A 141,185-nucleotide genomic window follows, 5' to 3' on the forward strand; every position below is an offset into this window, starting at 1 on the left:
ATATCAAATGTCTGGCCATAACATAAAGGCAGGTGAACTCTACGATCCCTTCTATTCAAAAAACAAGAGCCTTATGAAGCTGACATTCCCCTTGACTCTCTGAGTTGCAACTACATCATCTATTGGAAGAAAACAACCAGTAGGAAATGGGAGAATGTTGCCTGGTAAATTCTTAGACCCAGCCTTTTTCTCAGGATAGCACATAACAAAATGTTAGGATGAAATGAGTTACATAAAATGCACATAAAAATGACCACGTGTACCATTTTTATTGCGAAGTTACAGGGAGAATGTGAATCTAATATATATTGATGAATTATTCAACTATATCTCAGTCAGCCTGGCTGAGTGGGTCACAGGGTAGGAGTATTTTTCAAGCATTCCCAGGGGCTCCTTCCTGAACCCTTCTGAATGTTGGCCTGAAGGTTATTTCTGATCAAGAGTGGACACCAGAAATCTATAGAAGAAGGGATATAGGCACTTCCTCTAGAACAGGGAAATCGAAACCACTTGAGATGCCCCAAGGGATCATTTGAAACCCTTTGAATATATGTCTTGGGAAACGCGGACTTTATCCTGACTAAATTTCTGACCTGGAGGGTACCTTCAAAGACAAAGAACAGTAAAATCCTACATAGAGAGGGTAAACGGGGTAAAAAGAAGAGTAAGGAAGCCCCCAATAAACTGAGACCATTGTTTCCAGAAGAGTTTGAGAAGCCATATGAGATTTAAACAAATGGAGATTTGTTTATGCCTTTATGACACATGCATGATCTTCTGGGAAGTCGCAGATTTCTCGGCAAAACACTTGTTTAAAATGCAGATAGTCTGAAACGCTATCTACTAATTCCATCAACAGCCTCAACTGACTAGTATAAATCCAGAGAGCAGTGGATTCTTGCTTTGGGTTCTTTCCCATTCAGGCAATTGGAGGCCCTCAGTCACCCTAACGTTTCCCGTTGCCTAAACATTTACAAGTTTACGGGGGCAAATACACACAGTATTACCAAATGGGAAAGGCTTTGAAAAGCGTCCATTTGGCCACTGCTGGAGAACTGGGGTTCTCCTTTTTTGAAGAGGTCAAAATTTTGCCTCTCACAACCCTTTGCCTCATCAGGGAGAAATCAGAGAAAGCATGGATGGCCCACAGCAAGTGAACATTTCCCCATGAAATAAACACATTGCTTTGATTCACCCCCAACCATGGAGTCCTGACCAACGTCTCCAGTTACAAAGGACAGCCCTGGCTTCCAGTAGAACAGAGCAACTACTAATCCATTATCACACTAATATTGTCCACCCCATCCCCATAAAAATGCATTTTCTAGAAACTAATAACATTTGGTCCTTAAGACAATAGCCTCGTGCTAATCAATAGCTGCTGGGATATTACAAATTAACACACTACCAAGCAACCGACTTAAAAAGGATGTCCAGGCACACAGTCCTACCCTCCAAAACATACATCTGCTACTCCAAATATTATGCAACGCTGGAATCTAAATTGGTCTTAATTTATAAAAAGCCAACAGGCATGGATACACGTTCTCAGTTCTTGTGGCTGTGGCTACCCTTTGCTACAGCCCCAGTGGTACACACGAACGTTAATGTACAGTATTTGTCATTATCTGAGGACAGGAGAGAGCATCGAAGGTGGCATTTTCGGCTTTCACCTTCCAAGACTCTCCCCAGAACTGCCCGATGAACGCCCACGCCGCCTTCTTCCACCAAAGGTGGATTCCGCAAACGGGAGACTCCGGATCGTGACCGTAGTGCTTCGGTCCCCAGCCCTGGGGAAAGCCTCATCTTAGCAAGTGGCCCTCAGCGCATCCAGCAGATCCGCGGGCGACGCGGAGGCCGCGCGGTTTCATCATTAATGCTCCTGAAGGACAATAGCTCATCAAGCCCCACCGAAAGCCCCGGACCCGTCGCGGAGCCTGGGCTGGCGGGGGATGAGGCTGAGCGACTCCTCCTAGAGGTGGTTATGTGGAGAAGGAGCAATCCCTTCTCCCTCCTCCTCCTCCCCCCGCTACTATCCGCGGCCCGGAGAACTGCCGCTTGCCGCCATTGACAAGCACCGATAGAACCCAAAGAAAGGCAAAGAGTCCTGCCCGGCACCGGCGCCGCGCGGGCCGAACCTGCGCCCCGGGAGCGGCGCGCCGAGGGCACCGGGCGCCCGGAGCAGGCGGCGCAGCACCAGGTGAGCCCGCCATGGCGATGGCATTATTGTTCAGGGGGCTCCGGGGTCTGGAAACAAAACGCGCCGCGGGGGCAGTGCAGGGGCCGGAGAGAACCCCTGCCTCTCCCGCCGCCCGGCCCCTGCCGGCGCACCCCGATAGCCGACCCTCCCCGCAAAAGAAAGAGAGAAGAATTCATAAATCAAGCTGCCCAACTTGCTTCCTCGGGAAATAAAGGCGGGGGGTGGGGGGGGGGGTGCTAAAGAAGCGGTAAAATTGCAGCGGCCGGCGAGGAGCGGGGGCATCCTGGGCGAGGAGGGAGGAGGCGGCGGGATGCGGGGTCCGGCGGCGGGCCGCGGCGAGGCCGGCCAGGGAGGGAGCGGAGGGCTCCCGGGATGCGGAGTTCGGGACGCCGGAGCGGAGGAGGGAGGCGCCCGGCCGCCGAGGGGACCGCTCCGGGGCGGTGGGCCGCTCGGGGGGCCTCCGAGGGTGCGGGGCTGGGCGCCGGCCGCTCCGGGCTGACAATGGAAGGGGCGCGGGGGCGCGGAGCGGAGGGAAGGGGCCGGGGGCCGGGGGCGGGCCGCGCCGCCGAAGGTCAGGCCGGGGACGCGGGCGGCGGGGGCGAGGCCGGGGGCTGCCGCGCGGTCGCCGGGCGCCACGAGCGCCGCGAGCCCCCGGCCGGCGCGGAGGAGGGCTCGGGGCCGGGCACTCCCCTCCGGTTCCCTTTCCGGGGCGCCCGGTGCCGCCGCGCGCTGCGCTGTCCCCGGGAAATGGCGGCCCCTCCGCCGCCCGCTTGGGCAGTCCCGGCTTCCCGCTTTGCGCGGGAAAAATATATATATTATAATAATGGTAATATAAAGGAAAAAAGGGACAAAAGTAAAGCGGCCGCGACGAAGGAAAAGGCTGCGGCGGGCGCCAGACGGCGCGCAAAGCGCGTGCGGGGCGCGGCGGGAGGGACCGGCCCTACCTCCGCGGCTCGCAGCCCGCGCCTCCGAGCACCCCGGTGCCAGCTTCGCCCGCCGCCTAAATCGCGCCCGTGGGTGTCCTTCCCCGCCTTTCCTCGTGGGGGCGCCCTCCGCTCCTGCCCTCTTTGTTCCTCCCAACAATGGCCAAAGGGCATTGAGCCCCCAAAGGGCCAAATGAGCCTCCCTCTCCAGGAGTTTCCTGTCGCCGATTGCTCCGGAGCCACCGCGGGCGTGATTTCGGCCCGGTCACTGCTGGGGTTTAATGGCAACCGTCCCACGATGGGCGAAGAGGTGAAGGAGGCCAGAAGCAGCGGGCCGAGGAACCAAAGCACAGGTCCCTGTGTGTCTGGGGCGGTGCGGCCCGGACAGTGAAGGGGGTCCCCGCTTTCCCGCGGCGCCGGTGAACAGCGGTGCCGCTCCAGCCTCTACTCGGCCAGGGGGGAGTCCACCCAGGGCCCGGGCCTAGATCCCCGGGCCTCAGGGGCCTGTGCTCCTGGAGGTGGTCAGCACCCCCTAGCAAACTGGTTTCCTCACTTTCCTCATTTGTGTTTGTGTCGAAATCCGACTGTCCCCTCCCTGGGCTGCGCAGTCGTTAATGGGTGAGAGAAACAGAAACGTTATCAAGAGCGAAATGGGCCTCCGTTTGTGTTGTTTCTTATTTAGGACCAGTTCCTTTGTGGAAACAAACTAAGCGACACAGAATTCTCAGTTCGTTCATATTTAACTGAACGTTATCACTTACTCCTTTGGAAAACTCCTTTTTTTTTTTTTTTTTTTTAAATGAGTGTTCAGAACGCCAAGATTTGGAAACATGCTCATGGTTTTTAGAATCGCTGTAGCCGAGATTATCATGTAAATAAAAATAGGCTCTGCCTGGAGGAAAAGTTTATCATGGATCGAGCAATTCACACCTTTAAAACCTCCCTTTCCTGTATCCAAATTTAAAAATGTATATATGCCCACCTCTGCACTCCAGTTCTGCTAGCCTGTCAATTTCTTCCTCGCCTGGATCCATTTATTGACGTGCTTTGGACATTATTAATGGTTTCCTCTCTTTCAAAACTCTGTCAAAGAATTTAGCTCCTTGGATCCAGAATGTTCCAAAGAGTCTGACCTTGCTCTTTCCCCATCCCATCTTCTGTCTAGTTCCCAGGGATTCTGTAGCTTTTCCCAGTGGGTGAGACACCCTACCAGCTATTGTCTGAGACAGTCAGGTCTGTTTTCACTGCCTCCTGCCAAGCAGAGCAGGAGGGAGTCCTGTTTTCCGCAGGCAACTTTAAATGGAAGATATCTGTAACTTGGCTAGGGGGAAGGGTGTGCAAAAATTCAACTGACTTTTTTTTTTTTTTTTTTTTGAGAGAGAGAGAGCAAAAATTCAACCAACTTTTTTTTTTTTTTTTTTGAGAGAGAGAAAGAGAGAATCCCAAGCAGGCTCCCTGATGTCAGCCAAGAGCAGGAGGCTGGACTCAATCTCACAAACCGTGAGATCATGACCTGGGCCGAAATGAAGAGTCTGATGCTTAACCCACTGAACCACCCAGGCACCCCATGAGCAACTTTTTAAAAAATGTTTTTCATTCTGAAGAAATAGCCTCAAGCGTGCCTGGGTAGCTCAGTCAGTCAAGTGTCCGACCCTTAGTTTCGGCTCAGGTCATGATCTCACAGTTTCGTGGGTTCGAGCCCCACATTGGGCTCTGTGCTAACAGCATGGAGTCTGCTTGGGATTCCCTCTCTCTCCCTCTCTCTCCCTCCCTCCCCTCCCCTCCCTCACACTCTGTCTCTCTCAAAAATAAGTAAATAAAACCTTAAAAATATTTTTTAACTTAAAAAGAAATGAAAAGAAATAGCCTCAAAGATGCACCCTCGGTAAATGCTTTTTTTGAGCAGAGATGAGCAAAGAACTTATGGTGGGAGATCATTGAACAAACACTTATTGGGCACCAATTATTAAACACCTCTGCATGCGGGAAGAAATACAAATATGGGGTATTCATGGGCCCTGCTCTCAGAGAGCTTACATCCTAAGCCTAGGCGATAACATGTGCAGGTAAAAAGTAATTAATCTTGGCAAGCTGAGTGGGAAACCGGGGGCTTTCTTGCACTGCTAACAGGCGTGTAAATTGAAACGGCCAATTTGAAGGGCAGTTTGGCACTGTTAAAATTAATAATGTGCACATTCCATCACCCAGCCATTCCATTTCTTCGTGTATATCCTAGAGAAGCAGGCACAAGTGTGCAGAGTTTTGGTAGTTTTGAATCTAAAAGCAACCTAATGGCTATCATAGGGAATGGCTAAATAATGGCACATTTACTTCTGGATAATTAGGCAACAGTTCAAAAGAACGAAGTAAGTCTATGTATGCTGAGACGGAAAGGTCACCAAACCATATGATTAAAGAAACAGGCAATTACAGAACAATACGTACTGTGTGGGACTATTAAAAAAATAATAATACTATACATTCCCATAAGTAAAAATACATACAAAAACAGAAAGGGCTGTAAAGACACCCACTGGAAGAGACAACTGGAGGAATTGTCAAGGAAGAGATTAGTCATACAATTATTCATACCCATCTGTAACCATTGTTACAACGTTTGAAATTTTACAATTTGAATTGATTTCTATATTACTCGCATAACTAAATACAATTAAGATACAAGTGATTGATAATGTGTAATAAAAGCCACAATAAAATGTTACAACGGTTTTTACAGGGAGAACAGGGTTTTAGGCTGGAACGGGGTGGGGGGGGGCGGGGGGGTGGAGGACCAAGCTTCACAGACATTGCAGGAGGATTGGAGGAGAGCAGGAAAGGGTCCAAGGCAGGCAGAAGGATGCTTGACCAGACTGTCGTCACATAAATTCTCTTTCGAGGCTGAGTCCCCGCCTGCCCTGCCAAGGTTCAGGTCAAAGAGAACTAAACCAACAGTTTATCGTTTCTATCTTTTTTTTTTTTTTTTTTTTTTTTTTTTTTATTTTAGAGAGCACAAGCGGAGTAGGGGCAGCAGGAGAGGGAGAGAATCTTAAGCAGGCTCCACGCTCGGTGTAGAACCAGAATGCAGGGCTCGATCCCATGACCCTGGAATCGTAACCTGAGCCGAAATCAAGAGTTGGCGGCTCAAATGACTGAGCCACCCATTAAATTAGATTTAGAAGGAAAAATAAAATGAGCCAATAGAGGTATGACATCTAACAATTTTATGGTATTGGAAGGTAGTACTTAAAAAAAAAATTTATGTTTATTTATCTTTGAGAGAGAGACAAAGCACGAACAGGGGAGGGGCAGAGAGAGAGGGAGACACAGAATCTGAAGCAGGCTCCAGGCTCTGAGCTGTCAGCACAGAGCCTGACGCAGGGCTCGAACCCATGAACCTTGAGATCATGACCTGAGCTGAAATCTGACACTCAACTGACTGAGCCACCCAGGTGCCCTGGCAGGTAGTATTTTAAAAAGGTAGGGGCGCCTGGGTGGCTCAGTCGGTTGAGCGGCCAACTTCGGCTCAGGTCATGATCTCGAGGTCCGTGAGTTCAAGCCCCGCGTCGGGCTCTGGGCTGACAGCTCAGAGCCAGGAGCCTGCTTCAGATTCTGTGTCTCCCTCTCTCTGACCCTCCCCCGTTCATGCTCTGTCTCTCTCTGTCTCAAAAATAAATAAACGTTTAAAAAAAAAAAAAAAAGGTAGTGAAAACTTCAGGATGGAGGGTTTGTTTTCTCCTGGATGCACACTGGGATTTATTTTCGGAATTAAGTTGGAGGGAAAGATAAGTGTTTGAAAGGCTACTTCGTTCCCCACCACCACCAGAAAAATCACAAAAGGCACCCTCTAAATACTTTTGAAACAAATACTTAAGGCTAGTTTCCTTCAAACACTCATTTAAGGTCAAATGTGTACATAACACTATGCAAAGGGTAACAATGTAGGAAAAACAGCCCCAGACCAGGGTTCCAGAAGTGGGGGTTAGGGGGCTGGTCCTAGGTCTGGTTTCACACAGACCGTGGGGTCATGGACAAGCTGTTTCATGAGCTCCTCGCATGCCACACCTTTTACGGTGGCTGAAATTAGGAGGGGGCCCTAAAAATAGTTGATGGCTCAAGTCCCTTTCAGTCTTAGATCATGATTTTGTGAAATCCTACGATTCTAACCTCATGATGATTGTGAATTCCCTGGCAGATGGGATTTTGGGGGGATACGGGATAAGACTAGGAGGGGACCCAAAGTGCCCCGCCTTGGGAAAAATAAAAGGTCGCTGTCACAAGGTTCTCAGTAGATTAGGTAGCTCTGGGAGCTTCCCCAGAGCTGACATTTCATTACCGCCCCTAAGATCAGTGAGGGAAATAGATGTTGCCGAGTTCAAGCCTCGTGGTAGACACAGAACATCAAACACTATAGTATTGCAATAGTTGCTTTTGAAACAGAGGGGAAGTGCCAGCCTGCATCCCAGGAAAATCGTTCTCCGAAACTGTTGCTTCCATGGAAATAAGTCACAATTGCTAATGTTTATTGAATGCCTTCCTGCCTGCCAGGCACTGTTCCAGACATTTTATGTGCATTAACTCATTTCATTCTTACAACAGCACTTTAGGTAGATACCATTGTTATACCCAAATTACAGAAAAGAAAAGAGAGGTTGAGGACATGCCCACACCTGGGCGGAGGCAGACTTGGGACCCCAGCCCAGGCAGCCTCGCGCCACAGCCCCACATCCTCACCTCCGTGACAGGAGAGCAAGGGGGTTGCTTCTCACTATGCAGATTCTTACTCTAAAACTTGTTATTTGCATCACTGTATTACCTGCCTATGTCAGGTGAAAGATAAAGACGATCCGATGGAGCCACATCACCCTATACTTTAAACTGTCTTGTCGCCACGTATTAAATAAGATGAATTTGGTGGTTTCTCTGAAGCCCTTACTGTTCATTTATCCATCTCACCATCCATCATCCTTGGCCCGATTTATTTGACTGGCGTTGCCAATTTGGACGTGGAATGGAGTAAGTAATTCAAGTCGGAATTCTCGCTCTTTGACAGAAGTGTGTGTGGAAATATGCACCGGACCACCGGCCTCGGTCCGGGCACGTTTACTTCAGCTGATCCCAGGACTCCAGAATTTGCGGCGGCGACCATATTGTTTAACCCTAAATCGCAACACACAATCTGATCAGAGATTTGGGGGTTGTTTCTGGATATAAGAGGCGATCTTGATGATATAGTTTGGATGCCTAAATACGGGGCGTTTCCATAACGACAGGCCAAAAATATCACAAAGTAAAATCAAACCGATCCTGGAAAACCCGGGCCCTGTGTTTACTAGGCCTGGCACTAATAATGACATATATTATGCCAACTTGTACTCTGTGCTCCCTTCACTGCTCAATAAAGCCGTTAAAATTAAACAGTGGTGGTAGAATATGAAAAAGTAAGTTCCAATAGCTTTTATAATTTACAACGTAAACTTTTAGGTCCGATGATAGTTCACCGGGTCCCCCATCAGAGTACTAGATTTGCAAATTGACGGATCTTCGTGAATTTCAGCACGGCGCTGTCCAACACTGGAGTCGCGCTTCAGGCAACTCTATAGGTTATTGCCTCGGAGTGGAGAAGAGGCAGTCTTGGGAAAAAAACAAGGTAGAATTTTCAGGCCCGGTTGTTCTATTCTGTGGTTATCGTGGGTGATGAAATGGTCACTTCAAAGGAAAGATCACCTGGATGTGACTTAATTCTACCGGGTTTTTCCAGGTCTGTAGATTTCATAGAGGGGGGTCAGACGGTGACATTTTGAGCATCTTCGTAGAACAGAAGCCTCTTTCAGGTTGGAAGGGACCTCACAATTTAGCAGGTGTAATGGCTGTCGTTTGTCAGAGCCCCAAACCAGAAAATGTGGGGACCCAGCCATGAAGGTTCTCAGGCACCTCCCCACTCCAGCCAGGACAGCTGCCCTTCTCTCCATCTGCTCTAAATATTGGATCTCCTGAAAGGTTGTTCTTTTTTGTTTGTTTCGAGCAAAGTTGGCGGAGTTGGGGGTGGGAGGTTGTTAAAAAATCAGCGGGTTTGGCTAAGGGCCACAGGTGGTGAGTCCAACACTGGAACCCCTGCCCCCCGACACACACACCTGCTGGGGTCCGCCATACCTTCTGTCTGGGGACGACACCGCACTACACCTGGAGCCCCCGACCCCTGCCACTTGTGGCCACATTGCAGCCACCACCTTAGGACGGACAGTGAGGAAAACAGAGGAGGGAGGAACGGGCAGGGGAGGGATGGAGGAAGAGGGGTTCCGGGGCAGCTACCTCTGCCCCAAGAGCCCACAACCGGCCCCACCTATGTGCCCAGCGGTGGGTGTCTCCGGAAGCCTCTGGCAGATGAGGCGGCACCAGGGGCCACAGCCTACCTGCTGTCTGTACTGGTTTGCTCACTCCCAGTCCCTGAGGGAACTCCTTCGTCCCCTCACCCCTCACCTGAGAAGCTCTTGGCTTAGACAAAGTCAGTTCCCTGCTCAGGGGACTACTGTCTCTAACAGTCACCCTCACGACTAATTTGAAACTATGGGATTTTATGGAGACACGATAGCTTGCCCACTGGTCCTGTTTGTCAGCGGTCAAGAGCAAAAGAGACCCAGCTGGACGCAGCGAAGGGTTTTGGTTTTTATTTTGTTCTCCATGACTGAATCGATTCAGGAAGACGTTTTCTTCTGGGGTGCATTACTAAGATCCAACAAGAACAAAACTGATTTTTATCCATTTGCTTATATTCATTTCTCATCCGACTAGTACCATAAGTGGCCAAATATATTTATATTATATTAGAGAATAGCAGAAGGCCAATAATGAAGAAACCAAATATATATCAACAACTTGGTCCCTTTGTCTTTAAAAAACAAAAACAAAAACTTGAGCTCACGTTCAACAAAGGCAGCAAAACCTGTTAAAAGTCACCAAGTACTGGGGCACCTGGGTGGCTCAGTCGGTTAAGTGACAGACTTTGGCTCAGGTCTTGATCTCATGGTCCGTGAGTTCGAGGGATCTCATGGTCCCACATCCAAGAATCTGGAGCCTGCTTCAGATTCTGTCTCTCTCTCTCTCTCTCTCTCTCTCTCTCTGCCCCTTCCTGGCTTGTGCTCTGTCCCTCTCTCTCTCTCTCTCTCTCTCTCTCAAAAATAAATTTAAAAAATTTTTAATTAAAAAAAAAGTCACCGAGTACTGCAGTAACAGCTTATACAGTAAATCCATGCTATATCTATCCCCCCCCCCCCCCGCCCGCTTGCTCTGCCCTCCTCTCCCCATCCCTTCTAGAAGGATGTGGGCACACCCGCTCCGACTGTGGCTTATAAAGAACGCACGGGTGGTTGAGCTTCCCCCTAGATTATTCCAGGACATGGCTTGAAAGACTTTTTTTAAAAAAGGAATGATTTGTAACCCAATAGTATAATTTAAATAAATTGGGCTAATGCTTGGTTCTAACGTTCATGGTTGGTTAATTTAGTTAATTTGATCCGTGTGTCATTTTGATGAAATTGCATTTGCTATAGCTCTTTACATTATAAATTGTTAATGTGCTTTAACATATATGACGATAAAATTATTGACTATGCTCATTCACTTAAAGGTGGCCTTGGAAGAAAACGGTTTGGAAAGTATTAACTTGTGCAATAATATATTTGCCCTTGGACTTCATAAATGCAAGTGTAATAGAGCAAGTGATTTAGCTGGGATTACCGAAAATGGTTTTCACAGCCACAAAATAATACTAACAAACTATTATTATTTTAATACAGTCCTTAGGGTAACACACCAAAATATATTAGAATTCTATTAGGTGGGAGGCTAAGAGGTTTTTTTAACGCCCTTTAAAAATATATTTCTACATATAATTAATACATTGGTATTGAATTCCCTTATGTCCTGCCCAGTTTTATTCCATCTCATTTCATTCTCCCAAAGGATGGTTTGGAACTGACAGAGTGAAGATGCTTCATTGTGGTGTCTACTTTATTTTTCATAATTATTTACAATATGAAATATTCTGACACACGATACTACAGATTAGAGAAATGTCATGGGGCCTAAAAAAGAATACATTTCAGCAATTTTAAAACCGTATTTGAAGTTAAAAAAAAATTCATTTCCATCATTGAAAAGCTACAAGACCTCTTATTTCCAGTTTTCAAGTAACGTATATATGAAAGCCTTTTGATTTGTATACTTTTTCACGGGAATTCGCTCTTTTGTTCATGTATTCTGCAGAAACTTACGGAGAATCTTCTGGGAGCCAAGGCTTGTGCTAGTGCAGGGATAGAGTCATAAACAAAAAGAGCGAGACCCCAAGTCTTGTTGATTTCCGGGGCTCGGGCTCCCCTCTCCCCTGCCACCGGCCCCTGGGGGTCCCTCCTCACTAAAGAAGAGGCAGCTGGCGCCCGGATCTGCCCCTGATTTCGCCACCCGCCAGGAGCACGCAGGCAGGCGTGAGACCCAAGCCCACCCTGTGAGCATTTGCAGAAGCTGGATGACAGGAAAGTGGTCACTTAAATCAAGACTGCTGGCGGCTTCCAGTGGGCCTTCTTGCTGATTGGCTAGGGTTTGTCATAGTCCCCATCAGTTGACATATAATAAAAATGTCCAGAAGTTGCTTGAGGCATTAAAAAAAAAAAAAAATGTTCGGGGCGCCTGGGTGGCGCAGTCAGTTAAGCGTCCGACTTCGGCCAGGTCACGATCTCGCGCTCCGTGAGTTCGAGCCCCGCGTCGGGCTCTGGGCTGATGGCTCGGAGCCTGGAGCCTGTTTCCGATTCTGTGTCTCCCTCTCTCTCTGCCCCTCCCCCGTTCATGCTCTGTCTCTCTCTGTCCCAGAAATAAATAAACGTTGAAAAAAAAAATTAAAAAAAAATGTTCTTTATCAGCTCTTTATGCTTAAGAAAGGACTTATTTAAATTAAAAGAAAATAGTGGTCTGAAGAAAGCAGACCATTTTGTCCTTTACAGAGGCAGTCAGTGTGTTGAGTACAGTTTGCTGTTTCCCACCAAAAGCAATTCATTCAATAAGGGCAGATGCTTGGGACTTTTCTTTTCTTTCCTCTCCTCTCTTCTGGGATTACAGTATAATTATAAATATTATTTATAGGAATCCCATATGCTACAATCGGGCAAATACAGACTCACTGAATTTGATCCTGTTATATTAATGGGTCTTATATAATCTCTTGATATGAAATTTTATATTCTTCAATTATCTCAAGACCAATGACTCACCTGGTGATGAAAGTGATCTAAATTTTTCAATATGACATTATTACTCAATTATAACACAGTTGAACTTTTTCTCCTTACCAGAATACTCATTTCGAGGCTAATTCCCAAATGATGTTTGTGAAGATGTTAAATTAAAATGACACTTTCCGTTTCCAGTTCCACATGATGGACGGAGTATATGGGCTTCCTTCTCTTGGAGCCCACAGAAATACTGGTAAAGAATTGCAAAGAAAATAAACACTTAACAACAAAAGGGCAAGGGGGTGGTGTTGCTCATTAGCAAGTGGGAGATTTCAACAGATTTCTGGAAGACTGGAAGTACCTGGGACTATGCAGACAATGTCACAGGGGAAGCCACAAGTAAGAAGAGTAAAATGCAAGGGGCACCTGGGTGGCTCAGACAATTGAGGGTCCGACTCTTGATTTCAACTCAGGTCATGATCTCAGAGTTGTGGGATTGCACCCCACACCACGCTGAGCATGGAGTCTGCTTGAGATTCTCTCTCTCCCTCTGCCCCTCCTCCCCCACTTGCTCTCTCTCTCTCTCTCTCTCTCTCTCAAATAAAAAATAATATAAGGGTAAATGCAAGAGGGAGCTCCTCTGAAGGTGGGCAGGGTGAGAAGTGAGGAGTCGTTGTGGGTCTGTTTCTGGAAAAGCCAAGTGGATTGGCCTCTCTCCCTCCCCTTCTCCCAGTTGAGCTTCGAGTGATCTTCCATTTCTCCCCCAGCTAACAGTCTGAGGCTTCCCCTCTGAAGAAATTGAACAACTCAGGGCTGGTCTAGAATTTCTAGGATTCCTAGGATTCCTAGAATTTCTGGTTCTGGCCTTCGGGGACTCTCAGTCCCTGACTGGACAGGCTCAGGTGAGGTGTTGACTGACATGTGCTATGCATACATCCAGAGGTCCCAAGCAGGAGCCATGCCTACCAAAGGAGAGCTGAGGAAAGCTTTTCCATCTGCCTATCATCATTAGCCTTGTCTATCATTCTTAAGTATCAAGGCCTGACCAAAGGTCACCAGACATTTAAGAAAAGCCGTCATGAAAGAGAAAGATGATAATGAACACATAGGATGATGAGCTGGGTGAGATAATCGAAAGAACAGATGATAACATAAACACACCCTAAGTAATTTCAGAGAAACTCGAAGACATGGTGCCTTCATACAGGAACAGGATGATATGAAAAAGGAATAATCAGAGACAAGAAAGAGCTGCTGGACATTAATAATATGATTGCCAACATTAGATGTTAAGAGGACGGGGGGAAAAATGGAAGGGAAGGGGTAAGAGAGTTAGAGGAGCAACCCAGGAGACCCAACCCCTGGTTCACAAGCATCCTTGTAAGAGAAGGGGCACGTGGGAGAAATAAAGAGATGGGGGGAAATAATCAAATCTGTAATAGAAAATTTCTGAAGTTATCAAAGAGATGAGTCTTCTGATTGAGTGAACAGGCTTATTACCAAATGCGGAGCAGGGTGAATGGGGTCGGGGGGAACTCACACCTAGACACATCTTTGTGGAGTATTAGAACATAAAGAGAAAATCTAAAGTCTTGGGAGTTGGGGGGCACCAAACTTACCTGTAACACTGGATGAAAACACCAGTGGATCAATGGCTTCAAAATGTTGAAGCTAAATGATGTGGATGCTAAAAACTATACCCTACCCAAGGATAATCCAGAGATCATTCAGTAAAGACAGTTTCATTTATGTGAGAAAACAGAGTTTACTTCTCTGTACTGTCCCTGAAGAGTTACAGGAGGCTGACACCAAGAATATAAGGGAGAAAGTCGAGAAAGAGGAGGTCATTGGATGAGGGATGATTGGATCATGGATGAGGCATGAGGGAAGACATTCCCAGGATGACCTCTGGGTAAAACAACCATTCCAAACTGGAGCATGAGGTCAAAGGGCTTCAGGATAAAAGTCTCTGGGAAGAAAGTGGCCCCTGCGAAGACCAATGACCAAGAAGCTCGGTGATTTTTAGGCTGTGGCAAAGCCACACTTCCCTTTTGTCAACAAGAACAAAGGAAAGTACGACTGATTGATCATCGTTATTCACGGGTTCCATATCAGCGAATTTGCCTGCCTGCCAAAATTTATTTGGAACCCCCAAATCAATGCATTTCAGTCTCTCAAGGACATGCACAGGGCGGCAAAACATTTGAGCCACCCATCCATCGGTCACTTTCCCTGCCGACTTCTAACAAGGCCTGGTTTCCTCTTTCATCTGTCACGCTGGAAATTAGTGCCCTTCCCATGGTCTATCTAGTGCCATGTTTTCACATTTTTGTGCTTCCCATTGGCGATTCCACTGTTTCAAATGGCCCCCAAGCATCGTCCTGAAGCGCTGTCTAGTGTCCCTGAGCACAAGAAGGCTGTGAAGGAATGTGCCTTCTGGAGAAAACATATGTGTCCGATGAGGTTCGCTCAGGCTTAAGTCACGGCGCCATTTCCCGTGAGCGCGGTGTTGGTGAATCAACAATACATATGCTGTAAGGTGTCTTTAAACGGAAACGCACATAAAACGAGGTGATGTGTTGACTCGTTGATGAAAAAGTTGTGACCGGAGGCTCGCGACCACCTAACCCCGTTTCCCCTAGGCTCCACTATTCACTAATCCAGAGTTCCCGGCTGCTTTGTAGAACCCAGCGACTGCACTTAACGAGAGTCGACAGTGATTGGGAACTTGGGGGTGGGAGGAAGCTGCAAAAGAAAGACGTGCTCTAAATGTGAAGCCAAGTGAAACGTTGGGAGTGATTTTGAACAACCCGTTTTCGGAACAAAGAGAATCCACTTGTCGAGGTAGGTGCTGGACCCCAGGAAAGGAAGCGCGAGGCTCTAGCACGCATGCGATTCTGAAGGGAACAGTATTCACAAAGTCGCGATCATACAAATGCTGCTTAAGAGCATTTCGTTTTCGAAACTGGCCCGGAGACAGAAGGAAGACTTCACTGTGATTACAGGACCAAACAGAAAGGTGACGAGTGGAGGCAGCGGCAGCGTGGAGGACAGAGGTAGAAATGGGGACGTGAGGTAGGGAGCAGAGGGGCCAGGGAAAGGTCAGGGCGCACATCCTCGTCCAACATAGCCGTGACTCAAGAGGGAACACCTGGGGTCGGGGGAGTCAGAGACTGCAGTGTGTTCTTTAAAGTTCCCAAGGTCATCAGCAGAGGAAATAAAAACGGAAGTATGCTGTCAATGGCTGGAAAAGAGAAGAGAATGGGGACTCAAGTGCTCATCCTTCTGAGGCATTGACAGAGACTGTCTAAAAGTGGAAGTAAATTGTGACGTAGAACTATAAACACTTGAGCTTTGGAGGTGACCACCAGAAGTGAAATTAAAAACTGTTGCATGATGGGGTGCCTGGGTGGCTCCGTCGGTTAAGAGTCCGACTACGCTTCAGGTCACAGTCTCAAGGTTCGGAAGTTCGAGCCCCACGTCGGGCTCTGTGCTGACAGCTCAGATCCTGGAGCCTGCTTTGGATTCTGTGTCTCCCTCTCTCTCTGTCCCTCCCCCGCTCACACTGTCTCTCTCTCTCTCTCTCTCTCTCTCTCTCTCTCTCAAAAATAAATAAAGTTAAAAAATTGTTTTAAACTGTTACATGGAATGGCCTCTGGAAGCGGGATTGGGGGTAGAGTTGGGGAGAGACTGTTGCTCTCCATTTTATGCATTTCTTTACGTCTTGCTTTATAATGCTATGTGCAAGCATTACTTAGATTTAAAGGCCAAATAAACTCAACTTTTTATTTTAGATTTCTTTTTTTTTTTAGATTTATTTATTTTGAGAGAGAGACAGAGAGCACGAGCCGGGGGGAGACAGAGAGAGACACCGAATCCAAAGCAGGCTCCAGGCTCTGAGCTGTCAGCACAGAGACCAACTCCAGCCTTGAACCCATGAACCACGAGATCACGAGTTGAGCCGAAGTTGGCTGTTTAACCGACTTCGGAGCCACCCAGGTGCCCCAAGATTTTAATGTTTATTTATTTTTGAGACAGAGAGACAGCAAGCGGCGAAGGGGCAAAGAGAAAGAGGGAGAGAGATCCCAAGCAGGCTCCATACTGCACTGTCAGCGTGGGGCCCAACGTGGGGCTCAAACCCACAAAATGTGAGATCGTGGCCTGAACAGAAATCAAGAGTTGGACACTTAACCGACTGAGCCACCCAGGTGCTCCTAGATTTTATTCTTAAGTAATCTCCACACCCAATGTGGAGCTCAAACTTAGAACCCCCAGATCAAGAGTCACATGCTCTACCGACTGAGCCAGCCAGGCCCCCCCGCCAAACTCAAAATTTTAAATAACTTCTTTAACTTTTTTTGTTTTCCTTGCTTCAGGGTGACCTTATGCAAGTCATAATCGTGTTTCAGCTTGTTGGTGATAGGCCCTAACAGAGAAGTTCCCAAACTTTCTCAGTTCACAGAGAATTTAATGTCTCAGACATTTTTTTCTCAGGGCGCCTAGGCCAGAAGGAATACCCATCAGTTCCATTTATTACCTGGTTAGGTCCAAACAATAAGTATTTATGTCCTAACAGCTAGGAGCTATTTGAAAAAATATTGACAATGAATAAGAAGAAAAAAGGATATTTGTATCCCATTCTTAAATAGCCACAATGAATTACAAATAGGACGTGTGCACCTGTTGGGCACTGCACAACTTCTCAAACCTTAGAATCAGGTCAGACACTGCCACTCTCATTTTCTGTTCCACATCGATTTTTCCCTGGCACTTGCTTTAATCACAGCAGCCACCAAAAACTCAGCTTTGTAAGATATGGCATCATAAAAAAGAAGAAGAAGAAGAAGATAGTACAATCTACTGCGAACCACTGGTAGGAACACTTTGAGCTGGTAGTTGTAAGGTCCAACAGAGGTTGAGTATCGCTTTATTCCCCTCAGAAGCTTAAACATTTGCTGGCTTGTCCCAGGTACCTTGGTGCAGTCTGGGAACCATGTCTCTGGCATCTATTTGAAATTTTATCATGATCTGTCTTGCAACTTCATCGGAAAATATTTGAGGACAAGGGTCATGTATATTCCATATCTAATGTAGTTTCTTATTCAGTAATAAATGCTTCATAAATACTGTCTTTCATCGAATCGATGATATCGTAGGTTGGAAGATGCCTACTGATTTCTAGAGGTAGTAAAATGTCCAAAAAAAAAAAAAAAAGATCATAAAATCACTGATATACAGTAGTTATTTGAATAGCCTGGCATGAGTTTATTGTCCGTGTCTGAGTCAGTGCTGCAATTAAATGTTTACCCTGTGATATCTGTAAAATGTAGCTCATCGGTGTCCTTATGGGCTTAAAACCCCATAACTATAACCCTAACACAAAATAAATAACCCTCACAAAACAGTCCGAACGTGCCCTCTTCCCAGCGTACACAAAACCAGTGTTTGTGGGGGGTTTTTAATGTTTATTTATTTATTTTTGAGGGTCGGGGAGGCAGAGAATCTCCAGCAGGCTCCGTACTCAGCTGAGAGCCCAACGTGGAGCTCGAACCCACAAACTGTGACCTGAGCCAATATCGAGAGTTGGACATTTAACCTCCCCAGGCGCCCTACAAAACCAGTTTTGTTCTTCCAACTTCTCTGCTTTTGGAGGGAAAGGACAATGAGCAGGCGCTCCTGTACTCCCCCCTCCTCCTTCCCTGAGCCCCTGTTGTTAACGTGCCGAAAACTCTCCCATTTACTTTGCAAATAATTACGAGACTTTATACCTTGGTTATTCTTGGTTTCTCCGATATGAAAAGACAGATATATATTGCAGATCTAGGTTATATCTTGTCTGTTTCCCAATTCCTCTTTATTACTATTATTATTTTTTTTACTGTTTATTTATTTTAGAGAGAGAGAGAGACAGAGCATGAGCAGGAGAGGAGCAGAGAGAGAGGGAGACACAGAATCTGAAACAGGCTCCAGGCTCTGAGCTGTCAGCACAGAGCCCGACATGGGGCTCGAACTCACAAACCGGGAGATCATGACCTGAGCCAAAGCTGGACGCTCAACCGACTGAGCCACCCAGGCACCCTCCCAATTCCTCTTAAGCACCCCCACAATACCCCAGGATTGGCCTGGCGGGTGGGGCCAGCTGAACTTGGCCATGCACATCCTCCAGGGGCGCCCACACGGTGTCTGTAGCCACTGGAAAAGCTTCATCCAGCCATATTCTGTTCTTCAAACTTGTAAACAAACATAATGTACTGTAGTCCTTAGCTTTGCCTAATTAGAGAAAACATTGTTTTAGAGCAGAAGGTAAATAAATGTAAACATTTAAGTATTAGTCTGATGGAAACAAATTTCACATTCCAATAGTTCTTTTCTCCTTAGCTGAGTGGCCCTACACAGAGATTGAGGGAGTCGCAGGAGGTGGATAAAAACCCGTTCGAGTTGTTCATTCCTGACTTCCCAAGACTGGATGGAGTCAGGGGAAAGGGTGGCCCGGGAACGAAGGAAGCCGGGGGTTAGACTATCTCACCGCTCTGGGCAGAGTCCAGCACAGGCTGGGGGCAGGGGTGGTCTGCAAAAGCGGGGTCTTCTCTGGAGGGGTCGGAGGGCACCCAAACCCTTCCTTCCACCTGTGGGGCCCCCTAGGCGTGACAGGTCAGCGCCATCAACCTCCTCCCGGAATCTTAAGGGATTCCCGATGGGGTCTGATTCGTACAATGTCCGGGGGCCTCCCAGCGCCGGGAAGCCCAGGAGTTAGACGCCCAGCTGCTTAAGGCCAGCACAGCGTCTGCAAAGACAGGTTCCCCCAGGCACAGAGTTTCTCCACACACACAGTCTCGCGCCGAGACATCAGACGGAGCCGCATCCCCAGATCTAAGGCCCTAACCTGGAGGAAAGAGGTCTGGTTACAAAATGTTGAACGTAGGGTGATACTTCCACTTGCCGCTATGCCGCTGGCATGCTTCTCCATTTGACCTAGCCCTGGTTTTCCTTCCTTGGCTGTTTTTTCTTCATGAGTGCCAGGGCCCTGAAGTCACCTGTTGTCCTTGTCAACTGCTGCTGACGCCCCATTTTTAGGGGAACTTGTGACTCCTCTTGGCTGACATTGGGGGCGTCCCTAAGTGGCTCTTTCCTGCCTACCTAGTCATCCTCTGGCTACTTTTGTTCGAGAAGAATAGGGTGGCGGCGAGGGATGAGCGGGTCCTGCCCTCGTGGTGTCTGGGCTCTATGCGTCCCTCTCTCTGCTGCTATGAGAGATGATGACCGTGTACCGCGCACGGTATCCACAGGGCAAGTCCATCCCGTGATGGACTTTTCAGGTGGTTTCCTTGGCAACCGGTCCTCCTGATCCTCCCTCTCCCCCAACTTACCAGCAACGGCAAAAAAGCACACAAAATTGGCTTAGTGGACCCACTGATACTAATGCATCTTTATGAACCTGTACAGGCTCTCGACTCTTCAGAATTCATTTCCTAAAGGCACTAAAGCTTCTTTTCCAGAACTGTTTGAAAGTGCATTTCTCGAACGTCGGAATGACCTTCAGGATCAATGAGTCACCTCCGTGTTTTACAGATAGGCCCACACCTATCGCATAGCCAGTTATGTGACACACAGCTTGCATAGCCAGTTATGTAGACATGGGACCTCACGGGGGGGGGGGGGGTCTTGCACCCAATCCTGGAAGGTTTCCACCCTACCAGGAGTCACTTCCGTTTTGAACACCACCACCAGCAGCTGGCAGACCTGCCGTGGCCCTCTCTCTGAGGACAGGACGGGTTCACATTGCCTTATGAGTCCCCTGAGTCCTGGAACAGGGATAACCGACAACAGCTACTCCGGACTTTTATGGATGCCTGACCTCAGTTTCCTTAACATAAATTGATGGCTGTGACCCTAGGATTGCAGTCGCTTGCTTCCCCCAAGAGAGGACATCTGAGTGGATTCGTGACCGTTAGCAACCTAGGATAGCAGAAGTACAGACAATGTGGAAGTTCTAGAAACAGCGATACTGTCTGATCCCTGTGCCTTACTAGAAAAGAGATAATATGCTAAGGCTATTTGCTCCTCTTTGCTTGTGCTTAACTTTGATGAATACCGACATCTCTTGGTGGCAAAACGACTCATAAAATAGGAATATAGTGAGTACGTATGAGCATGTAAAAAACAATCTATGTGAAGTATGTAATAAAATGCCTCAAGTTCACATCATTCACCTCGAGGAGAGGAGGATGTCGCGAACAGGGTTGGTTGCCAGTTCTGTAGTGTTTACATAAAACTCCGCAGTCGTAACAGAGTAATCAGCTACTTTAGAAAACTGAACGCCGTTCCGTTCATTCTTCCATCCGGAGTAAATAAACCCCAGCTTTGTATCTTTCATGCATCCACATGCTTCCTTCCGTTATGGTTTTACCCACTTTCTGAGGCCTTGTCATTGTCACCTTGGCTGTTGGCAAACAAATCTAGCCAGCATTCGAGATGACTGTCTCAACAGGTAGATCTAATCCCAATTTATTTTTGACACTCTTCTTTCCATTCCCAAACAAAACGGCCACCGAGAATGATACTTTCCTTGGAGCAGGGAGCTTTGATTCATTAATACATTTCCTAGAGATTTCTGTTTTCGTCTTTTTTCTTTTGGTTGTGCTTGTTTGTCCTTGGTAATTTGCTTTTACTTTATCCTGGATTATATTCCATTTTTTGGTCACAGTACTCCCTGAACCAACAGGTTGAGCTCTATTATAATTCTCTGAATTAGCTTTTCGGAAGTATGCAATTATCTTATCTTCACACAAAAGATCGCTTCCTAAAATGACGATGAATTATATACACATCTCTCGGTGCCTTGTACTGAAACCCCCTCTTCTGGCTGATTCCTGGGGTTTCTCCCCCAAATCGGCCTGGACTCCTCTTTTCAAGGGGCAGAAGCTTGGGCTCCATTATAGCTTTTAATTTGCTAGGTTTGGTTACTCTGCGTTAGCATATTTGCTAACCTGCATCTTCTGACATACTTCTGTTTTTAAGAATGCTATACTATTGGGGCACCAGGGTGGCTCAGTCAGTTAAGCTTACGACTTCGGCTCGGGTCATGATCTCGCAGTTCATGGGTTCAGGCCCCTCGTCGGACTCTGTGCCGACAGCTCAGAGCCTGGATGGAGCCTGCTTGGGAGTCTATGTCTCCCTCTCTGTCTCTCTCCCTCCCTCCCCCAGCTCACACTCTGTCTCTCTCTCTCTCTCAAAAATAAGTGAACCTTAAAAAAAAAAAAGAATGCTACGTTATTGGAAAATTTAGAAAAACATTTCCATCTGAGACATGCACATCAGCTCTGAGTGGTGGGTCAAAGCTAACCATTACAGGCATCGCCATATTAGCTAACACTATGTATTCAAATAGGCAGAAGCAAATCAGAGCGAAGAAGAACCGTATTCATTCTCTTGCAGCTGCTATAACAAATTAGCCCCAGTTTAGGGGTTGAAGCGATGTGGATCGATGCCCTGACAGTTCTGGAGGTCGGAAGGGGAAAATCGGGTTCTCTGAGCTAAAGTGGAGGTGTTGGTAGGGCTGGCTCCTTCTGGAGGCCCCGAGGGGAGAATCCATTTCTTCTCCCGTTGCACCTGTCACTACTCACTGATGTCCTGCCCCCTCTTAAAAGAACCCCGGTGGGGCGCCTGAGGGGCTCAGTCGGTAAAGCGTCTGACTTCGACTCAGGTCATGACCTCACAGTTCCTGAGTTCGAGCCCCGTGTCAGGCTCTGTGCTGACAGCTCCGAGCCTGGAGCCCGCTTCGGATTCTGTGTCACCCTCTGTCTGCCCCTCCCCCACATGCACGCTGCCTCTCTCTCTGTCTCAAAAATAAACATTAAAAAAAAATTAAAAAAAAAAAAAAAAAGAACCCTGGTGATTACATCAGACCCACCCAAATACTCCGGGATAATCGCCCCGTGTCAGGACCCTCAACTTAATCGTATCTTCAAAGTCTCTTTTGCCATATAAGGTGATATATGCAAGGGTCCTGGGGATGAAGAAGTGGACATCTTTGGGGCCATTGTTCTGCAGACTACAGCACCATGACCCCTCTCTCTAGTGAGTTTCTTTGGCCTCTCCTGTTAAGATTGGGCTGGCCAGGGGCGCCTGGGTGGCGCAGTCGGTGAAGCGTCCGACTTCAGCCAGGTCACGATCTCGCGGTCCGTGAGTTCGAGCCCCGCGTCAGGCTCTGGGCTGATGGCTCGGAGCCTGGAGCCTGTTTCCGATTCTGTGTCTCCCTCTCTCTCTGCCCCTCCCCCGTTCATGCTCTGTCTCTCTCTGTCCCAAAAATAAATAAAAGCGTTGAAAAAAAAAATTTTTTTTAAAAAAAGATTGGGCTGGCTTGGGGCGCCTGGGTGGCGCAGTCGGTTAAGCGTCCGACTTCAGCCAGGTCATGATCTCGCGGTCCGTGAGTTCGAGCCCCGCGTCAGGCTCTGGGCTGATGGCTCGGAGCCTGGAGCCTGTTTCCGATTCTGTGTCTCCCTCTCTCTCTGCCCCTCCCCCGTTCATGCTCTGTCTCTCTCTGTCCCAAAAATAAATAAACATTGAAAAAAAAATTTTTTTTTAAATAAAAAAAATAAAAAATAAAAAAAAAAGATTGGGCTGGCTTGACGCGTGGGGAGGTGTTTGGGGAGGGGCTGCCGATGCCCTGCGAAGTCCCCCTGCCCATCTCGTGGCCTGAAGCGGCAGCCAGGTCTCAGCCACCTCCCCAGGGCTACTTGATGTGTCACACGGTGCCCTAGTGTCACATCACTGTCCCCAAGGTGTTTGCCGACCATCCTTCCTCACCCTGCCTTCTTTCCTTTTCAGCATCGTGGTAGTGCCGGAAGAACGCCGTGTCAGCAAGCTGAGAGGGAAACTGAGGCAAGATGTCGGGCCGGAGCGGGAAGAAGAAAATGTCCAAGCTGTCCCGTTCAGCCAGGGCCGGTGTCATCTTCCCCGTGGGGAGGCTGATGCGTTACCTGAAGAAAGGGACGTTCAAGTACCGGATCAGCGTGGGGGCTCCCGTCTACATGGCGGCCGTCATCGAGTACCTGGCAGGTAATGTGAACACGCGGGACAGGTCACCCACTCCCGGATCCCCACCCTCCCCTCTGTCCCTGCCACCCAGGGACAAAGAGGACAGCTTCCCTCTGTGGCTGGCTCCAGGGTACTGGGGGGTTGGTAACAGGGTTTCAGCTTGCCTGCTCGGCTCAGATTCGTTCTGCAGGCTTTAGGGGAGGGAAGAGGGCATAAATGGCAGATGATCAACATGGAAAGAAGAGAACCCACAATGCAGTGGCTTTTCTAGACCAGCCCCGAAAAATGTGTGTCTTGCTTTAGGCAAACCCAGGAGGTAAAAATCCAGGTTCCCACAGAAGAGAATCTACCGGGAGGATTGGGGGCTGCCGGGGGGCTATTCATTTTGTAACAGGGGGTCTGGTCTTTACTCTGAGGTCCTCACTGAGCATTGGGTTTCCTGGTGTATTGGAACCAGGGCTCAGTGTCCATGAATAGTGTTGGCCCAGCATCAGAACCATCTCCAGTTGGTTCCATGAAGCCCATCATGTCCCAGTTGCGCCCTCTTTTGTATACAATGGGTACACGAGGAATAGTTGCCCATGTTGGTTGTTAACATTATGTTTTTTTATTACAGAACGAGATTTTTGCTGTGGGTGGTCTTTATCTATTTGAATAGCTTTCTGTTTAGCTTTCTTCTTTTTTTTTTTTTTTAATTTTTTTTTTCAACGTTTATTTATTTTTGGGACAGAGAGAGACAGAGCATGAACGGGGGAGGGGCAGAGAGAGAGGGAGACACAGAATCGGAAACAGGCTCCAGGCTCTGAGCCATCAGCCCAGAGCCTGACGCGGGGCTCGAACTCACGGACCGCGAGATCGTGACCTGGCTGAAGTCGGACGCTGAACCGACTGCGCCACCCAGGCGCCCCTAGCTTTCTTCTTCTTGTTCTCTTCTGTCAGAGTAAAACAGACACCATACTTCAAAATTTCCAGGATGCTTTTAAAATATATATAAATATATAAAATATTTTAAGATAAAATATATAAGAATAAAAATATGTATAAGTAAGTGCGAGTAGCTCCTTAAGGGGTCATTTCAGCCACGAGCAACAATGTCTCTGACTTTGCCCGGGGTGCCAGGTTTAAATTTTTGGGAAGCCCCCTATAAAGCAAACCTCCCCAAACTGTCTCTCTGAGAAACCGAGCCGCCTGCGGCCACAGTATGAAAACCCACGGGGGTGTGGCAGGGCTAGACCCAGCTTCTATCCCCAGGTCCCTTTTCCCCCTCCTCCTTCTCCCTCAGGGGCAATGTCTTCCTCCCTCTTAGATGCTCAGTCCTGTTCTGCCCTCTTGGTCCCCCATCCGTCACAATGAAAGGCTTACCTTGGTCCACCAGTGGATACCTTCATCCCTGGGGCTCCTGTCCCTCAGGCAGACCTCAGCATCTTAAGCCTGTTCCTTATCGGGAAATGAAAGGCTTGTCTCTGAGCCAAAAGTTCTTCATGGGCACCTTTTAGGAGGGCTCTAAAGTTGGTTCAGTCCAGCATGAGAAAGCAGTGTTTTTAAAGTGCCAGCCACTCCCGGGATCTTGTTGACAAGGTCCCACGTGGGGCCTGAGACTTGGCCTTTCTTTCTTTTTTTCTTTTTCTTTCTTTCTTTCTTTCTTTCTTTCTTTCTTTCTTTCTTTCTTTTTAATGTTTATTTTTGAGAGACAGTGTGAGCAGGGAAGGGGCAGAGAGAGAGAGGGAGACACAGAACAGAATCCAAAGCAGGGTTCAGGCTCTGAGCTGTCAGCACAGAGCCCAGTGCGGGCCCCAAACCCATGAACCACAAGATCATGACCTGAGCCAAAGTCGGATATTTAAGCGACTGAGCCACCCAGGCGCCCCAAGACTCGACCTTTCTAATGGGCTCCCAGTTGATTCTGATGCTGGTCTTGGGACCACTCAGAGGAGCGATACTGTGGCTAGTCTTGTAGCAGCAGCCTAAAGACTTGGGGAATGCTTTAAAATACAGGATCCTGGCTGCATCCCCCAGCCCCCCACATACACATGGTGTGGTCTGATTCACCGGGTTTGGAATGGGACCCAGGAATCTGATGGAAAAATCTGCTGGCTCAGGGAGGGAGAGGCAAATGAACCTTTAAAACTACCTGTTAGGATGGGGAAAAACTGAGAGCTTTCCCCCTGAGATCAGGAACACGACAGGGATGTCCACTCTCATTGTTGTCGTTTAACATAGTGTCATTTAACGTAGTACTGATCAGCAATCAGACAACAAAAAGAAATCAAAGGCGTCAAAATTGGCAAAGAAGAAGTCAAACTTTCACTTTCGCAGACAACATCATACTCTACATGGAAAACCCGACAGACTCCACCAAAAGTCTGCTAGAACTGATACATGAATTCAGCAAAGTCACAGGATACAAAATCACTGTACAAAAATCAGCTGCATTTTTATACACCAATAAGGAAGCAAAAGAAAGAGAATTCAAGAAATCGATCCCTTTTACAATCACACCAAGAATCATAAAATACCTAGGAATAAACTTAACCAAAGATGTGTAAGATCTGTATGCTGAAAACTATAGAAAGCTTATGGAGGAAATTGAAGAAGGCACAAAGAAATGGAAAAACATTCCATGCTCATGGATTGGAAGAATAAATATTGTCAAAATGTCAATACTACCCAAAGCTATCTACACATTCGATGCAATCCCAATCAAAATTGCACCAGCATTCTTCTCAAAGCTAGAACAAGCAGTCCTAAAATTTGTATGGAACCAAAAAAGACCCCGAATAGACAAAGTAATATTGAAGAAGAAGACCAAAGCAGGAGGCATCACAATCCCAGACTTTAGCCTCTACTACAAAGCTGTATTCGTCAAGACAGCATGGTACTGGCACAAAAACAGACACATAGACCAATGGAATAGAGTAGAAAACCCAGAATTGGACCCACAAATGTGTGGCCAACTAATCTTTGACAAAGCAGGAAAGAGTATCCAGTGAAAAAAAGACAGTCTCTTTAACAAATGGTGCTGGGAGAACTGGGCAGCAACATGCAGAAGGTTGAAACTAGACCACTTCCTACACCATTCACAAAAATAAACTCAAAATGGGTGAAAGACCTGAATGTGAGACAGGAAACCATCAAAATCCTAGAGGAGAAAGCAGGAAAAAAATCTCTCTGATCTCAGCCGAAACAATTTCTTACTCGACACATCTCCAAAGGCAAGGGAATTAAAAGCAAAAATGAACTATTGGGACCTCATGAAGATCAAAAGCTTCTGCACTGCCAAGGAAACAATCAAAACTAAAAGGCAACCAACAGAATGGGAAAAGATATTTGCAAATGACATATCAGACAAAGGGCTAGTATCCAAAATCTATAAACAGCTCACCAAACTCCACACCCGAAAAACAAACAATCCAGTGAAGAAATGGGCAGAAGACATGAATAGACACTTCTCCAAAGAAGACATCCGGATGGCCAACAGGCACATGAAAAGATGCTCAATGTCGCTCCTCATCAGGGAAATACAAATCAAAACCACACTCAGATATCACCTCACGCCAGTCAGAGTGGCTAAAATGAACAAATCAGGAAACTATAGATCCTGGAGAGGATGTGGAGAAACGAGAATCTTCCTGCACTGTTGGTGGGAACGCAAACTGGTGCAGCCGCTCTGGAAAACAGTGTGGAGTTTCCTCAAAAAATTAAAAATAGATCTACCCTATGACCCAACAATAGCACTGCTAGGAATTTACCCAAGGGATACAGGAGTGCTGATGCATGGGGGCACTTGTACCCCAATGTTTACAGCAGCACTTTCAACAATAGCCAAACTATGGAAAGAGCCTAAATGTCCATCAACTGACGAATGGATAAAGAAGATGTGGTTTATATATACAATGGAATACTACTTGGCAATGAGAAAGAATGAAATCTGGCCATTTGCAGCAATGTGGATGGAACTGGAGGGAATTATGCTGAGTGAAATAAGTCAGTTAGAGGACAGATGTCATATGTTTTCACTCACATATGGATCTTGAGAAACCTAACAGAAGACCATGGGAGAAGGGAAAGGGAAAAAAATAGTTACAGAGAGGGAGGGAAGCAAACCATAAGAGACACTTAAATACACAGAGCAAACTGGAGGTTGATGGGGGCTGGGGGAGAGGGGAAAGTGGGTGATGGGCACTGAGGAGGGCCCCTGTTGGGATGAGCACTGGGTGTTGTATGGAAACGAATTTGACAATAAATTATATTAAATGAATAAATAAATATAAGTATAAAACAATAAAAAAATTAAAAACTCCATCAGAGGGGGAAAAAACATTAAAAAAATAAAAATAAAACTACCTGTTAGGTCCGTATCACCCGGTGAGGCTGGAAGGCACTGAGTAACCAGAGATCCCACAGCCTCCGAGAAGGGAGCTGGGGTTCCCTGAGGTCCCTCAACCCTAAGCCACATACTTTCTGCTATACTACATTGCCCCATTGTAATGTTTGTGTAACCAAAGGAAGTACATCCTATGCCTCTACTTGGTGAAGGTCTGAACTTTGTGCATAACAGAGCAAAATGTGGCCCTTTGCATCACGGGCGTCTCTGTTAGTCTTTGGCTCCAATCAAATCTTATATTTTCCCATTCATTCGTTTAACAAATATTTATTAAGCGTCTACATGTCAATGTACACAGTAAGTCCTTAGACTATTCCCTGGGGGTAGAACTGGATCACTGATAGGGTTTTTAATTTATCTTGGATTAGAGCCACCAGACCCCAAAGCAATGCATACTAAAGCCTGAACATCACCTTCTGGAATGTCAGCCAAAACATCTTCAGAGATTTGTAGTATCCCCCGAGGTAGAACATCGCCTTATTTCTCAAGTTGATTACTCACAATCCTCCCTTCGCTCGACAAACTTTCATTGAACACTTACCATATGCCAGGTGTTCTCGACGCTGAGGCTGCTATAGCACTGAGACCAAGACAGAATCCAGGAATCCCTGCCCTCGAGCAGGTGCATTCTGGGGACGAGAAATGGCAAACACATAGAAGTGAAGGGTGTGTGGTTCTCAGATGGTGATAAGTGCTAGGGGACAAATAAAGCCAGGAAAGAGATAGAGTGTTCCAGGAATGGGGAGGTGAGGGGGGTTGTGAATAGTGCTGGTCTGGAGGTCCCACTGAGGGGGAGGCAGGGAGCGGGCACGCGCATGTCTGCGGGCTGGTGCTCCGGGCAGGGGGACGGCAGGAGCAGTGTGTTGGAGGAGCAGCAGTGGGCCAGGGGGTTGGGGCCCCGGGAGGGGTTGGACTGTAAGTGAGGCTTGAGAAGTGAGGCTGGTGGGAGCTAAGAGCTTGCAGTGGGAGTTCTGAGGGGTTTTGAGCAGAAGCAGAAGTGATCTGACCTTGGGGGGCGGGGCTGCTAGGGCGGAAGCAGGCAAAGTGCAGAGGAGGTGTAGAGACGTGGTCAGAGTACCCAAAAGCCAACAGGGTTTGCCAGTGGCTTGGACATGAAATAGAAGGGGGTGCATGAAATGACCGGGGCGCCTGGGTGGCTCAGTGGGTTAAGCGTCCGACTCTTGATGTCAGCTCAGGTCACGATCTCACGGTTCATGAGTTCAAGCCCCACATCGGGTTCGTGCTGACAGTCACTTGGGATCCTCTCTCTCCCTCTCTTCCTGCCCCTCCCTCTCTCTTTCTTTCTCAAAAAAATGATAAATTTTTTTTAAAAAGACGAAGAAGAGAGGATGAGTACCTGGAAGGATGCCATTGCCAATATGACTCCTTCCCCCCCGGGGCCAGTCTCAGCACCCAGGTCAAGTGGAGGAGGCGACATTGGTCCTCTGAAGCCCAGGCCTGTGTTCTCTGTGTCCCTTCCTTCTCTTCCTGTCAGTTTAAATCTGGTGCATCCGTTCACCAGCTCTGTTACCTTGGGCTGATTCCTGAACCTCTCTGAGTTTCCAGTGCTTCCAGAACTAACTCGTTCAACTCCATACATGAGCTAGCCCGTGGATAATGCCTGGTTTATAGGATACACTCAATAAATGGTAATTCTTCTGCTCTCCCGTCTGTTAAGAGCTGATGAAATCACCCAGGGCAAAGTATAATGGCTAACTCTGTTAAAGTGTTGTATTTTCGGGCTGTGCTTGCATTTTACTGAGACAAGAAGTTTTAAGCCAAAGGAATGAATCACTATTGGTAGAATTGCAGGCCATTGTTGAGAAAGTAAAAGGGCAGTTTTTGTTACTTTGGGGGTGGGAGGTGGACACCAATTGATTTTGCTCAGGAAAAAAGATTCAAAGCATGAGAGCCTCCTGTCATCCTGGAAATGACCTTCAACACTCATGACGCAGATCTTGACTGAGTTTCTTCCTTGGGTCAGGCCTTGAAGATGCGGAGGAGGGCAGACATGCGTGGCCCCCCCTCCGAAGGCTGGGCTTGCATACCAGCAGAGCGGACAAGCATTAAGCACAACACAGCAAGATGGGCATGCATGTTGGGCAGGAAAGTCACAGGAGCTTGGGGAGGGTCTGTAGGGGTGGGGTGCCGGGGGCTGCCTATTGTAAAGTAAGAGTTGTTAGGACCTAAACCAGGTGTGCAACCTTGGTTTTTCTTAAGCTGATTGATTTAAAATCCTGATGACTGGGCTCACCCCCAGAGATTCTGGGGCTATGTTTGGGACATCAGGAGGGTTTTTTTTTATTTATTTATTTTGAGAGAGAGAGAGAGAGAGAGAGAGAGAGAGTGTGTGTGTGCGTGTGTGTGTGCAGGGGAGGTGCAGAGGGAGAGGGAGAGAGAGAATCCCAAGCAGTCTCCACACTGTCAGCACAGAGTCCGACATAGGGCTCAAACCCACAAACCAGGAGGTCATGACCTGAGCCGAAATCAAGAGTTGGACGCTTACCCGACTGAACCACCCAGGTGCCCCTCCCTCAAATGGTTTTGATGGCAACCAGAGTGGGGAATTAGTAGGAATTGAGTAGATTCTGATGGGGGTGTTGAGCTAGGGGGAGAGTTTCAGGCGGGGTAGGAACAAGGGTGAAGGCCCACAGCGTGTGTCCCCAACTGGAGCCTGGAGGAAGTTCGTGCCCAGAGCAGAGCTGGGAAAAGGGAAGGGGTGAGAGATGAGATCGCAGTGGGCAGGCAGGTCCTTGAGGGCCATGATGAAAATGTATACGCTGTGCACACACAGGTACACACACCCGTTGGGGGGAGGCCTAGAAGGGAGGAGGTGGCATTTGGGGGACATCACTTGGGCTTTGGGAAGTGGCAGGAAGCAAGATCAGAGTCCAGGAAACCACTGGGGGCTGTTTTTGTGTCACTTCTGAGAATTGACAGTGGCCAGGACAGGGCTGTCCAGAGGGGGTGATGAGAAGGAATGGACAAATTGGGGAGGTTATCGGCGGAGGGGGGTAGAGTCAGCTCTACTCAATGATGATTAGATGGGGAAAGGGGTGTCAAGGAAGGCACAAGTCTTTCAGCCTTGGGGGGCTACTTTCTTTCCAGCCACGCTGCCATGGGTTGAGGAATGGGCATGGGGACTGCACTCCAAGGGGAGAATTGGAGAATTTACATATGGAGCCTGACCAAGAGAAACAGAAGAGGAAAGTAGCTGGCGAATGAGAATGGGGCCCGTAGCTGAAGCAGGCAATAGTGGGGGAGAAACGGGGCGGGGCGAGGGGCTCAGGGGGACCCGTAGGGCTCCGGTCTCTGCAAGGTGTCCTGGAGGACAGATTCTGGCTCTGCCACCTATCAGCTAAGGACTGTGAGTGTGTCGCTTTACCCTCATAGTGTCATGGTGAGAATTACATAAGATAATGCATGAAAGGCACTTAGCTGATAATGCATGAAAGGCACATAGCACCGCTTGGGACTCATGGTAGCAACCCACCCATAGGGCTATTGTTGTTATTGAGTGAAGCCTTATAGACATGTCTAGAGCCATCAGGGAGCTGGAAGCTGGAGGTGCAGACACGGGCACTGTGGGGAGACTGCAATAAAGGCCGGGAGAGTGAGTGAGGTCACCCAGAGAAGAGTGTGACGACGACAAGACTGGGGAGCCCAGGACCGGCCCTGGCAACATCTGCATGTGTGGGTTTCTGAGCCAAGTAGGGGGAAGGCATGGCGAGGGAGACCGAGGAGGACAGCAGAGAGGAGGGAGGAAAGGCTCACGGGAGAGTCGGTGCCGGGGAAACCAAGGGAGAGTAACTAACCCTCAAAGGTGACGCCAATAAAACCAGACGGGGGCAACAGATCTAGCCATCTCAAGGTCATGGTGACCCCGGTGAGAACGGGCTGGGTGGTCAAAGCCAAACTGCAGTGGGCTGGGGAGTTGGAGCTGTGGCCAGGAGACCAAGTGGGTGGGGACTATTTTAGGGAGTTTGGCTCAAAAGAAGGGAAGAGAGAAGTCGATAGCTGGTGGTGCGGCAGGTGGGAGGGGGTGCGACACGGAATAAGCTTGAGCCTGGGGTCCTCAGATTCTGTCTTCAACTTCCCGAGCCATACCTGAACCTCAGCATTTCCTTCCTCTATTTGTCGTGGGCAAGAAACCACAGTAGCGTGTCAGTGACACCTGGGACTTTTTGACCGACTGAAATCACTTCTTATTAGCTTCCCCTTGTTACAGATGTATAGAAATATCATTTGTACTTATCATTACTTCAGAATCACAGTAGTTAATAGACTAGATCTTGTTATTTAACGCGTTAATAAAGAAGCCCACGTGGGTATTGAGGAGGGCACTTGTTGGGATGAGCACTGGGTGTTGTATGGAAGCAATGAATCACGGGACTCCATCCCCAAGACCAAGAGCACAATGTACACGCTAATTTGACAATAAATTATATATATTTTTAAAACAAGCACACAGACTATTATATCCCAGATTTTTTTTATTTAAAAAAATTTTTTTAATGTTTATTTATTTTTGAGAGACAGAGAGAGAGAGAGAATGAGAGGCAGAGGGGCAGAGAGAGAGGGAGACACAGAATCCGAAGCAGGCTCCAGGCTCTGAGCTGTCAGCACAGAGCCCGATGCGGAGCTCGAACTCACAGACCGCGAGATCGTGACCTGAGCCGAAGTCAGAGGCTTAACGGACTGAGCCACCCAGGCGCCCCCCAGATTTTTTAATACTTGGAAAATTACATTTCAGTGTAATTGGTTTTCTCTGTCATCCTTTGTATTGTATTTTATGCATTTAAAACTTTATCCTGACACTCATTAGAGTGGCTAGTAAAAAAAAAAAAAATTACAATTATTGTTGAGGATGTAAAGAATTGGAACCCTCGTGCATTGCTGGTAGGAATATGAATTGGTGTAGTTGTTGTGGAACACAGTTTGGAATTCCTCAAAAAGTTAAACAAGGACGTGAACCAGGAAATCAAAGAAGAAATTTTTTCAAAGTACATGAAAACACAGTGGTCCAAAGTCTTTGGGATGCAGCATAAGAAATTCTAAGAGGAGAGTTTATAGCAACACAGGCCTCCTTAATAAGCAAGAAAAATCTCAAATAAACAACTTAACCTTACACCTAAAGGAACTAGAAAAAGAACAAACAAACCAGCAGAAGGGAGGAAATAATAAAGATTAGAGCAGAAGCGAATGATAGAGAAACTAAAAAAACAAAAAAAACAAAAAAAAAACAAAGAAACAAAAAAAACACACAAGAACAAAAAGCAAACAAACATAGTAAAACAGATCCATGAAATAAGGAACTGGTTCTTTGAAAAGATCAACAGCGTTAATAAACTAGGGAGTCAGATTTCCCAGAAAGGAAAGAGAAAGGACTCAAACAAAATCACCCGTGAGAGGAAAACTAGCAACCAACACTACAGAAATATAAACAGTTATAAGAGAATACTATGAAAAGCTATATGCCAATGAATTGGACAACCTGGAAGAAATGGATAAATTCCTAGAAACCTATAAACTACCAAAACCGAAGCAGGAAAAAATAGAAAATTTGAACAGACGGATAACCAGCAATGCAATTGAATCAGTTAGAAAAAAAAAAAACAAACCTCCCAACAAACAAAAGTTCAGGACCAGACATCTTCACGAGCGAATTCTATCAAACATTCAAGGAAGAGTTAATGCCTATTCTTTTCACACTATTCCAGAAAATATAAGAGGGAAGAAAACTTCCAAATTCATTCTATGAAGCCAGCATTACCCTGACACCAAAACCAGATAAAGACACCACAAAAGAGAGAGAGCCAGAGAGAGAGAACGACAGGCCAATATCCCTGGTGAACATGGATGCAAAAATCCTCCTCAAAATACCAAATCCAACAATACATTAAAAAAATCATAGGGGCGCCTGGGTGGCGCAGTCGGTTAAGCGTCCGACTTCAGCCAGGTCACGATCTCGCGGTCCGTGAGTTCGAGCCCCGCGTCGGGCTCTGGGCTGATGGCTCAGAGCCTGGAGCCTGTTTCCGGTTCTGTGTCTCCCTCTCTCTCTGCCCCTCCCCCGTTCATGCTCTGTCTCTCTCTGTCCCAAAAATAAATAAAAAACGTTGAAAAATTAAAAAAAAAAAAATCATAGACCATGATCAAGTGGGATTTATCTCCAGGATGCAAGGGTGGTTCAATATTTGCAAATCAGTGTATGTGATACATGTCATCAATGAGAGAAAGGATAAAAACCGTATGGTCATTTCCATAGATGCACAAAAAGCATTTGACAAAGTACAACATGCACTCATGATGAAAACCACAAAAGAAGAGGGTTTAGGGGGAACATACCTCAACATAAGAAAAGCCTTGTATGAAAAGCCCACAACCATCATCATCCTCAAAGGGGAAAAAACTGAAAGCTTTTCCCCTAAGGTCAGGAACAGGACAAGGACATCCACTGTCACCACTTTCATTGAACACAGTACTAGAAGTCCTAGCCCTAGCAATCTGACGACAAAAAAGAAATAAAAGGCATTCAGATTGGAAAGGAAGAAGTAAAACTTTCACTCTTAGCAGAGAACATGACACTCTATATAGAAAACCTTAAAAGACTCCACCAAAAAAGTATTGAAACTGATACACTGAATTCAGCAAAGTCACAGGATACAAAATCAATGTACAGAAATCTGTTGAATTTCTTTACACTAAAAATGAAGCAGCAGAAAGAGAAATTGAGAAACAATCCCATTTATACTTGCACCAAGGAGAACCAGATACCTAGGAATAAACTTAACCAAAGAGGTTAAGTCCTGTACTCTGAAAACTAAAACATTGATGAAAGAAATTGAGGAAGACACAAAGAAATGGAAAGATATCCCATGCTCATGGATCTGAAGAACAAACATTGTTAAAATGTCTATACTACCCAAAGCAGTCTGCACGTGTAATGTGATCCTCATCAAAACACCGACAGCATTTTTCACAGAACCGGAACAAACAATCCTAAAATTTTTATGGAACCCCAAAAGACCCCGAATAGCCAAAGCAATCCTGGAAAAGAAGAACAAAACTGGAGGCAGCACAATCCCAGACTTCAAGCTGTCTTGCAAAGCTGTAATCATCAAGACAGTATGGTACTGGCACAAACACAGACACATAGATCAAGAGAACAGAACGGAAAACCCAGAAATGAACCCACAATTATATGGTCGATTAATTTTTGACAAAGCAGGAAACGATCCAATGCGAAAAACACAGTCCCTTCAACAAATGGTGTTGGGAAAACTGGACAGCTTTCAGTAGAAAGGAGAGAAGAAGAACGCAAAAGAATGAGCTGGACCACTTTCTTGCACTATTGGCAGGAGTCAAACTGGTGCGGCCACTGTGGAAGACAGTATGGAGATTCCTCAAAAAGTTAAAAATAGAATGACTCTACAATCTAAAAAGTATAAAATCGCTAATTAAAAGGGACGCATGCACCCCTATGTTTATTGCAGCATGATTTACAATAGCCAATGTACGGAAACAGCCCAAGTGTCCATCCATAGATGAATGGATAAAGAAGAGGTGAGATACACACACACACACACACACACACACACACACACGCAGAGTGGAATATTACGCAGCCATAAAAAAGAATGACATCTTGCCATGTGTAACAACATGGATGGATCAAGAGAGTATTATGCTAAGTGAAATAAGTCATCCAGAGAAAGACAAATACAATATTATTTCACTCATATGTGGAATTTAAGAAACAAGACAAATGAGCAAAAAGAGAGAGACGAGCCAAGAAAGACTCTTAATTATAGAGAACATACTGATGGTTGCCAGAGGGGAGGGGGTGGGGAGGGTAATATATATGCTGGGGATTAAGGAGTGCACTTGTTGTGATGAGCCTGAATGATATATGGATTTGTTGAACCGCTGTATTATACATCTGAAACTGACATCACACTGTATGTTAACTATATTGCAATTAAAAGAAAATGCTTATTAAAAACAGAAGCTAAAGAGTCATGGAATTATCTTACGACCCAGCAATTCCACTTCTAGGTATATGCCCAAAAGAATTGAAATTAGAGACTTAAACACATATTTATACACAAACATTCATGCGGCATTACCACAATAGCCAAAAAATGGAAACAACTCGAGTGTCACCAGATGCGTGGATAAACAAGATGTGGGTCCACGCAGTGGAATATCATTCAGCCATAAAAAGGAATGAAAGTCTGAGGCACCCGGGCGGCTCCGTCGGTTAAGCGTCCAGCTACGGCTCAGGGCACGATCTCGCGGTTCGTGGGTTTGAGCCCCGCGTCAAGCTCTGGGCCGACAGCGCACAGCCTGCTTCCGATTCTGTGTCTCCCTCTCTCTCTCGGCACCTCCCCCACTGTCTCTCTCTCTCTCTCTCTCTCTCTCTCTCTCTCAAAAACTAAATAAACCTTGAAAAGAATTTTTTTTTAAGGAATGAAATTCTGACGCGTGCTACAGCATGGATGAGGCTTGAAGACTTTGTGCAAAAGGAGATGGAAATAAGCCAGCAGAGTAGTCAAGGGCAAAGAGACAGAAGGATGGGGCGCCTGGGTGGCGCAGTCGGTTAAGCGTCCGACTTCAGCCAGGTCACGATCTCGCGGTCCGTGAGTTCGAGCCCCGCGTCAGGCTCTGGGCCGATGGCTCGGAGCCTGGAGCCTGTTTCCGATTCTGTGTCTCCCTCTCTCTCTGCCCCTCCCCCGTTCATGCTCTGTCTCTCTCTGTCCCAAAAATAAATAAACGTTGAAAAAAAAAAATTTAAAAAGAGACAGAGGGGAGAGCGGCAGCTGTAGGGGCCGAGGGGGGCCGGGGTGGGATGGGCCTTAGAGTTTGATGGGCATGGAGCTTCCGGTTTAAGGAAGATGAAGGGCAGGAGGTGGATGGCGGTGATGGTGGCCCAATATTGTGAATTACTGAATGCCACTGAGTTATTCGCCTGGAAATGGTCAGAATGGTCAATTTCATGCCACGCCTGTTTTACCACAATGAAAGGAAGAGCCGCCATTATTCTGAGAAGGGGCCCACAGGCCTCACCAGCCTACCAGAGGGATTCCCCTGGCAGAAGGGGAGAGGCCGGAGACAAGGAGCTCATCGGGGAGATGGGGCCCCCGGGGACCCCAGAGCTGGCTGGAGGCTCTGGTCAGGGGGGAAGCTCCCTCCCCAGGCTCCCAGAAGGAGAGGGGCTGCCGGGGACAGATGAGCACACCACAGCGTCCCATCGGCCTCTGGCAGACACCCTCCTCCTCCACGTAGAGCATCCCCTTCGCCGACTCTCCAAGCTGAACCTCCTAAGGCAGCTTTTAAGTTGCACTGTTCCGCTCTTACCTCCTGCCCTGATGTCAATAGCAGTGACCTGGAATTTGCCCGCTGATGTCCTGGCAGTGGGCCAGGACAGGGTCGACCAGGCCTGGGTCGGCGATTTCCCGTGGCCAGCTTACCACTCCCTTCAGATTCATGACTGGGGTCTCTGACGATCCTCCCTCCCACTCAGTGCCTCAGAAAGGGAACCTAGGGCCACATGAAGGGCCAGTAAGAGAAGGCTTGGGGATGGGGGGCTTACTTAGCCGAAAAAGAAAGTTGCACAAATTTTCAGCTACTCTGGGTGAGAGAGAGCAGTCTGCCTGCCTGATTTCTCCAGACTGGCCTCCTGGCTGGGCCTGGGTTCACACATCACCCCGATGCTAGAGCCATGAGGTGTGTCTATCCCCAAAAAAGGAGGAGGTGACACAATCTGGCACATGCTGGACCGTTCATCTAGAACGTCCTTTCCACCTGAGACGTCCCAAGCCTCCCAGAACGGACAGCGCATTCATACTTTACTTTGTCGATCTGTAAAACGTTGAACCAGTGCACGTCTCCAATGTTAGCGAGGGAAAATGGACTAAAAAAGCAAGCCCGAAATTCTGGGAAATAATTTTGTTTTTACCACCAGTAGATACAATGTAAATGTAAGATGTTGAAAATGAAGAATTGAAATCGTTTTTATGGTGAGAAAATGTTCTGCAACATTTTTTAATTGAAAGGATAAATAGGTTTTTTAAAAAGCTTGAATCTCAGGGTGACTTAAGTCATTGTGCCACATAGAAGACCTTCGTTGACATCATTTCAGACAATTGGGACTACCCAGTTAACACAAACACTTTTTTATCTAATGATTTTCATTTATAATATTTATGTTTTGAAAAGATCCCTTTGGCAGCCAGGGCCACACGTACGGTTGTGCAGGTTGTACACTGTGCAAGGGCACGCATCGAAGGGAGTATCGTTCGCATCACAGATCTCAAAGATTTGTGTGTGTATTACGAGCATTCCCGGCAGATGGCAGTAAAGGGTATTGTTCTAGAGAAGTAAAGCATCTGGCAGAAGGAATGTCTTTTTCTAATTTGTACAAAGGCACCTATGGGCCAGCAGTGGCCTCTCTGCCATGGATCTGGAGGAGGACAAAAATGGGGGCGGGGAAACCACTTGGACAGCCATTACAATTATCTGGGCTCAAAGAGAAGAGAGCCTTAACTCAAGTAATGGCAATAGGTGTGGAGAAGTTGGCCAAAGGTGTGTGATTGATTCTCAGGTCTCCGGTAGGAGCTGTGTGCGAATGGTGTGCCGACCCCAAGGGGGATGATTTGGATTTGGGGATGCGGTGAGTTTGATTGACCTGTGGAACACCAGGTGAGGCTGTCCAGGTGACATCACGGCAGGAGGTACAGATCTGATAACATGGGCAAGGGTGGCTCGAGCCATGAATGGATGGGTTTTCCCAGAAGACTGCATGGCCTGAGCAGACCAGAGGGCCCAGATGGTCCTCGGGGTCACCGTCACCTCATGGGCAAACAGGCAAGAAAGAAGGGGCTAAGGAAGGAGACAGTCTTGAAGGAGCGGCCACTCCATGCCCCCTGTCCCAGCCCTACATGTGCTGTGCTGTCTCCCATGTCCTGTGGGCCGGGATGTCTAACGTTGCTTTAGATCCTGGACAAAAGGAGAGGACACGGCTCTTCCAAAATTATGTGCACGATGAGCTTTCCAACATCCCTTTTGGCTAGAGAAATCTTTTTTTTTTTTTTTTTTACTACCGAATTCTAAGCTGTATTCCAGATGCTTCCTATAGCTGGAGGTGTGACTTCCGAGAATATAGACTTCCGTGGAAATCTCCACCAGTTAACAGAATAATAACCTTCTCACAGAATTTTCAGCAAAACGCCTTTGGGCTCTATAAATCCGTTTTTCCTACTGACTTCCAGCAGAAGGGTACTTGTGCTCTCAAGACCAGTAAAATCACTCGAGAATGTAACTACTGTAAACAGTTCCTGTGACTATATTTGTCATAATGACATTGGAAAAATATTAATAGTGATTGTTATTTCAGACATTTAAACCGTGAAGTCCTTGTCCCAAGGCGTGTCCAGACTAAACATCCTGCAGAGAAGAGAAGTCCCAGATCTAGATTTTCAGCTGTGTATTATTAAAGAGTTTTTCTCCTTGGGGCACCTGGGTGGCTCAGTCGGTTAAGTCTTGATTTCGGCTCAGGTCATGATCTCACGGTTCATGAGATCGAGCCCCGCCTCAGGCTCTGTGCTGTCATCGTGGAGCCTGCATGCGATTCTGTCTGTCTTTGCCCCTTCCCTCCACCCTCTAAATATATAAATTAAAAAATTTTTTTTAAGTTTTCCTAGAAAAAAAACTCTACCTCTGCTTTTACACTAGAGCACAGAATCAAGGTTTTCTCTCTTATAACTGATTTCGGAAGGGCAGGTCCAGAAGCCCAGTGGCCTCCCGCCGAGCCTTGCCTGTGTGCCCCGCGTGGGTCTGCCTGCTGAATCACCGCCCTTCGTCTCCGGCCGAGCTGCCTTTGATTCCGGCAGACTGTCCATCTGTGAATCCAGTGTCCGTGCCTCCGTCTGTCAGGCTGAAAATAACCTGACCCCGGGGGCTTCCCGAAGGCTCCAGATCTGTAAGGCTTCCCATTTAGCGCTGCCTCTCATGCTGACAGCTAATTTGAGGAACTCAGCAGGATGCTTAACGTCTTCCTCTCAGGGCAGGTGACACAGGCCGGAAAGTGATAGCCCAAGATGCTAAATTAAATTCAGTCGCTCAGAAGCTTAAAATTGGGAGGCTCCTTGACCCCATCCAATCTGGAATAGAAAAGAGTGAGTGTTCCTTCCTCCCGGGTGTGGGACCCCCAAGCTGGGCAGGGGCAGATAACTCCTTCTTATTGGGCACAATGGGGAACTGCACACTTACCCTAGAGTCAGAAAAGGAAGCCCATCTGTGAAAGTTTTAGAGCCACAATTCTCCATGATGCGAACCCTTCTTTTAAGGGAAGGAAAGGGCTGGGCAGCAGCTTGAATGCAGCCAACCAGATGATCTAATAGGGCATGAATTTCAAATACTCTATCCCATTGTCCCAACAAGTATGCCCACACTTCTTCAACCACGGCCCCCCAGGCTCGGATTCAGAAAATGTCACCGTCACCGTATAAATGGATCGTTGGTAAACACAATATGCATTGCTTAATAATCTGGAAAAGATGTTGTGAGAGTGAATTCGCAGTGATTTAGCGCCTTCCATTATGGAAATTCCATATAAATATTTAACTCTAATGCTTACTTTATTCTAATTTTTTGTTAATCACATTTGCTTAGTTAATACGGCACACTTAGGCAGTTTTTTATTGCCATAGATTTTTATGAGTGATGGCAATTTTATGTGCTATTTATTTGAAATTAGGTTGATTGTGAAGATTCGCACAGAATCGCCTGTTAATTTTAGGGCTTAGCGTTTATGCCATTGTACCAGCAAATTCTCCCAACACACACGCACGCACACACACACTTTGCCGCCACATTATCAGTGAGACAACACATTGGCACATTGCCTCTAGTTTTCTAAGGGAAAGAATTTTTCTTTGAGGGCTCATTAATACTTTTGAAGGCAGACAAATTTGATTAGCAGAACATCCCTCTGAAATTGAGGAGGAAAGAAATAGGAGACAGAGGAGGAAGGGGAAAACAAACAGACGGTATGGAACCAAGTCTACAGATTTTTTTTTTTAATTTTGACTAAAAATTGTGATAACAGGGGCACCTGGGAGGCTCAGTCGGTTGAGCGTCCGACTTCGGCTCAGGTCATGATCTTGTGGTTCACGAGTTCGAGCCCCACAGCAGGCTTTCCGTTGTCGGCTCAGAGCCTGGAGCCTGCTTCAGATCCTCTGCCCGCCTCTCTGCCCCTTCCCGGCTTGCACTCTCTCAAATATAAATAAACACTATTTTAAATTTTAAATAAATAAATAAATACAAATTTTGATGACATGTAAAATAGTTTCAGGAAAATTCTTCTTTATCGACTCTTTTATTTTTTTAATTTAATTTTATTTTCATCTTTTATTTTATCTTTGAGAGAGGGAGACACAGAGCATGAGCAGAGGAGGGGCAGAGAGAGAGGGAGACACAGAATCCGAAGCAGGCTCCAGGCTCCGAGCTGTCAACACAGAGCCGGACACGGGGCTCAAACTCATGAACGACCAGATCATGACCTGAGCTGAAGTCGAACGCTTAACCGACTGAGCCACCCAGGCGCCCCTCAACTCTTTTACATTTATCAGATGACATGTTTCTTAAACGTGCTTAGTCATGCTTAGATCCTAAGGGATATGTGGAAACCCCCCAAGCCCCAAATACCTTCCTTTCCAGGCTTTGTAGGTATCCCTGTTCAGAATTCACTTTCTGGGCTAAGCATATCCTCACCCCACGGTACAAGTTAGTTTTTCCCATCCCTTTCCTTTAGGACAGGAGGGACCTAGGGCACCAAGCAAGGAAGAAAGGGAGATTCTAAAAAGGGTCCCAATGGGTACCAAAGACAGACTTTAACCTACCTCACTATGGCCCTCTCTCCTTAGGCTAAAAGAAACTCAGGTCCTATGTTAGGGCTCTGTATTGGTCGGAATTAACTCCTGCTTAACAAGAATTAACTCCTGTGGCTTAAACAAGAGAGTTTGTCTCTCTCCTCATACAAAATAAGTCTATAGAAGACCGCCCGGGAGTAAGGACAGTCTAGTCAGGAGTCACCACCATCATAAGAAACTCCAGTTCCTTCTATCTTGCTCTTCCTCTTGGCCAAATCCAGCCATCACGTCCCCAGTCTGCCAGCAGAAAGGGAAGAAGGTACATTCCCTTCATTGATGGGCATTTTTGGAAGCACCATACAGTATAATTACTTGTCTTTCATTGGCCAGAATGTAATCACATGACCACAGTTCTCAACAAGGGAGGTTGGGAAATCCTGTCTTCCTTCCTGTGTTTATGGGCTCAACAAAAAAAATCAGAGGTCCAAATATTAAGGAAGATGGCGCAGAATTAATGTCGAGGGCAACTCGAAGACTACCACAGGATCGTCTATCAGGTCTTGCTTAAATATCTTACTCATCTGGAACCTGAGTTCTTTCCAGCATTCTGGATTTCTTTCCAGGCCCAGACATGAGACTGACAAACGAATAAATGTGATCCAGTTCAGAGACCATTTCCAAAGAAAAGCCCCAAAAACCTCAGACCCCATTCTGTAGATTGCCTATTAACTCCCTCTTGTGATTTCAGCGGAAATTCTAGAATTGGCTGGGAATGCCGCAAGGGACAACAAGAAGGCCCGGATAGCCCCAAGACACATCCTGCTAGCAGTTGCCAACGATGAGGAACTCAATCAGGTAGGTCTGTCTGAAGCACGGACACAAGCCGCAGAATGGGTTTGCCAAACACACTGTTGCATGCGGACCCCGTTGGTTATAAGTCATTCCTGCTACAGTTCCCAATCACATTAATACAACAAATTTTCCAGATCATGTAAGAGATGAAGAAATCCCGCTAGCTATATCACTCAGATAGAAAATAAAATTGCCTCTGGAAATGACCCATTATATATTTGGGTCTTTCCAGACCTTCCTGTCCTCTCTAAAAGCAAGCTCTCCATGTAGCTGGGGAAGGTGCCTTGCATATATGTTGTTCATGATTTCTTCGCGCAAACATCGTTGACAACTCATTCTGATGAGGGCAGGAGAATCTTCTCTATATTACGGAACTAACTCCAAAGTTGCCGTGAATGCCTCTCCCAGGAAGTGCTAGATAGTCCGTAGATAGTCCAAGAATTTGTATTCTAATGTTGTTCTTTTCAAATTGTGTGTGATGTGAAGAATCAGTTCTTATCTCCAATCCATCGTGGACTGATAATTTCCAAAAATACAATAAAAAATAATTGCTAGAAAAGTTTTTAAAAAACAACATACCAACCACAAGCCACAATCTTTTGGTATTAGATCCAATAGATCTACGATACCTCTGTCAGGTTGCTGTAAAAGTTTCTGGACTCTTCCTTGCAATTCCTGTATCTCTTTTGACCCTGACAGTAACTCTAACTGTCCATGGACCCGCCCTGGTTGCAGACCTTGTAGACAGGCACTACTTGGGGATGTGCAGACTATATTAATGCAGTAGTACATGTCAATTGTTTAGAAAGTAAACGTATTAATTGAGAGGTGCATGGTCAAACACATTTTACTGATGGAATGCGTGATCAGGAGTGTGGAGGTCTGTTGTTAACTGGGTCTAGCCCTAACATCGACCTTTGAACCCAGTTTTGTCAAGCTGTGCTCCCTCCCTGAGCAACAGCCCTGGTTTCAGCCTCCTTACCCTTTCATCTTCCCTTGTTGGTTTTGCTTTCTGTATGAGACCATAGGATGCCATGATACCTACAGAGACTCGCTCTACCAGTGGAACAGGAAAGCTAGTTAAACCACCCATCATGCTTTGGGAAAGCAAAGACCAGATTTAACCCTTGTTTTGCCATTGGTTAGAACTGTATTAAATCCAGAACCAGCAAGCTCTTGGCTGCCCGAGCTCACGCGTTTCTCTCTTCAGCTGCTGAAAGGAGTGACCATCGCCAGTGGAGGTGTCCTACCCAGAATTCATCCCGAACTGCTGGCCAAAAAGCGAGGGACCAAAGGCAAGTCGGAAACTATCCTCTCCCCTCCCCCAGAGAAAAGAGGAAGGAAGGCGGCGTCAGGCAAGAAGGGAGGCAAGAAATCCAAGGCTGCCAAACCACGGACGTCCAAAAAGGTGAGCCTGGGTTGCCTGTGTGAGCCAGGGATGCTCAGAGAACAGGAGAAGGTTGAAGCACCCAGAGTCCCCATCATTGTTGACGGGCTGGGGGCTCCCCCCACTGGGAGAAAATGGCAAAGGGCCTCTGAGACTAGAGCTTAAATCACCAAGCAGGGACTACTAGAGGTTTCCAAACCCAAAGCGTGGGTGGCCTTCGTGTTTCCAGATGCTTCCACTGCCCCTGACAAAATCATAAGTGAGAGATGATAGCCTGGAACTCTGCTTTGTATTTCTCTTCAGAGCTCCAGTCTGTGTTTGTCACAGACTGTCTGTCTCCCCCAGATGGTCGGCTGGGTTCAGCCAGTGGGATTTCAGGCGTTCAGGACAGCCTCGTGTGCTAGGTAGCTATAGCTCGGAGATGCTTTCATCAGCTGGCCACCACGATAAACCACTAGCCACGTGCGGCTCTTTGCATTTGAATTCATTAAAACTAAATCAGAGGAAAAATTCAGTTCCTTGGGGGTGCCTGGGTGGCTCAGTCGGTTAGGCAGCAGCTCAGGTCATGAGCTTGCCGGTTGTGAGTTCAAGCCCCGCATTGGACTCTGCACTAACAGTGTAGAGCCCGTTTGGGGACATTTTAAAACAAAATTCAGTTCCTTGGTTGCGCCACCCACATTTCAAGTGCTCAGCAGGCAGAGGGCATTTCCGTGCTCACAGAAGGTTCTAGTAGACAGTGCTGCCACAAAGGTCGTCAAATTTCCATTCCGCAGACCTCCGCGATAACACAAAAGATGTGTAAGAGTTCACGCCACTGCCTCTGTGCCCCAAGGAAATCCTGGGGAGAAGGGAGGTTGAACAGGGGGATATGAATGACCCCACTTGGTTCCGACGCTTGCCATCTTAAGCTGCAGGCATTGCAAAGAACGACAGTGTACCTGTGTCCAGTCGGAGGAAGGACTACACATGCCTGTGGACCTCTTGAACACACTTTACTTTGGGCTATGCCCTTCTCTTTCCCTCCTATCGCTCCCTTGCGTCCCTCCATCGAGGATGGCGGAACATAACACCCGCCACCTCCTTTCATATCCAAGTGGTGATAGCCATAGGGAGGGCTTGATAAAGCCACTCTGGGCTTTTCCTGAATTATCTCCCACCTGTCCTTCTGATTTCTACCAACAGTCCAAACCAAAGGACAGCGATAAAGAAGGAACTTCAAATTCCACCTCCGAAGATGGGCCGGGGGACGGATTCACCATTCTGTCATCTAAAAGCCTCGTTCTAGGGCAGAAGGTAATAAAGAGAATTGTCATGTGCCGCAGTAAAACACTGTTGCATTTTTATAACCTACCGTTTGCAGGCAATGATGTTTCCTTCATCCCTCGTTCCCCTAACACGACTTTCACTCCGGTCTTGAATTATTCACGCTTACACTAAAGAGCTATGGCAGCGTCTACATTGTGAGAGTAAACAAACGTTTTAGTGCCGAGAATGATTCATGCCGGCACCGGTCAGCCAAAGGTAAGCATAGGCCATCTTCCTGGTCAGGCCATAGAATGGCATCGTGGCCGGGAACTCCCCAGCGCCCCACTGATTTCTGCGCCTGCCCCACACATCCTTAGCTAACCTTCTCAAACGACTCTGGGAGGCCAGCCTTGCGTGTTTCGATGTAATGTATCAGGGCAAGAGAATAGAGATCTACGTTTCCTGAATATCCCTGGTGTTAGAAATGAATCATTTGCCAATAATTCAGTCTGTTTGCCTTTCTGGAATGCAGAAAGAGGACAAGCGGGCTATACATCTGAACAGCCTTCAGCAGCATAGCAGCAGCCCAGACGGACATGCAAATAATTCATTCCCACTAGCACACAGTTTACGGAGCAGACAATTTATCTACCAAGTCAAATGGGGCTGAAATAAGATACACAAGGCAACAGTCAGTTAATCATACCTCTGGTGGCTGAGTGTTCACAGCCTGATAATAGGATGCACTTCTAGAGAAGCCATTGGGAAGAGCGTGTTCCAAAAGAGTGTGTGTGTGGTGGGTTCCTAATTCTTCACTGGCGAAAGCCGGAAAGCAAAGGTGTGGAGCTGAAGTCCCCTCCGGGGGCTGGCCGCGGTCGCATGGTAACTGGCCTTCTCTGGCTTGTCTCAGGGGAACGGAACTGTCACGCTCGCACGGGGAGACGAGGGAGAATGTTCTGCATTCCACTCAGTTATGAGCGTGCAAGGCGGCCTGTCACAAGTGTAGCCCTAAGAGTGTGGTCCCCAAAAGGCAGGGTGGCCAGACATAGGCAGGTTGGAATCCTAGAGCCTGCCACTATTCTCGAACCAGGTCCCCGGCCACACGTTCCTGCCCCCTGCTCTGGGAAGAATGCAGGGGCCTGAGGGGAGCCAGGGAGAGCCATCCCGGGCTTCCCTGGCGGGAAGTGCTCAGACCACATGCCACCGGACGCCAAGGCCATCTGGGCTAGGAAACGGAGGCATAAGCTAGAGGGAAAGGAAGAAACAGGGAGGGCCCATTCCTGCTCCCGGAAGAGGAGACAGATTTGATGCTCAGTGTGGCAGTCAAATCCACTGGGCTCAGAAGAGCTTCCGGAAGACCAGACACCCCGAGACGGTCGCTCCCACCGCGGCCCTTTATGGTGACAATTCAGTGTAAATAACTGAGAGAATTAACAGATGGGAGGTAAAATACGAAGATTTTTAATAGGACTTGATCTCTCCCACACTCTCCGTCTTTCCTTCCTGACGCAGCTCTCCCTGACCCAGAGTGACATCAGCCATATTGGCTCCATGAGAGTGGAGGGCATTGTCCACCCAACCACAGCCGAAATTGACCTCAAGGAAGACATAGGTAAGGTCCTGAGAATTCGGTAGAGGTTCCAAAGGGGAGCCCACTGTTCGGGCAAGTTCTTGTGAAGTTGGCCGTGGTCGACCAGATCTCCTCGACTTGGGGGACCACATCACACTCCGTCCTTTGGGTGTAATTAGACGGCACTACCAGAAAGTAACTAATTTTGTCTTTTTTTTTTTTTTCAACGTTTATTTATTTTTGGGACAGAGAGAGACAGAGCATGAACGGGGGAGGGGCAGAGAGAGAGGGAGACACAGAATCGGAAACAGGCTCCAGGCTCTGAGCCATCAGCCCAGAGCCTGACGCGGGGCTTGAACTCACGGACCGCGAGATCGTGACCTGGCTGAAGTCGGACGCCTAACCGACTGTGCCACCCAGGCGCCCCCTAATTTTGTCTTTAATCTGGGTATATTTTTGAAGTGTTCGCGGACGCATCATGTAAAAACAGATCGTTAGTGCACAGCTTGACGAATTTTCCTCCCAGTGAACGTGTCTGTGTAACCGGCACCTTGATCATGAAGCAGAACCCTATCGGCGCCCCAGAATCCCCCACCCTCCCCCATCCCTCGTACCATTCCCTCCACGGGTAACCGCTGTCCTGTCCCCTCCCAGCACAGATGGCTGCCGTCTGTTCTGGACTTCATATAAATGAAACCATGCGGTGCGTCTTTGTTCGTATCTTTTGCTCGACTTTGTATCTATGAAACACGCCCGTATTGTTGGGCATGGTTGCAGTGCGTTCATTTTCTTTGCCGTGCGGTATTCCACTGTAGGAATACACCAGAACGTGGTGACCTTCCACCATCGACAGCGTTTGCATAGTTTCTACTTTGGGCAAGGATGCGAAGTGCTGTAAACATTGTCGTACGTGTTTGGGGTAAACCTCCACATTTATTTTGAGCCTAAAAATTAAGAACACCTTTGGTAAAAAGGAAATGGACATCTGGAGAAAGTTGTCTGTGAGGCTGTGTGTTGAGTTACTTTACCGGTGGATCGCAGCCTGTCCCGCGGGTGGTGGAACGGAGCTGTTCCCCGGGCGAGCTGGAGGAACAGGGAGGGCTAAGCTCTCAAGGACACTAGAAGTAATGGCATTCTAAATGGTCACCACCTTATCCACTTTTACAAGACAGAAGTGCCTTAAACCCTCCATTGAAAAAAGTAAAGAAAGTGAGCAAAAAAGGTCTTTATCCCTGGGATTCAGGGCTTGGGTCTCAGCCTTGGGTTTGTAGGATTGGTGGCGGGGGGAGGGGGGTTGCCCAGCCCACTAGGCTCACTTAGGTGTCCCCAGGGGCATCAGAGGCCACTTGCTTTGCTGAGAAGGAGATAGGACAGCCTGGGCTGGGGGCAGGGTGAACCACTATGCAGAGAAACAGGACTTCTCTTGTATATAGAAACTGTAAAACTTCCTTCTTCATTGTTCAGACCCAGCCCAGGCCTTGTCAACTGCCCTGAACTCCCCCATTGTATGAAAAGACTCCCCCCAGTAGCCTTAGTCTTAATCTGCTTCAAGTGCTATTCTATCATTTCTAGAGTTTGCATTTCTATATCAGGAAAGCAATCACAATAGTTTTCTTTTTTTAAGTGGCAGGGTGGTAATAGGATACAGAGAACACTGATAATGGGGCAAAAACTCAGATCGCAGCAATGAGGCTTCTGGGGTCAGGATGGGTCTGTGTCCTAGATTTTACCCATCACCTCCGAGCTGTGTGACTTTAGGCAGATTCCTCAAGCTCTCTGAACCTCACTTGCCTCCCCCTATAAGTGAGGATAACCATAGCACCCATGTCATAGGGACAGCGTGAAGGTTAAATAAGGTACCACACGGATGAGGCTAGCATAGTGCCGGGCTCATAAACATTTGATAAGTGACGGTCTTTTTTTTTTATTGTTGCTGTGCTGTTTAGAAGGAGTCCCTCCTATCATGATTCCATTTTCCACGACCATCACCCAAACCAATCACCCCCTGCAGATAAGACCCTGATTTAGTCTTTTTAAAGCACGTGTGTGTCGTTCCAGAAAAATTCGAGCATACACAAAAATAACAGAAGAACATGACGAAAACCCCATACACCCAGTTGCCTGAGCCTGCTCTCGTGCTACCCCACCCCCACCCCCCAGTCATCGTGTCTGTGGGCTCTTCGGAATGATCAGGGCTAGCATTTCGACAGCATAACTTTTCGACACGTTACCATCATCACAGCTAGAAATAGTAATGTTGTCGCATCCCGGTCACTGTTCACATTTCAGTTGTATCACAAATACCAATTTGTTTGTGTTTTTAATTTTTTTAATGTTTATTTATTTTTGAGAGAGACAGAGTGTGGGCGTGGGGGGGGGGCGGGGGGCAGGGAGAGAGGGAGACACAGAATCCGAAGCAGGCTCCATCCAGGCTCTGAGCTGTCAGCACAGAGCCCGACGTGGGGCTCGAACTCACGGACCGAGAGATCATGACCTGAGCCGAAGCTGGACACTTAAACGATTGAGCCCATCCAGTGGCCCCCAGTTTGTTTTTTTAATGTGTTTGATTCAGGATCCAAGTAAGCCCACACATCACAATTAGCTGATGAATCTCTTATAGCCCCTCGGTTCCCCTTTCATATCTTTTCCCTCTTTCTCTCTCTCTCTCTCTTTTTATTTCCCGTTTATTTTTTGAAGAAGCTGGGCCATTTGTCCTGTAGGGTTTCCCAAGTCTGGATTTTATGGATTACATGCTCCTGATGCCATTAAACATGTTTCTTCTCTGTTCTTCTTATAAACTGGTAGTTGGATCTAGAGTCCTAATGAGATTCAGGCTCAAAAATTGGGGGTAAGACTGTTTGGTCAGTGATGAGATATTCTGCGTCAGGAGGCGGGTGACTCCCACTGATGCTCCTTCTCCAGGTTTGTCCGTTCCTTAGGGGTTGTGTGGGTGGGAGCCATATCCTAATTCTAGCATTCCTTCCTTTCTTCACTGGAATGCTTCCATAGAGAGAAAGTCCCCCCATCGACATTTCAGGTTGCTTTGTGCTTGGGAGTCTTTGGGGAAGAGGGTGGGCTCGCCTTGCCTTTTACACGCTCCCATCTGGCCCTTGGCCCCAGTGCAGAGTGCAGGTGCAGAATGCACTGTTTCCGATGCTTCTCGGCATGTATGGGGTCGCGCTGGCTGCGGGTCCTGGCCTTCTCCAGGCTTCTGTGACCCAGCAGATCAGCACTGGCCGGGAGTCTGAGGGCCAGGAAGGAGACTCTGAAGGCCCGAGATTACCATTTCCAAATTGTATCACTGAAACCCAAGCACCTTCGTGAAGAAATCCCCGCCCCCTCCCAGCCCCAGTGGAAACTGACTGCTGGAACAGGCACCTTTCCTCCCTAACCCGCACAACGCCCTGCGGCTCTCCAAATACGCCTGAGGGTGCGGGTGGGGAGTAGGAAGCTCCCTCACCAGCTCCCACCATCGTAACTGTGAAGAGAGAGCTGAGACTTGCCCCAGACACCGCGATCACCAAGTTCATTAGAAGATGAAAACACGTGGGGGGAGAGGCCTCATCCCCCACCAAGGGCAGCAACCACCTAGCGTGGACAAGACGCCCTACGTCATCTCAGAGGCATGAGGAGCCCCAGCGCCCAGACGCGGGGTTCCTGCTGGCCGGAGGTGGAGTCCTGCCGTCCGTTGGGGGGTCCACTTGGCTTCCGTGGAAGCACAGTCCTGAAATACCGAGTAGAGAATTGTCCTAACATCAGAGACCCAAGGGCTCTCCCGTCAGAAAGGTCCTTAGAGGAGCGCCTCTCAGAGTTGCGTGTTTCCATTGAAAACCCAGGCCCAGGTTGGTGGAACACCACCGCAGGCTGCCCTGGCCTTGTCTGGCCTCTGCCCACCAGACTCACTACACGCAGGTGGTGGTGAAATGAGATTGGGACCCCTGGAGTCTGCACCCAGAGGTTCCTGCTGTCACCTCGGGCCCGGCGCCAGGCTTAGGACGCGGTGCATGGTCTGTGAGATGCGCCCCCGTGTGGGCCTTTGAATCACCAAGGCACTGAATTTAACCAACACAGCATGCGGTCCTGAACCCAGAGATCAGAACACCGGAGCCGCGATTTTTTTTAAAGTTCACCTTTAGGGGCACCTGCGTGGCTCAGTTGGTTAAGTGTAACTCTGGGTGTTGGCTCAGGTCACGATCTCACGGTTCCTGAGTTCGAGCCCCACATGGGGCTCTATGCTGGCAGCTCGGGGCCTGCTTGGGATTCTCTCTCTCTCCCTCTTTCTCTGCCTCTCCCCTGCTCACTCTAGATAGATAGATAAATTCACCCTTAGTACAGCATAGGGTATATAGGCGATGGTATTGTGACCGTGCTGTATGGTGACAGATGGCAGCTAATGTGTAGAGTTGTCCAGTCATTATGTTGCACGCCTGAAACTCACGTAACATCGTGTGTCAACTGTACTTCAATTTCTAAAAATCACCTTCAGGATTCATGTCGTGAAACTGCTTATGGCCAAATCACCCCTTAAAAAGGCCCTTTGAAAGAGTTTGCTAGAATCTAAGCCCTGCTGGACAAAAGCGCAGAGACCCCTGCCAGCAGGGACCGCTGGCAACCCGACTGCAAAGTGGGATTCCTGCTTTGCAAGTGCGGTTGGTTATCTGTTTTCTGGCCTACTGAAACTATGCGAAACAGTGTGACCGGTGACTTTGAAAAGGACAACAGCCATGGCTTCCCTTGTTCTCCGCAGGTAAGGCCTTGGAAAAGGCTGGCGGGAAAGAGTTCTTGGAAACGGTAAAGGAGCTCCGCAAATCCCAAGGCCCTTTGGAAGTCGCCGAAGGTAAGCGCGGCGTGGCGCCCGTGTTCCCGGCACCGCCTCGCCACCCTCCCCGCCAGCACCACGTGCTTTGCGCATGATCAGTTTGCCGAGCAAAATAGGCCTCAGCGAGTCAGAGAGTGGGCATCTCTCAGACAACTCGCGCAGGCCCGCGTACATCATTTCATGCACTCTGGGGACGACAATGGGTCTGGAGCGTTCAAGGCAATTAGCATCAGATCACCCCAGAATGAAGCTGTTGGGTAACTTACACTCATCCTGCTGTTCTACCATCACCACTGTCCAACCCCACAATTCTTCTGTCACCCCCAGTGGTGACTCCCTTCCCCCTCCGCCAGCCCCTGGCAACCCCCAGTCCGCCTTCTGCCTCCATGGATGTGTCTGTTCTGGACATTTCACATCAACAGAATCACAGGCCATGTGACCTTTGGTATCTAGCCTCCCTGACTTCATATAATCCTATCAAGGTTCATCCACGTTGTAGGATGCATCAGTGCTTTGTTCCCTTTTTAGGGCTGAATAATATTCCATTATGTGGACCCATTTCATCAGGTGGGTTGTTTCTACCTTTGGCTCTTGCAAAGAGAGCTGCTGTGCGTGAACACTGTTGCCCAAGTTTTTCAGGGATGTTGGGTAACTTTTTGACAGGTGGCTCCAACTTCAGATCCTTGTCCCCGCCACGTGCACACACATCACCTCCGGGGACCGCGTACTCAGTGCCAAGTGCTGTCCCGACGCCGGGGCTCCGAAGGCAATGAAACCCACTCCTGCCCTCAAGCACTGGACAGTCCAGGAGGAGAGACAGACAACATAAGAGGGGCACAGGGAGGGAGCCATGCCCTCTGGAGCTGGGGAGGCTCCAGCGAGGGTGTAAGAACCCCCGGGGGCAGGGACGCTGGGCGGTAAGGGCATCGCGTGTGACAAGACCCGGGTCCTGAGCCAGCATTTGAGAGTTTAAGCTGGGTCCTGTCGTGATCAGATCTGTGGCCAGAAAAGTAATGGGGCTATGTGGGATTTAAGAAACAAAACAGATGAGCTCATGGGAGGGGGAAAAAAGAGGGAAGCAAACCATAAGAGAGTTTTAATGATAGAGAACAAACTGAAGGTTGATGGAGGAGTGGGGGGCGGGGATGGGCTAAATGGGTGACGGGCACGGAGGAGGGCACTTTTTGGGATGAGCACTGGGTGTTGTATGTAGTTGATGAATTACCGAATTCCACTCCTGAAACCGATATCGCACTGTATGTTAACTAGCCAGAATTCAAATAAAAATTTGAAAAGAGAAAGGAAAAGAAAAGAAAAGAAAAGGGGCTTCCAGTCAAGAGAAAACGTGAGTCCTCCCTTTCAAATTGCACCTACCACGCCCCATACATAGAGCAATGATAGAATTTCACACTTAAAATTGTGAGACAGAGCCGCGTGGAGGTGTGAGACAACCATTCGGGCGGGCAGGGACAGAAGGGCGGGAGGCGGCAGCAGCAGGGAAGGTCGAGGCCACAGGCCGCCGGGCCCCAGGTCCAGTCACGAGTGGGGGAAGGCCTCCAACAAACTGCTGCCAGGGTGGGAAGGAGAGAAAACTAGCTGTTCTGCACAGGGTGGGAGGCTCCAATGCACTTAGAAACAGAGTTCCAGAGGCAGAAATAGAAGCTAGAGAAGCAGTCTTTAAAGAATCATGGCTGGGGCGCCTGGGTGGCTCAGTCAGTCGAGTGTCCGACTTCGGCTCAAGTCATGATCTCATGGTCCACGAGTTCAAGCCCCGTGTCGGGCTGGCTGCTGTCAGGACGGAGCCTGCTTTGGATCCTCTGTCCCCCTCTCTCTCTGCCCCCACTGCTCATGCGCGCGCTCTCTCAAAAATAAATAAAAAACATTAAGTAAAAACACATTTTAAAACAACATGGCTAAGGGACACCCGGGTGGCTCAGTCAATTGAGCATCCAACTCTCAATTTTGGCTCAGGTCAGGATTGCAGGGCCCTGAGACGGAGCCCCACGTCGGGCTCCGGGCTGAGTGCGGAGCCTGTTTGAGATTCTCTCTCTTTCCCTCTCTCTCTCTCTGCCCTTCCCTCGCCTGTATGTGCATGTGCTCTCTCTCTCTTTCTCAAAATAAATTAAAATAATAATAATAAAGAAGTTCAAAAATCAAGAGAAACCTGCAAAGCAAGCTGAGGGGAAAGGCAGACCACGTAAAAACCATTCTGACCACAGACTTCTCATCAGCAACCGAGGATTCTTGGAAGTGGGAAAAAAATGGCCTCAAAGCCCCCAGGGGAAATACCATCAACCACAAATTCCACACGCCGCTCTGTTACTATTCAGGAGGTGGCGCGAAAGACACCGTGTTCGGACACACACAAGCTGGGTGGCAGAAATCACAGGCCCTTTTGCTGCAAGGCCCACGGGAGAGAAATGAATCCAGAAGGAAGGGGAAGGCTTCAGGAATAATCACGAGCTAAGAAAGTGGGGCAGGTATGTGAGGTCCAAGCACCCGTGGCCTGGGACCCATCCGTGGTAGCTCTGTTGGAAGAAGGGATTGGTGAGGTTGAATCTGGAAGAGGGGAGACATCAGTGTGACATTTAGTTTAAAAATGCCATCCCTTATAAGACATGCCCTAATTGTATATATCATTAAGAAAGAATAAATAGCCAAGGGGCGCCTGGGTGGCTCAGTAGGTTGAGCCTCCGCCTTCGGCTCAGGTCGTGATCTCACGACTTGTGAGTTCGAGCCCCCCATCGGGCTCTGTGCTGACAGCTCAGAGCCTGGAGCCTGCTTCGGATTCTGTGTCTCCCTCTCTCTCTGCCCCTCCCCTGCTCGTGCTCTGTCTCTCTCAAAAATAAATAAACCTTAAAAAAAAAAAAAAAAAAGGAATAACCATCCAAGATGGGATATCTAATAGGAGACCCCACATAAAGCTGGGAATGTTCCATTCGAGAGCAAGCAAGACTTGAACCCACCACGCAGAAAGGGCAGCAAGTATGTATCTTGACCTTGACCTTGGGTGGACTGAGGGGAAAAAAAGCCCCACTAGAGAATTTGAGCCATAAGCTGGTACTCCTATGGATTTGCTGCCGAATCCAGTGCGGCCCAGAAACCTCAGGCAGGGCGGTTAGTGGAACATGAGACCAGTTTGGTAGTGACCCCAGGTGACAAGCAGATGCCACTTCTGTCTGGAATAACTCCGCTCAGTCCGGGCTGGCAGCCGTCGTAAGATGCATCCTGATTCCAGCTGGGAAGCTGAATGGGAAGCGGGAGAGATGAAGCAGAGGGTCTTTGAATGAGACAAGTCAGAGGAAACCAGCTGACGTTTCCAGTGACAGATGGAGAAGGGGGGAATCGGGCTTCGGAACCAGGGGCACCGGAAAGTTGGCTGAGGTGCACGTCCCTGGTGAGAGGTTGGGAAAAGCTGAGGAGGAAAATGGCTTGCAGGTAGTTGCCTAGGAGCTGCCTGAGTGCCGCCTGCAGCAGCGAGAAGAGACCCGGGCCCAGACAGATAGGAAGAAGAGAGGCTGTTGCAGGAAACTGAGGCAGAAGGAAAATCATGGTGTCAGGGAGACCAAGGATTGGCAGCTTCCCAGCAGGACAAGGGGCCACCCCGGAGCCCCCTTCAGCTGCGGTAACTCTGAGAAGGTGCAGGGCCTTCCAGAATGTGATGGCTTGCCTGAGGGAAGGTTCTGGAGGCTCCTCGCAGTGACACTGCTGCCCTCAGAGCACAGGTCTTCACCGGTGAAGGTGGCTTACCAAGTGACACCACATCAGTGCCTTGGTGCCTCTACCAAGTCTCAGCATCCCAGTCCCCAAGATACCTTAACCCTTGTCCTGGGCACATCAAGGGAACATTCTGTATCATTACAGCTTCAAGCCGTATTGTCCGTTTTCAGTTGCCACGGGAATACCTTGTCTTAGGATACCTTCAAAATCTAGTGTAGTCGAGGGCCTCAAAAGGGAAGAGAAGGGTTTGTTTTAATAGATTCAATGATTGACTGCCATCTAGGAGCATATTCCTGTTATTAAATGACTTTACATTAGGGGCTTTCGGGTGGCTCAGTCAGTTAAGCATCTGACTCTTGATATCAGCTCAGGTCCTGATCCCAGGGTCATGGGATCGAGCCCCAAGTCAGCATGGAGCCTCCTTGGGATTCTCTCTCCCTTCCTCTCTGCAACCCCCTCCTGCTCGTGTGTGCACTGTCTCTCTCTCTCTCTCTCTCTCTCAAAAATAAGTAAACATTAGGGGTAACTGGGTGGCTCAGTCAGTTAAGCATCTGACTGACAGTTAAGCAACTTCGGCCCAGGTCATGATCTCGCCATTCGGGAGTTCAAGCCCCGCGTCGGGCTCTGTGCTGACAGCTTGGAGCCTGAGCCTGCTTCAGACTCTGTGTCTTCCTCTCTCTCTGCCCCCTCCCACTCCCACTCTGTCCCTCTCTCAAAAATAAATAAACATTAAAAAAAATACTGTAAATGACTTTACATTAAAAAGACACCATTCAGCTGGTAACATGACTATATTTTAAATTTATGTAAAATAAATCCACCCAGTATGTGAAGAGGCAGCAGACGAGAGTAGAGAAGCCTCAGAGAAATTGCCCCCAGCAGTGGGACCAATGCCAAGTGTCCCCGGTTCTCTGGAGAACAGCCCCGGACTCCGGGCCCGGGGACATTCTGCTCCTGGTGTGCAAACGTACACGGTCATAGAGTCCACCTGGTCACGCCCCCTGCCTCCTGTATTTATGTTGGCAAATTTCCTTCACTCACTTACCCGTCAGGCGGCCCGCACCCAGGAGGGCTCTGGGAAGGCAACGGGCCGACCCAAAGGTCCACAAAGAGTGTCCACCCGCCCAACCCGGCAGGTGCAGCCATCAGTTCCCCAACACTGTGGATGTTGCTAGGAAACACTTCTCAAAAACTAGGCGGGCATCGTGTACTTCAACTAAATCTTTCTAACCAACCCCCCACACCGCTCCAGAACGCAGCAGGCACCAGTCTATGTTACAAGCACACCCGGTTCCTTGAGGGGCACGGAGCCCCAGCTCCGCAAGGTGGGCGGCTTAGGGGAGGTAGCGCGCGGCTGTGGCCGGAGAATGGCCAGTGGGTCAGACCCAACTGCTCGGCATGGGATCGGGGGAGTAAAAAGGAGCACGAACGGAAGCCACGAGACAAGGCTGGTGTAAGTCGACTTCACAACCCGTTTTGAACCCTTGCCCCCAGTGCGGGCTCCTCAGTGACCGTAAGACAGTCCTGCCCGGGGGAATGTGCAACGGAGTGGTGCGGCGGTTCTCAATTTACGGAGGGCCCTAGACCACATACGCACGCGCGCACACGCACGCACACACGCGCAAGTCCCGCGCCGGCGCTACTGAGCCGGGATCCTGGGGGCCCGGTGGGGGCGGCAGGGCCTACGCATCTATTAATTAAAAGCTGTTGTATTCGTTTCCTATCACTGCTTGTGACCAGCTACCACAGACTTAGTGGCTTCAGACAACACAGACCGACTCTCGATGAGTGTCAGAGGTCAGAAGTCCACGGTCAGTGTGAAAGAACTAAGATGAGGTTGTTGGCAGAGCGGGTTCCTTCGCGGGGAAGCCGCTCCTTGCCCCTCCCAGCTTCCGGGCTGGGCCGTTCGGGGCTCCTGGACACATCGCCCCAAGCTCTGCTCCTCCTTACTTCGCTTCCTCCTGCCTTTGGCCTTGCTGCCTCCCACTTATAAGGACCCGGGTGATCCACTGACGGCACACCCAGCTAACCCGGGATAAGCTCCCCGTCCCACGATCCTTCACTTAATCACACCTGCAGAGCCCCTTCCGCCACGTAAGGTCACGCTCGCAGGGTCCACGGACGAGGACGTGGACATTTGGGGAAGGCCATTCCTCAGCTGTCGGGGTGATTCTGGTGTGTACCTTTGACTGGGAGCCATCATCAGTAGGTGGCCTGGCCGAGTGACGGGGTGGCAGAGCACGGGCAAGTCACATCGGCTTTTAACGCATCCGTCTGCAGCTGGTGCTGACCGTCCAGTGCAATTCCAACAGCGCAAACGCACGGCCCCATCAGAAGCACAGAACCCGGGGCGCCTGGGTGACTCAGTCAGTGAAGCATCAACTCTTGGTTTTGGCTCAGGTCATGACCTCATGGTTCATGAGTTCGAGCCCCCAGTCGAGCTCTGCGCTGTGCGGGGCCTTGTTGAGTCTCTCTCTCTCTCTCTCTCTCTCTCTCTCTCTCTCTCTGCCTCTCCCTGGCTGGTGCTTTCTCTCCTTCAAAATAAATAAATTTAAAAAAAGAAGAAGCACGGAACGTTGCCCAGCTAGCTGCTCTGGCTTCCCTGTCCGCACACAGGGACGGGGGGGGGGGGGGGGGGGGGGGGGGGGGGGGTTCCGCCCAGCCCCCAGGAGGAAGGCGGAGACCTAGGAAATAACCCGCAGTGTTTCTCTCTCCTGTCCCAGCTGCTGTCAGCCAATCCAGCGGACTCGCAGCCAAATTTGTCATCCACTGTCACATCCCTCAGTGGGGCTCCGACAAATGTGAAGAACAGCTCGAAGAGACCATCAAAAACTGCCTGTCGGCGGCAGAGGACAAGAAGCTGAAGTCTGTGGCGTTCCCACCGTTTCCCAGCGGCAGGTAAGGCGCGCTCCTCGGGGTGGGCGGGAGGTTCGGAATGTGCTCGTCCAGCCCACTCCCGGGGGCCTGCTGCCCTCCTACTTAGGCACATCCAGTCTGACCATTCCAGAAGACGTGACCCAGGGCTGCCGGCCCGGCCAAGCATGTTGACCAGGGGATGGGGCGAAAACCCCAATTTCCGCCCTTCGAAACACAGAGAAAGGCAGCTTCAGAGAGGAGCAAGGGACAGTGCTTCTCCGAGAGCCTGCCATGTTCAACGCTCACGTCCCCGCCTGCTGCCCATCCGAACACGTGGTCAGAAAACACCAGGCTTGGGGCGCCCGGGGGGCTCAGGCGGTTAAGCGTCCGACTTCAGCTCAGGTCATGATCTCATAGCTCACGAGTTGAAGCCCCGCGTCAGGCTCTGTGCTGACAGCTCAGAACCTGGAGCCTGCTTTGCGTTCTGTGTCTCCCTCTCTCTGCCCCTCCCCTGCTCTCTCTCTCTCTCAAAAATAAATTTTTTTTAATTAAAAAAAAAAAAGAAAGAAAACACCAGGCCCAAAGGCCTTGCTACTCCAAGGGCGGTCCGTGGACCAGTAACTCTGCTGTGTCGGAACGTGAGAGTACAGAGTTTCAGGCCGCAGCCCAGAACTACCATCTCAGAATCCCCGGGGGACTCGTGCGCTGCCGGGGTGGAGGGGAGCAGAGGCCAGAGGCCGAGGCCCTGGCAGACACACCCAGAGAAGGGACAGGCTGTCACCCGCGGTCTGCTTTGGGAGTTTGGAGAAGTGATTGTTCTAATCGGCACAGACCCCAGCTGGGAGCATAGCAGGTACATAATGAGGATCTCTGTCCTCACAGGTAGCCTGCCTGTCCTCTCCTGTCACACTCGTGGCCAATGCAAGCTGTTGCTTCCGTTTTCAACACCCTCTCTCTTGAGAGATGCCCGTCTGTAACACGGGCAGGATTTACACACGGAAGATGGTCTGTTATAGTCGAGTTACGGGCAGGCTGAGAAGGAAATCGTGAGGCCTGGCTTCCCGCTGTAATCCCGTCTCAACCCAAACAGCGCTGGGTCTCCACAGCCTGGCCCAGAGGCACGGCGGGCTGAATTCTCCACGTGGCCAGGACCACGTGCCGCAAGGATACGACATCCCAGTGAGAAGAATCCCTATCAGACAGGCCCATCCTGCACCCGCCCGCCCCAGGGGGCTTGGTGGCTGACCCTCAACCGCCACAACGGCCGTGTCCCTGGAGGCTGGGGCCGTGGCCCAGCCTGGTGGGCAGCTCCGTCTCAGCTTGGTGATAGGGCCCTACCCAGAGTCACCAGTCCCCGACTTACAGCGGCATGTCCATACGGGCTAGTGAAAGGCACACGAGGTGCACAAAAAAGGAATTATGAAGACACGCTTTTGAGTGCACATTTCTGCCCTTTAACGATCTGATGTTGTAAAGCAGTTTGTTTGTTTTTTTTAATGTTTATTTTTGAAAAAGAGACAGAGGCAAGCGGGAGACGGGCAGAGAGAGAGAGGGAGACACAGAAGCAGAAACAGGCTCTAAGCTGTCAGCACGGAGCCCAACGCGGGGCTTGAACCCACGAACTGTGAGATCATGACCTGAGCTGAAGTCGAATGCTTAACTGACTGAGCCACCCAGGCACCCCCACATTGTAAAGCAGTGTTGAGGGAGCTAACAAAGCCTAGCTATGCTTAAATGCTGAGTTGGTTGTGGTTTTAAAGCCCCGCTCGACTCGAGGCAGGCACCACAGATTCATCCAAGCAGGAGGCACTGCCCACCGGCCAGCCCTGTGACTTCGACTGAGCCAGCGTGGCTCTTGTAAAGTGGGGACAGCGTCTCCTGCCTGTCCCACTCCCGGGCTGTCCCCATGAGGACAACCAAAGACCATAGTGGCCCAGCCTACACCCAGTGAGACCCCGGGAGACGGAAGCAAAGATAAGAAGAGGCCGCTTCCCCCCAACCCCAGGCTGAGAGCGGAGTTACCCGCGGGTCCCGGGAACCAAAGTAACGTCAGCTCTTCTCTTCCTTTGGCACAGAAACTGCTTCCCCAAACAGACGGCAGCCCAGGTGACCCTCAAAGCCATCTCGGCCCACTTTGACGACTCGAGCGCATCCTCGCTGAAGAATGTCTACTTCCTGCTCTTTGACAGCGAGAGCATTGGCATCTACGTGCAGGAGATGGCCAAGCTCGATGCCAAGTAGCCGCCCCGTGCCCGTGCCCGGCCGGAGGATCGAAGTCACAGGAGTGGGGTTTTATTTTGTAAAAGGAGAGAGGAAGTGTGACGGCAGGGGAGCGGAGGGCAGCTGGCAGGGAAGCGGGGAGCAGAGGCCGCAGGAGCAGGTCCCGCCCACGGAAGGAGCCCTCTGCCTTTTATATTCTCGTTTCAAAGAGCCTCAGTCTGTAATTAACCAGGTCTCCACGAGGGGTTTCTTTCCATGTGTTTTCTTCCTGTTGTTTTAGAACTTTTTTAAAAAACAGACTTCGTTTTAGATTTATAGCATTGACTTTTACACACACACAAAAAAAATCCTTTCAAAATTCTTAAAACCTTGTTTCTCCTTTTTGCAAGGGAAGAGGGCATAAAAGTGACTTGGGCTTTGTTGGCTGTCTGTGTTCAGTGATGGAGAGAAGAAAATGAGAGAGGCGTCCCACTGGTGCTTTTCTTTTCTGTTTTAGTGCCCCCACCCCACCCAATAATATCTGTATCTACTCCTAAAAAGATTTTGCTTCAGGCTTTTGTTTTGGTTTTGTTTTTTTTTTTTTTTTTTAAAGAAAAAGAAAATGAAAGGAAAAAAAAATACAGAAGATCCAGTGTCTTTCTTACAACATATTCTTTTATTGCAATATTTTCCTCAGTTTGGAAAAACCATGTCCCCATGGGGGGACACTTGTAAAATGTTATAAATAGAACAAGGCCTGTCACTAATGAGCCAAGACTCCCACCCTGCTAGTCCCCGGGTCAGACAGCACAGAATAGCCTGTGTCTCTCAGGCAGCAGGTCCTGCTTCCAGAAGGGGAGCCTGGTTGGCCGTGGCCCACAGGAAGGGAGCCCTGGGTGAAGCCTCCGGTGGGGTAGTCATCCTTTGGGAGAGAGGCACGCGTGTCACTTAGGTAGGCCTGGGTAACAAATGGAACCGACCCAGGCCACAGCCCAGACAGGGAGCCCTCAGAACCCTGGTGAGGCTGGTGTCCCAAGAAATCTGGCCAAGTACCCAGAGGCCACCATCAAGAGTGAGCCAGGCCTGAATTTATTCCAGTGAGATCACCAACCACTTCCATTATGGAGATTTAACCCACGTCTTCCAAAATAAACTCCCTCCCCCCAACTGGAAGTCTTCTCCCAGACAGAGGAGTCCTTTATGTGCCTTAACACGGTCAGTGGCAGGCATTGCCACACGGCTGGGCCTCCACGTAAATGTCACTGGGGTTGGCCAGGAAACCAGAAGCACAAAACCCCAGAGGTTCCCACAGGGTCCCCCACCCCCAGCATCAGCCGGAGTTTTGTCCCTTGCACAACTGACCGTGACGGCAGCCTAGAAGCATGTTGAGCCCCCCTCTGCTCCCTGAACGTCAGCCCAATGGCAACCCACCCAAGGGTCCCATTAGCTCGGCTGCCTTTCCTTAACATGTCCAGCGGCTGGCGGGCCAAGCTTCCGTCTTAACCTGTTAGCTTTGGAAAAACTCACTCTCTGTTAGGATAGGCTAACCGGGAGGGAAATTTATCTAACTCTTTCTTCTTAAATGTAACCTATGGTATATCATCGGGACCTAGAAATGGAAATATATAAAGTTTTGTGAAGATTAAAGATTACAGGGACTAACAGTTTAAAATTAGGCTCCTATTAACAACCTGGGTGTCGAAGAATGCACAGGCTTCCCCACCCATGATCTGATGGGAGAGGCTCGGGGTGCAGACCATCTCGACCCCAAATCCCACTCCTTAGACGGTCCCACCATGCAGGTTCCCCTGCCTGCCCTAATAAGACAGGATTTCAGCCACCAGGAGAGCCTGCTCTCTCTTGCTCTGAGAGTCCTGAATGCCAACACGTGCATTCACACACACACACACACACACACACACGAAGAGCCCGGGGTAGAGAAGGCTGGCTATGCCCTCCCCGGGACCAGGCGAACCCCTCAGCCAGCACAACTGCAAGCCGACCTCTCCAACCCCAGAAAGCATCCTCTAGGGGGTGTCTTTTCTAATGCCTCTCTCTCTCCCTCTCCGGCTCTCTCTTTCTCTCCCGGTTTTGGTTTTTCTGTAAGGTGGGTTTCTGGTCAGTCCATCACTGGCACCTTACTCTAGGAAATGAGCCTTTGCTCTTTGGCCTTTGTCAGGTGGGTACCTCTGGTCAAGCAATCCGTTCACCTGGCGGCGGCCCAGCTCCCGCTCAGGGCGGAGACTGCCGCATGGTCTTCCAGCTCAAGGAGACGAACAGGTCCCGGCTCTTGGCCAGCCGAACCATGAGCCGCCCCACGTAGAAGCCGCTGATCTGGCCCACGCCGTCATTTCTCCCCATGGCCAGGAGGAACGTCAGCGCGCCTGTGGAGCAGACACGTGCGCACACGCTCGACTCCCGCTCACCACTCGTGGGCCTGCCATCCCCAGAGCACAGTCCTCCCCGGGGCCTTCGGTCTGAGGACAGGGAAACGCCCATGACTTTTAGGAAGACGGGTGAGTCCCGACTTATTTTTGACGAGCTCCAGAGGGACGCTTCCATCGCCAGCCTTGAGAGGGTGTTCTAGGCCCACTTCGTCCGAAAGCTCGCAAAGGCTTCACCGCGTCTAACCCAGCTCTCCGCAAACCGAGAAGTACCTGGGGCTTCCTCACCTGGCTTGTAGGCCTTGAGGGGCCTCTGTTTCCTGGCGTTGACGATGTTGGCCACGGCAACGTTGGCGTGGAGGCCGGCGTGGTAGGCCATCTTGGGCTCCCTCACGTCTGCGCAGTCGCCGATGGCATAGATGTGGCTGCAGCCCTCCACCTGGAGATACTCGTTCACTCGCAGAGCGCCATCGCTGGCCAGATGACTTTCTGCCAGGAAGAGCCAACCCTGAAACCAGGCTCCCGAGCTGCCGTGTCAAGTGGCCACGAGGGCACAGTGAAGATGGCCTCTGGTGCCGGCTAGGCCGCCCTCCAGGGGCACGGCCTCAGGAGGCGAGCAGACCACCCAATTCATGTCTGCCTAAAGTCCCCATCTCAGAACTCTTCCTGCAGAGGCCAGGTAACTATTCCGGGTTGGAAGCTGGTCAGAAAGACAGAAAGTGCCACCTTATATCATGCATCTGACGCTCTAAGTTACCGTGCTTAGCACTGATTGCCTTACACCGATCAAGCTGCAACTTAACCAAGTCTTGAATTTCCTTCTGAACACGGATCAGATTCTGAAAGTAAATGTAGGGCTCTAGAAAATGCTAAACTTTTCTTTTTAAGGGGCTTAAAAGAATTATCTTTGAAAATGTAACATTAAGTGGCGCCTGGGTGGCTCAGTCATTGAGCGTCCGACTTCGGCTCGAGTCATGATCTCGCGGCTCGTGAGTCCGAGCCTTGCGTCAGGCTCTGTGCTAACGGTGCAGAGCCTGCTTCGGATCCTCTGTCTCCCTCTCTCTCTCTGTCCCTCCCGTGTGTCCGCCCCTGCCCCTCTCAAAAATAAAACATTAAAAAAAAAAAAAAAGAAAAGAAAATATAACATTAAGACCAATGGGTGTAAAATTCTGGGATCTCTGTGCATTATAAGCACTCAATCCTACCCCTACTCATGGCCGGGACTAGCTTCCTTCTTCTGTGATTGGCCAATTCTTTCCTGTAGGACCCAAACAGGAGCTCCTTGTCCAGGAAGGGTGCTACGGAGTAAATGATAGGGACCTGGGGACACAGCAATCATGGGGCCGAGGAAGAGTCACGGTCTCTGGCTCACGCACGGAGGCCGAGATTCCGCCTCTTCTCACCTTTCAGTGAGCTGGAGAGTTCAAGCCGAATTATTGCCTCTACTCCCCAAACGGTCATTCCAAGCTGAATGGCCAAATGTTTGGATCGGGGCCTGGGGAGAACGGCATACCTGTGAATAGTAAAAGGCCTGACCCAGGAATTTCCTCCCCTTCAGGTGCCAAGAAAGTGAAACAATGGATCTTTCCTTGGCTCTGAAACCTGCTCCCATCTCTCACCACAAGGGGGCGGGCTCCAATTTTGAAAGACCCGTCACTTGGGCCACCCCGGGCTAAGTCGTGGCCACAGCTAAAGAAGGCACAACAAGAGCGGATCCAGACTTGAACTTAAAGTTTGATGTCACCATTCAGAAGAGACCTGAGCGGTTGGGATGGAGGGGGAAGGGATGGCGACCTGATTCCTGGTGGAGAGGCCTGCTCGGCCTGCAGCGGCTGAAGGGTGAGGCGGCCCGGGGAGTGGGCACCAGCCCCTGCTTACCGAACGCACTGCGGTAGGCGGCGCTGTTGATCCTAATACCATTGCAGACAATCACCAGGTTAGTGGCCACCTCTGTGCCTTTGTCCGTGTGCACCTGGATGCACTCTCGATACTCGTTGAGGGGCAGCTCCTCCAGGTTGCTCACCCGTTCACCTGTCAAGGGAGATCTGTGAGCAGGAGGCCGGCAGGGGGCTGGGGCCCAAGCCAAGGGTGACCGGAGAAGCCCTGGGCCGCTGGGGCCCAACTAGGCGATTGCTCTGCTCCTGGCGTCCCCCCTGCCCCTCTGCCAGTCCACCCTGCTGCCCCAAGAAGCGCAGTGTGGACTTCCGGCCACCCCAGAGGATCCAAAGGGAGGAAAGTTCCCCGAAGCAGTGTGCAAAAGTGAAACTGAGTTTCCCAAGACGTTCTGGGAAAAGCTATTTGAGGAAGACCTCCGCCACACCTCCCAGAGAGTCAGCCACACCATCCTAACCAGGCAGGAAGGCTCTTCAGGCGCACCACTGAGGTGAAAGCAAGAAAAGTCCAGAAGCCAGCCTACTTTCCACACTGCCTCAAAGCAAAGGTGGTCACAGTGCTGCACAGCCAGTTACAAAGGGACCAGGAGCCGGGAGGGGTCTGCATAGGGCAGGAACGTCACGCCTCCCTGTGAAAAGCGCAGACGCTGAGCCCCGGAAATGGAGTGGTCACAGCGCAGGGGTTAGGGCCCGGCTCTCTGAAGGAGCTGGGTGGTGCCCTCCCCTCCTGTTCTCATCAAAGGCTACACTCCTCACCACTTTCTGAATACAAACCAAAAAAACCCCCACCATTCGCTACCACAGAGTCATCATAATTCAGGTCAGATCCTTTAGGTGATTTCTTAAATCGTTCAGCAAACCAGTACCACCTGCACTGTGTCCAAAACAATAGTCAGGACAGCGCTGCCTCCGTGGCAGGGGAATCCTGTAAGTCCCGGGGCCTCTGGCCTGTCTGAAGACACACAGAGCCTCCAGCTGGACAACAAGGTTCAACCCCAGGACACCGAGGGCCCTCCAGCTGGGGCAGGGACCAAGCCTCTGGGCACATCTCACGGGGCCAGGCAGAGGGGCAGGGCGGCGGGGGGACTTGCACACATACTCAGCAGCAGCCGCACGCCTTTCTGGAGCAGGATCTCCTTCGCTTCCTGCCGGACACAGGGCAGGAGCTCCTTGTCGGCAAGGGCCACGTGGGAGTGGATGAGAGTGACCTGGGACAAATGACCACAGAGCAGAGAAGGAGCCACTGAGTCTCCTGTTCACACGAAGAGGCTTAAAAATGCCATCAGTCTATCTCTTCTACCTCCTCGCCAACCGCCAGTTTACAAGTGAGGAAACTGAGGCCCTGGAGAAGTAATCCGCCCAATGCCGGAACCAGATCACAGCGAGCTGGGCTGGAGCCCACATCGCCTGGCCTAAGACTCTTTCAGAATGTACCAGTGCTCCATACCCCACCCCGCTCCCAGGGCCACGTGGAAAACGATTTTCAGGCAACCTCGGGCACCTATAATTATAGTCTATATATAAGCCATTGACATTCTAACTATAACTCGGGCTGGCATTGACATTAAAGTTAGTTCTAAAACTGGCACTCGCAGGCACGTCTACTTGCTGTCTGGGTGAGCACAGGGAAGTGGGGGGGCAGCCCCGAATGATGTTCAAAGTTTGGGCTTTAAAAAAATTTTTTTTAACATTTATTTAATTTTGAGAGAGACAGAGATGGAGCAGAGGGGGAGGGGCAAAGAGGGAGACACAGAATCCGAAGCAGCCTCCAGGCTCTGACCCGTCAGCACAGATCCCGGTGCGGGGCTCGAACTCACGAACCGGGAGATCATGACCTGAGCCGAAGTCAGACGCTTAACTGACTGAGCCACCCAGGCACCCCGGAAGCTTGGGCTTTAAAGTCAGACTGCCTGAGTTGAAGCCTCATCTCAGATACCCAATCTACACTTCCCAAAGAGTCCGTCAAAAAGGGATCCAGTCCCGTTCCTAGCACATTTGTAATGATGAACCAGGAAAACAGGTATGAAGCACATACTGAGTGCCAAATAAAGGGTGGCCAGTATTACCTGGATTTGTCCACCAGTTATAAACATACGGAAGCCATACTGACTGACTTAACTACCTCAGACTGGTCTTTACCCCATAAATCAAAATTAACAAACTTTTACGTCAATCGCTCATAATAATTACCAATAATTTGCCGCAGAACAGCCATGTAATTCAATTCGTCCATATTGATCTTACTTTGCAAAGCCAACCCGCCCTTCCTTAGGGAAGAAGAACAGCCACAGGGCCCATGTGGCTCTCGAAAGCTGGTCCGGCATCAGCTGCAAGCAAGCCCTTACATCGAGGTCCCATAATTACCCACCACCACTCAGCCCTCGGCCGAGCCTCTACATCCCGCCAGGGTGTCCTGTTTCTCTCCAGGGGACCAGGCAGCTTCTCCACGCCTCCATCAGTAAAAGGGAACAAGGCCACCGTCCCCGCTGGGGACGCTCCTTCCCCAGCGCGGCCAGTGAGGCTCCTTTCTCGGAGCCACCCAGGGCCAGGCCCGCGGTCTCCTGAAGACCAAACAGCCGCTGCCTGCCTCACCCGGAACACCCACCGCAGGGGTCTTTGCGGGCCGGCAAAAAGAGGGAACCAAGGTCTACGATTGTATCTCAAGAGGCTGGAACACGGCAGGGGACACGGGAGTTCACCTCACGCCTCCTGGCTGGACCGGAGGGCGAGACCCCTCACCGGCCCTGGTTCTCCAAGAGAGGAACTCAAGGGGACGCCCCACGGCAGAGAGCAGGGCGCGGAAACACGCATTCGCGCTCCAAGTTCACAGAGCACCGCCACCCAGGCCGATGTGCAGAGAAGCTGGGCCCGGAGTGCAAAGACAAGGCCGCACGCCCACCTCTTTCTCGGGGAATTCGGTTTTAATCTCTGCCGCCATCTCCACTCCGGCAGAGCCGCCTCCCACCACCACCACGGACCGTGAGCGCCGGACCTGCAGCGGAAGGAAGTGTAACACGCGCCCTCAGACCCAGTCCACCCCGTGGCTCGGCCAGGGCGTGGGCCCCTGGGCCCCGAGAGGAGAACAGAAGCCTTTCGGAGTCTGGGATTCAAATGTGCTTCCACGGGGCCGGCCATCTCCCTGCGTCTGCTCCCTCGATTCTTGCATCAGCCCCACGGGGCAGGTGACCGCGGCCCAGGTCTGCCTGAGTTCACAGCCGGGATCCCGACCGACACTCATGTCTGTCTCTGACGACACGAGAGAGGTTCCCCAGGCTCCTCAGCGGCTGGGCAGAGAGGGCAGGGCCTGGCCGCAGTCACGCGGTAGCAGCCGCCTCGGGATCCTTCTCTGGGTCTCCACTCCTCACCCCAGTGGTGCCGGACCCCGCCCGCCCACCTCTCAGTGAAAGCTGCCTGCGATCATGGATCCGAGCCCGCTCTGTGAAACACAAAGCCTTGTGCAAACGGGACCCCAACAGAGACAAGTCGGGGACCCACACCAGTCACTGCATGAGGTCTGGGGTGCTCATGTCCAGACTTCGATGACAGGAACAAAGGCCTCCCCCCAGGGAGTCTCTCCCTAGTAATGCCCCACCTTCATGGCTGCGCCCGGGGCTCACCATAGTGGTCCCACCCTCCCAGGGGTCCACCTGGCCCTCGAGAGACCGCCCTGGCCAACGGGCGGCTCACCTGCTTCACCATGTCCTCGTAGGCCTGGATAGCAACCTCCCGGCTGGCCACCCGGTTAAACTTGCCCGGAAAGAGCGCGGTGCTGCCAGTGGCCAGGATAAGATGTGAGAAGTGCAGGGCCTGTAGGGAGCAAGGGAAAGGAAGTGAGGGCAGCCTCGGGCTACTACTGAATGCCATCAGGCCGCTGGGCAAGAGGCACAAGGTCGGGGAGGCCCCTCTGGGCACACTGAGGCCGCCCTCCTCTGAAAGGAGCAAAAGCACGACACTGCCCAGCCACGGGGTAGCACCAGAACCCCGGGATATACCTAAGGACGCGGCCTGTACCTCCTGCCAGAGCCTCCTCCCCCCACGGAAGCAGGAGGGATGCACCCCCACGCAGTGGGCAGGTGAGCAGGGACAGGAAACTACTCGTGGAGATAAGCAGGACTCAAACTTCCCATGTGGAGTCAGTTTAGAATTTCCTAGGGATTTTACAAGCCAAAAAAAAGGGGGGAGGGAGGGAGGGAATGAGGGAAATTGTTTGGAGCCTAAATACATAAAGCTGACAAAACCAGAGCTGCTCTGGGGGAAGGGAGAACGGAGGGGCCGTGTCCCACTCAGCCCCTTCCCCGTGGCCCAAACCACAGGACAAGGAGACTCGGTCATCTTTCCAACCAAGAGATTCCCCAGCCCGAAAATTAATTCAAGAAAGCCCGAGTCACGCTAAATCACTGAGGACAGAGATGGAGTCCCCTCTCTCCAGTCCCCCCTGAGCTTTGAATAGAGCAGAGGGCCAGACTGGAGGTGACCCTTAATACGACACACGGCAGCTCACTGAGGGACCTCTGGTCACTGCAGGTACCAGGCCCTGGGCTCCACCCGGGGCTGGGGGTTGCAGACACGAGCGAAGACCTCTGCCCCAGTCACCTCCCAATCCAGGGGATGTGGGATCACGTGTGCACCTACATGACCGAGTCTACACAGCCTGGAGCGCCCCCACAGGCTGGCCGGGCCCGGGCCTGGTCTGGGACCCCAGCTTTCAGAGCGTAGACCCTGGGGTGAAACAGCCTGGGTTCAAGCCCTGGCTGAGTCTCTTACAAGGGGTGGGATCTTGGGCAAGCCGCTTAACCAACCTTCCTGTAAAGTGAGGCTATACCACCTCCTTCACAGTCATGGTGGGCACGAAGTGCGACTCAGGAAGGCTGAAGACGGTGCCTGGCGTACAGGAAAGGCTGAGGAGAAGTGCCACCACACTCTTGTGGCTGCTGTGGTCGGGTCGTTGCTTATGAGGCATCTGCTGTCCACCCGGCACCGCGTAGGGGCCACAGATGACTCTCTCAGCCCTTGACACCGGCCGCGTTCTTCCCCACCAGCAGCCGCAGCTGCAGCCCCTGGGGTCGGGGGGGGGGGGGCCTCCCGAAGCCAGCTGAGGGTCGGGTCAGCCCCCAGGATGCTCACCTCGCCATCCTCGAGCAGCACCGTCTGATTCTGCAGGTCCACCTCCACTACCAGCCCCTGCCGGAAGTTTTCCTTAAAGGTCTCCGAGTAGGAAATGAATGTCTTTTTGGCAAACCCTGGGGAATGGACACAGAGGAGGTCACAGAGGAAAAGTGAGCTGCCCATCGGAGGCCACAAAAACTCAGAACCTTTCCTGAGGGGTATCCTTGGCCAAACAGCCGAGTCAGTGGTATTCCCGGGATACCACCACCCCCTAAAAGCACCAGCCTGGGCCTCACCAGGTCCTCAGGGAAGTTTCCAGCTCTTACTTCTGCAGCCTTGCTACGGCCGCTGCTTAAGGCCAGTGACCTTCTTAAGAATCTCTGGAATTTGTCTAAAGGCAGAATTCAGGGCTTGCCCTAAGCGGAGAAAACCCCTCCAGACCCAGAGTGGTTAACAAGACCCTTCGCACAAAGAAAGCCCCAGAAAAGAGGCTGTTACCGCTTTCCACGGAGGCCCGGAGGGCTGCCACGTTGTGGTGGAAGGAGTCCTTCATGTCCACCAGCACGAAGGGGATGTTCAGAGCCTGCAGCTGGCTGGCGGCGGCGATCCCACCGAAGCCCCCACCCACGACCACCACGTTCACAGCTCCCACGTCCACGGAGACCTGGGACCCCATCTCAGACCGGGTGCTCCTGGGACAGGAGGAGACACCACATTAGGGTCAGGGGCCTCAAGAGCTGGGAGGGCAGGGGTGGTCCACAGCAAGAAAGGCCTCAAATGCCAAGATTTGATCTTTTTATTTCCTTTTTTTTTTTTTTTATAAACTCTACACCTGACATGGGGCTCAAACTCACGACCCCAAGATCAAGAGTCGCGTACTCTACCAAATGAGCCAGCCAGGCACCCTGTGACTTTATCTTTCTAAAGTATACAACTATCTATTAATGAAATTGCAATGTTGTGGCATTTGAATTAAATTCCAGAGGAACAAGGTGTATCCTAATTCCATCCCATTCCCCAACCACCCAGCTCCCTCCTCCAAGGCATCTGCTATTACCGAGTTTATCTGAATTCTTCCAGAGATATTCTGTGCACCTTCAATATTACTTTTTGCCCACATTAACTAAATTGTTGTGCACTTTTTTCACTCAGTATAGTTGTCCACTCAGCAACATGCATTAACTGAGTTGCTGGGGTGAAACAGCCTGGGTTCAAGTCCTGGCTGAGCGCGCTCTGTGCTGTGGACGCAGTAATCACAGACAGACAGACAGACGGACACCATCCCTGCCCTTGTAAAGGCAGGACTTGCAGACTCAGAGGGTGAGGTGGATGATGTCGATGAGCGACGCTAGGCAGGCACACAGCAACGAGAAGCGGTCGGCACGCCCGTGGGGAACTGGCACGCACAGACCACATTAAAAGAACTAAGCAAAATTCTTTAAGCACTGCACCAAGCGGACAACGATTCTGCCCGGCTCACGGGTCTCCGCCTTGAACCCCAGGTCTAAGGAGATCAATTAGCAGGTTATGACAATCAAGGTGCAAACAGGGTGTGGTATGATTGGGGTCATGAAGAGGGGCCTGCGGTAGGCAAGTCACCCCCGCCCCCCAGCATTCCTGGGACAGCAGAGGCGCTCCAAGATGGCTGAGCAACATCCCCCCAGGGGGGGCAGGAAGAACACCTGCTGGTAGGTGAGGGAGGGAGGGTGAGGGAGAAGCACTCATCATGCAGACTCCGGTCAGAGGGAGTGGGGTGCGAGGTCCTGCTCCCTGCCTGGGACAGGTCCTCTGTGAGAGCATCGGCAGAGGGCGGAAGCCAGATCTGCAGGCCGAGTGTGCCCCTGACGCCCACGCGTGGACTGGGGCAGCCTGACCAGCTCCTGGCAGACTGAGAACCAACTATGGTTGAATCCCTGAGGAGCCGAGATTCGGGACACACTGCTTGGCACAGAACTGAAGCGGATGCTAGAGGACTTCCGAGGCAGGGGTCACTAGGCACCGAACCACTGAGCACAAAGGAAAAAGAAGAAGAGAGCAGTTTACCTGAGCTCTCCTAGCCAGTCTGGGAGGCTGTCCCTGAGGCTCACCCTCCCAAGGGCCTGGGTCACCTGGTGCCTCCATGGAGAGCCGAGGGGCTGGCCTGGGGCTGTGGCGAGGGGCCTGGTCTCCAGAGCAGCTTAGCCCCAGAGAGGGGCGCTCCTGGTCCAGGCCTCTGGGCTCGCTCGGGTGGGAGCTTTGTGGGGAGCAGTCCTGACTGCAGCTGAGATTCTGAGAGCATCCTGCCGGGAGATGCTGGCTCAGGGGCGACAGGCAAGCAAAGCTCCTGGCCTGAGCCAGGCTCCAAGGAGAGGCAGAAATAAGCCAGGCTGCCGAAGAGAAACGCTAAGGAAAGAAACAAAAGCTTACACAAAAGCTGCACGCAGAAAGCAGCAGGAGAGGCCAACAGCTGCTGTGGGCTTCAGGGAAGGGGTGTTTTGGGGAAGCGGGGGGAGGGGAGGCAGAGAAGTAAGAAACTGGAACTCAGGGCAACTTTGAAGGACAGACAGCAAGCTGTCAAAAGGCTCGATGGGGAAGCACGTTCCGGGCCATCCGGGACCCTCTCAGCACTACAGGCACTGGAAGGCCAATACGCGTTCCTGCACCATTTGTGTGGCCTGGGGCACAACCCCTCCCCTCTCTGGGCCTGTAATGGGAGGGGACACCCTGAAATGTCCTTGCACATGTAAGTTTCCAAGACATGGATCTTCCTCTACTTACGAAGGCAGTTTAAGGTTGGATGGACCTCCAGGCACCGTTCTCATTGGCATTCAAATCCCCGCTGCCTCATTTCTCCCCTGGGGGAGACAGGACCCAGCTCCGGCAGAGCCGGTAGCTTTGGCACAGGAAATCATTAGAGATTTAACTTTATTTCTCATTGGCTGAATGGTTCCCAGTGCATCAAGGATTATACATCCCACCCATTTTACAGATGAAGAAACTGAGTCCTCAGCAGGGCTGTGACCAAGACAAGTCCCCAGCATGCAGCGCCACCTTCACTGTTCCAGGCCCTCAGAAAGGTTGTCCAGAGTTGGCCCCTGTGTGTTCATCAGGCTGAATCTGCCAACTGGGCCAGAAGGAGAATGTCTCCCAAGGCCAGCACCCAAGAGGGCCCAGGAACCCAGCCAGAGGCCAGGAGAGGATACCAGAAGCTGAGCAGGGCCTGTGAATGTGGCAGACAGTGAGGCAAGCTATGGAAGAGGTACATTTCACCTGCCCCCTTCAACCCAGCCCCCTCTGTGCCAGCCTACTCTTGGGGCCAGCAGTCAGCAAGGAGGTCGGACAAAAACCAGAGAACTCTGCCTCCAAGTAGGGCACAGGCCCTAGAGAGGATACACAGCTTGTTGGGAAGGGTTGGGTCACATTGGACCACGCAGGGCAGCTCAAGGAGGAGCCTTGAAAAACAGCCGGGGCCAGGGGCCTTCACCACCAAAGAAAAGCTTAGGCCAGAATCTCCTTCCCAGGGCAGAAAGTCCAGCAACCCCAGCATAAGCCTGACGGACAGTGGGCTGGCCAAGGAGTTGAATCTCTGCTCTCTCAGACCCCCCAGATCATCAACTGGCTTCCCCAAAGGAAGCCTAACCTTGGCCTTGCCCAACTAGGTACACCCCTCAATAAAAGCAAATTGCTTCTCCAGAGCTCCCAGTAGAAGGTTTGGGGCCCGAGGGCAGAGCCAGGCCTAGGAGGGGCTGCCAAAGCTGGGCCTGGGAAGAGGAAGCTCTTTTACAATCCAAACCGCCTGAGGCCTCTCCTGGAATCTGTTCCCCTCCCCTAGCCTCTGACACTCCCACTTGGGGACTGGAGGCTGGCAGCTCCCCAGCCCATTCCACCTTTCCTCCCCAGCAGCCTCCCCTCCCCAACATTCTCGGACACGCCAACCCTCCCTTGGCTATTCTAGTGCCAATTCTCCCATAGCCCCAAGGACAGCTAGACCCTGCTAGGCACAACTTAATTTGCAGCGTGCCGAAACCAGGGGCTTAGGTCATAGACCTGCCTTCCCAGCTACATAGCCTAAAGGTGGTCAAAAAGTGTAGGCTGGGGGCGCCTGGGTGGCGCAGTCGGTTAAGCGTCCGACTTCAGCCAGGTCACGATCTCGCGGTCCGGGAGTTCGAGCCCCGCGTCAGGCTCTGGGATGATGGCTCAGAGTCTGGAGCCTGTTTCCGATTCTGTGTCTCCCTCTCTCTCTGCCCCTCCCCCGTTCATGCTCTGTCTCTCTCTGTCCCCCCAAAAATAAATAAACGTTGAAAAAAAAATTAAAAAAAAAAAAGTGTAGGCTGAATTATATGTGCTAACATAGCAGGATGGTTGCGCAAATGGCCTCAATAAATGGGAGATGCCATCAATCAATGGAAACCTCCATAAATGGCAGACGACACTATTATACACCCATACGATGGAATATTCTGGAGCCATTTGTTTTTAGAGTGATGATTTTTCACATGAAAATTCTGTCCATGGCTAGTCCCCACCCATAGAATGTACAGAACCAAGAGTTAACCCTATGGCCTCTGGGTGATTATGTCAATGCAGGTTTATCAACTCTAAGAAATGTATCGCTCTGGAAAAGTGGTGTTGCCAATGGGAGAAGCTATATTTGTGTAGGAGCAGGGGGCACGGGGGAAATCTCTGCACCCTCCCCTCTACTTTGCTGTGCCCCTAACACTACTCTAAAAACATAAAGTCTTAGGGGCACCTGGGTGGCTCAGTCGGTTGAGCGCTCAACTCTTGGTTTCGGCTCAGGTCATGGACTCGGCGGTTCATGAGTTCAAGCCCCGCATCGGGCTCTTCACTGACGGTGCTGAGCCTGCTTGGGATTTTCTCTCTCCCTCTCTCTCTGCTCTTCCCCCGCTCGCTCCCTCCCTCTCTCTCTCTCTCAAAATAAATACGTAAACTTAAAAAAAAAATTTTTTTTAATAATAAATAAAAAAATAAAAACATAAAGTCTTAGGGGGGTAAAAAAGGCTATCCGTAAAAAGTTAGGTAATAGAACAGCATGCGAAGCCTAATCCCACGGTGTGTGCAAATCAGACACAGACACACAGACACGTGATGATCACATCAGCCAGAACTCTTTGTGCTATCATCCATATCTCTGCGTTGAACAGGTGTGGGGTGTTATCCCCACTTGGGAAACAAGTTCAATAATTTGTCCAAGTTCAATCCTCAACCCTCTGACCAGAACTGCACTCTGAGCCAGAATGCTAACAGTGGTCACCAGGTGATGTTTTTACTCTCTTCTTCGAACTTTGTGTGTGTGTGTGTTGTAAATGTTTTTTTAATGTTTGTTTATTTTTGAGAGGCAAGGGAGGGGGAGAGAGAGAGGGAGACAGAGGATCTGAGGCAGGCTCCTTGCTGTCAGAGCAGAGCCCACTGTGGGGCTCAGACTCACAAACCGTTGCGACCCAAGCCGAAGTCAACCAACTGAGCCACCCAGGTGCCCCATGTGTTTGTGGAATATTTTTAACTGGGTATGTATGTCATTTTTACAGAAATAATAAGAGTTTAAGAGCTGGGCAGGCCTCCTACCATTTATTTTTTTAAGTTGAGATATTCATATATTATAAAATTTTAAAGTATACAATTCAACGGTTTCTAGTACATTCATAAAGTTGTGCAACCATCCCTATGACCTAATCCCAGAACATCTGCATCACCCCAAAATAACCTCTTACCCATTAGCACTCACTCTCCATCCCCCCCTCCCTCCAGACGCTGGCAACCACTAATCTTTCCGTCTCTATAGACTGCCTATTCCATACCTTTTGTGACTGGCTTCTTTCCCTTTGCATAGTGTTTTCAAGAGTCGTCCAAACTGTAGCACGCATCGCCATTTCGATCCTTCTCCTTTTTTTATTTTTCATGTTTATTTATTTTGAGAGAGAGAGAGCGAGCGAGCACAAGCAGGGGAGGAGCAGAGAGAGAGGGGGAGAGAGAGAATCCTAAGCAGGCTCTACGCTGTCAGGGCACAGCCTGACACAGGGCTCCATGCCATGAACCGCGAGATCATGACCTGAGCCGAAATCAAGAGTCGAACGCTTAACTGACTGAGCCCCCCAGGTGCCCCTTCATTCCTTCTTACGGTTAACATTCCATCGTACGAAGATACCACATTTTGTTTCACCATTTGTCACTTGATGGACATTTGGGTTGGTTCCACCTGGTGGCTGTTACGAACAACGCTGCTATGAACATTTGTGTAAAAGTTTTTGTGTGGACACTTGTTTTTAATTCTCTCAAGTACATATCCCTAGGAGTGGGATTGCTAGGTGTCTGGCAATTCTAGATTCAACTGTTTGGAGAACTGCCAATCCCACCGTCTGATTCTGAACCGAACATCAAGCCAAGGGAGAGACCCCAGAGACTCTTAACGAAATCTGTCAAGACTCAGGAATGTCAGCATAAGAGAACGTCCAGGGGCTCCTGGGTGACTCAGTAGGTTGAGCGTCCTTGAATGTCTGACTCTTGGTTTCAGGTCAGGTCAAGATCTCAGGGTTCATGAGTTCAAGCCCCATGTCAGGCTCCGCTCTGATGGCCCGTGCCTGCTTGGGATTCTCTCCCCCCGCCCCTCTCCTGCTTGCACATGAGCACACGCACACACTCTCTCAAAATAAAAATAAAAGAACATCCACGAAAACAACTCCTACATGTCCAGCAACTCCTATATTTTACCTTTGCCCCCCCCATACACACACACACACACACACACACACACACACACACACACACACAATCTGGTTTACACTTGTATTTTCTCAGTCAATCCTACTTTCTCTGCCAAGGACACCAGCCTGACCACAGGATGATTTTTCTCTAATAACACAAACAAGGGGCTGTTAGGAATCTACTGAAAAGCAAGGAAGTCACATTTATGCCAAAGCTGTTAAGAGGTCATGCTTCAGAAATACAGCAGGAGCCATGTGGGCTCTGATCAGAGCAAGGACATTGCCCAGCATTGCTTCACAGAGATTACAAATAAAACAGGCCATTTTTTGAGTCATCATAATCCTATCAAGGGTGGATCTCCACAGCCATGTTTCCATAATGGCAGTTCGGATAAGGGGGCCACTAGAGTGTGACTCACCCTGAACCTCCTCCCTACCTGCAGGAGGGAGAGGGGCAGGCAGCCTCCCTCACCAGACAGCCTGAGAGCTGGCCTTCCATGACTGGCCCCTGAGGGGACACACAAGGAACATAACCCAAAAAAGACCAGTTCCTGAAGGAACAGAAAGTCTGAAGAGGGGCTGTCTTTTCATGGCCCAGCACGGGGCAGCTCTGGGCAGACATGTTCCTTCAGGTGTTCCATACACTCAAAGAGAAAATCAAGGCCATGGAACTTGTATACCCTCCTGGGAGCAAGTCACTTTGTGGTTCCCTAAACACCCCCACCAACAGTCTGCTCACTGCCTGTGTCTGGACCCTGGCTTCTTCATTTCACTGCCAAAGACCCAGCTGGCCCTGGAGGACACAGGCTCAGCCCAGGTCCACCCCCTCACTGCTAAGGAGTCCTGAACAAGGCCAGGCCCAAGTGGGCCTGGGTCTCCTCCCCTAAGGCAGAAGCCCTCCAGACTCCGGGTTTCACCCAGCGCTCCTCCCAGGGCTCCTCTCTAGGCGCAAGGGTGAGGGCAGGGGGGCCTGAGAGTTTGGACACTAGTGTGGTCATGCGCATTATACACACCAGCCTGGGCAGGCCCCCCTTATATTTTACACATTTACATATTGTACATGCTGGCCTTTGAACACAAGGTAGGGAGCTGGCTGGGACACCCGAAAACCCCTTCCCAAACTGTCTGACCCTCTGCCCGGTGCCGGTGCTCCTGCGGGATCATCAGCTCCCAAGGGCCTCTCCCCTCCCCACCCCGACTGTACATCCAAGGGTCAGAAGGACTCTTGCTGGAGGGGAAAGGCCGGTGAGTTTAGTGGGTGGTGTTGGAAGGAAAACGTCCGACATCACCCACTAAAAGCAGCTCCGGGTGGACTTCAGGCTTCCCGGCCTTCCCAGCTCCACCGGAGTTAGTTCGGGACCACTGGCCTTTGTCCCCGCGGGAACTGGGACTTCATGGGGGGGAGAAGCAGACCTCCTAGGGCACCCCGGAGACTGTGGGCGCTCGGGTAGCCCGAGGGATTTCCTTCCTACAGACGGAGGTTTTCCTCCTGCCCTGTGACACTAGCTTCCACCCAGAGGTGACCCGCGAGCACTCCCAGGGTGGGGGCGTGGAGAGGGCAGCCCGTCTTACCTGGGAAGACCTCAGAAGTTTCGAGGGGCGGACGGGGAGGAGGCGAGTTTGCCCTACCCTTGCCGCCGGGCCTAAGCCTCCCAGTTTTCGTCTGCTGAGGGAACTGGGGTGGGGCAGGCCGGGGCCCGGTACCTAGAGCAACGGCCCTCCCCCGCCAGGGCCACAACGCCCGCACACCGGAGCTCGGACGCAACCCGCCAGGTCTTTCAGGCCCGGCGAGGCCCCTCCGGGCGCCTGTAGGGCGGGCGCGCGGGGGGGCGGGGCCCCGAGAGCCCGCCCCTTGCACCACTCGGCCAGTCCGCTCTGGGATTGCCGCGCGCCCCAGGCCCCTCCCGGCGGGCGTGGGCGTGGCTCGGTACGTGCCCGCCCCCGGAGGGAGCCTGGGGAGCTGCGGCCGCGGCACCGATACCAGCAACCCCTGGCGACGCCGAGCGTGCCCGGGCCCACGCGAGCGCTCGACGCCCGGAACGCCTTCCCCACGCCTCTGACTTCGGCCGCCTGTCTGCCAGGCCCCTCGGAAGCTCCGAGAGCTCAGCGCGACTCCACAGCGGGCGGATCACCAGCCTCCGGCTGCTCGCCTGTAAATCCCAATTCGGCAAACGGCGCCGCCGGGCACCCGCTGAACGCCGGCACTGTGCGCGGCGTGGGGGGGGTGGGGGTGGGGGTCAGGATGGAGAGCAAAAGAGACGCCGTGTCTGCCTTCCGCGGAGCTGACATTCCGGGGAAAGACAAATAGTAAATACCCATAACCTGTATCGCTAACCGCCCTACGAGAGACTGGGGATAAAGGAAGCTTGCCAAGGATGAGGAGTTGAACGTGGGCGGAGAGAAGGCAGCTGTGCTCTGGGTGTGCAAAGACGCAGAGGCAGGACGAAGAGCTAACAGCGGGGGCGTGGTGGAGGCGGTCACAGGACAGGGTGGCCCAGCGTGGGCAGGGTGTACAGACCTGGTGGGGTCGTGTCATCCCCAGGGCAACGGGATACCACCGCAGGGCTTTACGCAGGAGAGTGACAGGTCTGAGTTCTGTTTTGTGGTGAAAGGATCGGGAAATGGCAGGGCTCCCTGAAATTGGGGAACTAGTCAGCAGGGCAGTCCTGGAGACAAAGGGGCTTGACTAGGATCTAGAGAGAAACCCAATGATGCGAACCTGGTGGTAGGATGTAGCCAGTTGGGTGACAGATGAGCCATCTTCATCTATTTAATGCAAGTATTAGCACTTAGCCATTCATTATAGGTGTTTTATGTGGGCAGATTAGCTTGCCCAAGGCTACAGGGTATGTTGGCAGCTTCCTGGTTCCCAGAATACTGCCCTTCGTCTTCCCAGCTTTCGTGAATGTTCACACTAGCAGTGACCTGTTTTGTACCTTTTCCAAAAGCTGTGGCCAAGGGCCTTGTATCCAATATTCCTGGTATGGGACGGGTCGTGATCAATTCCACCTAGAAGACATTGGTGCCCAGAACCATCCTGAGCTAAGAAGGAAACTGGTCTCCTCCCATGAGCACCCGACTCACATTACTAGCCTGCATAGCCCAGGCTGCACCTTCCAGTTCTTTGGAATCCTCGCCTCTCTCCTATCCTGGCTGGCACCCTGCCACCTGAAATCGCGCCGAAGGAGGGGATTCAGAGCTGTGGGAGTCTCTACCTCCGTCTCTCAGCCCCTGCGGCCACAGAAAAGCAACCATGCAGAGAGCTCATGGCCCTCTGAGCCATGTCCTAATCCTGGCCTTTGGGGAACCATCAGAGAGCCACAGCTTGGATGTCCTAAGCCTTCCATTTGTCATGGGCTTTGCAAAGTTCCAAATAGCTTTTATCTCCTTTTTTCCCTCCTGACACTCCTAGAGAAAAGTAGGGCTGAGGTTAAACTGACACCAAGGAGGGCAACAGTCACAACTGACCTGCTCTCTGGGGCAAAGACCTTACTTTGCTGGACTTTGGGTCCCCGGCATCTGGCATCCATCCCAGCACCTGGTTCCCTAGGAGTGCAAACTAATGTTTGCATAGATAAATGTGGGGGGTTTTTTGTTGATATAATTCACATACCATTAAATCCATTCTTTCCTAGCGTACAGTTCAGTGATGTGGCACTGTGCCACCATCACCGTTATCTGACTCAGGGACATTGTCATCAGTCCAAAAAGCAACCCCATACTCACTTCCTCAGGCCACTCACCCCACACCGCTCCTCTCTTCCCACTCAACAGTTGTGGAACTCGGAGCCTTGGAACTGAAAACCGGGGCTCCTTGCCTTCTAACAAAGGACTTTTGCCTTTGAATTTGCAAGTGCCAGAGGTAGTAGGAAAGTATGGTTTGCTGGCTCTCAGTCATGAGCTCACATTTCCTGACAACAGGTGACTTGACTGCTGGCCCCCCAGGGCGGGGAGGAGCTCCAGAGTACTGGGGTCAACCAGGGGCTGGGAGAAACAGAGGCCGTATCCCCACTGGAGGAAGAGGCGACCCTTAACCCTGGCAACCCCAGTGAGTGTTTTCCTTCTCCTTCTGTGCTTCCAGCTAAATTCATAAGCCTCAAAGGACAGGAGGAATCTGTTTCTTCATCTTTCCCCCAAAATGTGGCTTGGTTATAGTGCTTCCAGCTAGGGACAGACTACATTCACGAGGGTAGCTTCTACTACGTGACAAAGAGACCCCCAAATCTAATGGCTCAAATACAAAAGAAGTGCATTTCTTGCCTGGGTAGCAACACCAGGCCTATGGGCTGCGCACAGTCATCCAGGGACCAGACGGACAGAGGCCATCTTTAACAAGAGGCTTCCAAGGTCTCTTTTAGGGGTCATCTCCATTCCCACCAGGGGAAGGGGTTAGTACACAGAGGTTGTTCTAGTGAGGCCTGGAAGTGGTACACCTCCCTTCTGCTTTCATGCCGTGAGCTGGAACTCATGGACACACCTGTGAGAGTGGCCACGAAATGCATTCTAGCACATACCCAGGAGGAAGAAGGACGCTGGTGAGCTAGGACTTGGCCTCCCTGGTTTTCTTCCTGTGTCTCTGCTGGTCTCTTCTCAGCCCCCTTGCAGGCTCCCACTGTGCCTCTGTCCTGTAAACACTGGTGGCCCCAGGCCCTCACTGCACCTACACCCACAGCTTCAGCTGACAGCAGCCTGGGGTGCAACCCAGACAGCAGTATAGGTCTTCTCCCAGCCTAAATGAACCCACCCTGACCGTGGCTGCTCTGAAAACACGGCCCCAGCTGTAGCAAGGCATGAGAAGATGATGGGCCCAATCGGGTAATCTGCTTTCTGGCATTTATTGACGAAATCTGAAAGTGGGGCATGTGATAAGGAGAGCCAGAGATCAAAGGGCATGGACACAAGGGCCAGAAACGTCTGGATGGCCAATAGCAAACTGAGCTTACAAGGAAGGAGAGACTGAGTGCAGAGGAGGCAGAAGAGGGAGGACAGGGGTGCCTGGGGGGCTCCACTGGTTACGTGTCTGACTCTTGATTTCGGCTTAGGTCATGATCTCATGGTTCACGAGTTCAAGCCCCACATCAGGCTCTGTGATGACAGTGCAGAACCTGCTTGGGATTTTCTCCCTCACTCGTGCTCTTTCTCTCTCTCTCTCTCTCTCTCAAAAATAAATTAAATAAACTTAAAGAAAAAAGAAGAGAGGGAACAAAGCAGAGAGGATGCTGAGTCATCACACACACCTAGCGGCCCCTAGAGCCTCCCCAGGTCAAGGAGGTTTCTGGCATCTGTCCAGAGGTTCTGAACACTAAACCTATTTTTTTATTTACGTAATAGAAGTGAGTCTTTGTTCCTGGGGCACCTGGGTGGCCCAGTCATTTAAGTGTCCAACACTTGATTTCAGCTCAGGTCGTGACCTCACAGTTGTGAGATTGAGCCCTGACTCCCACTCCCGTTATTGGGCTCCGAGCTGTGGGCTCGCTCTCTCTCTCAGCACCTGGGTGGCTCTGTCCGTTAAGCGTTTGACTCTTAGTTTCAGCTCAGGTCATGGCCTCACGGTTCATGGGTTCGAGCCCCACATCAGGCTCTGTGCTCACCATGTGGAGCCTGCTTGGGATTCTCTCCCTCTGCCCTTCCCCCACTTGTGCTGTCTCTGTCTCTCTCAAAATAAATAAATAGACTTTAAAAAAAGAAAGATTCTCTCTCTCCCCCCCCACCCCTCCCCCTCTTGCATTCTTCCTCTCTCTCTCTCTCTCTCAAAAAAAAAAAAAAAAAGAACATCACAGGAGCATTTGTCAAAAGTGGAAGGGGGTGGTTGGGTGAAGGTTGTATGGGAATTCTTGCAACTTTATGTTGAAATTGTTTCAAAATAAAATTATTTTTTATTTATCTATTTATTTTTAATGTGTATTTATTTTTGAGACAGAGAGAGACAGAGCATGAACGGGGCAGGGTCACAGAGAGAGGGAAACACAGGATCCAAAGCAGGCTCCAGGCTCCAAGCTGTCAGCACAGAGCCCGACATGGGGCTCGAACCCACGGACCGTGAGATCATGACCTGAGCCGAAGTCGGATGCTTAACCGGCTGAGCCACCCAGGCGCCCCCCAAAATACAATTATTTTTTAAAGAGAAGCAGGAATATCTCCTCTCTCTTCCCCCATCCACCCGCCAGTTACAGAGAACATGACAGGAGACTCTGAGGTCCCAGATCAGTGACAGAACCAGCAGAGGGAAGGGGCCTAGGTCCCTGGACCGCTATTGCATAAAAGCCTCCCTTCCCTTCCTAGTCAGGTACACTACTTTGGACTTTACGCGGGCAATAAACTTCTACTGTCTGAAGCCACTGAGCTGGGGGGTCGGGGCGGGGGGGCTTTTACTACATTATCCTAACTCAACAGCTGGCTGCACTTCTCTGCGTGAGGTCCCACAGACACTCCAAGGAAACAGCTGGTCCCTAACCTTGCTAGCCATTCATTATTGTCCTAGTCAGGAATTCAGGCACCGTTTGCCCTTTCTCTCTCTCTGCGTTGGCCCGCATGCAGTTGGTGCCACCTCCTGTGCCCTGGCTTTGGTCTTCGCCATGCCCGGCAGTCCTGCTTCGGCCGTCTTCTCCCTCCCTGGGCCAGTGGAGCTGGTTCCCCAGCCCTCCGTCCTGCTCCTTCCGGACTCCCCTCCACTCAGCGCTGCCAGAACACACTCGTGGTTTCACACTTCTGCATCCCAGTTCCTGCTGCTCTCAACCTGGAACGCCGTCCCCGTTTCCTGCCCTCCTTCTGGGGTTCGGCTCCTAAGACACCTAGATGAGGCTTTGCCTGATCCCCCCCTCCCTGGGCCCGAGGACACAGCCTTCCACCTGAGCGGCCAGGGCTGCCCTGCTCGTCATGCTAATGGGCTGGCACACCAGTCTCCCCAGAACACTGGGCTCCTGGGTGCCCACTGGAATGCATCGTTCCCTCCCCCTCTCAGCTAAGTCAGACCTCAGCCCTCACCCCCTGCCCCCGTTAATTTACTGTGGACTGACTTTGCCCCCTGGGCCATTCCTACTCTGTGAAGGGGAGAATGACAATCACAGGAGATGGTCACGTAAAGGCCGCCCAGAGTTGGCACTCCACAGGTCGGTGTTAGAAGCCAAGCACTTCCAGAAATTCTCACTGCTGAGAATTAGCCCCCCAGTCATCCCCCAAAAGGTATTCAACCTGTCAGTGACTTCAGTCATTTTTTGAGCGCCTACCTGTGCAGGGCCCTGGGTACATAGTACATGTTTTGACTTGCAGGGTTGGTCTTAGCTCCTCAGGGCTGCCTTGGTCTCATTGATAGCTTTGAACTCCCCAACCCACCCCCAGGGTCCAGGACAGGCCTGGACACATCCCGGACACTCTGTAAACACTTGCTGCCAGGCCAAGATCCCCACCTTCCAGGCTCTGCAAGGCCCACCCAGTGCTGACTGGTGCCAGTCAGGACCGGAGGCCAGGCTCAGTCCAACACAAGAGTAGGCCATGAGCCAATGCAAGCTGGTGCAGCCACTCTGGAAAACAGTATGGAGGTTCCTCAAAAAACTAAAACTAGAACTACCCTACGACCCAGCAATTGCACTACTAGGCATTTATCCACGGGATACAGGCGTGCTGTTTTGAAGGGACACAGGTACCCCATGTTTATAGCAGCGCTATCAACAATAGCCAAAGTATAGAAAGAGCCCAAATGTCCATCGATGGATGAATGAAAAGAAGATGTGGTATATATATATATATATATATATATATATATATATATATATACACACAATGGAGTATTAGTTGGCAATCAGAAAGAATGAAATCTTGCCATTTGCAACTACCTGGATGGAACTAGAGGGTATTATGCTAAGCGAAATTAGTCAGAGAAAGATAAATATCATAGGACTTCACTTGTATGAGGACTTTAAGAGACAAAACAGATGAACATAAGGGAAGGGAAGCAAAAACAATATAAAAACAGGGAGGGGGACAAAACAGAAGAGACTCCTACAATATGGAGAACAAACTGAGGGTTGCTGGAGGGGGTGTGGGAGGGGGGATGGGCTAAATGGGTGAGGGGCATTAAGGAAGCTAGTCCTGAAATCATTGTTGCACTAGATGCTAACTAATTTGGATGTAAATTTTAAAAAATTAAAAATTAAAAATTAAACTAAATTAAAAAAAAAAAAAGAGTATGCCATGAGCTCACACCCCAACTGAGAAAGGAGGAAAGGAAAGGTGTATTTCTGTGCCTGATGGTTTCCTACTTCCAGGGCAACTTTCAAAACATAGAAGAAAAAAAGAGAACCTGCTAGATAGAAGTAGAGATTTTCTCCTATACATCCTCTTTATTCCCAACCCCCAACTAGACACATTTTCCCCTGTGAGATCCCTGAGGCCCATTTCATGGGCTGGAAAGTAAAGGCACTGTGTCAGAGCGTCCCTGGAGGTCAGCGACACTCAACATATGAAGACCCACAAATCCTAACTTTCAGGGACTCCACCTAGAGGTGCAGTAGAACAGAAAGATTTTCTTTTCCTCTTGTCTTTGGTCTTCAGAGCAGGCCTTTCTGAGGAAGCCCTAACCCTAACCCTAACCCTAACCCTAACCCTAACCCTAACCCTAACCCTAACCCAGAGAAGCAGGTGCTCCTGGTAGCCAGCGGCCATCAGGAGACAGGGAACAGATGCAGAGCCAGGACTGGGCCTGCCTTCCAGCCAGCACCTGTCCCTCAGGACCAGGGCTGTTGGGCAACTGTACGGGGCTCCCCAGAAGGAGAAATAACAGAGTTTAGTGCCAGGGGGCAGAGAGAGGTGAGGGCTCCAAAAAGCACCCCCCCAAACAGGCTTCCAGGCTGGAGACCCATGGGGCCGAAGGGAAGTTTGGTCCAGATTCCCGAGCCGGACGAGATGGGTGGGGATGGGGAGGCAGCCCAGCTGGGGTGTGCCCGGGCAGGGTCCTGAGGCCGCTACCCTCCGCTCGTCCTGTGGCATAACATGGTGGCTCTTCTCTCCAGAGGGCTGGCTCACAGCTTGCTCCGCGGGGCCTCCGCCAGCGGCCGCTGCAGCCGCCACACCACCCTCACTGGCTCAGTGGCGCTGTCCAGCTCCCGGAGGCTGCCCAGGTCACCCATCTGACTATACCGCTGCAGGGCTGGCTGGAGCACCGTGATGGGAATGCTGAAGTTCAGGTGAGGGTAGGTGGCCCCTGTGTTATTGTCCCGGGTGTTGCTGGCCACGATGCCTGTTGAGGAGTCCAAGAGGAAAGGGGGGATGAGCCAGAGGGCACACGGATGGGAAGTGAGGCCCATCTCCAGCAGGGAGGCCCTCGGACCACCGGGGGCTTGAACCCCCCTCATAGTGACACACACCCAGCCTCCTTCATGGCCTCTGGCTCCCACACCCCAGTGCCCCTTCCCCGTTTTACTCTCTCCTTAACCGTCAGTACCTAACAGACAATGTTGCACTTCTTTTGTGACCTTTCTCTCCACCTAGTGTCGGCCCCACGGGCTTTGCTCAGGCAGGCTCCCCAGTGCCTGGTGCAGGGTCGACGCTCAACAAATACTTGTTGACTGAATGAGTAAGTGAATCAGACCCCCACGCAAGTTTTTGGTTTGGCCTGCTCAGTGCACGTGTATGTGTGTGCATGTGGATGTGTTTTGTCGTTGTCGTCGCTTTTAATTTTAAGGAGGCTCCGCGGGTTTGAACTCACGGCCTTAAGATCAAGAGTCACATGCTCGACGACGGAGCCAGCCAAGCCCCCTTCTGGATGTACTTTTTTAGGCTTACAGGAGCCTTGCCAAAATGGTACGGATTCCCTGTACACCCTTCATCTAGCTTCTCCTCATGTCACTGCAAAAAAACAACGATCAAAACCAGGAAATTAACCCTGGAACAACGCTGTTCACTGACGTGCAGAACGCATTTGGATTTCACCAGTGATTCCACGAATGCTTTTTCTATTCCAGGATCTCATCCAGGGCCCCAGAAGTGTCTAGCTGTCATGCCTCCTGGGTCAGTTTCAGTCTTTCCCTATCTTTCGTGGCCGTGACACTTAGAGGAGTACAGGTTACTTATTCTGCAGGACGTCCCTCAATGTGGGGTTACCGGGTGTTTTCTCCTAAGGTTAAGGTTTTCCGAGATTGAAAATGCCGTCCCGTGCCCTTCTCAGGGCACCCTGTCAGGAGGTGCGTGACGTCCAAAAGCACTTCTTGAGACGCTAACCTTGATCACTTGGCTAAGGTGGTATATCTGCCAGGTTTCTCTATTGCAGGCTTACTGTTTTCCCTCTTGTACGAAATATTTTAGGATCAGGCAAATATCCTTGTTTCTACTTTCCATTCATCGGTGGGTCCTGCCCGCAGCAATTCCTTCTGTGGTGTCCTAACAGTGATTTTCTACTTCCCTCATTTCTTCTACATTTATCACCTGGAATTCTTCTGTCAGGAAGAGCTGTCACTTGTCTCCATTTCAAGATGCATTCAGTTATCGATGTCAGTGTGGACTCAGATACTCACTCTTTTCTTTGAGTTACCATCCAACCCTATCGCTGTGTGGTTTGCAGCTCAAGTTGTTCTACTGGGAGCTCCTTCAAGTCAGCTCTTCATTCGTCACACATCTGATGGGCCGATCATTCTGTCATTAGCCTTTCCTTCCTCTCCAGCACCACTAGGTGCTCTGGGCTCATCTTGGATCTTCCCTGCCTGAGCCCAGGAGCGAGTCAGTTCCTGGCGCCTTTTATTAGAGAAACCAAGGTCTGGGTTCGCGGTGTGGTCATCACAACTGGGGTGTCACTGCTTCTAGCCCCTCTCAGCAGACAGAGCTAGATTTTTTACACACACGCACACGTACCCACCAACTCATGCCTGCACACGTATCCACACTTATGCCCGTATCCACGTATCAGTATATGTCCAAATCAAAAGATCTAACAACCCCGTATTAAACAAACAAAAAGGTCTACCGTTGCTAGTAAAAAAAATTGCAGAATCAAGCAATGTTAGGCCCACATTCCTATGGAATGAGGCGCCAATGTGCTGCAGCCGAGTGGTGTTCACCCCGGTTCACCCCTGACCCTCCATTCCGGCCGTCTTCACCCACTCACCCATTCGTTTACCTGTGACTCTTGGATGAACCCAACTCCTGAGTTTCATAGATTAACTAAGATTAAGGGACTTACCTAAGGCAGAGAAGGAACTAGACCTCAGATCTCTTCCCTCCCTGCTCAGCATCCGCTCCTCTCCACTCCCAGGAGCACAAGTGCCCGAAAACCTTGGCTAACTGCCCCTTGGGCGTAAGGCCCACCATCTTCCCGGGCCGAGGGTGGCTCCCGGGGGCTGCACGCCCAGCCCTCACTAGATGGGACTGAGGCTGTGGCAGGGGAGGGGCTGGGAGAGGGCCAAGGAGCTGGTTACCCAGGAGGTCTCCTGTGCGGGTGGAGAAGAGGGGTCCCCCGCTGGAGCCGCCATGCACGGCACACGTGGTCTGTAGCATCACCGGCGTGTCATCCACCTGCACCACAGCTGACAGAATGCCCGAGGTCACCGAGGGCCCGCAAGCCTGGCCGAAGACGCCGAAGCCCACCACGCTGACAGCTTCGCCTGCCAGGGAGGAAAGGAGGGTGAAGCTGGGGGGCCGTCTCTGCCTCTCCAAAGTTCTGAACCCTCTCTGCCCTTCAGGCTGCTGTGAAGATACTCCTACCTCCGGGGAGTCTGCCCCAGGTCCCCACTGGACTTCCGCTGATCTCCCAGCACCTGCTCACCACTTGTCCTCAGCATCAGACTACTCTCCAGCCTTCATTTCCCTGCAGGACCAGTGAGTTACTTTTTAGGGTTCCTGGCACCCACCCCGGTGCTCAGTCAACGCTCGTGAAATTAACACCCGTCTCCTCCTCGGACTAAGAAGCCTTGGTGAAAAAAGGAGTGGTGATGAGGGCTCCAAGCTGCCCTCCAACTGCCTTTACCGAGTGCTCTGAACGCACAGGGGATGCAGCTAGATGCTTTACAGGCCACATCTCACTGCACTCCTCGCAATGCCCGGGAGTAGGGAGCACTATCCCCATTTTACAGATGTGAAAACTGAGGCAGAGAATACTCAGTTGCCTGTCCGAGGACACAGGGCTAGCAAGTGGCAGAAGAGACGCCAGCATAGAGAGCTTGTGGCCTTTGCTGTTCCATCACGCCGCATCTACACAGTGAGGCCTCTGGAACTTCCAAGGTGGCGTGCCCCGCCAGTGGAGCCTCAAAAGGGCAACACCGCTCTGGCCAGCTGGCAGGAGCCCCCAAGCTCAGCCACTCCACATGACACTGCTGCAGGGCCGCAGGAAACAGGGTGCCCTATGCTTCGGCAAGGATTCTCCCTGCCCCCCAGGACCTGGGGCATGCCGGGCACAAGCAGAGAAGCCTCCAAGAGCAACTCCAGCCAAGGCACTGAAACCAGGATGATTTCATGCCAGCTTGACGCCACCCTGCCCCACGCCTCCAGCAGGGGTGGGGCAGGGGGCCCGCCTGGGGGACTGGCCCCCCGATCTAGAGGGTGAGAATGTCCAACACTGACTGTGCTTCCTGAGGTCCGCCCCACACCAGAAGCCCTCTCGTCCTTTACCTTCGTGGAAATGCTCGGCAGGCACCGGCAGGAAGACATCGGGTAGGTCCTCCTCCAGGCTCACCACCGCTATGTCGTAGGGCGATGTCTCCTGGGTGGCAAATACCACTTGTCCCCAGATCGCAGCACTCCTGGGAGCAAGGGAAACAAAATGACAGGCTAGCATGCTGACCCGTGAGTACCGGGAGGAAGCAAGGGGATGAGAGTGACGGTAAAAACACGGACTTGGGAGTCCAAAGATGTGGCATCAGCCCTGAACCGTACCAGGCCAGCACATGTGGGCACGTCACCTGGCCATCCTGTGGTACTTCCAAATGTGCATCGCCAACCGTAACGTACTTCTCCACTAGCTTCTGCACTTCACCGGGTTTCCTGAACACCTGACACCTGGAGAGCACTGCAGGCCGGGGCTGCTGTGAATGCTCTGGGCACATCATCTCCTTTAGTTCTCCCAGCGGCCCTCAGAGCTAGGCGCTGCGATCATCGCCATTTTAAATGGTGCATTTGAGGGCCAGAGAGGTTGAGTAACTTTCTCAAGGTCACACAATAGGTGGCAGAAGCCAGGGCAAACATTCCCAGTGTTCTCCTTCACTGCCACACTTGAGGCAAACAATGCTGCCAGTCCTGTGTCCCCGTTTACATACATAAATGCTAGCACATCTGCAGCTCTTACTGTGGGCCGGGCTCTGTTCCAAGACTTCACATGTCAATTCACGGAAAGGCAGCTTACACTGACTTGCCCAGGTTCACACAGGGGCTCCCCACTACATACTCTGTAGGGATAGCTTCCAGGGGACCTGGTGGGTTCCCTAGAAGCAAGAGTATGTGTGTGGTGAAGACGGGGTAGAGGATGGGGCACCACACATACAGGGAAGTCCTCATTATCAGTCTTCCTTATAAAGTCGCGGCTGTCCTGTTGGCCACCAGTGGGAAACCCTACGGTGAAGCTGGGCTGGGTTAACCCTGGAAATTCGGTAGAGGGATCTGGAAAGGCCCGGGCTGCGTGGCTAGGCTGAGGTAGGTACAGAACTTCAGGCATTAACACCAAGGTGCTATACTGCTCTGCTCCTGCCTAAGTTAAGTGCCTGGGACCACAGCAGAAATAGAACAGGTACCAGGAAAACACAAGCCAGGAAGCCAAGGCTGCTGAGCAACTGGAGGTAAAGGAGGGCAAGAGTGCTTTTCCCTGCAGAGAAGGAACAAACGGCTGAAGTCCCAACCCGGCTGCCAGGATCAACCAAAGACTGTTCAAAATACATCTGTGTGCTCGACCTCACTCCCACATTCTAATTAGGTGGAGCCCCACACCCATTATTTTTGTCCAGCTGGGAAGATCTGCTTAAGATCTAAGAGAGCAATCAAGTAAGAGTAACAGCCCCCTCTCATCACCCCAGGAAGGCAGCATCCTGGGCCTCTGGGACTTCACTACCGCTTTCAGGGGAGAAAGAACAGGGCTAGGAAGTCTGCATTCAAGGAGCCAGTGCTGTGTGCCTGCTCTAAGAGCAGTCAGATTTCAGAAAGAAAACAGGCTGGGCGGGAGGGGGACGGGAGTCGGGGGGGCGGGGGACCGAGGGGACGGGGTGCTAAAAGATGCCTAGTCAGAGACGCTGTGACTTCCCACAGTTCCCCAATGCAGAGTTGCTCGGCATCTTGCCCAAGCCCCATTCACTGCGCGCCACCCCCCCCCCTCCCCCCGCCAGGAAGGAGGCCCAGAACCCCCTAGGCTAGGGTTCTGAATGCCAAGGATGAGGGGAGGGACTCAGGTCTCTACCCCCACTACACCATCAAAGCACCATCGTGATGCCAGAAGGCCTCCCTAATCTTCAGAGTTCCGCTCTGAGACCTGCTGAGGGGGCAGAGGTGGGGCAACCTTGCGGGCCTTACTTGGGGGGCGTGACGCGCACCAGGACCCTGGCCGCTTCCCGAGGGGCCACATGCCGGCAGGTCACCACGAGGCGGGGCGCCACGGCCACTCCAGAGCCCCAGACGGTGCCGCACTCCACCAGCACGGCCGCAGCTGCCCACGGGGGCCCTGGGTCTCGGGGGGTCAGGCCCCATGGGGCGCTCAGCTCCTGCGGCAGGAGGGCTGCCAGGGCATCGGTGCCGGGGCACAGGCTGCCCAGCGCGGCTCTGGCGGCACGCAGGAGTGGGGCGGCGGCGCAGAGCAGCGTGAGGCCCACCCACTCGCGGGCCTTCCAGCAGAGGGGCGCGGCCACCAGCGCCACCAGCGCTCCCGCGGGCCGCGCCGCGAACACGCCGCCGCCCTCGGTGCCCGGCAGGCAGCGAGCGTCGGTGAGCAGCAGCGGGCCGGCCGCGTTGCTGAGCACGCCGCGGCTGAGCGTGTTGAGAAAGATGTCCGGGCAGAAGGCCCCGAACGGGGAGCCGCAGGCCAGCAGCGGCGCGCCCTTGGGCACGGCCCCGAGAGGCGCCACGGCCACTGCCGGCCCGCGCTCCTCCTCCTCCTCTTCCTCCTCCTCCTCGGAGTCGGGCCGCACGCGCAGCAGCGCGAACCAGCCCAGCGCTCTCAGCTGATCCTCCTCCTCGTCCTCCGTCACCTCTTCCTCCGGCGCCGCGCTCGCGAAGCGCCACTGCTCCGCCGCCTCGCCCCCGAAGAGGCGAGCGAAGTGGGCCCGGAAGGCCGGGCAGCTCAGCAGCAGCAGCAGCTCGGCGGGCCGCGGGGGCTGCAGGGGCCGCCCGCGGGGTCGGCCCTGAGGGCCTGACTCTGGGCCCGCGCACTGGGGCGTGCACAGCCCCGGGCGGCCCCGCTCTGCGCGGCCTGAGGGGCTCGAGGCTGCTGGACCCCGCTGCACGTGCAGGCGCAGGTCGTCGCCGCAACTGTCGCCGGGCAGGAAGGCGGCGCCGGCCGCGCTCAGCGCCCCGCTCCCGGCCCGCAGGAAGGGGGTGAAAATGCCCCCGTGGCACAGCACCAGGTCCGGGCAGCGGCTCAGGATCACCCCGCTGCAGCTCCACGAGCCGGCCTCGGGCTGCCCGGCCCGGGAAGCGCTCACCACGCAGCCCGCCCGCTCGGCCGCCCTCATGGACGGCCCCCACTGCCGCGCCATGTCCTCTAGGACTGTGCACACGGGGTTTCCAGGGGAACGAGGGAAGTGAGCGAGGAGCCCGGTCGGGACCCCTGATCCCCCGCGGCGCCACCCAAAGCTGGAAGGGAGAGGCGCAAACACTGACTCAGTTCTTCCTTGTCGGGCCTGATTGGCTAGGCCCCAATTTGTCGGGCCCGATTGGCTGGGCTTGGGGCCGAGCCCTGATTGGCTGCCCAGACTGACCCCATCCCTTTCCCCGCCCTCATGGGTTCGGGCCACCTGCGCGACGCAGCGGGAGAAGCTGTCCTGGAAGGTGAGCGTGGGGAGAGTGACTGGCGTGTGGTTTTGCAGGGAGACGGGGCTTGGGCAAGGTGGGATCCCTTCTCTGTTCGTTGGGCTGCAGGAAAAGGAATGGAAATAAGGGCTGACATGCCTAGATTTGCCCAGAAGACAGGACCTGAGTATCTGCTCAGGTCTGAAACTTCGGCTTCCGACCCCCGGGGTAATAAGGGCAAGGAAATCCTTGACTCCTTGACCAATTTCAGTGATTTGAAATTTTGGAAGTAAGTCCTACAGCGATCCACTAGATGGCATGCAGCTGACAGGACTACACCTAGGGCCTTTTGATGCCGAAGGCTCGGGACAAAACTTACGAAAACGGTTTTCGCAAAATAAAATTGCCCTTTAAAACTATTATGAAGAGTAACCGAAGTCACACTTTAATTTTACAACCCTAACTGTGCAGTATGCACATTTGACATAACATTTATCACCACCACCTAGCGTTCATCTAGGTCAGGGACCAGACACTTGTTCTGTAAAAGGCCGGAGTGTCAATAGTTCAGGTTTTGCAGGCCACACGTTCCCTTTCAAATACCCAACTAGATTTGTAACATGTGAGAGCTCAAACAATGGGTGGCTGTGTTCAGTAAACTTTCCTCATGGTCACTGAAAGTTGAATTTTATGTGTCACAAAATAGCAACCTCCCCTCCCCCTCCCCCCCCCAGGCTATACAAAAACAGGCAGCAGCCCAGATTTCAGAAGGTATTTATGTCAGCATTAACAAAAATTATTCAGTTGGTAAACTATAAAACCTTTTTGCCCCAATTTCTGAATAAAATTAATGCTGCTCAGTGTATTCCCAGCCCAAGGGTTAGCGCTTGCAATGGTCCCAGTGACACAAACCTGTTTGAGGAAGTTAAACGATGACCCATTATAGTAGGAGGTGGGACTGAAATTAGCAAGCAGTCTTCCATAGCAGGCACTGTCTTTTGGTTCCCTGACACAGAAGGTGCCTTGATCACAGTAAAATCTAACTATTCCAACTTCCTAGTAATTAAGTTTCTTTCTCTCTAGAGTCTAGGGATTCTCCCTTAATGACACTCAGACCTCCAGCCTGAACTGTTGTGCGTCAGGTTCTTCTGCTTACAGCACATTAGGGTATAGAGTCCTAAGTCAACAGCCAACAGCCAAGGTGAGACCCTTTGAGTGCTGGGCTCATGGACTCAGCCTGTAATTCTCATGTTCCACTTGAACCCAACAAACAATACATACAAACATACAGACCCCGTGGCATCAATGTAGTAACACGGACATTAGTTTCAATCACAAGATGCCTCTAATACTTTTAGTACTAGGTCAAAAACAGTGTGTTGCATTTTGCTTCCCATTCCATTTGTCCCATTAGTTTTAAAATCTCTTTTGGGTTTTCTAAAAACAAGGCTTCCTGCAAGCCTAGTAAATGCACAGGCACACGTTTCATTCCTTCCGCTATTTTACCAAACGTAGCGCTCAGCTGAATCTCTCCAATTCTGTATAAAATGATGAGTGATAAGCAGCCAAACTGGATCCAGTCCTTGCTAGCATGTTAATATGAGACTTTGCTAAAAAGTCCACTACGTGCATCCTATTGCCGAGATGGCCACCAATCCCGGGATCAGCACATGTTCCAAGCCTCTCAGACGATAACTAAATTCTTTGGATGAAGTGTGTGAATAGGCCTAGCTTTTTTTTCCTCCTGGTAGCAAAACTTGTCTTTCGTATCATCTGTAACTATTTCTTCCTGTAACTAGGAAAAGAACTTCTGCTTTCCCACCTCCAACAAATGTCATGTTCAAACTCAGAACAAACCAATACAAACAAATAAATAAAATGGAACAGGATAATAAGTTTAACTTTTTATTAAAATGCTTAGGATACAGATTGACCTTCTTTTGTAAATGACTGTTTTACTTTTCCCGAAATAGGACATATATGCACTCTGATAAAACAGAATGAAAAGTCTCAATTCGTGGGAGTTCTTGTACAAAGCTCTGATCCTCACTGTTAGGAGACAAGCTCCTCACATCAGCTTCTTTTGCAACCTTATTAAAGGAACAGTGTTTTCTGTGGAGCAAGAAACAGACGGATGCCAGCTGACTTTTCAATCTCCTCTTTCTCCAGTGGCCAAAATGCACCACTTTCACAAAGAGCTGCGCTGTGTAGAATCCATAGTTTTCTAGCTTGCTACAAAGTGATTAGGGACAAATAGGAAAGAAACAAGAAACAAGAAAACTAGCACTGCAATCATACTTCTTTCTCATGTCTCTGGATGAAGAAGTATGGCTTACCTTTAGCCAAAGGAAATTAAAAGTATGCATGTTAACGACCTAGTTCATTCACCATTAGCTAGGTTGTTCATTTAAGGCTTTCACCCCTTTCCAAACCAACGAGTTTTGTCCTAACTCAGCTATGCTTGCTAATAAATGAAAGGCATGCTCTTCCCAAACTGATCCTTCATTGAGCCTCTGCACTGGGTACCTGGCAGTGGAAAAGTATGCTTTCCTAACAAGTCAGTGGTGAAGACTAGCAATGAGAAATCCATTAAAGAACAATACTCTCCCCCCTGCAATTTGTCATCCACACTTTCCCTGCCTTCACATTAGACACAAGATTCTACTGAATTTAGTTCAATCCTCTGCAAATAAGCATCATCATCCACAATTTTCAATTCTGAGGAAACTTCTAATCTCTCATTAAAGGAAAAAATGAAGATATCCACCCATCTTAACAAAGGGTCTAATATTGGTTAAGATCATGAAAATCCCAATTTTACAGGTGACACCAAGAAAAAGGAATGCTATGAAAATAATCCTCACACTACTGGGGACACTGAGGCTTTTTATACTAAGGTCTTCCTGACAAGTGACGCTGGCTCAAAAAGAACACCACCACACAAAGTTAAGATTAGAGTTTCCGCAGCTTACTTCTGGAATGGAGAAAGGCAATTTCATACCAAAAAAAAAAAAAAAAAAAAAAAAAAAAAAAAAAATCATCTAGCTACAGATGTTAACCTTTAAACACCAAAAAAACAGGTAAACGAAAAAAAGAGCTCACAAACAGTCCAATAAAGAGACTACATCCTGCAAGTGAAAATTTTAAAGCCCATTAAATAAATCTTTCCTGGATCCAAACAAATGATACAAATACCAGATTTTTTAAGTTCTCAACCCACAGAATTAAGAGCCCTTCAGTGGCTTTGTCCTCTGCGATTCACCGATGCAGAAAATTTTTCCCTAGAATCTGTGCAAAAGTAACAGACACACACCTGCGGTGTAGGGCAATTCGGGAGGTGTTCTCTTTTAGGAGGCAAACGTCATTTCTTATAACTGAACATGAAACAGGTGTATGAAGAGAAATGAAGTTTCCCAACAGTATCAAAGCAAAGCAAAGCAAAGACCGGCTGCGGTTTGCAACTCTGTAAGTAAAGTAAGAAAATAACCGCTCTATAATTAACCCCTCCACAGTGAGCAACCTGCTGTACACGCCCCGACGAGGAACGGGCCTGGCTGGCCACAGTGGACACCTCCTGCAACTGCCAGGCCCAAGTTCCGCCCTTTCCCACTTCTCTGTGCAGAAGGTGGTGCCCACCGCAACAAGGCAGGCAGAGACATGGGGCGGTGGGGGGGGGGGGGGGCCTTCTCTCACTAACCTGTTATCTCAACACAAGTGAGTTCACCTGACTGAGCTCTGGCCTCCGACGTGTTTTGGTGCATAATTTTATGAAGTCTCTAAATGCCATTCACTAGATCACGAGGAGGAAAAAAAAAAAAAAAAAAAGAATAGAAAACTCTGGACCAAGTAAATTCTGAACTCAAAAAGTGAAGAGGGACACCAATTACATTAACAACGCTTTCTTTAAAAAATAGAATCACTTTCTTTTGAAATCAACCACAGTGGTGAGACGTGTTTTTCTTTCAGGTGCCCCATGATGGCATACAGCTTTACCCAGCAGATCCTGCCAGCTTCCGAGTCCCGGGACGCTGACCTGCACTGGCATGTGGGGCAGCGTCACCTCCCAATAGTGTGGAGAAAGCACATGTCACCACTGGGCGATGAGAGGGCGGACAGAGACTCTTGGCTTCTCAACGCCACACACGGTTGAAGAGCTTTCCTTGTTCTATTAGAAAAGTTCATGAGGAAGCTGGGAATGGGATCAGTCCAGAGAAGTAAAACTCTTTCATTTTCACTGTCCAAACATCAGTCAATATACTGGGAGAGCCAGCGGAAGCCCTCGCCGTAGCCTTGCCTCTTGAGCACGCTGCACATGAACACTTCCATGGGGCGGGCATTCAGCTCCTTCAGGGTCACGTTCCCCTACGAGAGGCAAAACCGAGAAAAGCCTGTTAGCACCCCCATGGTGGAAGAGCCTGAAAGAGTGATCACAGGAATCACTTTCTCCATCCCTCAAAAACAGACTGAAGTAGGGATTCGTGACAGAAATGCGGTCAAGGCCATACACATGACTTCCCCAGGGCTTCATGCTCTCAGGAGAAAATAAGCGGCACAGTCCTAGTCCCAGACTCTCTTTGTAAAGAGAACACACAGACATCTGGGAAGTTATGGCAGCAAACCAAGACAAAGGCCACTAGGTCCCACAGAACCAGCATGTTCTTTGACAGACAGAAGTCCCCAAGACTGTTCAGAAATAAGGACATTATCATGAACACAACCATTCAGAAATCTACACTGATGACAGGTTACACTGAGAAAGTGAAGAGTCTTCTTTTACACATAACACTCATATAAAAGAGGAGAAACTAAATTAAAGCAAGCGTTTCTAGAGAGATACTGCTAGCCAAAAAGAGACAAGACTAAGAAAACATGTAAGAAAGTCAGAAAGTTATCAGGGATCCCAAAACTGCAAGCTGAAAAAGCCAGAATTCCTGCTCAACTACCACGGATACGGATTTTTCTGACAAGCGCTTCTCTGCAACAGAGCTCTCCTACCTGGGGAGAGCACAGCCTACTGATCCGGAAGACTTGGCTTCTATTCCTCAACTCATCTTCAAAATGGGGACAACAATCCTACCTCTCTTAGCAAGGAACACTGGGGATAATCCAGTGCTGGGTTTCACTGCTTGGAAAGTGATATGAAAGGTCACTCTTCTTCATAACCTGAAATCTCCAGTCAAAAACAAAACTGATTTCTGGTTAAGAAGGCCTCCTTCAAAAAAGATTTGAGGGGTGCCCGGGTGGCTCAGTCGGTTGAGCATCCAACTTCGGCTCAGGTCATGATTTCGCGATTCGTGAGTTTGAGCCCAGCATCAGGCCCTCTGCTGTCAGCGCAGAGCCCACTTCGGATCCTCTCTCCTCATCCCCTCCCTCTCCATGGCTTACGGTCTCTCTCAAAAATAAACATTAGGGGCGCCTGGGTGGCGCAGTCGGTTAAGCGTCCGACTTCAGCCAGGTCACGATCTCGCGGTCCGTGAGTTCGAGCCCCGCGTCAGGCTCTGGGCTGATGGCTCGGAGCCTGGAGCCTGTTTCCGATTCTGTGTCTCCCTCTCTCTCTGCCCCTCCCCCGTTCACGCTCTGTCTCTCTCTGTCCCAAAAATAAATAAACGTTGGAAAAAAAAAAAAAAAATTAAAAAAAAAAAACAAAAACCATTAAAACAACAAAAAAAAAGATTTCTCTGAATTGGGTTTGAAAGGGAGTCAGAAAACTCTTAAATTCGTAAGTCTGCCTTTCCTACCCATCTCTTCATCCTCATATACCTGAGGAAAATCTCATGAGAAAACTGAAAACACATTCTCCCGCCTTCAGAGTGATTACAAATCACTGATGGTAAAACAAACCCTAAGCCCAGTTAAACTTTTGAAAGACAAATAAAAAAAATCTAGATAGCAAAACATGTATGTTTCAAAAGCTGTGAGTTTCCTTTGTAATAGGTCCCCTGAAGATTTTTCTCTTACCTTTCCTGTGGTCTGTCCATAAAGCCCAAATATCTCACGCAGTTTTTCTTCACTGATGGCATCCGTTCTGTCGATCTTGTTACCCAAGATAAGGATTGGCACGTTGGATATTGTTTCATCAGTCATTAGAGCCTAAAGACAACATAACAGCTAGTTGAGGAATCTATGAATGCCCACCAGATAATGAAAGCAACTCTACCTTTCTCTTGTCTATAAAGCGTCAAATGTGAAGTGAAAATCTGATCATCTTTTACCCGCACAATTAACAAAATCTTGACATGATACAACACTCTGAACATTAGGTAAGAAGCCCCTACACATTACTTTGACGTTAGGTAAAAATCCCCTAAGAGCCTCCAAACAATTGCAACTTAAGGCTGGGTCTATTTACAAGGCAGGAGAACTTTCCCAGCCTTAACTCTCAGATCAGTCACCCAGCACAGACCACCCTCGGGCGATCCACTGCGCGGTCCTAGAAGACTGAGTGCTCTGGCCACAGGAAGTCCCCGAGTAGTCACCGAGTGCCCCACGTGTGCAAACTGTCTCTGCCACTGAGAGGGATACAAAAAGAAGAGGAAGACCTGTGGCCTCAAGAAATCCTCACTCTATGTTCATCCATCTATCAACAAAGCAAGGCAAATGGATGACTAAGTGTCACAATGAACAGGGACAGAATATAAATACTGAAAGATATTCTGGGAAATCAAAGGCGAGGAAAATGATGGGCTTGAGGAAAGTCTTAGCGAGTCTTGAGGAACCTAAACTAAGCTCTGAAAGAGGGGGCAGGATTTGGATAGGTAGAAAAGAGGAGAATATAAGCAGTGGCTTTACAGTAGGAAAAGAATTCAGAAAGCCACAAGGAGCACTGCCTGCCTTTATGCTGACACACAGTCAACAGAATGGGAAGGCATGACTCATTATGGTGTCAGGGTGAGAAGTTAGCTGCGATCGATCCTAAAGACCCCAAATCCAGAAGCTCCTGGATAGAACCTATGTGTAAAAACACAATGAATTTACAGAATCTGTGCTCAGGTAACAGACAACAATCTAGCCTAAGATAGCAGCATCCAAGGAACAGTGCAGGCACTCTGGGGAAGGAAGATAAGAGACTGCCCTCTAGATGAAAAGACAGATAAAAGAAAGGCCAGAGCTGGCAGAGATCTCAAGCCTGGGAATCCAGTGACCACTGACAGGAAAAGCTAGGAAAACAGGAGAGCCAAAGGGATAAAGGGGAACACGCTTTGACCATCTTACGTTCCAGGAAATGTTAGACAAGATCAGAGTAAGGATGTCATTCATTCATTAAATACTAACCAGACGCCTACTCTAAGTCTGACACTTTACTAGGTGCCAGGGTTTCACAAAGAAACGAGACTAGGTCCCTACTAAGTTCACAATCTGATGACAAGACCTACAAGAAAACCAGTAAAGACCACAGACACTGATAAGGCGGCAAGACTAACCATCTCAGAGGTCAGGGAAGGCTTCCTAGAAGAGGTCATGGCTGAACTCTGAGATCTCTTAAAAGGGTATTTTTTAATTTACCGGCAAAAGGGGGTGGGGTCAGATGAGAAAGCCAGGCAGGGACAGCCACTTGTGCATACTGGAGGAAGGACGAGTTGTTCTCTATTTTTGGAAGATAGTTCAAGGTAGGTAATAAAGAGAAAAGCAGCTGGAGAAATGAAACAGAGGAAAGATCAGGAGAGATCTTACATGCCATACAGATTTGTGGATTTTATCCCAAAAGTGAGAGAGCTATTAAAGGATGTTAAGTAGGCCAGTGACAAGTCTGAAAAAGTTCCTTCTAGCATTAAGGCATGTGACGGGGGGGGCAGCAGTGAAATCTACAGTAATTCACAGGATCTAGACCATGTGTCCAGGTAGACAGTGGGGATGAGTTCCATTCCAGAAGACCAGAATTGGTAGGTAGAGTTGTCTAGCAGGTAGCGTCATGTATGAGGCTGGAGCTCAAGAGAGGTTTAAACAAGAGAAATCCATTTGGGAGCCACTGGTATGTGGGTGGCAGATGAAGGAATGGGAGTGACCTGGACCAGCCTGGGAGAAAGTACAGACCCTGGGGAACACCAAGATTTAAGGGCTAAGCAGGGGAATGGGTGCTCGTCAAAGAATCTGAGAAGTATTAGCCAGAGAAGGCACACCAAAACCAAGAACGTAAATGGGAGTTTGAAGAAAGAGAGAATACCAGTGCCAAGAGGTCAAGTCAGGGAAGGGATGCCCTATAGCGAGTCTACAGAGATGAGAGCTGTAGATTCAAGAAACACACTCACAAATAAAGGTGACAGGTTCACAGTGCCAGAAACAAGAACGCAGAGAGACAGTTACAAACCAAATCAAAAGAGGCACAGGGTGAAGCGGGAGGGATAACAAAAGCCACATGACAGAAACTGCGAAGTCAAGGAAATGCAACGTTGAGGGGAGAGAAAACTTGAAGCGAGTCCTCGATAGTATGAAATGCTGCCGGCGACCAAAACTGAACACTGAGGACAGCCTGTGATCATGTTGGCGAAGTCATTCAGTGCAAGGGTGGGCAGCCACAATGTGAGGACCCAGATTAAAAAACATAAAGAACTTTAGTATCTCTCCTAAGGCTGCATTATGCCATCGCTTCATATACAGTGACCACATGTGAAAGGAAAAGGGATTGCTTATGTTGGGGCAACCGGCATAAACTGGGCAGTGTCCGAGCAAACTGGACACAGTCACCCTATGATAGATATAAACAAAGTTAACTGACTCCAGTTCGTGCTGAGTTTCCTCAGGACACTGAAAAGCAACGTCTTAGCTTTTAAAACACTCTCTTCCTGTAGCCAGGACTGTCATCAAATGTTAACTGGAATGACGAAGTATTGGCGCCACTGAGCTGTATTTCTTAAAACAAACTAGAGGCCAAGGGGCGCCTGGGTGGCTCAGTCAGTTGAGCGACCGACTCTCGGTTTCAGCTCAGGTTATGATCTCACGGTTCATGGAATCGAGCCTGCGTCGCACTCCACGCCAACAGCGAGAAGCCTGCGTGGGATCCTCTCTCTCTGCCCCTCCCACGAGTATGTGTGCACACACGTTCTCTCTCCCTCTAATAAATAAATAAACTTTAAAAAAAAGAGAAAAAGAGAGAGAGAGAGAGACACAAGCCGAGAAAAGAAAGACTATAATCTTACATTCAGCTCAACTTTGGATTCCATGAGGCGAGGGTGATCTGCACAGTCCACCAGAAAGACAATCCCGTTAATTGCCGGGAGATAATTTTTCCAAACCCGGCGTGCTGAAAGACAAAGTTTACAGCTGCATTGATAAAAAAAAAAAAAAAAATACAGATTTTGAAAAATCTCTCCCTCTATATTTTTTTTTGCCCAAAAATGGGCAAATCTTGGCTAGGTTTCAGTAATAGTCGACTCCATATGGATTCTCCACGTCCTAACCGGTATGAAATCAGAACCGAGGGTATACACTGACGGCCCACGAACTAAATCTGACTTTTTCCAAATTCAAAAGTCAAGGTATTCTGCCAAACTGTAACACCTGGCAATGCCGCACACACCCACCCACGCGTCAGTCATCAGCTGGGAACTGAGGTGTGGCTGCCCCTTCAGACGATGTCTGGGCTCCAGTTTGGCAAAGCTTCCACCGCTCCCTATGGTCTATCACCCAGTCACTTTTACTCAAATGACCTACCTTGCCCCCAAAGCTGTTTGCAACCTCTGAGTTAAACTCCTCAGGATGCCAATTACCTATCCACATACCTACAGTCTCAATTTAGTTCCCAACTAACCAATGCGTACTTGTACTGACACACTCACGTGCTCTGTCCTCAGAAGCCTGGGTCTGACAGGTGGTTCAAGTTCCCAGGCAATTATCCCAGTGTCCCATGTTTAAAACCAGCATGCCTGGGGTTCCTGGGTGGCTCAGCTGGTTAAGTGTCTCTACTCTTGATTTCAGCTCAGGTCCTGATCTTACGGTTCATGAGTCAGAGCCCGCCATCGGGCTCTATAGTATGGAGCCTGCTTGGGATTTTCTCCCTCTCTCTGCCCCTCCCCTGCTCGCTTGAGCTCGTGCACTCACCCGCACTCTCTCTCTCAAGATAAATAAATAAACTTTAAACCAGGATGCCTTATAAATTTTATTTTTTTAAGACATGAAGTGGTAAAGATTTGGGAAGCAATGCTTTAATTGTATTATAATTTCTAAACCATTCATTTCTAGTACTTTCAATGGGATGAATAATATCTCTATATCAAAGAGTTAATATTGGTTAACTCCAGGGATGCCTGGGTGGCTCAGTCTGTTAGGCATCTGGCTTCGGCTCAGGTCAAGATCTCAGGTCCCAGGAGTTCGAGCCCCACATTGGGCTCTGCGCTGACAGCTCAGAGCTTGGAGCCTGCTTCGGATTCTATGTGTCACTCTCTCTCTCTGCCCCTCCCCTACTCACGCTATCTCTCACTCTTAAATAAATATAAAAAAAAATTTTTTTTTTTAAATATATTGGTTAACTCTGAAGAGTGGGATGGGGAAGGAGAGGCTGGGGAAATTTTCACCTTCCATATTCCTAAGTTGACTGTATACTGAATTTGTTACGCTGAGACTGGACTACTTTATTTTTTTTAAGTAACCTCTACACCCAACATGGGCCTCGAACTCATAACCCTGAGATCAAGAGTCGCATGCTCTTCTGACTGAGCCAGCCAGGCACCCTGAGCCTGGACTACTTTTATAAGTTAAACATTTAAAGTTTTTTTAAAAAAGGAAATCTTCATATGTATAGCACTTTAGTAACTTCTGTAAAATGGTAACTAAGTTATTATGGTAAGTATTTCTGTTAAATACATTTTCCTCAAACAAAACAAAACTATATAAAACACATTTCCCTTCTTTATCAAAACCTGAAAGCTAAACTTAACACACCAAATAACAATTCTCAGTTCAGGTGCCTAAAAACTTCTACGCCTGCATTCTCCAAATGGTCTCCATTCATCTTATAATTATATTATCTGTGAATTTAAATCCTTTGAAATCAGAAAAGCCACCACACGCCCATTTCTACCGCAATGAAAATAACACAAACTCATTATAGAAAAAAAGGATACGAGACCATCTGTAATCTTCCATGAAACACACATACGCTAATGTTTCTGTATATATTCTTTCAATCTTTTTTCTGTACAGGTATTTTATGTGATAGTGATCATACTACATAAGATTCTGTGGGCTATGTATTTATTCATTTAAATATTAAATGAATAAAATAAATGTAATTCTATGTTAATGAAATGACAGAATACAAAATCTAGATCATTCCTTAGCCTTTTGATTAAAATTACCAAAATTTTAACCACTGGCTAAAGGGTGGCTCAAGGTGGTTGAGTATTCAACTCTTGATTTTGGCCCAGGTCACACATAATCCCAGGGCCATGCGTGGGCTGGAGCCCCATGTCTGGCTCCATGCTGAGCATGGAACCTGCTTAAGTTTCTCTCTTTCTCTCTCTCTCCCTCTCCTTCTGCTCCTCTCCCCCGCTCACGTGATCTCTAAAATTTAAGTAAATAAATGAATGAATGAATGAATAAATAAATAACCTGGCTAAACCATTAAAACTGCCAATATTTTGGGTTTTTCTAACTACATTTTTAAAAAGCTATATCAGATTCAACCTAATGAATGCTCCAAAAGGAGACTTCTCAACTCAATTTAATAACAAATGAATAAATATGACAGAATTTCAATAGTTTCTTTTTTCTACTTTCCCAGAATATTTATTCCTATTTCTTAAATGTTTTACTCCTACACTTAGAGTCTTGTCAAATGTAAAGTGAGTGTCCACCAGAAAAATACCCCATTCTGTATATTTCTAAAAACCACACAAGATATCTGATAGGAATCTAGGAACTAAACGAGCACAGCCTGCATAAGGTAAAAAGCACTAAGAGAACAAGAAGGTGGAAAGAAATGTCCTACCAACCACCCCAAGAGGACAGATTATACAAAACAGATCAGAATGGTCACAAGTAATCCCTGTATTGTATTTGCAACTTTGGACAAATCTGAAATTACTTACAAAAAGTAACAATTTTCTACATACTTACACTCCACTGAATAAAGAACAGAGACATGATTAAATTTGATATGTGAGTGATACTGTACTGGATCTTGTTCAAGAAGAAAAATGTTATAAAGGAGATTATGGACACAATTGACAAAAAGAGAAATCTACACTACAGAGTAGATAAAAATAAAACTTCCCGGGTTTGATAACTTAAATGTTAATATGTATTACACAGAGAGGGAGACTAATAAATCAGGGCAAAAGGTATAAAGGAGTAGAGTTCTCTGTATTTATACAACTTTTGACAAGTTTGGTATTACTTAATAAGTAAATAAAACAACTTCATTTAAGTAATAAGATCACAATCATAATTTAATCACAACTTAAGAGGTAAAAATGACACGCTGCTTAAAAAAAAAAGGGAGGCATAAAAAGAACCAAAATGGTGACCCGTAAGTCAATACCATTCTTCCACTGAGTCGTCTTACCTTGCTCATGCCCACCAAGATCAAAAGTTGTAAAAGTCATTCCAGCAATTGTCAACTCTTCTGAGGCTGAAAAATTGTTAAAACAGAAAAAAAATAAACTTCATCCAACAAGGCTCAGCTACCAGTATTGTAAGCCAATACAAATGCAAAACCTAATGAAGCTTTTACTTTGTAAAGGATACAAGACTGAAAATATTCTGAAATTATTCTAAAAAGCCAAGTTTTTTTCTCCAAAGTGTTTGCTGCTCCTTAGAAGTAGATATGGGAGGGGCACCTGGGTAGCTCAGTCGGTTAAGCTTCCGACTTCGGCTCAGGTCACGATATCACAGTTCGTGAGTTCAAGCCCCGCAGTGGGCTCTGTGCTGACAGCTCAGAGTCTGGAGCCTGCTTCAGATTCTGGGTCTCCCTCTCTCTCTGCCCCTCCCCCACTTGCACTCTGTCTCTACCTGTCTCTTTTTAAAAATAAATAAATATTAAAAGAAACTTAAAAAAAAAGTAGATATGGGAAAGGTGTTGTTCCCTTACAGAACTAGTGAAAATAAATACTGACAAAGTTCCAGAGGTTGAGACTTAGGAGTATATGACCTGAGTGTGTCCTATAGGGAATTTTTTCAAATGAGCTGTCTTTTGGGACCTCCGTTAATACAAGAACTCCATCAACTGGAGATTCTTCCCCCAACCCTAACATTGTCCTTCAAATATCAAAAGGTCACCTGGTGTTTTCAAACCTACTCGGATGTAGTGTTGGAACATGCTGGCCCAAGCGGTCATCTTTGAGCATGTGTAGAAGAGTGGTTTTGCCTGCATTGTCCAAACCCAAAAATACAAGTTTTCCAGATTTCTTGTAAAGCCCTAAAAAAGAAAAAGATTTTTACATACGTTTGCTTTCTACACACCAAAGGCTGCTTGTATTTAGACTGCTGGAGGAAATGTACAAAGTTTGAAACCTCCGATATATTTTAAGGAAATGGCTTTACCTAGGAACTGGAGCACACTGCTGAAGCCATTGTAGATCCACTCAAAGATGAAAGACATTATTAATGCTTCCTACCTGTATAAAATAGGAAAGCGGCAAACATTAGCTTTCTGAATGCTAGTACAGTTCCGGAAAAGTTAACTTTTATTCTGTAGCCCTGATGCATGTTTACAGTCCCATGTTTTCAGGCCCAAGAAAATAAAGGATTTTGCACCCCGGAGGGAAGTCTCTCAGGTCCTCAGAGCTGCACAAACTCCTGGTTTTCTAACAGTCTTTAATCTATGATGTTCCAAAGACTAGGAGTTACAGATAAATCTTCCTCTCTTACTGTATGACTTACTCCTCCAGGCAGCTGCTCGTCCACATTTCTCTAGATACATCGCTGCTGTCTACCCGTTAGCAACACCTCTAGGAAATCAGTCCCATCAATAATCTGAATCAAAATGTCACATCAATACACTAAGTAGAAAATGAGAATGAAAAGCACATTAACATGAATGAAAAGCATATTAACCCTTCCTTGTAAACACTCTGAAAAACAAAGTCACCCAAATCCTATCAGCTGACATAATTTGTCCTGCTCCACTTAGCAATGCTATCTTTCTTTAACAATATTTATTGAACCCCTCTTGCAGATAGTGTCTCAACTTATAAAAAGAGACGATATCACTATTTTGGAGAGTCATGAAGAAATAACAGAATCCTTTTGTAATGTGAATAATCAAGGCCTAACTCACTTTACAAATATGGATTTTCTTAAAATAAGAATACTCAAAACAAAAGATGACTCAAAGCTACTAAAAGGTCTAAATACACTGGTAATAAGCGGGGTGCCTGGGTAACTCAGTTGAGCGTCCCGACTTTGGCTCAGGTCGTGACCTCGCGGTTCGTGAGTTCAAGCCCCGCGTCAGGCTCTGTGCTGACAGCTCACAGCCTGGAGCCTGCTTCGGATTTGTGTCTCCCTCTCTCTCTGCCCCACCCTTGCTTGTGCTCTGTCTCTCTCTGTCTTTCAAAAATGAATAAACATAAAAAAAATTAAAAATACACTGGTAATAAGCAAGAGGACTTCTGAAAGAAATTAAAGAGGGTAAGATCTAGAGCCAGTGGTGGTGTTAAAGTTTCTCAGAGTCAGCATTTTCTGGTCACTGAACTTTTGCCTCAATACCTCTGACTTGGTGCAGAATAAAAGAAAGATCCCCCACTTTCACTCCTCTCTCCATCAGCAAGAGCATCTGAACACAAGGCTATACTAGATGTGACCAACTGCTATGAGATATAACTTTCATGAATTTTTGTTTCTTTAAAATAATAAACAAAAATTCACTTTTGTTACTTTTACTAGTGACCTTAACAGGCTTATCCACAAAAACACACCTATATTCTTCAAAGAATGCTAGATTAAAAAAAAAATTGAAAAATGAAGACAATATATGTTAATTTTCTTTTTTCTGTCCAATAACTGGGGTTTGTTTTTAAATCAAGCCTGATCTATAAACTTTAGGGATTGCTTAATGCTTATTTTCTATGACTCTTCTCATGGAAGGCCAAGTGAAGCTTGGGAGTTTGGGTGAGGGTGAAGGCTAAGGCAAAAGCTTTTATAAAAAGGTATTAAATAAGTTTTGTTGACCTTTTCAGTTACATTAAAATATACTTTGGCAGAGACCAAGTTTAGCATGTCAAATAATGTGTCTGGAAACTCAATCTGCACTTTCGGAAGTCCAATGAGTTAACTATACTTACAAAGCTCCTGTTCTTAAGTTTCCACTGTAGGTAAGTAAAGGAACAATGTGCCTTTTCTCTGCAACCCCCCAAACCAGTCATCCTTCCCTACTTTTCTCAGTCTACCACTTGGGAGAAGCACGGCTCACCTTTACAGGGCACCTCTCATTAAAGAGTACTCCCACTCTGATCACTCCTTTAAAACCCACAGTTACATATTCATTTGTACTACACTGGTTTGCAATCAATACTTTATAGACTCTCTGAAGTTTTACCACATCATTTTAGAATTATCCCCAATTCAATGACTTCTCCAAAGGTGACAAGGAGAAAACCCCACTTAAAGGAATTTTTCATGATAACTGAACTAGTCTGATTTTCCAATTCACCTTCCCTTGACATCCCTGCTTAGAAAGTCCTATAATCCTTCCCTCCAAAATGATCTATGGAAAATGCTTGAAGAAACTCTTCAGGTGATGTTGAAAAATAATAAAAACCATTACCGGACCCAAAGAGTTGCACTATTTGGCCACCCAAAGTTAATGAAATGTCTCTGATGGCTCCTCCATCCATGAGATCTTAGGATTCGCACCCCTCATGAATAGTTTCACAGTTTTGTACAATGCCTGCACATACATCTCATTTCAACCTCACGCAACACCTTACTGGGGAGGAGTCCTTAGCCTCAGACAAGGATGCTGACACTCCTAAGTCAGCTGACTTAACCAAAACTGCTCAACGAAAAGAAGTATCAGTGCCAAGACCAAAACCCTCCTTCTTAAATTCCAAAGCCAAAGCTATTCTTGTTAATATCACATAAAATTCAAATCCAAATAACAAAACGGTTTTTAAAGGAACATTAAAACTTCCTTAACCCATGAGCTACACAGATGATAATCTTCTCAAGTTTTCTTCCTTACAACTTATCACACCTTCTGAATGGCATTTTAATAATGGTATTTTAACCATTCAAAAGGGTATTTTAATAACTGGCATTCTATTTCCTATCCTTGATCCACCCTACCACCTCATGGCATCTTATGGCAAATTAGAGTACTCTAAAATTTAAGAACTCCAAACTAACACAAAAGCACTGCCAATGTATCCAAAACTGTGCAAATTTCAGGACTGATTGAAGTCAATAAAAGAGGAGCACTAGCCAATATATACACTACTTTCTATACATCCTCATTAGTTCTTACACATACTCGTTACAACTTTGACACACCATTCCAGACAGATCTGGGATAGCAAGCTTCTGGTTTTTTAGCTAAGAAACTATGCTTAGCTGCAGGGTAAATGTCAAAGGTCAGCTCCAAGGCAAAGCACCACAAGTCCTCTATCACGACCTAAGCAGATGGACTGAGGTAAAGGAGAAAACACAAGAGCAAGGGAGAAATTACAAGAGAGACAAGTGGGCTTCTGACCTCTAGGCTAGAATCATTAAAACATTAATCTATACCAAACGTGAATGAAGTAATCTGCCGACGCATTGAAGAGAGGGAGGAAAAGAGGAAGGTGGAAGAAGAAAATACAGGGTTCGACCCAAGACCTCAGATAAAACATAGCTGAAGGGGGGGGGGGGGGGCGCACTGGACTAGGAGCCAAGAGATCCGGTTCGAATGCTCACTCTTGCTCTCTGCGAGGCCTTGACCAATTCACTGCCTCGGCGAGCTTTATTATTCCCCAGGTTGCAAACCAAGGATAATCATCAAGGACTCCCACCCGCCTGACCAAGGGCTGGGAGGCTCATCCGAGACGAGATGTGAAATCGTTTCGCAAACAGGAGCGCACAGTACAGACAAGAAACCTGTTATCCCGCCCAGCCGCTTCGGGACCCTCGAAAGAATGCAGATCGACCCGATATCCCAGGGTCTGTCAGGAAACGGAGCAGACCGGCCAAGTCGGCCAGTCCCCACCCAGAACCAACCCCGCGGCCCCGCAGAACCGCCTGCGTGTCACTTCCCCCCCACCAACCCCGCCTGCGCCGGCCTCCGCCCCGACCCTCCCCGCCGTCCGCCCCAGCCCCTCCCGCTCCCCGGCTCCCTCCCTCGCAGCAGCCCCCAACTCACGGCCGAGGGGCTCCTCCGGCAGCAGCGGCGGCTTCGACCCTCCCTCACACCACACAGCCCAGCAGCACCCGAAACCGCCAGCTACTCGCCGGATATACGTAACGCCCCCTCCCCCGGGACTTCCGGGCGCGTGCCTGCCCCGCCCCCTCGTAGCGTCACTGCGCTCTGCAACGCCGGGGCCGCCTACCGACCACTCGGGCTGCGGAGGGGCGGGCCTCGGAAGCGCCCAGCGATCCCAGGGGCGGGCCCGGCTTGGCCCCGCCCCCTCCCTTTTGGACGGCTGGACGCGCGAGACGTGGCAGCGCTGGGGCTCCGAGGGCGGGGCGGAGTCTGGAGTCTTCGCGGTGCGCCTAGACTCCCCCCGATCGCCGCTTCTAGTCCGACTGCTTTCGCAGGCGCTCGGGCAAAATCGGGAGCGGTGACCGACGGCTAGGTAGGTAGGTTCTCAAAGAGTTGCCCGACCGCCCTCGACCTAGGGTGGATCCCAGAATGCCTTTGCTTTGAGTCGCAGTTCTGTTTTTAGAAGAACGGCGAATACGCATTGAGTGTTTATGTTCCAGGTCGTGCCCTCGTCGTATTTGACCCTGACAGCAGCCCTTATGAAGCAGATACTATTCTTATCCCCGTTTTGCAAATGAGAGAACCGAAGTTCAGTGTAGTCCAGTAATCAGACCCAAGTTCCTACGCTACGGCAGTGGCAGAGCAGCACGTTGGCTCCTATTCTGCCGTCCTTCCCAAACTTTTTCTCATTTAATTCTGAAGCCCTACGGGATTGGTATTGTTATTCCAATTTTACAGACAGAAAAACTAAGTCAACTGACAACGATGAATGATGTTTTTGGACAGTAAGACTCAGTGCCACACATAAACCTCTCAATTCTCCTTAAGTAAAATTATAAATTGAACGTAATTCCGATAAAAGTACTAATAGGATAAATAGGTTATGTGGCTGCAGCAGATCACAAATATTCAAGCTGAAATCTATCAGAAAAACCTAGAAATTGAACTCCCAAGATAAGGGAAAAGGTACAGCCAATGTGCATCTTCCCTTTTGGCTCAGAAGTGTCATACTCTGCAAAGCATGAATAAATCATTTGGAAGCAGTGCTAAAAAAAGAAGAGGGTCCCCCAGGCAACGGCTGTTGAAGCCCTTGTGCCAGCAAAACTTGCCTAGTGAAGCTTTTCATCACAGAAACATGGTACCTTGGCTGGAGTTGGTGGTGACTTTCATTGAGAGATTGGCAAACCGTCTTGAAACAATTAGAAATACCCCTCATGCAGAGGCACATCTGGAGAAAATGAACAAGGCTTGAGCAAAGATGGCTCTTTTGATGACTGAGACACAAGACCTGGCAGAGAATATACTCAAGTGGCAAGAACAGCAAAAGGAAGTTTCCTCTTGTATCCACCCCCAAAATATTAGCTGAAGAAAGTTAGCTTCCGACACATGATATTATAATGCCTCCTTTACCTTTTACTTCTAAAGTTCATATCTAAACTATTAAGTCCAAGTGGTTGCCAACTGTTTTTGCTTAATTATGTGTAATCATGCGAAGTTCATTCAGTCATAACATGGGCATTTCTAAGCTTTGCTGCTAGCAGTCCTGAAATAGTCCTCTTTATATTGAAGGACTAAGATTCTAAGTTTACCAAGTCCAAACTGAATTTGCCTTCATTTTTTATTTATTTTCATTCCACTTTTCAGTAAAGCTCGGGAAGATCAAATAGGACGATTACAATTTATTAACGTGAAGGCATCAGCCATATCTCAGGTAGCAGGCTTGATTATGTCTTTTCTTTTTAATGTTTTGTTTCTGAATTAGAAGAGTTTTCTCGAACCTGGAAGTACATTGACTGTTCCTGTGGGATTGTCACTAAAATTGTTGCAGAAAAGAACAACACAGCAAACCAGAGTGCTCTCCCTTGAAAGGCCTGCTTACCTTTTTGGTCCTCGGCTGCCATCTGGGAACTTGGATGTCAGCAAGGTTCCCTTCCCTCTCACTGGTAAGAGTTGCTCACTGTGACTAAGATGTTTGTTTGGTGTGGTTTGTGCTGAACATCTGTTTTCCTTTTGGGAGTCTAGAATGTTGGTACATGTTAGGAGGAAGGTACCTGTGTGACTGGCCCACAGTAATAACCCTGGGCGCTGCATCTCTCGTGAGCTCTCACGGAAGCCATTTCACACATGTCACAGCTCCATCGCTGGGGAGATTGAGCACATCCTGTGCGACAACACTGGCAGTGGACCCTGGAAGCTAGTGCCTGGTTTCCTCTGGGCTTTGCCCCATGCACCTTTTCCTTGTACTTTGTATGCTTTGCTGTAATAAGCTACAGCCGCGTGTACAACGATATGCCGAGTCCTGTGAATGCCCCCCACACGTCATCAAACCCGGATGGGGGTGTCTTAGGGACCCTGACACACTAAGCAATTCCTGAGGATGTTCACTGGAACATTAGGAATTGGAAAAGAAATTAGAAAAGGAATTGGAAAAAAAATTAGAAAAGAAAAGGGCACATTATGCAAAACTCTTAGAGGGTTACCTTACAAAATGCTCAGAATATTTTCCCTCTCTGAGATTATTGTGCATATAAAAGGGGATGATATACAGACACTAATAGTAAGCCTCAGGACATATTAATTTGTACAAGACTATGATTATCCCTGACTTGTTTTCAGACTTCTGGTTCTCTCTTACTTTGAAACGTGTACGTCGATCTTTGTATTCATCACACTTCTTCACACAAGAAGCCCTCAACACAGTGGACGAGTATAGTTCGTAACGAAGCAGGATTGTTACCAAAAAAATATCCTGCCGAAACAAGCAGGAGAGATGCTTTGAAGCCTACGTTGGTGACTTTTGCAGATGGGGTATAGAGTGGTCATAGTGTCTCAAATGTCGCTCAACGTTGCTGAGACACTTGAGCAAAACTTTTGGTTGTGTTTCACCAGAAGTCTGTTCGAGCCCAGCCTTGCTTTCAGACATCCAACCCTGCACTTTGTTCTCCTGGTTTTCTGTACTTATTGTTTTGTCTTTTGTTTTTGTCTTTTATGTCTTTGTCAAAATTAAAAAATAAACCTGCAGTTTCTCACTAAAAAAAAAAAAGATTGACAAAGTCAACCACAGAAGAATAGAAAAGTTTTATATGGCAGAACAGCACAGACACAAGAACGATGACACCATAAACTCAGCAGATGGCAAGTTGGGGGGAAATATGCATAATTGCATCCCAAGTGAGAGATTAATATGAAAAAGACTAACTGTTGTTAGAAAACAGACAAAGAATAGTACCAGACAATTGGCAGGGAAATATAGATGGGTCTTTAAGGACGATAAATAATGGAGGTATAAGAGATATTCTAGCGTATATAGATATGGGAAATAACAGAAGGTAAGACACTTAAAACTCACTGAAATGCTATTTTCACCCATTAGATTGGCAGAAGTGCACCTGTTTACTGGTGGCAAGGCTATTTTAAGACTAGTTGAGGAAGGCCCCACTAAGGCGCCATTGGGACAGAACCCGAGGACATGGCGGGGAGGGTGAAATGTTGCCAGGCTGATAGCAGAGGCCCTGAGGCAGGACTGTGCTCGGAAGGTTCCAGGAACAGCTGGGAGACCAGTGTAGCTGAGCAAGGTAACAAGGGAAAAACGGCAGGAGGTGAGGTGAGAGAATGTGTGGGGTAGGTAGTTAAGAGGGTTCTGAACCTTCACCTTACCTGCAGGCTAACGAGGTAGCCCCGCACATTTTGGGGGTTATTGGCACAGACGCAGGCTTTCATTACCTCCAGCTTAGCAAGTAGTATGAGCTTCACGTTTGTGTCTTCTCTACTCGCCCCTGCTAGATCCTTGGGAGTTGATGAGAGAAACAAAGGCAAGAAAAATGCAGTTTAAAGTACATTCCCTTACAGCCTGCAGCCCTTCATGCCGTAATGTGTGCGCTTCCTTAAAAACTACAAGCATCCTTATGTTGACAATAGCTAAATCTTCAGGGTCCTCGGAGACCCTCTTTCAGCTTCCAGAAATTCCTTGGACACTTATATTTATATACCTCCCCGCCGTCCACAAACTTGAAAGTATGTAATCAGTCGCTCCTCACAACCCCAGTGCAGCCCTTCCTGCCCACGGGGCCTGTCCCCGTGCTTTAATAAAATCACCTTTTTGCACCAAAGACGTCTCAAGGATTCTTTCTTGAGGACGTCTCAAGGATGTCTTTTGTGATTTGCTCACGAACCCCACTTCAAATGCCATCCGGGGTGACACGGAGCAGCCCACGTGGATGCTGCCCATATAGGGGGTTTGCATCACAGCTGAGGAACCCAGAGCTTAGAGAACCCAAATCTTGGTGGACAGCAAGCACACCCGCCTGACCTTTGACCTAGAGGGAGGCATTGTTACCCGGGATACTAAATCTGTCTCCTGCGGTGCGGGCTCGGACTCTGTCTTCCCAGGCTGTTCCTTGTATAAACACCTTTAAGAAGACAGTCCAAACAAAGGCAACAATAACTCTGCCCCAAGAAGGGGAGAATTGTCTCCCAGAAGGGGGCAAATCTTTAGAGCCTTGGAGGCCACGGTGGGGACTTTAGCTTTTATTGTGAGTGATCTGCAGAACCAGTGGAGGGTTTGAACAGAGGAATTTTATGTAATTCTCCCCCACTCTATTCTTACTCCCCAACAGAGGCTCAACAGTAGGTAGACAGGACTCAGAAACTAGAACGGAGATTGAAAAGCATCTGTGTTAGTCATGGTTCTCCAGAGAAACAGGACCAGTAGCATATATGTAGATACGTATATATAAGAGGGGGTTTATTAGAGGAATTGGCTCACGTGGCAACGGAAGCTGAGATGTCCCAGATGCGCCATCTGCAAGCTTGAGAAGCAGGTGGTATGATTCCATCCAAGCCCGAAGGCCTGAGAATCAGGCAGCTGCTGGTGTGTATGCTCCTAGAACCAGGAGCTCTGATATCTGAGGGTAGGAAAGGTGGATGTCCCAGCTCAAGAAGAGAGAAAGAGAATTTGCCCTATCTTTGCGCTTGTGACCCATTTGAATCCTCAAGGGATTGCATGATGCCCACCCACATTGGTGAGGGCGGATCTCTTTACTCAAGTCTACTGAATCAAATGCTAATCTTTTCCAGAAATGCTCTCACAGACCCACCCAGAAATATTTTCCTACCTACCAGGGCATCCTTAGTTGGGTCAAGTTGACATGTAAAATTAACCTTCATGGCATCTGTTGGAACTGTCAACACGCGGGTCACAGGTGAGCCTGATAAACGCAGTTTTGGGGGAGTACCGACTATGTGTGCTGGACTGGAATGACCTAAGGAGAGACTGTGGAGAGGAGGAAATGGGGCAGTGACCCTGGACAACGTCGTTAGAAATGTGGCTGTGAAGGAGAGGAGAACCAAAAGAGGTGAACCAAAAAGTCATCGTTGATGAAAATCAATTACACCTTTCTGCTCAGTAGTAAAAGCTGGAATACCATCTATGTCAAGACTTAGAAATTTGTTCAACTCTTGAGAAGAATGTAAACATTGCACTTTTTGTCATCTGGAGGATTTCATATAATGTTGATTAGAAAAATTGTCCTGAAAGGCAATCTGTTTTAAAATTTAAAGAGATGAAAGCATTAAATTTTCTGCATGTTTCCCCTTTGACATAATCTAGAGTGCAATCAGGAAAAAAAAAAAAAAACTTACTTCTCCTTAAAGTAACTGTACATCTCCTAGTTTACAAAAGAGAGGGAAAGGGCATCTAACGTCAAGTCCTTTCCTGAAATACATTCTTATAAATATCTATATGTCTGGATTCTAGTTTCCTTGCTCATAATAGTTATATAAACATAAGTTTTTCCTTAGATTTCCTCATGGACAGGGAATCCATCCAAAACTGAAAGGGTTTTGGAGTCAGAAAAATCACTAAAAGAAAAGAAAATTATTTTTTCTCTAAACCCCATGTCCTTCTGAATAGTATGTTACTTTCTTCGTCCCCTGTTATACTCCTGTAAGAGTTGAGGAACCTAATAACCAAAAATGCCCCTTCCTCACTCTTTTCAAGATGACTCAAGAAAAAGGCAAATCAGAGCTCCCTGTGTCTTCAACTCTCCAGGAAACTAGAGCAAGGCATATGCACTGTGACACTTGGGAGATTTTCAAGCCATCTTTGTCCCGTTTTTATTAGGAAACATGCCTTATCTTTGTACAAGTGATTTTATATAATATCATTTCATTCCAGTCAAATGTAGCAGTCTCAACAAGAAAACAAAAATGGGCAAAGGGCTTGAACAGACATTTCTCTAAAGATCTATAAATGGCCAAAAACATGAAAAGGTGCCCAACGTCATTAACCATCAGATAAATGCAAATCAAACTGACGCAACATACTACCTCACACCCATTTGGATCGCTAGACCCAAAAAACAAAGAAAAGAAAGGAAGAGGGAAAGAGAGAATGAAAAGGAAGGGAGAGAGGAAGGAAGGTAGGAAGGAAGGAAGGGAGAAAGCAAGAAAATAAGTGTTGGCAAGGATGTGGAGATACTGGAACTCTTGGGCACTATTGGTAGGAATGTACAATGGTGCAGCTGCTGTAGAAAACAGTATGGTGGTTGCTCAAAATGTTGAAAATAGATTTACCATCTGACTTAGCAATTCCACTTCTTCATTATGTATCCCAAAGGATTGAAAACCGGATCTGACAGAGATATTTGTGCACCCATGTTCACAGGAGCATTATTCACAGTATCCAAGAGGTGAAAGTAACCCAGGTGTCCATCACCAGATAAATGAATAGACAAAATGTGATATATACACACAATGGATACTATTCAGCCTTAAAAGGGAAGGAAATCTGACGCTACAACATGAATGAACCTTAAGGACATGCTAATTGAAATAAGCCAGTCATGGGGCACCTGGGTGGCTCAGCCAGTTGAGCGTCCAACTCTTGATTTTGGCTCGGGTCATGATCTCATGGTTCACGAGTTCAACCCCCTCATCGAGCTCTCTACTGTCAGTGCAGAACCTGCTATAGATCCTCTGTCTCCCCCTCTCTCTGCCCCTCCCCAGCTGCGCACACATGCTCTCTCTCTCTCAAAAACAAGTAAAAACATTTTAAAAAATGGCTAATATTCTGTTTCCGATTCTGTGTCTCCCTCTCTCTCTGCTCCTCCCCCGTTCATGCTCTGTCTCTCTCTGTCCCAAAAATAAATAAAAACGTTGAAAAAAAAAATTTAAAAAAAAAATGGCTAATATTATAAATTCTTAAATGGTAAGATATGTGTATTTTATCACAATTTTAAAAAGAATTAAGTTTTATTTATTTAAGCAATCTCTACACCCAGCGTGGGGCTCGAACTCATGGTCCGGAGGTCAAGAGTTGCATGCTCCTCTGATTGAGCCAGCCAGGTGCCCCTAAAAAAATTTTTTAATGCACATGTTTCACTTGAAACCTCCAGCATTTTCACAAATTTGAGTGTCATACGTGCACAGGGGCCATGCTAATCTTCTCTTTACCATTCCAGTTTTAGTATATGTGCTGCCGAAGTCAGCACGGAACCTCCAGTGTTGTCAGCTTTCTGTGCCTGGTCCATTTGAGCATCTCCATTTTCTGCAGGGTTATTCCAATCCTCATCAGCACTGACTTTCCCTTTTTTCTCTTTGGGTCCCTTCACCCCCTTCTTTGCAGGGACCTTTCAAAGTGTAGGCCCTGGCTTCAGAGGGGTAGGTTTAGAGTTGGAGGCATTAGTATGCATTCATATTTGGCTTAATATAGATACAGATGGCTATACATGGAAATATTTATACCTATGTGTATTTATACAGGTTGTTATACCCACATATTTTTCCTTGCCGCGTCCACTGAGAGGACCTAGAAGCAACTCAGTAGCAATGAGCACACCCACCACCCAGATCTTGGTTTCTAATACCATTCTCCAATGAAAGGAACCAAGGCTCTTTGAGACATGGCTGACTCTAGGGCTAGGGAGGGAATATACAAAAATAAAATTAAAAGGCAACCTATGGAATGGGAGAAATATTTGCCAATCATGTATCTGATAAGGGGTTACTATCCAAAATTCATAAAGAATTCATACAACTCAATAGCAAAAAACCAACCTGATTAAAAAATGGACAGAGGGTCTGAACAGACATTTTTTCAAAGCAGGGCATACAGATGGCCAACAGGTATGTGACATCACTAGTCATCAAGGAAATGCAGCTCAAAACCACAATGAGATATTGCCTCACACCTGTTTCAGAATGGCCATTCTCAAAAAGACAAGAGATAGCAAGTGTTGGTGAGGATGTGGAGAAAAGGGGCCCCTTGTGCACTGTTGGTGGGATTCTTAACTGGTGCAGCCACTGTGGAAAACAGTGTGGAGTTTCCTCAAAAAATGAAAAAAAATCGAACTACCGTATGATCCAGCTCTTACATTTCTGGGTATATATCCAAAGACAATGAAAACAGGAGCTCAAAGAGATACTTGCACTTCCATGTTCATTGCAGCCCTGGTCACAATAGCCAAGGCACAGAAACCATCTACATGCCCATTGATGATTGAATGGATAAAGATGACATGGTACGTATACACGACGGAACATTATTCAGCCATGAGAAAGAAACCCTGCCATTCGTGACAACACGGACGAGCCTGCAGACATTATGCTAAGCGGAATAAGCCAGAAAAAGAAGTCAGTACTCTAGGATATCACTCACACATGGAATCCAGAAAAAGCCAAACTCATAGAAACAGAGTGGAGTGGCGGTTGAGTAGGGTGATCTGTGTTACATACTCAACAGTCGCCAAGAGAGCAGATCTTAAATATTCTCACTACGAAAAAGAAATGGTGAATGACCTGAGGCGCCATGATGGAGGGGTTGGCTGACGCTGTGGTGGTAGTCATTTTATACCGCGTGAGCGTATCTCACCAATATGTTGTACACCTCGATTTTTCTTTAAGTTTTTAAAAATTTCTGTAAGGCATCTCTACACCCAGCGTGGGGCTAAAACTCACAATTCGGAGATCAAGAGCTGGATGCCCTTCTGACTGAGCCAGCCAGGAGCCCCGACGAGTTGTGCACCTTGCAACTTACGCTGTCGTCTGACAGTGTCCTCTCCACCAAACTAGGAAAAGAAAAAGATTGACAGAGAGGGGGAGGGGAGAGCCTGGCTGGTGCAGAGGAATCTGCAACTCTTGATCTCGGGGCCGCAAGTTTGAGCCCCAAGTGGGGTGTAGAGATTACTTAAATAAATAAAACTTAAAAAAAAAAAAAGAGTGAGCACGATAGAGTAAGAGAGAGGAAGGGAGAAACATGTGATGGTATTTATGCATTTACACTAAATGACTACTATTTATAGGGATGTATCAAAGACCACATTTTGAAAATGAGCTCTGGAATCAGACCACATGGGTTTGAATCCCAGTTCTTCCCCTTACTCACACTCTCACTTTGGGTAACTTATTTAATCTTAATGTGCCTCAAATGGATAATACAAGCATCTACCTCCGCATAGTGTCTCTGGTGGTTAGCTCCGTTCCTGGTACCTAGGTGGTGTCCGATGAAATTTGTTCAATAACTGACAGAGTGAATGAAGTAATGATTTTTATGGAGATTAAATAAGGTCATATAACTTTAGTTTGCTGGCATGGTGCAAACATTCAATAAAGGTTGAGTGTTACCATCGACATCCTCTCTAGCCTTGGGAATACTTCCTTAGCGTGGGCTGTTCCCTGTGTCTGGAACACCCTTCCATCTCTTCTGCACCTTGTTTCTCAAGACTCCGGTCAGGCAAAACCCCGCAGTCAGTCTTTCCCGGGTGGCCCCTTCCCAAATTGTCCCTCTGCTTCTTTTCTCCACTTATAGCACCTCTGATGTTGGGTTTACAATGATTTTTGTTTCTTTCATGATGGCCTTATTGAGATGTAATTCACGTATCATAAAAGTGACCCATTTACAGGGTACAATTCGGTGATTTTCAGTATGTTCACAGAATTGGGCAGTCATCACCTCAATTTTCGCCATTCCCCAAAGAAACCCCATACCCATTAGCCCCGCTCCCCCTCACTCCAGCCGCTGGCAAGCACTAATGTACTTTCTGTCCTGATGGATCTTCCTATTCTAGACTTTCATGTAAATGGAGTCGTGCGAGATATATGGCTTTTTGTGTCTGGCTGCTTTCACTCAGCATAATGTTTTCTAGGTTCATCCAGGTTGTAGCACGTGCCAGTATTTCATCCCTTTTCACGGCTGAAAAATACCTACTTCATGGTCATACCATTTATCCACTCAGCAGTTGATGGACATTTGGGATATTTACACTTGTTGACTATTCTAAACAATGCTGCTATGAACATCTGTACGAATTGTTGCGTGGACACATTTCTCTTGGTACATACCTAGGGGTAGACTGCTGTGTGATCTGGTAACACTATGTTCAACTTTTTCAACACTATGTTCAAACCGCCTGTTTTCCAAGGCGGCTGCACCATTTTGCATTCCCACCAGCAGTGTATGGGGGGGTCCAGTTTCTCTACATGTACAATCACTTTTCAGTGTACCTCCATACCAGTGAACTTCTTGAAGGCAAAGAGGGTGAGACTGCGGTTTTCTGTCCCTCCAGCTCTTAGCCCAGTGCGAGTCACCGAGAGAAACTTTTCTTTCCCCCAGCTCATCCCTGCTCCACTGGACTACATCAGAGTCATAGAGACATGATATCTTCCGTGTTAAAATATATGTTCAGGTAGGAGTCCACTCTGTTATTATACAGAATGAGGAAAATGAGGCCCAGAGAAGTCAAAAGATCTGCCTGATGTCACACAGAGCCAGAGCTAGAACTCAAGGCTCACGACTGGAAGCACAGAGCTCTTTGCCTGCAGTGCTCTGTAAAGTGCCTCTGAATTTACTCCAAGACCAGAGGAAAATGAACTTTGACTCCAGGGATCTGGTGGCATAGCCCTAGATAGCAAAGCCACAGGTAGCACCTTGCCCTGAGATAGCATGTTTCTCTTCAAAATCCGTGGGAAGCCAGCATTCAAAACCACAGCATGTCTGGTGTGTGTGTGTGTGTGTGTGTGTGTGTGTGTGTGTGTGTGTGTGTCTGTCTGTCTGTCTTTTAACCTATGAATAACCTTGTGATTATTCACCCTCCAGTAATATAGAAGCTGCAGGTCTTTGCACGGTTCTACGCAGTGGCTCTAGGACCCCTGGGCACAGGCTGCGTCCCCGTGGGGTGCTGGAGCCCCCACGTGGGTATATTTTAACGAGCTGAGAGGAGAGATGCGAGGGAGGACAGGGATGCTAGGGAAGTAGACTTGACTCAGGTGTGCAACAGCATCACCATCTGCCTCCCAGGGAAGGAGCAGGCGGACAGGTTAGGGGAGGATGGCCCCAGGCGCATGGGTGCAGCAGCGAGGAGCCACATGTCACACTGGAACACCCATACTATGGCTCTAAGGTGGGGGCGTGGGTGTCAGCTCTGGAAGAGGCCTTCAAGGGGACCCAGGTCAAACCTCATTTCCCAAGAGTGGAAGCTGTGTGCTGTGTGTTGAAGGTAACCCAGCCAGTTAGTGTCTTGGGACCACCTGACCAACTGCAGCCAGTATTATGTAGCTTTGCCAGGTGACAAAGGAGACCGGCCCCTCACTGCGGGGAGGGCCATGGGGCTGGGATGATGTGACATTCCCTGCCCTTCACCAAGGGCCTGGCCCCGGGCGCTCAGAGACCACAGTCCCTTGGCCTCCTTGGTTCCGTGTTGCAAGTGAATTAAACAAGCTGGAAGTACGTAAAGCATATAGCACAGGGCCTGACATTTAGTAAGTGCTCACAAGTGGGAGGTTTTTTATTTATGATTTTTTTTTTTTTTTTACGTAGTCTCTACAGCCAACATGGGGTGTGAACTCACAACCCCGAGATCAAGGGTCGTATGCTCTAATTGGGCCAGCCAGGGGCCGCACAAATGGGAGCTATTTTTGTTGTTGCTGTTGCTGCTGCTGTGGTAGATGTTTGCTGGTTATCTCAGGCTGATTATATTACAACCCACTGAGAAATCTTTCGCCGATTTATGAGATTCATGACTAGAGCAGTGGTTTCAAACATCAAGGTATGTTAGAATCACCTGGGGGAGCCGGTTCAAAATTAGATTTCAGGGCCTAGCACCTCCTGGGTCTAATTGAGTAGGAAATATATATATATATATATATATACGCACACACACACACACACACACACACACACATATACACACACATATATATACACACACATATATAGAGACTATAGACTGTAAACAGAACATATAGATAGAATATATATAGAATATATATCTAGAATACATATATATGTATTAAGTATATGTAATATGTATATTATGTTATACATATTGTTATATATATGTATACATATATATATTATACATATTACATTATATATATATATATTATATATTGTATTTACTTCTTTATTTTTTATAAATATCGCAGGTGATTCAGTGCTGGTGGTGCAAGGGTCACCTGCACCCGGCTGCCTGGAGCCGGGAGCCCTCTGCCCCTAGCTGCGCTGAGCACTGTCCATTGGTGTTCTGCTTCATTTGATTTTCTTAAAAAAAAAAAAAAAAATTAAAATAAGTTACACATGCTTTTAGGAAAACCATCCAGAGAGCACAGAATCTTATGAAGTGGAAGGAAACTCCCTGGACCCCACTGCTTCCGTGCTTATGTCTGCGTTCCCACCCCAAGATAATCATGGTTAACTGTGGTTTGTTTCCAGAAATGGTCTCTGTCCGTACAAGCATATCCACTAATGTATAACTTTTCCCCCGTGCTCACTTGGTCAAAAACACGAAGAGGATCAGAGGATTGAGCAAGGATTGGCAAATGTTTTCAGTAACGTGTTGAATAGGAAATATTTTTGGCTTTGAAGGCCATATGGTCTCTGTCCCAACTACTGAACTCTCCATTGTAGCTTGAAGGCAGCCACAGCAATTTGTAAATGAATGGGTGTGGCTGTGTTCCAAAGCGATTTTAGTTACCGGACAGGTGGCAGGCTGGATTTGGCCCACAGGCCACAGTTAGCTGCTAGAGTACAATTTTGTCTTTCCACTTATGTATTTTGAACATCTTTTCCATATCAGCCCATGCAGTGACTTTATTCTTGAACCGCTACATGGTACTGATAATATACTTAGCCACTTCTCAACTGGACAATTAGACATTTTTCCAGGTTTTGCCGTACTAAACAAAGCTGCCATACGCTGTGCGCTCGGTTGACTACTCTCAGTCAACTGGAATGAATTCTCTGAGCAGAATGACTGACTCCAAGGGTAAGAAGGAGTTTAAACTTTTGATAGAGATGGCCAGACTGCTCTTAGGCTTCTTCTTAAATTCAGATTGCCACATAACCTTGTGATTTTCATTGTGTAATCTTCCTGCTGATGACTATTTTCTCGTTAATTTGAAGTTTTTGTAATAACTACGGGAAAGATTCCACCACAACAGAGGGGACAATGAACTATGTGGTAACGAACTCAAGTTTATAATTGTTTAATAAATACTTGCCCGCCATGAAGCAATTTGCACTGCATTCTTGTCCACGTAAAAAGCAAATTCCCTTCTGCCCAGAAAGCAGTAGCCCGGGGCAGCTCTTTATACACGTAAAGAACATTCTGTGCAAAAGCACAACTGAACCCCTTGCAGAGCAAATATGCTGATCAGATGGGACATAATTGCCTTTACAGCTGCAGCGTATGCAGGCCAGGGCTCGGCAATGGTGCAAGTGAATTTTGAATTTCCAATTGGAGCGCTCAGTCAGACCCTTTACACAACCGGGCCAATGTTGCAGATTCCCTTATCTGAAAAAAATGCAGTGATCCCACTCGGTGTTGTTGGGATTACAATTATGAACAACCAGCCTCCATTGAGCAGCTGCTCTGAGCCCGGCACTGGGGAAGTCCTTCACCTCCATTCCTTCCACCCTGTGATGATGATTCAATGACCATCTTACAGATGGAAAAACTAAAGCTCAGATAGGCCAAGTAACTTAACCATGGTAATAATATAGTCAGGCTTGACTTCCAAGTCCTTGGGGGAAAAAAAGTCATTTGCTGCATTAAAAACTGGCAAAAACCTTCGTGACTGATTCCTAACTATTGGGCCACTTTTTATGAAGTCCCCCACGTTGTATAATCTTTCGTTACAAAACATATTTCTCATCCTGACAAATAAATCACTTCAGCAGTCGTGTATGACCATGACTGAGGCAACATTTAAGAACAGACTTACAAAAGGAGTATGAGAAATATTGCTAAAATCTGAATGCTGACATTTCTGATTCTGGGTCCAGGCAAGATGGCATAGCCCCGTTCTTCCTTGCTCCTCACGGCGACACACAACTACAGACCGTGGAAATGGCAAAAGAGACAACCAAAGGAAAACCCCGGAAGCTGGTAAAAGGTGAGCTGGTTTGGGACCAGGACCAGAGAACAGCACAGTGGCAGGGCACGTGCGTCCTACCACCCAAGGGAGAGTCCTTCCCCAACCCTTAACCTAGCAATAGAAGGCAGCCCAGATAGACTCATTCCTCCCTCTTAGAGAATGGGTGTCTCGCTGGTGGGTGTGACACTACCTGGCAAGGGGGATCGCTGGGAGTCCAGCCAGGAATAAGCCACCAGGGACGTATTCTCTTTCCCTACAGACTCTCTACCAAGTATCCTCGGTGGGTGGGCAGGCTGAGCCTGAGGGAGAAATCCAGCTATCGCAGGTGGACGAGTCCAGGAAGCCTCTTTATCCCTGCAGCCTAAGTAAGACTCTCCTCCTCGACCCAGAGACACTGGCCTAGTCCCTGGCTAGATGGAGAGGGTCAGTTTGGGGACCCACACATGCTTCCCCCACCAAGAGATACCCACCAGCCCCTTGAGGCGGCACCTGCAGGTGCCAACAGAAGCTCCAAGGGCACCAGATAAAACCAGGCAGACCAAAGTAACACTGCAAAGCTGCTGTAAAGTGCCTTTGAAACCGCAGTCCCCAAAGTAGGCCGAGCCCCATGTGCTAGCCCTAAGTGGGGTGACACCTGCTAAGACATGAGATTTAAATAGGGCCATCACAGATGAAATGTCTAGGATACTACTAACAATTACCCATCATACCGTGAACCAAGGAAATCGCAACTGAATGAAAAAAGACAATGGATGCCAACACTGAGATGAATTGTGAAAAGGATTTTAAAGCAGCCATCTTAAGACTGCCATTAGACTGTCCATTGGAAATTCCCTTGAAATGGGTTAAAAAATAGAGAATCTCAACAAAGAAATGTAACTTATAAAAAAGAACTGAATAAAAACCATAGAACTAAAAATACAGTTAACTTCATAGTTCCATTATAATGGCACACTTGCTCAGTGGTTCACTGTCAGAGTGGAGATGACAGAGGACAGGCTCCATGACCTTGGGGACAGAACAACACAGCTCACCCACTGTGAAAAAGAAAATAGGCTGGGAAAAGAGAGCTACGGGCCTGGGGACAGTAACCAAAGATCCAACCCTCGTATCATCAGATCGAAAGGAGAGGGGGGTTAGGCCTAAAAGGGTATTTGAAGAAATATGGCTGAAAAATTCCCACATCTGGTGAAAGACACAAACTTACAGACCCAAGCTGAGCAAACCCCAAACAGGATACAATGCAAACATAGCAGTAACTATCTTAGACGTGAAATAGTGGAGCCACTCTGGAAAACAATTTGGCAGCTTCTTATTATTAAACTAAATGTGCATCTATTGAGGTGCCTGAGTGGCTCAGTCGGTTGAGTATCTGACTCTTGATTTCAGCTCAGGTCAGGATCTCACGGTTTGTGGGGTCAAGCCCGAGTCGGGCTTCCAGCTGACATCGAGGAGCCTGCTCGGGATTTTCTCTGTCTCCCTCTGCCCCCTCCTCCGTGCTCTCTCAAAATAAATAAATAAACATTAAAAAAAAATAAACATGCATCTATCATTTGACCTAGCAGTTACAATGGAAGGTGATAGTGACACACAAATGTGTATGGGAATGTTCACGGCCGCTTTATTTGTAACAGCCTGCAACGAGCCTGGAAGTCCTTCAACAGGCAAAACAAAGTTTGGTATGCAACAATAAAAAGAGATGAATAAAAAAGAATGCATTATCAAAAACATGCAACAACCTAGAAGAATCTCCAGGGAATTACGCTGAGTGAAAAAAGCCAAACCCAAGGTTACCCACTATATGGTACCATTTATAGAACATTCTTGAAATGACAAAATTGTAGAAATAGAGGACAAATTGGCAGTTGCTGATTTGGAGATTAAGGACGGGGTGGTGGAAAGACCATGAAAGAGGAAAGCGTGGTTATAAAAGGGCGACAGGAGGTCGTGTTGCCAAAACTTGAGGATCTTGTAGGGTACAGGAACCTTCCTAGGTGACTCAGTTGTACACAACAATACACACCACGAACGAGTATAGGTAAAACTGGAAAATCTGAATAAGATCAGTATTCTGTCTCAAAGCCATTGTCCTGATTGTGACATTATACTATCGCTTTGCAAAATCGTACCTTTGGAGGAAACGGGGAAAGGTGGAGAGAGAAATTCTCTGTATTATCTCTTACAACTAACTGGATGTGAATCTACATTGATCTCAATGAAAAATTTCAGTTTAAAAAATCCACTTAATACATGCCATTACAGGGGCGCCTGGGTGGCGCAGTCGGTTAAGCGTCCGACTTCAGCCAGGTCACGATCTCGCGGTCCGTGAGTTCGAGCCCCGCGTCAGGCTCTGGGCTGATGGCTCGGAGCCTGGAGCCTGTTTCTGATTCTGTGTCTCCCTCTCTCTCTGCCCCTCCCCCGTTCATGCTCTGTCTCTCTCTGTCCCAAAAATAAATAAACGTTGAAAAAAAAAAAAAAATACATGCCATTACACAAGTAACATCTTATTTACAAATGAGGGAACTGAAGTTGGGTGGTTGGTAACTGACCTAAGGTTACAGAGTTAAAGTCGATAGGCTAGGATTGAAAAGTCAGGTCTGTACAGCTTCAAAACACATGACCTTAATCACAGAGCTACCTGGGCTAATAACTCAGAATATAATGTAAATAACTCAAGAGTCCAATTAGTTGATTAGAGAAATTAAAAAAGTATATCATTTCAAAAGCTGAGCAAGGTTTTGCTTTCTGCTAATATAAAAACTTCTGCTTTACAATGGGATGCTAGGAATTAGGTAAGAACATAGTATCGAGACTACTGTAAAGGCGTTTCATTCTCAGGTTCCTAAAAATCAAGCAAATTTTAGCCTCATAATTACAAAATTGAATTATAAGATCACTGATAGAAAACAAACGCCAAATGGCAACCCACGCCTCCTTGGTAACATCAAGTTTCAGATTAAAGTAAAAATATTATAAATGAAGTTTCAGCAAAATAATTTTATTTCCTAACACATGGTAAACATATACATCCAATATGTAGTTATCTTGCATGTTTATTCACAAATGACTTCCAAATTACAACTGCTTTGACAGTGAAACATGTACTAATAGTTATCTTAGTTGAGATATGAAAAATGCTTTTAGATGGATAACATTCTGAATATTGGTCACAGCAGAATTTGCTTTAGTTAGATGAGCTCTATGAATTTAAAGCTTTGAAAAGCTACTACTTTTGCATCTAATACTCCAGATGAACAGGACGCAGCAATATCAGCTTGTATTCCACAGAATTTTCCTTAGTTTTTCTGGTGATGGAACCACTTATCCACTGTATTTGGAGAAAAGAAAACCAAATTAGAATCTCTATTAAGAATCAAAACATATCCGGGGCACCTGGGCGGCTCAGTCGGTTAAGCGTCCAACTTTGGCTCTGGTCATGATCTCAGTGCTCGTGGGTTCGAGCCCCACATCGGGCTCTGTGCTGACAGCTCAGAGCCTGGAGCCTGCTTCAGATTCTGTATCTCCCCCTCTCTCTGACCCTCCCATGTTCGTGCTCTGTCTCTGTCCCTCAAATGAATAAATGTTCAAAAAAAATTTTTTTTCTTAAATAAATAAGAAGGATCAAAACATACCCAACATATATCCTACCATGGGTTGCCTTAAAAAAAAACTTAGACGTGACATTTCACAATGTGACATTACATGTGACATTTACAAGCAAAAACAGGTGACTAATCACAGTCACAGTTTTCTTTTGGGCTTCTTTACTCTTGATACTAATCAATACACACATAATTCTCACCAGAAGAACCTTATAGAGAATTCTAAATCTACAGGGGGAGAGAACTGTTTTCTGGGTGAAGCAGCCTGTGACCAGATTGGGATCCAGAGCCCCACCTGCTCCAACATCTACAAGGCATCTACCCAGCACCCAGAGGAGAAGACTGGGTCGTGCTTGGGAAACTGCCATGATGGGGGCTGGGGGGGAAGGAGAGCGCGTGCAGCTATCTTTCTTCCCACAGACATTATGGGACTCTAGAAATGTCTCTTCTCCCCTTCCTGCTCTTTCTCCGTAGATGTGGTATGTAAGATGTATCTGTAGATACAGATATAATTTTCCCACACATACGTACAATGTTTAGTGTAGTTTTACTAGAATGGAGATCTTACCATCTGTTGGTATTGTGCAGGCAGATTCACATGGTGGTGGTAACTAAAATAAAATATGAAAATGTATTAGTCTAATGCCAGAAAAAAAATAAGCTAAAAAAGTATACCAACACATATATTAAACAGAATCTGAACAGAAGAGGACTTCCCCAATTTTTAAATCCTAAAAATAATTTATAATATATAGAAACAAGGCAATGTTTGCTTTCCTGCCAAGAAACAAATTCAGGCCTCTTAGCTTTTGAAGGCACACAGGAGAATAAACAAAAGGAAATGCATCTTGAGATAACTGATTTATGCATTTGCAATGATTATACACACACACACATAAAAAGTAGGCAGAGCGTTCTCATTGAAAAGTTATGATTGTTAGCCAATGGTTTTTCCCCTCTAATTTTTCCTATTCACCTCAACGTTGTCAGGATTCATATATAAAGACAAACCTAAATATACTGGCTTCGTTGTTAAATTATTCTTTTTCCTTGTCCTATACCCCACTTACAAGGCTACTAGTAAGAAGTCAGACTTCATGTTTTCTGTTTGTTTTCCTTATTTAATATAGTTAATAAGAATAATTTAGGATTATCTAGTTCAGTCTTTTGGTTAATCCAAATAATTGAAAATAATACAAAGTCAAAATTGTAAGATTATGAACCACTCCTGCACGGTGCCTGAAACTTGACCACTTTCTTGGTCCTTTCTATAAAAAGTCAAGTAAGTTCCCATTAATTCTTTTGTGAAAAATGGCCTGTGATAGGTACGTAGGCACTTGGGTTAGTCGGTATATTCTGGAATCATTTTGATTGTTACAAATTATACTGTTTTCTCATCCGCCGTGTTAGTGTTGACTAGCATCCTTCTTAGCTTCTTCCTTCAATCAAAGGGCTACTTGTGTGCGCTCATCGTTTGCAATTTCAAGACCTCACACGGTAATATGCATGAGGAGGAACTCTGATATTTGTTGAAAGAAGTACTTTCCTTCCTCATTAGCATAGATTCTTTTAGCCACCAGGAACGGTCTTTTTCAAGGAAAATTTTACATACAGCATCCACAATAGCTTTGGCAGCATCAGGATCACACTTGAAGGGGCTCTCAGGCACCGTAGTATTCATGCTGTGAAAGAAAACAAAAGTAGTCATGAGTCACAGTAACGAAACCTGTCTATTAAGAGTTAAAAACCAACAGGTTGAGATAGGAAGCCAGATGAGATTCAAGTTTGGTTTACCTGAATCAAGTTTACTCAAGTTGTAGGATAGAAAATCAATATATACAGAAATCTGTTACATTTTCTATTCACTAATAACAGACCATCGGAAAGAGAAATTAAGAAAATAGTAACATTTGGGGCGCCAGGGTGGCTCAGTAGGTTAAGATTCCGACTTCAGCTCAGGTCATGATCTCACAGTTCATGGGTTCAAGCCCCGTGCTGGGCTCTGTGCTGACATCTCAGAGCCTGGAGCCTGCTTCAGATTCTATATCTCCCTCTCTCTCAAGAATAAACGTTACCAAAACAATTTTTAAAAAAAGAAAGAAAATAATAATATTTACAGTTGCATCAAAAAGAATAAAATACACAGGAATAAATTTTTTTTAAGTAATATCTGTGTATGCTCTAAGTAATCTCTATGTGGGGCTTGAACTCACGACCCCGAGATCAAGAGATTCATGCTTCACCAACTGAGCTAGCTGGGCACCCCAATTTAACCAAGGAGGTGGGAGATCTGTACACTGAAAACTGTAAGACATTAATAAAAAGAAATTGAGGAAGACACAAATAAATGGAAAGATACTCCATGCTCGTGGACTGGAAGAATATGGTCAAAATGTTCATACTATCAAAAGCAATCTACAGATTCAGTGCAATCCCTATCAAAATTCAATGGCATTTCTCAAACAGGACAAACAATCCTAAAATTTGTGTGGAGCCACAAAAGACCCTGAGTAGCCCAAGACAATTTTGAGAAATAAGAGCAAAGCTGGAGGCATCACACTCCCTGATTTCACACTACCTTACAAAGTTACGTTAACCAGAATAGTATGGTACTAGCATAAAAACAGACACAGAGATCAATGGAACAGAACAGACAGCCAGGAATAAAACCCATTCATATAAAGTCAGTTAGTTTACGGTAAAGGAGCCAAGATATACAATGAGAAAAGGACAGTCTCTTCAATGAACGGTGTTGGAAAAACTGGACAGGCACAAGCAAAGAATGAAACTGGACCACTATCTTACATTATACACAAATATTAACCCAAAATAGGTTAAAGACTTGAATGTAAGACCTGAAGCCATTAAACTCCTACAGGAAAACACAGGCAGTAAGCTCCCTGACATCACTTTTGGGGACCAATTTTTGGATTTATCCAAAAAGCATAGGCAAACAAAAGCAAAAATAAATAAGTGGGACAACATCAAACTAAAAAGCTTCTACGCAGCAAAGGGAACCATCAACAAAATGAAAAGGCAACCTACTAAATGGGAGAAAATATTTGCAAATCATGTATCTGATAGGGGGTTAAGATCCAAAATACATATATAAAGAACTCATACAGCTTGACAGCAAACAATCAATCTGATTAAAAAATGGGTAGGGGCGCCTGGGTGGCGCAGTCGGTTAAGCGTCCGACTTCAGCCAGGTCACGATCTCGCGGTCCGTGAGTTCGAGCCGCGGTCCATGAGTTCGAGCCCCGCGTCGGGCTCTGGGCTGATGGCTCAGAGCCTGGAGCCTGTTTCCGATTCTGTGTCTCCCTCTCTCTCTGCCCCTCCCCCGTTCATGCTCTGTCTCTCTCTGTCCCAAAAATAAATAAACGTTGAAAAAAAAAATTTAAAAAAAAAAAAAAAGAAAAAAAAATGGGTAAGAGCATCAGACAGAAATTTTTTCAAAGACACACAATACAGTTGGTCAACAGGTACATAAAAACATGCTCAATAACACTCACCATCAGGGAAATGCAAATCAAAACCACTGTGAATCACACCCATTAGAATGGCTATTATCAACAAGCCATATCAACAAGGTAAGAAATAATAAGTGTTAGTAGGATGTAGAAAAAAATGAAGCCCTTGTGCACTGCTGGTGGAAATGCAAATTGATGCAGTCACTATGGAAAACAGTATGAAGTGTCCTCAAAAAATTAAAAATAGAATTACCACTTGATCCAGCAATTCGACTTCTGTGTATTTATCTGAAGAATACAAAAACACTAAATGGGAAACGTGTATGTACCCTCATGTTCACTGCAGCTTGATTTACAACAACCAAGACATGGAAAAAACCTAAAGGTCCGCCAATGAATGAATGGATAAAGAAAATGTAGTGTGTACACACACACACACACACACACACACACACACACACACACACACTCTCTCTCTCTCTCTCTCTCTCTCTCAGGAATATTATTCAGCCATAAAAAAGAATGAGACCTTGCCATTTGTGACAACATTATGCTAACTGAAATAAGTCACACAGGAAAAGGTAAACACCATGTAATCTCACTTACATGTGGGATCTAAAAACACAAAAAACAAAACCACGCTCATGGATATAGAGAACATACTGGGGGTTAACTGAGGCAGAAGGGAGGGTGGGTGAAATGGGTAAAGGGGGTCAAAGGTACCAATTATCAGTTATGAATAAGCCATGGCTTGAACTCACTTGTGTGCTCTCTAAATAAATAAACTTTAAAAAAATAGTATATCTAGGAGATGGGATATTATACAGAGATGGAATATTACATATTATAAAAACATTTTTTAATGACATGGGGAAATACTTATAGTGTTAAATATTTCAAAAATCAGGGGCGCTTGGGTGGCTCAGTTGGTTAAGCATCTGACCAGCTCAGGTCATGATCTCATGGTTTGTGGGTTCAAGCCCCGCAATGGGCTCTATCCTGACAGTTCAGAGCCTGGAGCCTGCTTCAGATTCTGTGTCTCCCTCCCGCTCATGCTCTGTCTCTCTCTCTCAAAAATAAACAAACATTTTAAAAAATTAAAAAAAACAAAAACCATAAACTATAGATGCAATATAATCTTAACTACTATTATTATTTCAATTTATTTTAAGAGAGAAAGAGAGCACGCACATGCATGGGGAAGGGGCAGAGAGAGAGGGAGAGAAAGAATCCCAAGCAGGCTCTGTGCTCAGTGCAAAAAAAGCCCAATGTGGAGCTCAACCTCATGAATTGTGAGATCAGGACCTGAGCTGAAATCAAGAGTCAGACACTTAACCAACCAAGCCACCTAGGTGCCCCCCCAAGTTTAAATATAAATAGATGCTGTTGTGAGTGTGGAGTATGTGTTTATCTTGCATAAATGGGATCATATTAAGTACACTACTAGGAACTTTGCTTTTCTCCCTTAATATGCTTTGGATATCATTCCATATCAACATATAAAGATATTCTTTTAACGTGCCATATACTGTCCTATCATATAGATGTACTTAACCATTACATTTTTCCTTTTTGCTATTATAAAGGGCACTATAATGAACATCCTTATACATGTATCTTGGTGAACTACAGATATATTCCTAGCAGTGGTGGTATAAAGAAATACATGCAATTTTAACTTCTGGACTAGATATTGTCAAATTCCCCTTCACCAAGCCTGTACCCATTTATACGCTCAACAACCATGTATGTATGTTCTTGGTAACCCTGGCTATCATCTAATTTTTTTTAATTTTTGCAAATCTAATGGGGGATATCATTATCTTGCTGAACTGCATTTTATAAATCATGAGTGAGTCTGTACACCTTCTTATATGTAAACTTCCTTTTTCTATCTTTTCTCTCCATCTATTGAGTTGTCTTTTTCTTATCAACTCGAATAAGCTATTTACAAATTATTTTGCCCCTTGTTGTGTTTTTTTACAAAAAAAACTGGGAAAAATGGTCTCCTGATACATAAAAATATCACAAGTAAACCTTTCTTTTATGGATTTTGAGTCTGTGTTCTATTTAGAAAGGGCTTCTCTACTGTAAGCTAATTAATAGATTAACCTATACTTATTCTATAATTTTTTTGCATCAAAATTTATGTTTCTGGAATTAAATACTAATGTAAGACGAGGGCCGACAGGCTGCACCCAATTAAATAAGGGTGCATTAATTAAATAAGGAAAACATGCTGAGCTGCTTCCCTGGGGAGCTCATGAAGCACCTACCTGGTCACAGCACCTTTTAAACACAAATCGAAACAGCCAGAACATGGTGGTGGTTGCCAGTGTGCATCTGCCATAAGGAGAATAAGGAGGAAGGTCGGGATCTAGCCTGTTTTCTTCCTCAACAGCCAGTTGGTCCAACACCATTCATCCGTAATACTTTACTATAAACTAAATTCCCATATGGCATTGGGTCTACCAAACTCTAACAGGACCGAGTAATCTGACTTTCTTCTTCAATATCAAACTTTGGGTAAAACAATATCACTCAACATTATGAAAATAATTAACACTCCTCCCCCCACCTCCAACACTACCCTCATTTTTTTTTTTTTTTTTTTCAGAATTTTCCTGGCTATTTTCACATGCAAATTTTTCCTAATGAAATTCAATGTCATTTAGGAACATAGTTTACTTTTCTTTTTATCATATTTTATATTTCTCAATAGTCTTAAACTGCTCTTCTTCTGAGTCTTGCACTGTCTTGTTTATACCTTGGTGTTTTGTTTTTCTAAGTTTATTTATTTTGAGAGAGAACGCATGTGTACAAGCAGGGGAGGGGCAGAGAGACAGAGAGAGAATCCCAGTGCCCACCACAGGGCTCAATCTCACAAACCGTGAGATCATGAACAGAGCTGAAATCAAGAGTCAGACACTTAACCAATCGAGCCACCCAGATGCCCCTGAGTACCATGTATATTTTAGATACAAATCTGTTTCTTTTCTTTTTTTAAAATGTTTATTTATATTTGAGAGAGAGAGAGACAGAGACAGAGAGACAGAGTGCAAGCAGAGGAGGGGTGGAGAGAGACTGAGACAGAATCTGAAGCAGGCTCCAGGCTCTGAGCTATCAGCACAGGGCCTGATGTGGGGCTTACACTCACAAACGGTGAGATCGTGAGCTGGGTCAAAGTTGGAGGCTTAACCAACTAGGACACCAGGTGTCCTGGTGTTTTCTGTTTTTTTTTTTTTAAATACTATTCCATATGAGACCTTTTCCTCCATTATAGTTTCTGTAATCACTTGTATAGAATGCTATCAATATACATACACACTCATTTTGTAATAGGGCACCTTTTTGAATTATTTCCTGGGGTTTTCTAGGTGCAAAATCATATCATCTATGACAATTTGATCCTCCATTTCCAACATTGCTGCATCAAGATACATCATTTCTCTTATATACTTCATTGACTACTATTTCAAGAACGACATTAGTTAAGTGGTGATAGTGGGCATTCTCTTGTAAATCTCTAAAAACCCAAGAGGAAGCATCTGATCCTGGACATGGGTTGGGGGCCAGACAGTCTTGGATGTGAGTCCTAACCATGAAACACTTACTGAGGGATGACTTTGGTTAAGTTTAATTTCCCTGCATCTCTGCTACATGTTTGGCAAATATTAACTGCTCAATAAGTATTAGCTATTATTAGCAGTAGTAAATTCTGTGTGCATGGTAGATCCTGGTTTAGCTGCAACACATCTTACATATTTAGATCAGAGCAAAACTCTTGCACTCAACCTTATTTCACTCACTACATTCTGAGCACTCTGCTTGTAAGCCTTTCTAGTTACCCTCACAAAGCTCTGATCCCACGGTCCCTTTTATAGTTTTAGTTTGTACTTGTTCAGAGAGTATCTCGTGAGTACTTTTCAGTTGCTTATATATCTACCTTCCCACTTACTTTAGCACTGACTCACAAAACCAGCCATCCCTTTTCGAAGGAATGTAATAATACAGTGTGTTTATGGTCGTTAAAACCTTTGGAGCAAGCTGGTCTGCCTTCTGTGGTAAACACACAGAGAAGAGTTCCTGCTTACCAACTGATCCCCTTTCCATCGATCTTCTTCGTCACTAATGCTCTCCAGTGGTCATGAGTGCTTTTAATGATATCAGTTGCAAAATCCTGTAATTTGAAGATACGCATTACAAAGACAGATAAGTGTCTTTTCCTTATTATCAACATTTTGCCAAAGCCTGAGAACTTTGTCTTTTCTAAATTCGTTTCCTTGTGTCAGAAATGGAAGAGAACATTTAAATGACTCGATATCAAGGCTGTCTTACCTATATCTTTAAACATTTGTTTTATGGTCATACAGTCTTTAAATGGTAACGATATAGTTAAGTTGGTCTCGATACAAACGGGCCGAAAGCTACACTTCTATATGACACACTACCTTATTTTTAAATTCTGCATTGAAAGCAAACTGGTTCTCCGGTTTTCCATCAGGAACCTTGTACCTTCTAAACCAGTCCACAGTAGCTTCCAGGTACCCAGGTTTCAGCCGCTTGACATCGTTAATATCTAAGAAGAGGACAAGCAGATTGCAAGATGAATATGTAATTGTTCATGCAATACAAATATCAAGTACGTACTTTGAGAGAGCGATAGAATGGATTATCAAAAAAGTTCAAGATAACGTTAGAGTGAACCACCTTGCTGAAAAGGGAACACACAGACATTAAAAGGAAATCATCTAGTGTCTTAGAATAGCTCTGATGTTAAGTACTAAGAAAACAACCAATACAATAGTAACTTCTATTAGAGAGTTTTCTGCCAGGAACTGGAAACAAAAGACCAAATATGTTTTTATTATACCACAGTGAGGAAAACTGTCAGAGCTGATTAACTCTCTGACTGCGAACCAGACCTTGAAAGGTACGCTGGATCCGGACTGGAGAATCCTGAACACCAGATCCAGAAAAGAAAAGGTCGGCAAAAAAGAATCCAGGCAACTTTTGTTCCTCATCCTGCAAAGCTGCATACAGAGACAGAGGAGTGGTCTCCAGAGCTACCAGAACTGCCTCCTGATGCCACATCAAGAGCCTACCAAAGACAGCACCAATTCTGTGCTGTTCCCTCTCGGGTTTGGCTTTCCTAACCAGCCCGGCAGTCCTGGTGTTGTAGCAAGCATGGAACCCCAGGCTTACTTTCGCGGGTTCCCACAAAATAGCAGGGCGATCTGGCTATCGGGGTTCCACAACGACCAAGAGGATCAGTGTGTCTGAACTGACTGCTTTAGTGGTAAGTAGTCCTCTTCCATGGCTCTGTGTGTATCTCTCCCAGAGGTGTGGCTAGTCAAGAATTCTCTCCATCTAGCAATGCCAATAAACTCTTCAGATTATAACAGATGACAGACAGACACTATCTTAGGCTGACTTGGAGGGAAAGCTGCATACTATTTGCAGCATGGGGCCAACCGCCCAGAGAAAGTTTTCAGTACTCCAATAGCCTCTACTGCAGGGCAAAAGGCCACATACATGTTTTAGGATTCCACGTACAAGAAATATCCAGAATCGGGAAATCTATGGTGACAGCAGATTAGGGATTGCCAGGGCCTGGGAAGAGCAGGGGATAGGGAGTGACTGCTTAGACCTAGAGTTTTCATCTGGAGTGATGAAATGTCCTGGAACTAGACTGTGGTGATGTCGTGTGACTTTGTGAATGTATTAAATGCCACCAAATTGTACACTTTAAAATTGTTAAAATGGTAATTTTGTGTTAAGTGAATTTTACCACCAAAAAAAAAGGGGGGGCGGGTAATGAAGTACTGATACATGTTACACTGCAGATGAGCCCTGAAAACATTATGCTACGTCAAAGAAGCTAGACAGACACATTAACATACAATCCCATTTGTGTGAAATGTTCAGAACAGGCCAGTCCATTAAGACAAACAATACATTAGTGATTGCCAGGGACTGGGGGAAATGGGAACAGGGAGTGGCTGCTAATGGATACAGAACTTACTGTTAGAGTAGGGAACACGTTCTGGAATTAGACAATGGAGACAGTTGCACAACAGAGTGAATATATTAAAAATCGTAGAATTGCACACTTTAAAATGATGAATTTTATAGCATGCAGATCATATCACACTCAAAAAAATTTTTTAATAAATAAATAAAGCAAGAGAATGCTAGTATGAAGGAAAAGAGAAAAGAGTAAACACAAACTACCAGATTTTTCCTTTCCTGGAATGAAGGAGAAAATTTACTCAATTACTAAGTTAACTACTAAGAAGTTCACTGTGCGGAATAACAGTGCTTTGTCAAATGTTTTGCTTCTCCATTCTTTAACAGTTTGAAGGCGTGGGCTTATTCCTTAGTGCTTACTGAAGGTAATTCTGTCTCTATAGGTTAAATTTGGTGGGGAGTAAGATTTAGATGTAAAGACTTTAGATCTTCAGATTTCCTTACCATTGTAATTGGCTGCATCAGGATCATCCACATTAATGGCAATGACTTTCCAGTCGGTTTCCCCTTCATCGATCATAGCCAGTATGCCCAGAACTTTCACACTAATTATTTCACCTCTTGCACATACCTAAGAGTCAATAACCACAGTTAGGACAATACCACAGAATGAAACTTTGGAAGAAAAGTTGTACTTGGTAGATAACAGGAAACAAGGAAGATGCCAAGTTTCTGCAAACTTACCATAAAATGGTTTCTTTAGGCAATTTTTAAAAAGCTAAACAAGCAGATCCCTGTCTTATCAAAACTGAAAATAAGTACCCTTGGAGGCCCTAAGAAAATCAGTAACGTAGTTGAGGATAATTCATATTTTTTGAGGTGTCATTGATTGGGCCAAAAAATAAATCCTCCATAATATGTTCCAAACACATATTTAAATGTGCTTTCTTTAATTTTTATTTTATTCAAACAACTGAATTAGGCAAGTCAAACAATATGATTTAACTTAATGAGTTAAAAAACTGAATGCCAACTTTCTTTTCGGTTGTTATCTATTTCCCTCAGCCTGAGCGGTATCGTAAGGAAATGATAACTACAGTCTTGATGTTAGAGTTGCCCTACTTGATGAAGAAATTCTGACCATAGATCTCCAGCTCCTGAGGTTGGTTGACATGGGTCGGTTCACTGACCGTTCCGAGCAAGTCGGCAAGGTTTGCCTTGTATCGAGATGAAATCTGCCTCCTGGTATTCTACCCGTTGACTAGTCATCTGCCTGCCAAAGCAATGCAGAACACAACTGCTTCTGCGTGCGTGTATACATACATTTTTTTAGACTAAGTTTAAATGCACACATTATAGTATACAAATGCTTAGCAGAACTAGAAGTTTTAACTTCTCAAAGAGACATCACTATTTCACTAATATGCATATATTTTATTCACAATACTTTTTAAAGTATGAACTTTGTATACTTCATTACTATCATCTTGACACTACAGAAAAACATTTCAGATTCCAGTACCTTGCTTCCAATTTCACACACATCGATTGGGTCATTGTCACCACAACAGCCAGTGTGTTTGTCATTGTGTCCTGGGTCTTCCCAAGTCTAAAAATTAAATTAATTAATTAATTAAAAATTAAAAAAAAATTAAGTCTGAGAGTATATCATTTCTATACAAGCTACTGACAAAGTGGATCGCGTTTGCATTAAAAGATAACAGCCTAGGGGCGCCTGGGTGGCTCAGTCGGTTGGGCGTCCGACTTCAGCTCAGGTCATGATCTCACACTCCGTGAGTTCGAGCCCCACGTTGGGCTCTGTGCTGACAGCTCTGAGCCTGGGGCCTGCGTCGGATTCTGTGTCTCCCTTTCTCTCTGCCCCTCCCCTGCTCATGCTCTGTCTCTCTCTGTCTCAAAAATAAATAAAAACATTTAAAAAATTTTTTTTAATTAAAAATAATAATTACTCTTATGTTGGTAAAATCTACTATGGCATAAACTTTCTGCAGGTGTTTAAATCTTTTCCACTAACAGCTATAGGTTAATTTTTTGTAAGCTAAAAAGTACATTTTTAGCCACTGCACAGATACATACCTGAGGGATAGCACCGTAATTCCAGATATATCCTTTATAAGGGAACAGATTTGCAACGTAACGGAGTTTTCCTTTTTTCACATCTTGTTTAATTGGGTTTAAAGGGTCCTTTGTAGCTATCTGAAATAAAAAATTTCAAATTATTGTATATTTGGATATAAAATACTATTCAAATAACGATTTGAGGAAATGAATTATGGAATGCATATCCTGTAATTCCACTTTAATGAAGTATTTTGCCTCTAACATTTTTATGATTTGATATAAAAGTTTTTCCATAATCAGCCTTAAATTGGAAAACTTATTTGAGGTACACAAGAACTATCAAGAAGGGGAAAAAACCCTAAAAAAAAAACCCAAAATTTACTTATTCAAGAAAGCAAAAACTAAAATTACCTGGAATAAAATCCTAACATTTGAGAAATGTTTTAAGATTTGTATTAAAAGGGCAAAGTAAATATTATCCAACTTAGGCTTTCCTTAAAACATTTTAAATTATTCAAATATTTGAGTGTATATTACATGCAAAATATGGCTACTGTCAAAAAGCTTAATTAGGTGATAGAAGAAATGTAACAAATATCCACAACAAAAAGCCGAATCTATTAGGAGTCATCAGAAAGAAATTAACGCAACAGAAATTCCAATACAATCACAGGTGGCTGGGGTAACTAAAGAAAGCCCGGTGACTCCACGGAGGAGTCTGGAGGAGTCGTTGATGAACTTAAAGGGGATAACACAGGAGAAACAGGTAATTCTAGGCTTTCAGAAGCCAGAAGCAAAGGTGTGGGGAGGACAGTCTGCCGCTTCAGAGCCCAGGGGGAAGACTGGCAGGCAGTGGGCGATGCAACCTAACCGGAGAAGAGATTGTGACCAGCAAGAAGAAAACCTTAGGCTTCAGCGGTTGAACACTCAAGCAAAAGCAAATCAGTGTGCTTAGATCAAAATTAATATCCTAGGTCTGATCATCAGTGTAAGGAGAAACATACCTCCATTTTTGCATTCGACCAGCGCGGTACTTCAACTACCATGTGGAACACGTCCTGAAAAACACATAGAAGGTGAAATGGTCACAGGAGCTAATTTGTTCTCTCACCCCAGTGAGCGTTTCACTGGTTCGGCCAAAGTTAAACTGTTCGTTGTATTGGATCTTTGAAGTCAACAGGCTTTCAACACAAGTCAGCCAAAAAATCAGACCCGGGGCATCTCAGGGGCCTAGTCAGTTAAACATCCGACTCTTGATTTCAGACTCTTGATTTTGGATGATTTTGGCTCAGGTCATGATCTCATGGTTCGTGATATTGAAGGCGCTTTCTCTCAAAATAAATACATAAACTTAAAAAAAAAAAATCAGACCAAATATGCAAAGTAACTGTAGAATTAAGGTGGTGGGTGTATTCTTGTCCAATCTGTAATTCTTTCAAATTTTTGTGTGTTTAAGTAAACATAATAAATTTTTCATAATAAAATGTCGGGGGGGGGGGTGGGAAGAATGTTACTATAAAGAAAGGAAATAATTTTTAAACATAACAGAACTTCTATCTCTGAGGAAGACCATCTTCAAAGAGATCATCTCCAAAGCCCATTCGCTTCCTCCAGTGACACTGCAATTGCTCAAGATGTTTTCAGAACTCCTCTTTCAGTGGCAGTTTGGAAGACAAACCCTAAGTCAGTTTACTTACGTTGTCATACGTTAGTTTGACAGAGGAGGGGCAGATAAAGAGGAAGACACAGAATCTGAAACAGGCTCCAGGCTCTGAGCTGTCAGCACAGAACCTGATGCCGGGCTCGAACCCACAAACTGTGAGATCATGACCTGAGCCGAAGTCGGACGCTTAACCGACTGAGCCACCCAGGCGCCCCAATAAATAAAACTTTAAATGGTCAGGTTTTCAGTTTATAGCCTTGCAAAAGGTATACATGAGGCCAAATTTGCAATTATTCTTTTATAAAAGGTGTATTTTTTAAAGCGGATTTGAAATGAAAGTCACTTTATGGGGTACCTGGGTGGCTCAGTCGGTTGACCGTCCAACTCTTGATTTTGACTCAGGTCATAATCCAGGGTCATGGGTTCGAGCCC

General features: G+C 47.8%; 5 protein-coding genes, 1 long non-coding RNA gene, 1 other non-coding gene and 1 pseudogene across 14 annotated transcripts in view; 3 read left to right on the forward strand and 5 right to left on the reverse strand.

Annotated features, from left to right (window-relative positions):
- Positions 1 to 1,587: 1,587 nt before the first annotated feature.
- Positions 1,588 to 60,672, forward strand: MACROH2A2 (macroH2A.2 histone). The gene is made up of 9 exons (XM_086679891.1): positions 1,588 to 2,200; positions 23,172 to 23,402; positions 42,385 to 42,491; positions 43,699 to 43,896; positions 45,058 to 45,168; positions 46,633 to 46,732; positions 51,438 to 51,527; positions 57,953 to 58,127; positions 60,161 to 60,672. Exons 2-9 carry the CDS (start codon positions 23,231 to 23,233, stop codon positions 60,324 to 60,326), a joined length of 1,119 nt encoding a protein of 372 aa, XP_086536017.1. The 5' UTR covers positions 1,588 to 2,200; positions 23,172 to 23,230; the 3' UTR covers positions 60,327 to 60,672.
- A 396-nt stretch (positions 60,673 to 61,068) lies between these two features.
- Positions 61,069 to 78,205, reverse strand: AIFM2 (AIF family member 2, ferroptosis suppressor). Of its 5 annotated transcripts, none has more exons than XM_086679887.1 (12): positions 77,937 to 78,205; positions 75,462 to 75,546; positions 70,165 to 70,358; positions 69,685 to 69,800; positions 68,248 to 68,367; positions 67,460 to 67,552; positions 65,660 to 65,768; positions 64,547 to 64,699; positions 63,874 to 63,966; positions 62,957 to 63,157; positions 62,495 to 62,668; positions 61,069 to 61,206 (listed from the first exon to the last, which is right to left on the reverse strand). In XM_086679887.1, the coding sequence occupies exons 3-11, from the start codon at positions 70,340 to 70,342 to the stop codon at positions 62,517 to 62,519; spliced, it is 1,215 nt and encodes a 404-aa protein (XP_086536013.1). In that variant the 5' UTR covers positions 70,343 to 70,358; positions 75,462 to 75,546; positions 77,937 to 78,205; the 3' UTR covers positions 61,069 to 61,206; positions 62,495 to 62,516. The 5 variants fall into 5 exon arrangements, with proteins under 5 accessions (XP_086536013.1, XP_086536012.1, XP_086536016.1 ...); XM_086679886.1 differs by having other exon boundaries at positions 62,472 to 62,668; positions 77,937 to 78,203; XM_086679890.1 differs by lacking the exon at positions 63,874 to 63,966 and having other exon boundaries at positions 62,472 to 62,668; positions 77,937 to 78,200.
- A 6,771-nt stretch (positions 78,206 to 84,976) lies between these two features.
- Positions 84,977 to 92,139, reverse strand: TYSND1 (trypsin like peroxisomal matrix peptidase 1). The gene is made up of 4 exons (XM_086679892.1): positions 90,843 to 92,139; positions 88,959 to 89,089; positions 87,770 to 87,955; positions 84,977 to 85,599 (listed from the first exon to the last, which is right to left on the reverse strand). Exons 1-4 carry the CDS (start codon positions 92,018 to 92,020, stop codon positions 85,382 to 85,384), a joined length of 1,713 nt encoding a protein of 570 aa, XP_086536018.1. The 5' UTR covers positions 92,021 to 92,139; the 3' UTR covers positions 84,977 to 85,381.
- A 2,026-nt stretch (positions 92,140 to 94,165) lies between these two features.
- On the reverse strand, positions 94,166 to 109,687 carry SAR1A (secretion associated Ras related GTPase 1A). Its single transcript, XM_025918117.2, has 7 exons — positions 109,540 to 109,687; positions 105,750 to 105,823; positions 105,505 to 105,624; positions 104,773 to 104,838; positions 101,408 to 101,511; positions 98,232 to 98,363; positions 94,166 to 96,635 (listed from the first exon to the last, which is right to left on the reverse strand). Exons 2-7 carry the CDS (start codon positions 105,805 to 105,807, stop codon positions 96,519 to 96,521), a joined length of 597 nt encoding a protein of 198 aa, XP_025773902.1. The 5' UTR covers positions 105,808 to 105,823; positions 109,540 to 109,687; the 3' UTR covers positions 94,166 to 96,518.
- Positions 109,688 to 109,740: 53 nt separating this feature from the next.
- On the forward strand, positions 109,741 to 113,455 carry LOC147575972 (uncharacterized). Of its 4 annotated transcripts, XR_015241632.1 has the most exons (4): positions 109,748 to 109,972; positions 111,244 to 111,310; positions 111,428 to 111,542; positions 112,216 to 113,455. It is a non-coding gene; the product is annotated as an uncharacterized LOC147575972 (long non-coding RNA). The 4 variants fall into 4 exon arrangements; XR_015241629.1 differs by having other exon boundaries at positions 109,741 to 109,972; positions 111,244 to 111,542; XR_015241630.1 differs by lacking the exon at positions 111,244 to 111,310 and having other exon boundaries at positions 109,751 to 109,976; positions 111,362 to 111,542.
- Positions 109,974 to 111,310, forward strand: LOC112854392 (HAUS augmin-like complex subunit 2 pseudogene; annotated as a pseudogene).
- Positions 113,456 to 116,982: 3,527 nt separating the features above from the next.
- On the reverse strand, positions 116,983 to 117,089 carry LOC112854934 (U6 spliceosomal RNA). The gene has a single exon (XR_003223006.2). It is a non-coding gene; the product is annotated as a U6 spliceosomal RNA (small nuclear RNA).
- A 9,857-nt stretch (positions 117,090 to 126,946) lies between these two features.
- The window catches only part of PPA1 (inorganic pyrophosphatase 1), a 27,951-nt gene continuing 13,712 nt past the window's right edge, over positions 126,947 to 141,185 (reverse strand). The window contains exons 3-11 of the mRNA XM_086679893.1: positions 140,095 to 140,148; positions 139,106 to 139,225; positions 138,534 to 138,620; positions 137,516 to 137,642; positions 135,493 to 135,620; positions 135,136 to 135,221; positions 129,184 to 129,253; positions 128,140 to 128,182; positions 126,947 to 127,297 (exon numbers count right to left, since the gene is read on the reverse strand). Of these exons, the coding sequence (XP_086536019.1) occupies positions 127,266 to 127,297; positions 128,140 to 128,182; positions 129,184 to 129,253; positions 135,136 to 135,221; positions 135,493 to 135,620; positions 137,516 to 137,642; positions 138,534 to 138,620; positions 139,106 to 139,225; positions 140,095 to 140,148 (747 nt within the window). The 3' untranslated portion in view covers positions 126,947 to 127,265. The remainder of the gene's footprint in view (positions 127,298 to 128,139; positions 128,183 to 129,183; positions 129,254 to 135,135; positions 135,222 to 135,492; positions 135,621 to 137,515; positions 137,643 to 138,533; positions 138,621 to 139,105; positions 139,226 to 140,094; positions 140,149 to 141,185) is intronic.

The sequence above is a fragment of the Puma concolor genome, chromosome D2 (assembly GCF_028749965.1).
Source record: "Puma concolor isolate L17-30 chromosome D2, mPumCon1.1.hap2, whole genome shotgun sequence".
NCBI lineage: Eukaryota > Metazoa > Chordata > Mammalia > Carnivora > Felidae > Puma > Puma concolor.

What these genes read in the sequence shown, in the direction of transcription:
- MACROH2A2 (XM_086679891.1), top strand. Translation starts at nt 23,231, where the DNA reads ATGTCGGGCCGGAGCGGGAAGAAGAAAATGTCCAAGCTGTCCCGTTCA. An exon ending in AACCACGGACGTCCAAAAAG is followed by an intron (nt 43,897 to 45,057) that starts GTGAGCCTGGGT and finishes TTCTACCAACAG; the next exon opens with TCCAAACCAAAGGACAGCGA. An exon ending in CCCTTTGGAAGTCGCCGAAG is followed by an intron (nt 51,528 to 57,952) that starts GTAAGCGCGGCG and finishes CTCCTGTCCCAG; the next exon opens with CTGCTGTCAGCCAATCCAGC.
- AIFM2 (XM_086679887.1), bottom strand. Translation starts at nt 70,342, where the DNA reads ATGGGGTCCCAGGTCTCCGTGGACGTGGGAGCTGTGAACGTGGTGGTC. An exon ending in ACGAGGACATGGTGAAGCAG is followed by an intron (nt 67,553 to 68,247) that starts GTGAGCCGCCCG and finishes CTTCCGCTGCAG; the next exon opens with GTCCGGCGCTCACGGTCCGT. An exon ending in AGGCGTGCGGCTGCTGCTGA is followed by an intron (nt 64,700 to 65,659) that starts GTATGTGTGCAA and finishes CTCCCTTGACAG; the next exon opens with GTGAACGGGTGAGCAACCTG.
- TYSND1 (XM_086679892.1), bottom strand. Translation starts at nt 92,020, where the DNA reads ATGGCGCGGCAGTGGGGGCCGTCCATGAGGGCGGCCGAGCGGGCGGGC. An exon ending in GTGCGCGTCACGCCCCCCAA is followed by an intron (nt 89,090 to 90,842) that starts GTAAGGCCCGCA and finishes CCTTGCTCCCAG; the next exon opens with GAGTGCTGCGATCTGGGGAC. An exon ending in CCGCACAGGAGACCTCCTGG is followed by an intron (nt 85,600 to 87,769) that starts GTAACCAGCTCC and finishes ACTCCTCAACAG; the next exon opens with GCATCGTGGCCAGCAACACC.
- SAR1A (XM_025918117.2), bottom strand. Translation starts at nt 105,807, where the DNA reads ATGTCTTTCATCTTTGAGTGGATCTACAATGGCTTCAGCAGTGTGCTC. An exon ending in AATCCAAAGTTGAGCTGAAT is followed by an intron (nt 98,364 to 101,407) that starts GTAAGATTATAG and finishes TGTTGTCTTTAG; the next exon opens with GCTCTAATGACTGATGAAAC. An exon ending in ATGGACAGACCACAGGAAAG is followed by an intron (nt 96,636 to 98,231) that starts GTAAGAGAAAAA and finishes TGCCTCTCGTAG; the next exon opens with GGGAACGTGACCCTGAAGGA.